Here is a 144,179-nt window from a genome sequence, read left to right on the forward strand (position 1 = left end):
CTGAGCACCAGGGAAGCCCATAAGAGGCCCGTAAATAAGTTCCAGTGGTTGAAAAATCATCTACATTGCACATACAGAACCAGACTCATTCATAATCTGTGCTAGGATTTCCAAAACTTCAAAACCATATTTGGCATTTTTTAATGTATCATAAAATAAGGCAAATTAAGTGCATGCATTTAAATCAAGTGAATCTAAACATTTGAAGCATCTGTTAAGTCACTGCAGTTGTGTCCGACTCCGTGCGACCCCATAGATGGCAGCCCACCAGGCTCCCCGTCCCTGGGATTCTCCAGGCAAGAACACTGGAGTGGGTTGCCATTTCCTTCTCCAATGCATGAAAGTGAAAAGTGAAACTGAAGTCACTCAGTCATGTCCGACTCTTAGTGATCCCATGGTCTGCAACCTACCAGGCTCCTCCGTCCATGGGATTTTCCAGGCAGGAGTACTGGAGTGGAGTGCCATTGCCTTTTGAAGCATCATCCTAGTGCAAAACTCACTGCTTGGTCTCATGTAGTGTACAGAGATAACCCAAGCACAGATCCAGTTCCCAAGAAATTTCAGTGTATAAGAGCTGATAGATCTCTTCTCTTCTGAATATCTCTTCATTTTAAATGCAAAATGCTTATCAATTGAATAGGTGCTCCCAAACCCCATGTCAAGTAGTAAGTACTTTAAGGTCTTCTGAAAACACAACAATGAACAGTGGTGAACCAGGGCTTTCCTGTGGCTCAGTCAGTAAAGAAGCTGCCTGCAATGTGTGGGAGACCGGGATTTGATCCCTGGGTTGGGTAGATCCCCTGGAGGAGGGCATGGCAATCTACTCCAGTATTCTTGCCTGGAGAATCACCATGGAAAGAGGAGCCTGGTGGGCTGAAGTCCATGGGGTCGCAAAGAGCTGGGCACGACCGAGAGACTAAGAACAGGATTAAGATCTCCTGACCTGTTCGTTCTGATGAACATCTTTCAGGAATCTTCTTGGCTGGAAAAAGCAAAAACAAGGTCAACAGGTCTATTATCTGTTAGTACATTAAGACTGTTGGGGGTGGGGAATGAAGGAGAAGGAGAGGAAAACATTTGTTTTAAAGATTTCTGACTGAAAGTCCTAGATTGATAAACATATAAAAATATCTTGCAGGGGAAAATGTACATGTCTAGATCTCAGGATATTTCCAAAATATTAATTGTCTCTACACATCTGAGACCAGTGGGCATCATTTCTACTATTGGGGAAGAAAGGTGCCAACTTGCCTAGGGCTATGCAGCTTGTCATGGTGTGAACCAGGACTAAAATAGGATTCTTGGCTCTCTCGATTTCTGATATTCAATTCAGCAGACTTCAACTTTCCACTAGATACTCTGCAAGTTAAGCAGTTCTCATGTCAGCTTGTGCCAGCTGCTTAAATACCCTGTCAAATCTTCAAGTGTTATAAGTGTCAAGTGCCTAGGAATCTAGTATGTCCTAAGGACTAGTTCCTACCTTGCTGTACTATTTGAATTTAGGTAATGGTGAGAGTTCAAAAAGCCATCACCTCTATAATTACTACATATTAAAATTCTAATGCTAATACCTTACTGAAAGAAGATGTAACTGGATGAAAGTGAGAAGTCCCAACTATTTCCTTAGATAGGAACACCACATTTCTAATGCTTATAGGATGAATCATTATGTACAAATATCAATACAATTTGTTTTAAAAAAGGTGAAAGAATCAAATAAATTGGAAGAGAGTATGCATGTATGCATATCTGTGCTTAAGCTAGGCAGAATTGTTCTACATATGCAATATATCCAATTCATTTCATATGAAATTGACTGGCTGTTTGACATCAAATAATTATAATACATAAAAACCCTTAGATTTAGTATTTTGGTCAATTCAGTTCAATCACTCAGTTGTGTCTGACTCTTTGCAACCACAAGGACTGCAGCACGACAGGATTCCCTGTCCATCACCAACTCCTGGAGCTTGCTCAAACCCATCGAGTCAGTGATGCCATCCAACCATCTCATTTTCCGCCGTCCCCTTCTCCTCCTGCCTCCAATCTTCCCCAGCATTAGGGTCTTTTCCAATGAGTCAGCTCTTAGCATTGGGTGGTCAAAGTATTGGAGTTTGAGCTTCAACATCAGTCCTTCCAATGAATATTCAGGACTGATTTCCTTTAAGATTGACCGGTTGGATCTCCTTGCAGTCCAAGGGACTCTCAGGAGTCTTCTCCAACACCACAGGTCAAAGGCATCAATTCTTTGGTGCTCAGTTTTCTTTATAGTCCAACTCTTACATCCATACATGACTACTGGAAAAACCATAGCTTTGACTAGATGCACCTTTGTTGGCAAAGTAATGTCTCTGCTTTTTAGTATGCTCTCTAGGTAGGTCATAGCTTTTATTCCAAGGAGCACGTGTCTTTTAATTTCATGGCTGCAGTCACCATCTGCAGTGATTTTGGAACCCCCAAAATAAAGTCTTTCACTGTTTACATTGTTTCCCCATCTATTTGCCATGAAGTGATGGGACTGGATGCCATGATCTTAGTTTCCTGAATGTTGTTATAAGCCATTTTTTTCACTTGCCTCTTTCACTTTCATCAAGAGGTTCTTTAGTTCCTCTTCACTTTCTGCCATAAGAGTGGTGTCATCTGCATATCTGAGGTTATTGATATTTCTCCCAGCAATCTTGATTCCAGCTTGGGCTTCATCCAGCCCAGCATTTCTCATGATGTACTCTGCATACAAGTTAAATAAGCAGGGTGACAATATGCAGCCTTGATATTCTCCTTTCCCAATTTGGAATCAGTCTGTTGTTCTATGCCCAGTTCTAACTGTTGCTTCTTGATCTGCATACAGATTTCCCACGAGGCGAGCCAGGTGGTCTGGTATTCCCATCTCTTTAATAATTTTCCACAGTTTGTTGTGATCTACACAAAGTTGGACATGACTGACATGACTTGGCAGCAGCAGCACACAGTGAGAGGCTTTGAGATAATCAATAAAGCAGAAATAAATATTTTTCTGGAATTCTCTTGCTTTTGATGATCCAGCAGATGTTCACAATTTGATGTCTGGTTCCTCTGCCTTTTTAAAATCCAGCTTGAACATCTGGAAGTTCACGGTTCATGTACTGTTGAAGCCTGGCTTGCAGAATTTTGAGCATTACTCTGCTAGTATGTGAGATGAGTGTAATTGTGTGATAGTTTGAACATTCTCTGACATTGCCCTTCTTTGAGATTGGAAAAAAAACTGACCTTTTCCAGTCCTGTGGCCACTGCTGTTTTCCAAATTTGCTGGCATATTGAGTGCAGCACTTTCACAGCATCATCTTTTAGGATTTGAAATAACTCAACTGGAGTTCCACCACCTCCACTAGCTTTGTTCATAGTGATGCTTCCTAAGGCCCACTTGACTTTGCATTCCAGGATGTCTGGCTCTAGGTGAGTGATCACACCATTGTGGATATCTGGGTCATGAATATCTTTTTTGTTCAGTTCTGTGTATTCTTGCCACCTCTTCTTCATATCTTCTGTTTCTGTTATGTCCATACCATTTCTGTCCGTTATTGTGCCCGTCTTTGCCTGAAATATTCCCCTGGTATTACTAATTTTCTTGAATTGATCTCTAGTCTCTCCCATTCTATTGTTTTCCTCTATTTCTTAGGATTGATCACTGAGGAAGGCTTTCTTATCTCTCTGTGCTAGTCTTTGGAACTCTGCATTCAAATGGGTATATCTTTCCTTTTCTCCTTTGGCTTTCACTTCTCTTCCTTTCACAGCTATTTGTAAGGCCTCCCCTGACAACCATTTTACTTCTTTACATTTCTTTTTCTTGGGGATGGTCTTGATCACTGCTTCCTGTGCAATGTCATGAACCTCTGGCCATAGATCTTCAGGCACTCTGTGTATCAGATCTAATCCCTTGAATTTATTTCTCACTTCCAATGTATAATCATAAAGGATTTGATTTAGGTCATACTTGAATGGTCTAGTGGTTTTCCCTACTTTCTTCAATTTAAGTCTGAATTTGGCAATAAGGAGTTCATGATCTGAGCCACAGTCAGCTCCAAGTCTTGTTTTTGGTGACTGTGTAGAGCTTCTCCATGTTTGGATGCAAAGAATATAATCAATCTGATTTTGGTGTTGACCATCTGGTGATGTCCATGTGTAGAGTCTTCTCTTGTGTTGTTGGAAGAGGGTGTTTGCTATGACCAGTGCATTCTCTTGGCAAACCTCTGTTTTCCTTTGCCCTGCTTCATTCTGTACTCCAAGGCCAAATTTGCCTGTTACTACAGGTATCTCCTGACTTCCTACTTTTGCATTCCAGTCCCCTATGATGAAAAGGACATCTTTTTAGGGTGTTAGTTCTAGAAGGTCTTATAGATCTTCATAGAACCATTCAACTTCAGCTTCTTCAGCGTTACTTGTCAGGGCATAGACTTGGATTGCTGTGATACTGAATGGTTGCCTTGGAAATGAACAGAGATCATTCTGTGGTTTTTGAGATTGCATCCAAGTACTGCATTTCAGACTCTTTTGTTGACTATGAGGGCTACCCCATTTCTTCTAAGGGATTCCTGCCCACAGTAGTAGATATAATGGTCATCTGAGTAAAATTCTCCCATTCTAGTCCATTTTAGTTCACTGATTCCTAAAATGTCAGTGTTCACTCTTGCCATCTCCTGTTTGACCACTTTTAATTTACCTTGTGTCATGAACCTAACATTCCAGGTTCCTATGCAATATTGCTCTTTACAGCATCGGACTTTATTTCCATCACCAGTCACATCCACAACTGGGCATTGTTTTTGCTTTGCTCCATCTCTTCATTTTTTCCTGAGTTATTTCTCCACTTTTCTCCAGTTCATATTGGGCACCTCCCGACCTGGGGAGTTCATCTTTTAGTGTCATATCTTTTTGCCTTTTCATACTGTTTATGGGGTTCTCAAGTCAAGAATATTGAAGTGGCTTGCTATTCCCTTCTCCAGCGGACCACATTCTGTCAGAACTCTCCACCATGGCCCATCTGTTTTGGGTGGTGCTACACAGTATAGCTCATAGTTTCATTGCGTTAGACAAAGCTGTGGCCCATGTGATCAGTTTGATTAGTTTTTCTGTGAGTGTGGTTTTCATTCTCTCTGCCCTCTGAGGGAAAAGGATAAAGGTTTATGGAAGCTTCTTGATGGGAGTGACTGACTGTGGGGGAAGCTGGGTCTTGTTCTGATGGCCATGCTCAGTAAATCTTTAATCCAATTTTCTATTGATGGGTGTGGCTGTGTTCACTCCCTATTCTTTGACCTGAGACCAAACTATGGTAGAGGTAATGAAGATAATGGCGACCTCCTTCGAAAAGTCCTGGGCACACACTGCCACACTACACTCAGTGTCCCCAGCCCTGCAGCAGGCCACCGCCGACCCATGCCTCCACTGGAGACTCCTGGACACTCACAGACAAGTCCGGGTCAGTCTCTTGTGGGGTCACTGCTCCTTTCTCCTGGGTCCTGGTTTTGTCTGTGCCCTCCAGGAGTCTGTTTCCCCAGCTCTGTGTAAGTTCTGTAATCAAATCTGACTAGCCTCCAAAGTCAAATTCTCTGGGGGTTCTCAGTCCCTTTCCCCAGGTTGGGGAAATCTATTGTGGGTCCTAGAATTTTCTTAACAGTGCAAGAATATTTTGGTGTGATTGTTCTGTAGTTTGTGGATCGTCTGCTTGGCGGCTCTTTGGTGGTGTAGTGGTGACCTTCTCCAAGATGGCCTATGCCACAGGCTGTGTGACCCGAGTAGCTGCTCATGGAGCCCCTGCTTCCTGCAGCAGACCACTGCTGACCCTCACCTCTGCAGGAGATGCAAACACAGATCTGGCTCTCTCTCTGCGGGGCCCTGGGGTCCCGGTGCACACACAGTTTTGTTTGAGCCCTCCAAATGTCTCTGGTGGGTATGGGGTTTGAATCTACATGCAATTTTGCCCCTCCTACCATCTTGCTGGAGCTTCTCATTTGCTCTTGGACAAGGGGTATCTTTTTTTCATGGGATCCAACATTCACCTGTCACTGGTTTTTCAGCAGTGACTTGTAATTTTGGAGATATCACAGGAGAAGAGGAGTGCACATTCTTATAGTTTTTTGGTATTAAGTAAAAAAAAAAAAAAAAAAACAAAGAAAACATCATTTAGCCACATGGTTCTTATTGGCATAACTGAAAAATCTGGAAATTAATGGAAGATTGAAAATTGAACACAAGCAAAGTTATGCAAGGAATGTGGAGGGATCAGAGGAAGAAAGTGACATAATGAGAAGGATGAGGTTAATGGGTATTATTTTAAAAGTACTATTTACTCAGCAATCACTTTTTGAGAAATTACTATTCTAGTCACTGCACAAAATGTCACAGAGCTAAAATTCCAGGGGAGTAAGAAAATAGACATCAAATGTATAGTGTATCAGGAGGGGATAAAAGTTAGCTATCCTGACATTTTAAGTGGAATTGGCTTAAATTTTTAAATAATAATAGGTTAAAATTAAAAAGTTTTTTGGACAGCTTGAAATAGAAATTATTCACCCCACAGTCACATAACTATACAGTATATATAGTTCATAATAGAAAGAGTCTCCACTAGGTCTTCTTGGGAGCATCATGCCTTTGTATGCTAAGAAACATGCTAAAACAATGCTTCATTTATAATGAACTGCTACCAAGATAATCTACTGATTTATAGGGAGACTTCTCTCTGTATTGTCTTTGAAATAATAACTGTGACCTTCCCTGCTCATCTCCAAACTCCCCCTTTTCCAAGCCATGTTGCTTTGGGCCTTAACAGCAGTGTTAAGAAGGGTCTACTTGGATAAGCTCAGACTCTAGAATCAGTTTGACAGCTTTATATTCACACCATAGAGCCCTGGAGCTCTGTGACAACTGATTAAAGAGTGAACAGGTAAAGGTAATGGAATGACACCACAAAGGGGACTTCACCAGGGGAAGAGGACATACCACTCGGTGGGCCATTAAATTACCTCTCTTAATTTGTTCCAATAAGATATATACAGTCTTAGTCCGCATGTTTTGTATTACTACCATGTATCTGAAGCTCATTCATGCTTGCTTTATTTATATCTTTTTAAAATCTCCAACTTTGCTTAAAACTCTGTTCAAGCAAAATGATGTGTACAGTAAAGTCTTTTGCATGATCACATTCTTTCATACTTTAAACTAAAACTTCTTTGAAATCTATGTAGATAGCATTTGAAATCCCAGTGTTTGGATTGGCAGAACTGTTGCACATTCATTTATGTAATCATTCATTCAGTCATATAACAATATACATTGAGACTTTACAGCAATGTTAAGGTACTGTGCTCATATATAGAGAGAGACATAGAAATAAAAGATCCATTCTCTCTAAATCTTGAGGCTATATAGATAAGGTTGATGAAATTTATTTATTTCTTTGGGATTGGAATGAAAACTGACCTTTTCCAGTTTTGTGCCCGCTGCTGAATTTTCCAAATTTGCTGGCATATTGCAGCACTTTCACAGCATCATCTTTTAGGATTTGAAATAGCTCAACTGGAATTCCATCACCTCCGCTAACTTTGTTCATAGTGATGCTTCCTAAGGCCCACTTGACTTTGCATTCCAGGATGCCTGGAGATCACATCATTGTGGTTATCTGGGTCATGAAGATCTTTTTTGTTCAGTTCTGTGTATTCTTGCCACTTCTTCTTAATATGTTCTGCTTTTGTTATGTCCATACCATTTCTGTTGTTTATTGTGTCCACCTTTTTGCATTTTTTTTCCTTTAAAAGACACTTGCTCCTTTGAAGAAAAGTCATGACCAAACTAGACAGCATATTAAAAAGCAGAGACATTACTTTGCCCACAAAGGTCCATCTAGTCAAAGCTATGGTTTTTCCAATAGTCATGTATGGATGTGAGAGTTGGACTATAAAGAAAACTGAGCACCAAAGAATTGTGGCTTTTGAACTGTGGTGTTGGAGAAGACTCTTGAGAGTTCGTTAGACTGCAAGGAGATCCAACCAGTCAATTCTAAAAGAAATCAGTCCTGAATATTCATTGGAAGGCCTGATGCTGAAGCTGAAACTCCAATACTTTGACCACCTGATGTGAAGAACTGACTCATTCTGAGCCTCAGTTCCTGCCTAAATATCTTTAATTCCTTTGGGAACCAGGAAGGCTTCTTATGACATTTTTCCTGTCTCCCTCTTCTTGCTATTTCCATATGACTTAATTTTCAAAACTCAAGACAAGTGTCACCTTCTCTGGGAATTCTTCTCCAGTAACCTATACAACCTAGATAGCATATTAAAAAGCAGAGACATTACTTTGCCAACAAAGGTGCATCTGCTCAAGGCTATGGTTTTTCCAGTGGTCATGTATAGATGTGAGAGTTGGATGGTGAAGAAAGCTGAGCACCGAAGAATTGATGCTTTTGAACTGTGGTGTTGGAGAAGACTCTTGAGAGTCCCTTGGACTGCAAGGAGATCCAACCAGTCCATCCTAGAGGAGATCAGTCCTGGGTGTTCATTGGAAGGACTGATGCTGAAGGTGAAACCCCAATACTTTGGCCACCTCATGCGAAGAGTTGACTCGTTAGAAAAGACCCTGATGCTGGGAGGGATTGGGGGCAGGAGGAGAAGGGGGTGACAGAGGATGAGATGGCTGGATGGCATCACTGACTCAATGGGCATGAATTTGAGTAAACTTCGGGAGTTAGTGATGGACAGGGAGGCCTAGCATGCTGCGATTCATAGGGTTGCAAAGAGTAGGACACAACTGAGCAACTGAACTGAACTGAACTGATTCAAAGAGAAGAGAAAAGCAAGGGTTCTCACTGCTGCCCTCTTTATATAGCAGAGATATATATTACCTGTGCTAACTCCCTTCTACTTTCCATCAAAGAAAGAAGAAGAGGCCTTCTTCACCTTCTTATATGGTTGGACGTTCGCTTAGATAAAACCTAATGACCAAATCCTACAGGTTCAGCACTTGGTATGTAGAAGGAAGAGTCTTGAAACTGAGAAATATCTTTACTAATTTCATAAAGCTGAGCTTTTTCAATACTACCATCTTGCTACACTTGATAGTAACTTCTTCATTCTGTAGATACTCACTGGTGCCCTCTCTGTGGAAATACACATGAGAAGTAGAAGGCATCAAGGGAATATGATATACAGGGGAAATGAAAATAGATTCATTCAATACTTGCAAAACAGTATCCCTGTATCACTGAGAAAGAATGATGCCCAGAGCTTCAAATGTATGATAAATTAATAGGAAAACAAAAAGAAAGCTAGGTATATGGGTTTATAGATATAGAGCTGTTATATTACCAGGTTTAATAGGTCAGGTGGTCTTTGATGGGGTCTTGAGCAAGCATATTTCAGGAATGTAGAGAAGAACCAAATTTCACAAAACTCTGGGAATAAATTTACTGTAGGTAACAAAATGGCTCTCTACAAGGTATGTGCAATTAATTATTGTTTTTGCAGGTGTCAAAGTCAGGCATCATCCTGGCAGGATGTGTATGAGTAGGTGTGTAAGTTCACTTGGGTGCAGAGAAAACACCATTATAACCCAAAAAGAGAAGCAGCTCGCTACAGCATGTGCTTTCTGACAGAAAAAGGTGACGTTCTTGTGTATTAATAGAGAAGCTACCTAAAATAAGTGAAATAAATGACTGTATTTATTCAGTCAGTTTAGTTGCTCAGTCATGTCCAACTCTTTGCAACCTCATGGACTACAGCACCCCAGGCTTCCACCACCAACTCCCAGAGCTTACTCAAACTCATGTCCATCGAGTTAGTGATGCCATCCACCCATCTCATCCTCTGTCATCCCCTTTTCCTCCTGCCTTCAATCTTTCCCAGCATCAGGGTCTTTTCTAATGAGTCAGTTCTTCACATCAGGTGGCCAGAGTTTTAGAGTTTCAGTTTTAGCATCAGTCCCTCCAGTGAATATTTAGGACTGATCTCCTTTAGGATGGACTGGCTGAATCTCCTGGCAGTCCAAGGGACTCTCAAGAGTCTTCTCCAACACCACAGTTCAAAAGCATCAATTCTTCAGTGCTCTGCTTTCTTTTTAGTCCTACGCTCACATCCATACATGACCACTGGAAAAACCATAGCTTTGACTAGATGGACCTTTATTGGCAAAGTAATGTCTCTGCTTTTTAATACGCTGTCTTGGTTGGTCATAGCTTTTCTTCCAAGGAGCAAGTGTCTTTTAATTTCATGGCTGCAGCTGCCATCTGCAGTGATTTTGGAGTCCCAAAAATAAAGTCTTTCACTGTTTACATTGTTTCCCCATCTATTTGCCACAAAGTGATGGGACCAGATGCCATGATCTTAATTTTCGGAATGTTGAGTTCTAAGCCAACTTTTTCACTCTCCTCTTTTACTTTCATCAAGAGGCTCTTTAGGTCTTCTTCGCTTTCTGCCGTAAGAGTGGTGTCATCTGCTTATCTGAGGTTATTGATATTTCTCCCAGCAATCTTGATTCCAGCTTGTGCTTCAACCAGCCTGGCATTTTGCATGATATACTCTGCATATAAGCTAAATAAACTGGCTAACAATATACAGGCTTGACATAATCCTTTCCCGATTTGGAACCAGTCTGTTTTCCCACGTCCAGTTCTAACTGTTGCTTCTTGATCTGCATACCGATTTCTCAGGAAGCCGGTAAGGTGGCCTGGTATTCCCATCTCTTTAAGAATTTTCCACAGTTGTTGTTTATTAGGCCACACTAAATAATCTGAGTAATTTCTACTCCTCCATCATTGGTATTGTCTTTCAAATGCTTCATTGTTTATCCCTATGTCTCAAACCATCTGGAAATATTTGAGTTTGATAAGGAGTCACATGAACACTGTTTTTACTCAGGTGCACGTTGCAACATTTGGAGGCCATGAAAAAATCAAGTATAATGAAAAAAAGTGAATGCTACATTCTAAAAACTAATGATTTGGTGACACAAGTTGAAGAAATTTTGAGTAGACACAGCAGGGGAGGGAGAGGGTGGGCTGAATTGAGAGAGGAGCATTGAAACATATGCATTACCATGTGTGAAACAGATAACTGGTGGGAATTTCCTGTATAAGACACAGAGCTCAACCTGATGCTCTGTGACAACCTAGAGGGTTGGGGTGGAGTGAGAGGTGGGAGGGAGATGCAAGAGGGAGGGGACATATGTATACCTATGGCTGATTCATGTTGGTGTATGCCAGCAACCAACACATTGTAAAGCAATTATCCTCCAACTAAAAATAAATTTAAAAAATGAATTTTTTAAATCAAGGTCCTGAATTAATTATAATACCTCATGGCTTGAAGAGCTCAGAACATTCATTGATAGTTCATGATGATCTTATTTCACGTGATTATAATTAAAGAAAAATAAATACTTTGAACTGTGAAAACTATGATTCATCTGATTTTTGCTCATACCCTCAGTATGGAAGAGATGTAGACAAGGTAAAAGGAACACAGAGAATTTCCCAAAAATACTACTATGACTGATACTGCTATAACATTTTTACACATTTTTTTTGTAGCAAACTTGAAAGGGTCTCATCTCTATCTTCAAATTTCTTCAAACTAAGAAGAAGTTTACCTCTTGGTCTTCACTCCTCTCTTATACATGAGATTTTAATAACCACTATTATTATTATTTTTGAGGAAGAAGAGGAAAAAGAATCCCTTCTCACTCTTTTGCTTCTACTTCTGACCAAGATATTTTTGCCTTATCCTTAAATCTTCTTTTTCTGGACTTAGCCTGAAGAACTTCCTGGATATCTGACTCCTGCTGGTCATAGCACTCCATACAGGCAATTGATTCAGGACCAAAAGTTGCTTTTGTATGTGGAAGGGAAATGGGAAGATGACAGGGACCATTAAGGAGTAAAGTTTACTTGTTGAAATCCTAATGTCCAATGTGATAGTATTTGGAATTGGGACCTTTGGGAGGTGATACCCTGGGGGCTCAGATGTTGAAGAATCTGCCTGCAATGCAGGAGACCTGGCTTTAATCCCTGTGTTGGGAAGATCCATTGATGAATAGAATGGCTACCCACTCTGGTATTCTTGCCTGGAGAATTCCATGGACAGAGGAGCCTGTGGGTTACAGTTCATGAGGTCACAAAGAGTCAGACACGACTGAGTGACTAACACTTTGGTCATGGGGGTGAAGCCCTTATGAATGGGATGAGTTCAGTTCAGTCACTCAGCCGTGTCTGACTGTGACCCCATGGACTGCAGCATGCCAGGCTTTCATGCCCATCACCAACTCCTGAAGCTTACTCAAACTCATGTCCATCAAGTTGGTGATGCCATCCAACCATCTCATCCTCTGTCATCCCCTTCTCCCCCATCAACAGAAAATTGGATTAAAGATTTACTGAGCACGGCCCTGTCCATCAGAACAAGACCCAGTTTCCCCCCAGTAGTCTCTCCTATAAGGAAGCTTCCATAAGCCTCTTATCCTTATCCCTCCAAGGGAGGACAGGGATTTGAAAACCACAATCACAGAAAACTAATCAAACTGATCACACGGACCATGGCCTTGTCTAACTCAATGAAGCTATGAGCCATGCCATGTAGGGCCACCCAAGACGGATGGGTCATGGTGGAGAGTTCTGACAAAATGTGGTCCACTAAAGAAGGGATTGGCAAACCACCTTGAGAACACCATGAACAGTGTGAAAAGGCAAGAATATATGAATGGGATAAATGCCCTTATAAATGAGCTTCTAGAAAACTGTTCCTTCCTCCATGTGAGGATACAGAGAGAAATCATTAATCTATGAACCAGAAGCAGAGTTTCATGGATATTCACTGGTTAAATCTTATACAGCTAGTATTGTGATCCTCCAAATGATGCTGAATTGTGTGCAGATTTTTCTCTCATTCTCCGTTTGTGGGCTTACTTATAATGTCAGTGGCAATGATATTTGTTGGGTTTCTGCACTAAGCTGCTTCACCAGATCACATTCTGAAGATCATTACCAAGATACGTTGACTCAACACGAAAGTTACAAAGACTTGGGGCTGGAAGATATAGATCCTGTTTTCATGATCAGGAAATCATAATATTTTTTTTTACCACAACAGTGCATCTTGCCATGGAAAAGGAAATGGCAACCCACTCCACTATTCTTGCCTGGAGAATCTCATAGACAGAGGAACCTGGCAGGCTACAGTCCATAGAGTCGCAAGAGTTGGACATGACTTAGAGACGGAACCACATGAACCAGAAGTAGATCCTCAGCAGACACCAAAACTGCCAGCACCTTGATCTGGGAATTTCCAGACTCAAGAACTATGAGAGGGATCAAACAAAGGTCTAAATATTCCAACATATTATTCTGCCATGTGATGGTGTATGCAGTGTTTATAGGCACAATAAGGGGGAGAAAGGCCTTTGAGAAAAAGATACCACATAGAGATTGAAGGAGAAGGGAGTAAAATGGTACACAGAGAATGAGAATTGCACGTTGTCAAATGTTTCTCAATCCTTTCCCATTTTGCTCTGTCCTGCCCATTGTATCTCTAGTAGTTTGTGTAATTGGGGCTGACATCACTTGTCCTTTATAACATTGTACTCTCTGGCATGTATGCATTAAATAGAATGTCTACATGCATTGCCAAAAAAAAAAAAAAAATGAGAAAAGAAGCACCATAGTAAGCATAGCGATACATGTCATTTTTTTTCTTCCCTTTCTTTTTAGTCAGTAGATTTATTTGAGTCTGCCTGTAGTTTGGCAATAAAGCTTATTTTCGTGCCATGTGAGTCAGTTAAGATGAGAATAATAATTTGAACAGACATCGGAATGCATTGCTTTGGAAGCAAGGTGCCTAATAGAGGACACCATCTCAAGAAAATGACATGAACATTTATAGACAGAAGGAATTTGTATGTTTGGATTGACGAATTAAGATGGAAACTGTTTCAGTTGTCTGTTCCAAATCCTACGTGAGAGAGAAATAGAGACAGAGATGAAGATTGATACGGAGAGGCAAAGGGAGAAACAAAGAATGAATATAAAGAAGAACCTAATAGTCCTGTTATGGAGAGTGTGTGATGAGAATGAAGGCTGAGACCAACACCGGCATCAGTGCCCGCAGTCAGAGCATGAGCTCACGCTCTGGCATTAGCCATTCCCAGCCAGCAGGCAGTCAACAACGTGATGTGGGTGGTGAGAGCCAGAAAGCCTGGGCTGAGCAGGAGACAGAGACCTGAGACCTCTAAAAAACACAGAGGGATACTGATGATCTCAAAACTTCCTGAGAAAGATCACAGGCATGAATTAAAAAAAAAAAAAAAATCTCATAAAGGATCCACATTTAAAGAGGCAACCCACCTCATCTTAGAGCTTCAAAAGAGGTAAGAGTAGAGTTGTATGGAATTTAGAAAGAAAAACAGTTCTTACTAAACAAAACAAAAAACACCTTTACCTCTGGAAGGCAGAGAAACAGGTTTTATTTTTGATGTTTTAAATCTTCTTTCTTTCTGTCCCTGTGCATATTTTTCTCACTTAGCATCTGGCCTCATGTTAAAACAGCTGCTCACATGAGAGAGCTTTTGGATTGTAAATCTTTTTTTCTTTTTTTTTTGCTGAGAACTCCACAGCTTGCTACTCAGAACTAGGTAACAGGGTTGATAATCTAGTACTAGGAAGATCATTATAAACAAATGTGGTGGTTACATTGTTGCTTGATGTACCTGAAGATGCCCTTCTGTAGGCTATCTGGTTTTCTGACTAGTCACAAGTGTCTTCCCCAGTTTAATTTATTAATAATACAGGCAAGTAAATGGGAAGATGACATTTGGGAGTTGGTGTGCCTTAGTCTTCAGAGTCTCAGACACTCAGAGTGTCCCTGTTTTATCTTCCAGAAAAGACTCATAGTTTTAACTTAACAGTTCAGCCTGACCATGATGCATATAGTCAGCCAGCCAATGCTCTGAACAGGTTAAGAATTTAAAATCCAACAGCAGATAGTCCCAAAATGTGCCTCAGAATTCTCTTCCTGCTCATCTCCGTATTTCCTGCTTCTAGCCCATGCTTCCTGCACCTTTCTTTCTTCCTGGAATTTTAGCCTAGATTTTAATTTTTTCACCTATAATCTCAGTTTGAGACATATTACTATCAATACTTTCTTGGACTTCATGCTCATATCTTAGTACTACACAATCTTGATTTTGGAGTTCCAGAACCTCTGGAAAAAAGACACTTCCATCTCTGGTCAAGCCATGTAGAACCTGCCTTGCTAGGGATGAGGGACAGAAAGATTTTAATTGAAGTAGTATCAATTTTGATAAATGCATTTACTCTTAATAAGAGCCCCTATGAGACTAAAGAAAAGTATAAGTTAAAATACATTTTACCCAGAAAAGATAGACATTTACTTTCATGGTTATTAAAATAGTTTTTATAATGCCCTGTGAAGTGAAAGTGTTAGTCACTCAGTCCTGTCTGACTCTTTGTGACCCCATGGACTACAATCATCAGGCTCCTCAGTCCATGGAATTTTCCAGGCAAGAATACTGGAGTGGGTAGCCATTCCCTTCTTCAGGAGGTCTCCCTGACTCAGGGATCGAACACGGGTCCTCTGCATTGTAGGCAGATTCTTTACCATTTGAGTCATCAGGCCCTGCTAGTAATTAAATATGTATTCTTTTCTCTTCTGCAGCAAAACAGACATCTTAGAATAAATGCCAACAACTGCCACATCCTTTCCCAGATGGGTAGGTCTAGAGATCCTGAAATGTCCTAGGGACTTTGCCTCAGAAAGCAAATCTCTTTAGATCCATTGAAAATACTCTCAGAGGGTTGATGGGAGGACTGCCAGAATTACTGAAAGTCACTTACTTTAGAAGGAATGGAAGGGAATACCATCAGAGCCTAGGTATTTTGAGGATTTAAAAGGAAATCTGGCTTAGGTCACTCCCATGGGAAATAGAAGGATGATGGTTTTAGGTTTTTGAGATGAAGGGTAATAGAATTCCCTAGTTAGTGCTCCTGAAGCCAGCTGGTGCCCACGAGAGTGACTGGGTATGAGAACCAAAAGAAATGCAAGCTGAAGTTTGCAAATTTAACCCCAGAGCATTGCACAAGGAGATGAGTTGGTTGCTGGAGGAAGAGGCCGATGCAGGTACCGGCACCATCCGGACGTGACTGCAGTGGTCCACCAGCAGGACCAGGTTTGTGGCAAGGCCAGGTGGCAAGGAGCAGCAGTGGTACATGGATCAGACTCAATATGGGCTATAAAAGTCTCCACTCTAACGAATGTGAAAAGCTTCTTTCTTAATTTTCTTAATTAAATATTTCAAACACAGAGAAGAAAAACATAATAAATGCCTGTTTACCCACCAGAGAAGAAAAACATAATAAATGCCTGTTTACCCACATTTGCAGCATTTTGATGCCCCATTCCTTAAGTCATTTCCCAGATATTTCAAGCCTCCTTTGTAACCACCCCTAATTCCATTCCTTTCTCTTTTCCCCATGTTTATCATTCCTTCATAGATTTTTACATTTTTACTATTGCCATAAATAATATGCAATATTGTTTTTAATGCTTAAAAACATGTTTTTTTTAAGGCATTAAAACATTTTTCTGGAAATACCACATTATGTATATAGCACTCCTCAACTTTTTTTAAAAAAACTCATCCTTGTTTTAGATATGCTCATGTTAATTTATGAATAGCTGTAATAATTTTTTAACATTTAATGTTTGTAATAAAGAGGCTGACTTCATTTTTGATGTTTTACTGAGAGTTTTCCAGCCCCACAATTCTCCCTTACCCTTTTGGCCCACATCTGGACAATCTTAGGAGAAAACCCAGTGCTCACTCCGTTGTCATCATGGGAAGTTCAGGCTATGCAAGCCCCTGCCTTAGGGTACGTGTGAAAATACTAACCTCCCAATGTGGGTTAAGGGTGAACCCATGCGGATAGGAGTTAACCTTCAGAAAGCCACATTACAGTGACTAATAGACCTTTACATTCCCTCTTGATGTGTGCGGCATTATAGGTCCAGACAGCGAACCAGGTTTTGAGTGAAGCCTTTCTGGAACTGTTTCTAGGGTTGTATCAATTCTCCAGTCAGTAGGAGGCTGAGAGAAGGTGCTTACTATTAACAGATATATGTTGAGTGACTAATGGACGGGTGCTGGTCTGCGCATGGTGAGGTGGCGGCCAGCCTAGGTCCCTGCCGGCAGCACAATGGCGCCCCAGGCTTGCGCTCCAAGACCATGGCTCTCTTATCTTCTACTCATATTCTTGAGTGTCCATCCCGCAGAAAGATCACAAGACTAAGGTGACTAAATTGGGAGGAAATTCCAACCTCGTTTGTAGTGTTAGAACCGTTTCCTTTCCCAGGCCTGTTAAGTTAGTACTGAGCCCACTGCCAACCTCGAATCCCCCTCTTGGAAGCAGAACTTGTAAGGGCTGCTTCATATCCCCCAGGAGCTTTCCTAATTTTGACTCTCACAGTGGGGTTTGTACTAGGCATTGTTAATGTTTACCAAGGTCCAATTCTCTACCTCTTTGATGTTAGATGTAGCCATGTGACTACATGACTAGTTGTGGCTAATGATATGTGGGCAAAAATGACATATTTCACTTTGGGGCCAAAGCATTTAGTTGCTGGTGCTCAACAATCCAGCCCTTTTTCTCTTGCTGAGAGAACTATAGACGGCTGTAGTGACATGGTCACATTTTAAGATAACAGAACATCACTAAATAAAATTTAAATTTCTTGAATGACAACTCATATGCTTAGCTTTCAAAATAGTGAAATATTTCTTTTTTTTCTATTATTATTATTTCATTTATTTTATTTTTATTATTATTATTATTTTTTTTTTTTGTCATACATTGATATGAATCAGCCATAGATTTACACGTATTCCCCATCCCGATCCCCCCTCCCACCTCCCTCTCCACCCGATTCCCCCGGGTCCTCCCAGTGCACCAGGCTGGAGCACTTGTCTCATGCATCCCACCTGGGCTGGTGATCTGTTTCACCATAGATAGTATACATGCTGTTCTTTTGAAATATCCCACCCTCACCTTCTCCCACAGAGTTCAAAAGTCTGTTCTGTATTTCTGTGCCTCTTTTTCTGTTTTGCATATAGGGTTATCGTTACCATCTTTCTAAATTCCATATATATGTGTTAGTATGCTGTAATGTTCTTTATCTTTCTGGCTTACTTCACTCTGTATAAGGGGCTCCAGTTTCATCCATCTCATTAGGACTGGTTCAAATGAATTCTTTTTAACGGCTGAGTAATATTCCATGGTGTATATGTACCACAGCTTCCTTATCCATTCATCTGCTGATGGGCATCTAGGTTGCTTCCATGTCCTGGCTAATATAAACAGTGCTGCGATGAACATTGGGGTGCACGTGTCTCTTTCAGATCTGGTTTCCTCAGTGTGTATGCCCAGAAGTGGGATTGCTGGGTCATATGGCAGTTCTATTTCCAGTTTTTTAAGAAATCTCCACACTGTTTTCCATAGCGGCTGTACTAGTTTGCATTCCCACCAACAGTGTAAGAGGGTTCCCTTTTCTCCACACCCTCTCCAGCATTTATTGCTTGTAGACTTTTGGATAGCAGCCATCCTGACTGGCGTGTAATGGTATCTCATTGTGGTTTTGATTTGCATTTCTCTAATAATGAGTGATGTTGAGCATCTTTTCATGTGTTTGTTAGCCATCTGTATGTCTTCTTTGGAGAAATGTCTGTTTAGTTCTTTGGCCCATTTTTTGATTGGGTCATTTATTTTTCTGGAATTGAGCTTCAGGAGTTGCTTGTATATTTTTGAGATTAATCCTTTGTCTGTTTCTTCCCTTGCTATTATTTTCTCCCAATCTGAGGGCTGTCTTTTCACCTTACTTATAGTTTTGTTTGTAGTGCAAAAGCTTTTAAGTTTCATTAGGTCCCATTTGTTTAGTTTTGCTTTTATTTCCAATATTCTGGGAGGTGGGTCATAGAGGATCTTGCTGTGATTTATGTCGGAGAGTGTTTTGCCTATGTTCTCCTCTAGGAGTTTTATAGTTTCTGGTCTTACATTTAGATCTTTAATCCATTTTGGGTTTATTTTTGTGTATGGTGTTAGAAAGTGTTCTAGTTTCATTCTTTTACAAGTGGTTGACCAGTGATCCCAGCACCACTTGTTAAAGAGGTTGTCTTTTTTCCATTGTATATCCTTGCCTCCTTTGTCAAAGATAAGGTGTCCATAGGTCCGTGGATTTATCTCTGGGCTTTCTATTCTGTTCCATTGATCTATATTTCTGTCTTTGTGCCAGTACCATACAGTCTTGATGACTGTGGCTTTGTAGTAGAGTCTGAAGTCAGGCAGGTTGATTCCTCCAGTTCCATTCTTCTTTCTCAAGATTACTTTGGCTATTCGAGGTTTTTTGTATTTCCATACAAATTGTGAAATTCTTTGGTCTAGTTCTGTGAAAAATACCGTTGGTAACTTGATAGGGATTGCATTGAATCTATAGATTGCTTCGGGTAGAATAGCCATTTTGACAATATTGATTCTTCCAATCCATGAACACGGTATGTTTCTCCATCTGTTTGTGTCCTCTTTGATTTCTTTCGGCAGTGTTTTATAGTTTTCTATGTATAGGTCTTTTGTTTCTTTATGTAGATATACTCCTAAGTATTTTATTCTTTTTGTTGCAATGGTGAATGGTATTGTTTCCTTAATTTCTCTTTCTGTTTTTTCATTGTTAGTATATAGGAATGCAAGGGATTTCTGTGTGTTAATTTTATATCCTGCAACTTTACTATATTCATTGATTAGCTCTAGTAATTTTCTGGTAGAGTCTTTAGGGTTTTCTATGTAGAGGATCATGTCATCTGCAAACAGTGAGAGTTTCACTTCTTCTTTTCCTATCTGGATTCCTTTTACTTCTTTTTCTGCTCTGATTGCTGTGGCCAGAACTTCCAACACTATGTTGAATAGTAGTGGTGAGATTGGCCCCCTTGTCTTGTTCCTGATTTCAGGGGAAATGGTTTCAATTTTTCACCATTGAGGGTGATGCTTGCTGTGGGTTTGTCATATATAGCTTTTAGTATGTTGAGGTATGTTCCTTCTATTCCTGCTTTTTGGAGAGTTTTAATCATAAATGAGTGTTGAATTTTGTCAAAGGCTTTCTCTGCATCTATTGAGATAATCATATGGTTTTTATCTTTCAATTTGTTAATGTGGTGTATTACATTGATTTGCAGATATTAAAGAATCCTTGCATTCCTGGGATAAAGCCCACTTGGTCATGGTGTATGATTTTTTTAATATGTTGTTGGATTCTGTTTGCTAGAATTTTGTTAAGGATTTTTGCATCTGTGTTCATCAGTGATATTGGCCTGTAGTTTTCTTTTTTTGTGACATCTTTGTCTGGTTTTGGAATTAGGGTGATGGTGGCCTCATAGAATGAGTTTGGAAGCTTACCTTCCTCTGCAATTTTCTGGAAGAGTTTGAGTAAGATAGGTGTTAGCTCTTCTCTAAATTTTTGGTAGAATTCAGCTGTGAAGCCATCTGGTCCTGGGCTTTTGTTTGCTGGAAGATTTTTGATTACAGTTTCAATTTCCTTGCTTGTGATGGGTCTGTTAAGATCTTCTATTTCTTCCTGATTCGGTTTTGGAAAGTTATACTTTTCTAAGAATTTGTCCATTTCTTCCAAGTTGTCCATTTTATTGGCATAGAGCTGCTGGTAGTAGTCTCTTATGATCCTTTGTATTTCAGTGTTGTCTGTTGTGATCTCTCCATTTTCATTTCTAATTTTGTTAATTTGGTTCTTCTCTCTTTGTTTCTTAATGAGTCTTGCTAATGGCTTGTCAATTTTGTTTATTTTTTTCAAAAAACCAGCTTTTAGCTATGTTGATTTTTGCTATGGTCTCTTTAGTTTCTTTTGCATTTATTTCTGCCCTGATTTTTAAGATTTCTTTCCTTCTGCTGACCCTGGGGTTCTTCATTTCTTCCTTCTCTAATTGCTTTAGGTGTAGAGTTAGGTTATTTATTTGGTTTCTTTCTTGTTTCTTGATGTAAGCCTGTAATGCTATGAACCTTCCCCTTAGCACTGCTTTTACAGTGTCCCATAGGTTTTGGGTTGTTGTGTTTTCATTTTCATTCACTTCTATACATATTTTGATTTCTTTTTTTATTTCTTCTATGATTTGTTGGTTATTCAGAAGCGTGTTATTTAGCCTCCATATGTTTGAAGTTTTAACAATTTTTTTCCTGTAATTGAGATCTAATCTTACTGCACTGTGGTCAGAAAAGATGACTGGAATGATTTCAATTATTTTGAATTTTCCAAGACCAGATTTATGGCCCAGGATGTGATCTATTCTGGAGAAGGTTCCGTGTAAACTTGAGAAAAAGGTGAAGTTGATTGTTTTGGGGTGAAATGTCCTATAGATATCAATTAGGTCTAGCTGGTCCATTGTGTCATTTAAGGTTTGTGTTTCCTTGTTAATTTTCTGTTTAGTTGATCTATCCATAGTTGTGAGTGGGGTATTAAAGTCTCCCACTATTATTGTGTTACTATTAATTTCCTCTTTCATACTCGTTAGTGTTTGCCGCACATATTGCGGTGCTCCTATGTTGGGTGCATATATATTTATAATTGTTATATCTTCTTCTTTGATTGATCCTTTGATCATTATGTAGTGTCCTTCTTTGTCTCTTTTCACATCCTTTATTTGAAAGTCTATTTTATCTGATATGAGTATTGCGACTCCTGCTTTCTTTTGGTCTCCGTTTGCATGAAATATTTTTTTCCAGCCCTTCACTTTTAGTCTGTATGTGTCTCTTGCTTTGAGGTGGGTCTCTTGTAGACAGCATATATAGGGGTCTTGTTTTTGTATCCATTCAGCCAATCTTTGTCTTTTGGTTGGGGCATTCAACCCATTTACATTTAGGGTAATTATTGATAGGTGTGGTCCTGTTGCCATTTACTTTGTTGTTTTGGGTTCACGTTTATACAACCTTTCTGCATTTCCTGTCTAGAGAAGATCCTTTAGCATTTGTTGAAGAGCTGGTTTGGTGGTGCTGAATTCTCTCAGCTTTTGCTTATCTGTAAAGCTTTTGAATTCTCCTTCATATCTGAATGAGATCCTTGCTGGATACAGTAATCTAGGTTGTAGGTTATTCTCTTTCATTAGTTTCAGTACGTCCTGCCATTCCCTTCTGGCCTGGAGGGTTTCTATTGATAGATCAGCTGTTATCCTTATGGGGATCCCTTTGTGTGTTATTTGTTGTTTTTCCCTTGCTGCTTTTAATATTTGTTCTTTGTGTTTGATCTTTGTTAATTTAATTAATATGTGTCTTGGGGTGTTTCGCCTTGGGTTTATCCTTTTTGGGACTCTCTGGGTTTCTTGGACTTGGGTGGCTATTTCCTTCCCCATTTTAGGGAAGTTTTCAGCTATTATCTCCTCGAGTATTTTCTCATGGCCTTTCTTTTTGTCTTCTTCTTCTGGAACTCCTATGATTCGAATGTTGGGGCGTTTCACACTGTCCCAGAGGTCCCTGAGGTTGTCCTCATTTATTTTGATCCTTTTTTCTTTTTTCCTCTCTGCTTCATTTATTTCCACCATTTTATCTTCTACCTCACTTATCCTATCTTCTGCCTCCGTTATTCTACTCTTGGTTCCCTCCAAAGTGTTTTTGATCTCATTCATTGCATTATTCATTTTTAATTGACTCTTTTTTATTTCTTCTAGGTCTTTATTAAACATTTCTTGAATCTTTTCAATGTTTGTTTCCAGGCTATTTATCTGTAACTCCATTTTGTTTTCAAGATTTTGGATCATTTTTATTATCATTATTCTAAATTCCTTTTCAGGTAGATTCCCTATCTCCTCCTCTTTTCTTTGACTTGGTGGGCATTTTTCATGTTCCTTTACCTGTTGGGTATTTCTTTGCCTTTTCATCTTGTTTAGATTGCTGTATCTGGAGTGGGCTTTCTGTATTCTGGAGGTCTGTGGTTCCTTTTTATTGTGGAGGATTAACCCAGTGGGTGGGGTTAGACGATTGGCTTGTCAAGGTTTCCTGGTTAGGGAAGCTTGCGTCAGTGTTCTGGTGCGTGGAACTTGATTTCTTCTCTTTGGAGAGCAATGGAGTGCCCAGTAATGAGTTTTGAGATGGGTCTATGTGTTAGGTGTGACCTTGGGCAGCCTGTATGTTGATGTTCAGGGCTATGTTCCTGCGTTGCTGGAGAATTTGCGTGGTATGTCTTGCTCTAAAACTTATTGGCTCTTGGGTGGTGGTTGGTTTCAGTGTAGGTATGAAGGCTTTTGGACAGTCTTTAACTTATTAGTTAAAGTTCCATGTAGTCAGGAGTTTTCTGGTGTTCTCAGGTTTTGGGCTTAAGTCTCCTGCCTCTGGATTTCAGTTTTATTCTTCCTGTAGTCTCAGGGTTTCTCCAACTATACAGCCCTGATAAGAAAACTTCTAGGTTAATGGCGAAAAGATTCTCCCCCGTTAGGGACACCCAGAGAGGTTCACAGAGTTACATGAAGAAGAGGAGAGGGAGGAGGGAGATAGAGATGAGCAGGAGGAGAAAAAGGGGGACTCAAGAGGAGAGAGACAGATCTATGCAGCTGTCTGTTCCCAGAGTGTTCTCTGTAGCCCAGTCACCTACAAAGATTCACAGAACTGGATTGGGAAGAGAAGGGGAAAGGAGGAAATAGAGGTGTTCTGAGGTAGAAAACAGAGAGTCAAGATTGGGAGAGAATAATCTTCGGTTTAAAAATAGGGCTTCTCTTCCTTTTTTTTTTTTTTTTTGGTAAGGTTATAGTGTATTGAAAATGAAAATTAAGGAGTAGTAGAGGAGTACTAGAGGACCTTAAAAGAAATAAGAGAAAAAGAAAAATAGAAAGTAGAAGAGAAAAAAGAAGAAAAAAGAAAAAAAAAGAAAAAAAAAATTTTTTTTTCCCTAATTAAAAAAATCGTAAAAATCTATGGAAATGAAAGTTAAGGAGTAATGGGGGAGTAATAGGGGATTTTAAAGGAAAATAAAAGAGAAAAAATAAAAAAGAAAAAAAAAGAGAGAAAAAAGTAAAATTATATCTAGGAGTTTCTCTGGAGCTGTTGCGGTCAGTGTGGGTTCGGCTCAGTTTCAGATAGCTCCTCGTTCCGGCTTACGCTTCTCCATATCTACAGGCCCCTTCCGGTGTAGTCGGTGTTTTCTAGAGGGATTTTAATCTGTTGCACCAGTCCCTTCTGAAGCGGTTCACTTTGTTTATTTGGCTTCTGTTTGCCGGTCTCTTCAGAGCCTCATTTCCGCCCTGACACAGGCGAGCGGAGGTGGACTCTTATTCAGGTAGCTAGTTCCGTCGCTCTGCGGGGAGGGGCTTGCGCTGCCGGGACGGGCTGGCGCCGCGGGATGGGCTGGGGCTGCCGGGAGGGGCTGACGCTGCTCTCTCCGTCTGCGCTGCTCAGGCTCCCGGCTGTTCTGTATGGAGCGCGCCCCGCGCTGCGCGAGGTTCCAGCCCTCAGGTGTTCCACAAAAGAGCGGAAGGAAAAGCTGCGCCCGCTCTCAGTGCCTTCCCCGTCAGAGCGGTCCAGGCAGCCAGGGGCTCGGTGGGTGCACTCTCCCCAGGTGTGGCGCGCCCCCTCCCTTCCGCGGACCCAGTCTCAGTTTCCGCTGGCGCCAGTCGGGTGCGCGCGCCTTCTGCCCTCCGCGTCCCCAGCCCCAGTCCCCGCCCGCGCCGGTCGGGTGCCTGCGCCCTGTGTCTCGCCGCGACCTTCCCCTCCCCCCTGCCTCCAGCGGGGCTGGGCCGGTCCGCAGCCTGCGAGCTCTTCTCTGGATTTTCTCGGTCTCTTTGTTCTGTGAACGGCCGGCAGTGTGTTCGGGCCGGTTAATTTACTCTCTCTCTTTTGGTCTCCCACAGTTCAAGTTGGCAACTCACAGAAGCTCCCTCCGATTGTCCTCAGGGCACTCAGGCCCGGACCCTACCCCAAGCAATGCCGCCTAAGACTCCCTTCCCAGGACGGATCTCTGTCCTTAGCTCTTTTGTCTCACTTTTAATCTTTTATATTTTGTCCTACCTCCTTTCGAAGACAATGGGCTGCTTTTCTGGGCGCCTGATGACCTCAGCTAGCGATCAGAAGTTGTTTTGCGAAGTTTGCTCTGCGTTCAGTTATTCTTTTGATGAATTTGTAGGAGAGAAAGTGGTCTCCCCGTCCTACTCCTCCGCCATCTTGGCTCCTCCTAAAACTTTGCCTTTAAAGTTTTTAAGTTGATTATATTAATTATTAACTATTCCTAGAAAATTTGAAGGGAAAATATGAGCTAATACTGGTGCTAAATAATTATTTAATGAACTGTAATAAAATATTCCTGAAACAAATTAAGAAGGATAAGTAAAAATGAAATGGTCAACAGTGGACTTATTAAATAATAAAATGGAAAATAAGGTGCACATAATGAGAAAATCTGAAGCTGGGTAATCTCCATGTAAGTTAACTAGGGACAAATTAATAACAGTCTCGAAATAATTGAAAGATGGAAATAAAGTGCTGACATGTAGCTTTGAATATTTACCATGAATTTGAGCAAAATTACATTAAAAACAGTAGCTTAACATAAGGAGCTTACTAATCATGAAGATGGTTAATATTATACAATATCCTTCAGAAGGCTATGGCACTTTTATCCCTAGATATCTTAAATATATATATATATGTAAATAAAACATCGGCATGAAATATCTGGAGCCCCCAAGCAGGAATAATAGCTCTAAATGTCTCTTTCCCTCTAGTGTTGCTTGATAATTTAAAGAAAATAAAAATCCAATTTTGGTCTATGGTATATTTATTTAGATATAAATCCAATCTGAAACATAAGTGCATGAACCTAATGTCTTCTAAATAACAAATGTGATAAGATATATATAATGTAATCACAGAAGTCTAAAACAATGTGAAATACCTTTAAAGTTTGTGTATCACTATTCCTAGGATATGATAAAGTTATTACCCTGGGACCTGAGATTTCACAACTGATTTGTTACAACAGCTGATATCTGAGCTTAATGACAAATTTATGCATTTATTAAATAAGCACTTATCTACAATGTGTCAATCTTTGTGCTAGACAGATGTGTAGAATATAAAACATAAAAAGGACTTCACTCTTTTGACCTCAGGGAAGGTATGAAATAGAAAGGTGTAAGAATTGTACATAAACTACTAAATTAAAAAAAAAAAGGATAATGACAAATGCCAAGGAAGTATTGTTGTTTTAAGGACCAAGTATCCATTTCTTGGAAACAATGTTTTAGGAGTTTCATAACAATTACAACATTTAATTGTCATGGACAGTATATAAGAATTGGATAGGGAAAGAAGGTTGTTGGAGGTAATTCTCTGCAAACCAAGTGACAATGATGAATTTTAAAGAGATTTGTGATTAGTAATTGTTGTCTTTGTTGTTCGGTTCAATTACATATGCTGAATCATGTGCCAGGCTCTATAATAGAGGTTCATAGTTTTATCCTTATATAAAATTAACTTTTAGTAAATTACAAGTTTTGTACCAGTCAGCCATTTTGTTAAAGAGTATAAACATTTCTCTCTTCACTCTCTCCTCTCTTCTGAGATGATTCAATTCATACCCGTGACTTTTATTATGGTCCACATAGCTTGTAAAGTTGTTTCTCCAACTGAGAGCTCTTTTCAGAGTTCTAGGCTATGTGTCAGCTTCCTATCTGATATCTCATGCAACAAACGAAAACTATCTATAACAAAATTTGTAATCTTTCCCATCAAAACCGACCTTCCTCCTTTATCTCCTATCTCAGTGGATGACACCAATATCCATCTAGTCTTGCAAACATGAAACCTAGGGATCATCTTGAATGCCTACCTCTTATTACATGCCATAATAATTTTACCAACAGTGCCAGTAATCCAACTTTACTATTAAAAATCTTACATTTATCCACTTCTCTTCATGTTACCTGACAATAATGGCAGTTCTCACTACCATTTTATTTCATATGGCCACTGCAATACATTCCTTTTTTGCATCAATTTTTGCCTCTTTCCAATTTATTCCCCATACTGCAGTGGGAATTATTTATTTAAACTGAAATCATAAACCTTGCATAAACCTCCAAAAGACCATCAGAATTAAGTCCACAGTGTCCAAAGTCTTTCATAGTATGATGTCTGCCTAGGTCTGCAACTGGTCTCAGAGTAGATTTTCCTCAATGTCTTGTGTAAAGCTTTCCTTCAAGCTCTCAAATGTGTCCTCCTCCATCTAGCTTTGTAAATTCTTTGCATATGCTTCTCCCTGGCCTGGATGGAGTGCTTTCTGCCATATCCACAGCCTTACTCTCGATTGGCTTATTTTTGTTAATACTGATTTATCAGATCTCAGCTTAAATAACACTCCATTAAGAAAACTGTCCATCACCACCTGTATTTTTCCTTTGTGATCTTTTCCACCCACATACATATAATTCAATGGTGAAAAATCAAGTTAAATAACACGAAGATGGATTTGTAGTTTAACATGGTGAAAAGTGGGCTTTCCTGGTGATTCAGATGGTAAAGAATTTGCCTGCAATGCTGGAGAACTGGGTTTGATTCCTGGATTGGGAAAATCCCCTGAAGGAGAGCATGCCAACCCACTCCAGTATTCTTGCTGGAGAATCACCATGGACAAAGGAGCCTGGTGGGCTACAGTCCATGGGGTCACAAAGAGTCAGGCATGACTGAGTGACTAAGCAAAGCACATGGTGAAAAGCATAGGCATGTATCTCTTTTCCAGCTCTAAAAACTCGCGTTCGGAATATACAAACACAGAGAAACAAAGAAAACCGGACATAAATCAGTAATATTACCAACAATTCCAATAATCCAACTTTACTATTAGAAATCTTACATTTGTCCATTCCTCCTCATGTTAAACCAATCAATTGGAGATTGAAAGTAAACTGACTCTGTCTTATTGGAGCAGGGATTTCCATCACCTAAAAGATCTTTTGGAGGAATACCAAAGAAAGATAAGTCAATTTGTACCTATGAAAATTCAGAAAGTCTGAAAAAGGGGAGGTAACAAGGATCATAGAAGCAGATGAGGGTCTCAAAACAGGGAATTATCAAAAGTCTGCATAAAAAGTGTTGGATGACCCACCTAGCTAACCCTTCTCTACCTAATACACATTGAACTACTAGATAATAAAGCCTCTCTCTACCTTCAGATGAAACTACAAGGGTATTATCTTGAAAGATCAAATCAGAAAGTCTCTAGACTCAGAAATACCACATTTCTAATTAATAACTAATAACACATGATGGAAGCCTTGCTGTGCCACAATCTCATACTACTACTTCTTATTCTCTATTAAGCCAGCCTCTGGTTTGGTCATGGTCTTCCAAACAAATGAAGGCACAGCAACTCAATTAGCATCTCAAAAACACTCTTGGAAAGAAAAAGGAATTGAAATAAAATTTTCAAAGTTCTAAGGGAGATTGCTATATGATCTAGGTTTTATATCTGATGTGACAGGAAATTAAGTCTGAAAGTAGAAGAAAAAAGACACTTTCAGACCTGTAAGTAAATTGCTCAGTCCATTTGTGTCTGACTTTTTGCGAACCAAAGAACTATACGGTCCTTGGAATTCTCCAGGCCAGAATACTGGAGTAGGTAGCCTTTCCCTTCTCCAGGGGATCTTCCCAACCCAGGGATCGAACCCAGGTCTCCTGCATTGCAGGTGGATTCTTTACCAGCTGAGCCACAAGGGAAGTCCAGACCTGTAACTCCTCAAAAATTTGGCCTGGTATGAACCCTTTCTCAGGAAGCTGAATGATATACACCATTAAGAAAAACAAGTTTTAGGATCTAAGTAACAGAGGTCCATACACAATAGAAACCAAATAGATTTTCTAGGAAATGGCAAGGGAAAACCTCAATGTGCTTAGTCACTCAGTCATGTCCAACTCTTTGAAACCCCGTGGACAGTATCCCACCAGGCTCCTCTGCCCCTGGGATTCTCCAGGCAAGAATACTGGAGTGGGTTGCCATTTCCTACTCCAGAAAACCTCAATAGCAGTGCATAGATTCAAGAATGAGGGCAGAAGGATCCAGGGTTAAAATAGGACTGAATTCATTATCTAACTGATTTGGTCTTGCAGAAAACAATATAATTGAAAATAATAAAAAGACAGTTTTAATTTCAGAAAAAATAAAACAAAATACAACAAAGAAAATGTAGTCATGTTATTTTGCTAAGTAGTCAATATTATTAATATTGTCATAATATTATAAGCATTGGGATAATTGAACAAGAAGATGTAAAGTCTAAGAAAGCCAGATTTTTATCTTATAAAATGTGCATTTATCCTTTGACATTGCAGTGTCAGTTCTAGGAATATATCTCAAAATACTGCAAAATTTTCAAAATTACTTATACTCAAGGTTATTTACTCTAACATTATCTATAATAGCCAAAAAGTGGATGTGATTCCATTGTTCTTCCTTAGAAACCACATTCAATAAATTATTGTACATTATCACAATAAAATATATTGCAGCCAATGAAACAACTGACAATGGATTAATTTCCAAAATATACAAGTAGCTCATAAAAGTCAATACCAGAAAAACAAACAACCCAATCAAAATTGGGAAAAAGACCTAAACAGATATTTCCCCAAAGAAGACATAGAGATGGCCAATAAACACATGAAAAGATGCTCAACATAGCTCGTTACTAGAGAAATGCAAATCAAAACTACAATGGCCGTCATCAAAAGTCTACAAACAATAAATGCTGGAGAGGGTGTGGAGAAAAGGGAACCCTCTTGCACTGTTGGTGGGGATAAAAATTGATGCAGCCACTATGGAAGACAGTATGGAGATTCCTTGAAAAACTAGGAATAAAACCACCATATGACCCAGCGAATCCCACTACTAGGCATATACCCTGAGAAAACCGAAACTGAAAAAGACACACGTACCTCAAAGTTCATTGCAGCACTATGTACAACAGCTAGGACATGGAAGATGTCCATCAACAGATGAATGGATAAAGAAGCTGTGGTACATAAATACAATGGAATATTACTCAGACATAAAAAGGAATGCATTGGAGTCAGTTCTAATGAGGTGGATGAACCTGGAGCCTATTATACAGATTAAAGCAATTCAGAAAGAGAGAAACAAACACCGTATACTAATGCATATATATGGAATCTAGAAAGACGGTACTGATGAAATTATTGGTAGGGCAGCAATGGAGACAGAGACATAGAGAACAGACTTATGGACATGAGGGGTTGGGGAGGAAGAGTAGGCTGGGATGTATGCAGAGAGTAACATGGAAAGTTACTTTACTGTATTTAAAAAAATAGCCAACGGGAATTTGCTTTATTAGTCAGGGAAATCAAACCAGGGCTCTGTAACAGCCTATGGGAGTGGGATGGGGAGGAAGGTGGGAGGGAAGTTCAAGAAAGAGGGCACTTATGTATACCTATGACTGATTCATGTTGATGTTTGGCAGAAACCAACACAATTCTGTAAAGCAACTGTCCTTCACTTACAAAATAAATAAATATTTCTATTGCTTATATATATATATAGCAGCTACTGAAAAGAAATAAGGACAATCTCTTAGACATTGTTAAATGACAAAAACCAAAGTAGAGTTATCATTTATAGAACAATTATGACTAAAAATACAAAGCAAATAAGTGAAGCACTATTTGACAATTCCTCAAGAAAAGGATTCAGACTAAAATCATCATTGCATAAAATCATTAGAATAAGGTTTAATATTGGATTCTACAGTTGAAAGATCAGGGTATCATCCCTTGCATCCACTTTTAAACCATAGCATCTATTAAGAGTGGGAGGACCATATTTTATCCAGATAATATATATTTCTGGAGGTCTGAAAAGAAAACTTAAGCCATCTTAAATTCAATTTTTAAACTTTTACTATTTATCTTAAAATTTTCACATAAATGGTACATTCTATACATTATCTATATTACATACCCTTTTAAATAGAGCACTCTCACTCTTTTAATTATATGCAACTTAGCAAAATTGATATTCCAGAAATATGTACCTTATCTCTTTTGTATTTTTGCCTACATTCTGCCTTTCTAGCTTAAATAAAGTTTTTCTTCATAACCTCTTTAGCATGTGTGAGTAAGTGTGTGTGTGTGTGTGTGTGTGTGTGTGTGTGTGTGTAAGCAAAAGAGAGAGAGAAAGGAAAAATCTGCCACTGTAGCTAGCATTTTTGAGATGCTTGGTGGAAAAACATAATTGATCAGAGAATCTTAGATGATACTAGGAATGCCTGTTTTGTTAGGTTGGTGAATTTTAAGATAAATAAGATAGAATTGTTAGCAAGTAAGAAAAGGTAAGGGCGAAGCAGGGATAGAAAATGACAGAGAGCAAGAATGTTTAATGGAGCAGTACAAAAGAGGAAAGGAGAGCAATAGAAAAGAACACAGAAAAGGTTGCTGAAAATATAGTAGCTCAGTAAGCTGATTATGGAATGTAAATATTTGGTCAAATTATCACCAAATCAAAATATGTGGGACTTGCTTCTATCTCCAACTCCTAAATTCTAATTTACCCTCTGGATTTATCTTTCTAGACTGTCTCAGCCTATTTTCATTTAATTTTACCTGTATAAAAATGATAGTAGCTAACACTTATTTAGTGCTTACTCCATAACAGACATTGTTCTAAATATAAAGAATGTGTTAACTCAAATGCCCCTTGAGAAATATTGGATAGTATTTGTATCTCTAAATCATAGATCAGATACTAAGATAGAAAAGTTAAGTAACTTGCACAAGTCAGACATCTAATAACTTGTAGAACCAGGATTGAAACACAGGCATTCTAATTTCAGAACTTGCAAGCTTAATCAGTCCTAATTTGATCAGTTTGATTTGATACCTTATGATGTATCATTGTGAAAGCTTTACAATAATATTCTCTTTTCTGACTTTTGACACATCTTTAAAACAACAGCAAACTGAAGAAACTTGAGTAGAATGAATGTACAGTGACTTGAAATAAAGTCATTTAAAAAAATACATATATTTTAACTAATATTCTTAATGTAGAATATGACATTCTTAATAGAAAAATAATACTATTCATGTGTGGTAATTTACTAATATAAATATAACTGGTTAATATCAGAGTTATGCAAGATGACTGGTCAAGGTCCTAAATGATCCGTAGAAAATCAGTTTCACATATAAATTCAATTGAGTTAATAGTGGTCATTATTCATTGTCAACAATGGCAAGTGGAACAAAATTGGTGACTTCTATTAATAAGTAAACAAAATTGGTATTTTCTATTACTGAACAAAGATTATGTTAAACATTAAACTGCAAAAGCCATTTTAGTCACAATATGCAAAGTTTTTCATCTGATTAACTCTAATATAGAATTATAAAAGGGCTAATATTTATTACTAAATATGTTCTAGATATAGTAAATATACTGTTCTAAAACATTATTCAAGAGAAATTATTAATTGCACTTTAGACATTTTCTTATTTGTAGAAGAAAAAAATATCTTTCTTTTTTTCTTAGTATATTTACTAAAACTTAACTTGATTGCTTGAAGAAAGCATAAGAACTTATGATTTCCTAAGTAGAATAAAATGTTTCTATGTCCTATAGTGGTGCTATCAACTAAATCTCTTAAGAATAATGTAATTGAACTGACATTTAACTTGGCAATTAAGGAAATTATCTTAGCTTCATGTCCGGTTTATATTAGGAAGTTGATGTTTTGAGGTTAACTGAGAGTTGGTATTTTCAATGATGGCAAATTTCTAAAATCAAATGGATTCTCTTGTGGAAGACTTCTGCTTCAAGCTGGAATAGAATAGCTGGGAAAGACAATATGTATACCACAAATCACCAGAATATCCAACTTTATTCTACCTGTACTATATATAAATATATATATATATATATGTTTGAGGCATCACATGGTTGCTGAGGAAACTAAGATTTGAAACAGATCCCAAAAGAAGGAGAACCACAGAAAATGAAACAATATTCTCTGAGTTACTTCTTCCCCATAAGCGTTTGTGTATCTTGGCTCTGATTCCAAGACTGAATCTAGGCAGAAGGTCATGGTTAAAAGGTAGATATGCCAGCAGGACACAATCTCACAAGATCAGAGAGACAAATGTCAGATCAGGACCCTCTGATTAGAGGGGCCGAGATTCAGGTGAGATGGGAAGCACAGAGCAAAACTCCAATTCTTAGTTCTATTCTCCTCTAGACTCTTGTCCTATTTTTAAGCTTCTCAGAAAAAGTGGCTAAGAAACTAAGCATAAAACAAAAAAAGCAAAACTGAGTTAGAAATAATAAAGTTAGCAACTCACTGGTTATGAGGTTTATCAAAGAATCTGCCTGCAATGCGGGAGACTCACGTTCATTGCCTGGGTCAGGAAGATCCCCTGGAGAAGGGAATGGCTACCCACTCCAGTATTCTTGCCTGGAGAATTCCATGGACAGAGGAGCCTGGTGGTCACAAGCATTGGACAAAACTGAGTGACTAACACACACACACACACACACACACACACACACATACACTGAATTCGTACATTGTGGGGAGAATTATGCCCCTCCCAAATTCATATGTTGAAGTCCTAACCCTCAATACCTCAAAATGTGACTTTATCTGGAGATGGAGTCTTTAAAGGGGCAATTGAGTTGAATTTCTGTCATTGAGATCAGCCTCCAGTTCAGTTCAGTTCAGTCGCTCAGTCGTGTCTGACTCTCTGCGACCCCATGGATTGCAGCACACCAGGCCTCCCTGTCCATCACCAACTCCCGGAGCCTACTCACTCATGCCATCGCATTGGTGATGCCATCCAATCATCTCATCTTCTGTCGTTCCCTTTCCGCCCCCCATCTTAATCCAACATAACTGGTTTCCTTATAAGAAGAGATTAGAACATAGACACACACAGAGGAAAGAATATGTAAAGACTAGTAAGAAGCAATCCGACTACAAGTCAAGGAGAGAAACCTCAGAAGAAACCGACCCTGTGACACCTCAGTGTCACACATCGAGCCTCTAGAATTGTGAGAAAATGAATTTTTTGTTGTCGAAGTCGCCCAGTCTGTGCAACATTGCTACGGCTTCCCTAGCAAACTAATACATTCTGTATGCCAGCAATGAATCAAAGTGTACATTTTCAAGCAATGACATTTCAATAACTGCCCCCATCCCAAAACAAATTAAACCATTATTTCTTATGTGTGTACTATATCTCCATTAGCCATAAAATATTTCCTTGAATGCTGCTTTTTTAGGGGTATTTCATAATTCCAGGAGCATTCCTGCATCACAAATCTGCTATCAATTCACTAGACATTCATTTGTGCAGAAGTTCTGGGTCACAGAAAAGTGAAATTGTCCCCATAAAGGTAAGAGTTTTCAACTGAAATGATCATAAAATTCTCCAATGTTATTTTAATTGAAATAGCAATTAACCAATGTGCAGTTCTTGACTGAAAAATAAAAATAATAAAAGTATTGAAAGAAAATACAGAAAAATATGTTCACAATTTTCATATAGGAACAATCTCCCTAAATGAAAAATGAAACACAAGCCATCATGGAAAATATTGACAGAGTTGACATCATGAATGAAAACATAATCATACAGCAAGAAACACTCAAAGTTAAAAGACATATGAAATAGCAAGAGAAAATATTTGCAATATATACAGAATTCCAGTGAATAAATAAGGAAACTCTTAGTTCTCTATTTCATACACAACTTCTATAGACAAGGTATTAAGATACAGAGAAGTAATGTGTTATGCTCTGGGAATACAAAGAAAAATAATACAGGATTATTGCTATCCAGAGGACCATGATCCAATGGTGGAATGTTTGAATAAGCAAACAGAAAATACAGTGAATTATTATAATGTAGTTGTGAATAGATTTTTATGGCTATATAGAAATGGGAGGGCCAAATCTGAACAGGGATCAGTGAGATGTTATGTGCAAAAGAAATCAAAAGGTGAGGAACGATGTTGTGCAGAAAGGAAAATTTCAGCCATCTCCCCAAGGTATAGGAAGAAGAAACTGGGAAGACAGAACTTGGAAGGAGTAAGAGGCAAAGCAACAGAGTGAAGGAGAAAAGACATTTCAAGCAGAGGGAATAACTTGTAAAGTACTATGTGTGTGTCTGGTGATGTTTTGGAGGGAAATTAAGAAAAACTGCACAGATTTAAAAAATATCCTCTATCAGTATGCTACTGGCACAAAAATAGAAATATTGACCAATGGAATAAGATAGAAAGCCCGGAGATAAACCCATGCACCTATGGACACCTTATCTTTGACAAAGGAGGCCAGAATAAAGAGTGGAGAAAAGATAGTCTGTTCAGCAAGTGATGCTGGGAAAACTTGACAGCAATGTGTAAAAGAAGGAAATCAGAAAACTTCCTAAGATAAACTCAAAATGAAGTAAAGATCTAAATCTAAGACCAAAAATTGTAAAACTCTTAGAGGACAGGCAGGACACTCTTTGACGTAAATCACAGCAAGATCCTCAATGACCCACCTCCTAGAGTAATGGAAATGAAAACTAAACAAATGGGATCTAATTAAACTTAGAAACTTTTGCACAGTAAAGAAAACTATAAGCAAGATGAAAAGACAGGCCTCAGTTTGGGAGAAAATAATTGTAAATGAAGCAACTGACAAAGGATTAATCTCCAAAATAATACAAGCAGCTCAGGCAGCTCAATATCAGAGAAACAAACAACCCAACCAAAAAGTGGGCAGAAGATCTAAACAGACATTTCTCCAAAGAAGACATACAGATGGCTCATAAACACATGAAAAGATGCCTAACATTCTTATTATTCAATTCAGTTCAGTTCAGTCACTCATTCATGTCCAACTCTTTGCGACCCCATGAATCGCAGCACACCAGGCCTCCCTGTCCATCACCAACTCCCGGAGTTTACTCAAACCCATATCCATTGAGTCAGTGATGCCATCCAGCCATCTCATCCCCCGTCGTCCCCTTCTCTTCCTGACCCAAATCCCTCCCAGCATCAGGCTCTTTTCCAATGAGTCAACTCTTCGCATGAGGTGGCCAAAGTATTGGCGCTTCAGCTTCAGCATCAGTCCTTCCAATGAACACCCAGGACTGATCTCCTTCAGGATGGACTGGATGGATCTCCTTGCAGTCCAAGGGACTCTCAAGAGTCTTCTCCAACACCACAGTTCAAAAGCATCAATTCTTCAGCACTCAGCTTTCTTTACAGTCCAACTCTCACATCCATACATGGCCAGTGGAAAAACCATAGCCTTGACTAGGTGGACCTTTGTTGGCAAAGTAATGTCTTTGCTTCTTAATATGCTATCTAGGTTGGTCATAACTTTACTTCCAAGGAGTAATCGTCTTTTAATTTCACGGCTGCAATCACCATCTGCAGGGATTTTGGAGCCCCAAAAAATAAAGTCTGACACTGTTTCCACTGTTTCCCCATCTATTTCCCATGAGGTGATGGGACCAGATGCCATGATCTTAGTTTTCTGAATGTTGAGCTTTATGCCAACTTTTTCACTCTCCTCTTTCACTTTCATCAAGAGGCTCTTTAGTTCTTCTTCCCTTTCTGTCATAAGGGTGGTGTTATCTGCATATCTGAGCTTACTGATATTTCTCCCGGCAATCTTGATTCCAGCTTGTGCTTCTTCCAGCCCAGCGTTTCTCATGATGTACTCTGCATATAAGTTAAATAAGTAGGGTGACAATATACAGCCTTGACGTACTCCTTTTCCTATTTGGAACCAGTCTGTTGGTCCATGTCCAGTTCTAACAGTTGCTTCCTGATCTGCATATAGGTTTCTCAAGAGGTGGGTCAGGTGGTCTGGTATTCCCATCTCTTTCAGAATTTTCCACAGTTTGTTGTGATCCACACAGTCAAAGGCTTTGGCATAGTCAATAAAGCAGAAATAGATGCTTTTCTGGAACTCTCTTGCTTTTTCAATGATCCAGCATATGTTGGCAATTTGATCTCTGGTTCCTCTGCCTTTTCTAAAACCAGCTTGAACATCTGGAACTTCACGGTTCACATATTGCTGAAGCCTGGCTTGGAGAATTTTGAACATTACTTTACTAGTGTGTTAGATGAGCACAATTGTGCAGTAGTTTGAGCATTCTTTGGGATTGCCTTTTTTGTGATTGTAATGAAAACTGACCTTTTCCAGTCCTGTGGCCACTGCTGAGTTTTCCAAATTTGCTGGCATATTGAGTGCAGCACTTTCACAGCATCATCTTTTAGGATTTGAAATAGTTCAACTGGAATTCCATCATATTCACTAGCTTTGTTCATAGTGATGTTCCTAAGGCCCACCTGACTTCACATTCCAGGATGTCTGACTCTAGGTGAGTGGTCACACCATCGTGATTATCAGGGTCATGAAGATCTTTTTTATACAGTCCGTCTGCGTATTCTTGCCACCTCTTCTTAATATCTTCTGCTTCTCTTAAGTCCATACCATTTCTGTCTTTTATCAAACCCATCTTTGCATGAAATGTTCCCTTGGTATCTCTAATTTTCTTGAAGAGATCTCTAGTCTTCCCCATTCTGTTATTTTCCTCTATTTCTTTGCATTGATCACTGAGGAAGGCTTTTTTTTTTTTCCCTCCTTGCTATTCTTTTGAACTTTGCATTCAAATGGGAATATCTTTCCTTTTCTCCTTTGCTTTTCGCTTCTCTTCTTTTCACAGTTATTCTTATTATTAGAGGAATGCAAATCAAAGCTACAATAAGGTATCACCTCACATTGGTCAGAATGGCCATCATCAAAAAAAATCTACAAACAGTAAATGCTGAAAAGGATGTGGAGAAAAGGGAATCCTCTTGCACTGTTGGTAGGAAAGTTTATTGATACAGTCACTGTGGAGAACAGTATGGAGATTTCTTTAAAAAAAAGGAATAAAGCTACCACATGACTCAGCAATTCCATTACGGGGCACATACCCTGAGAAAACCACAATTCTAAAAGACACGTGTACCCTAATATTCATTGCAGCACTATTTACAACAGCTAGGACATGGAAGCAACCTAGATGTCCATCAACAAATGAATGGATAAAGAAGCTGTGGTACATACATACAATGGCATATTACTCAGCCATAAAAAGAATTTTGAGTCAGTTCTAATGAGGTGGATGAACCTAGAGGCTGTTATCCAGAGTGAAGCAAGTTATGAAGAGAAAAACACATATGGCATTTTAATGCATATACATGGAATCTAGAAAAATGGTACTGATGAGCCTATTTATAGGGCAGCAGTAGAAACGCAGATATAGAGAACAGACTTATGGACACAGTGGGGGAAGGAGAGGGTAGGATGAAATGAGAGAGTAGCATGGAAACATATACACCACCATATGTAAAATAGATAGCCAGTTGGAATTTGCTGTGTGATGCAGTGAACTCAACCCCGTACTCTGTGACAACCGAGAGGGGTAGGTTGGGGTGGGAGGGAGAAGGGGGGTTCAAGAGAGGGGGACATATGTATGCCTAGGGCTGATTCCTGTTGCTGTATGGTAGAGACCAACTCAACATTGTAAAGCAATTACCCATCAACTAAGAATGAAAAATTAAAAAAAAATATTCTAAAAAAGAAAATTACCTTGATGAGGAAACAGAACAACTTTCCACAGTCAGGGTGTAGGACTATGGACATTCTTCATTGTAAGCATCACTGATAGTAAGGAAGTAGAATCTGGGTGCTAACTTAGAGTATTCTGGGATGGGCAGAACCATGAAGGCTTTAAACTGATAAGTATTAAGTTCTGACATAACTTCAGATTCATTAAATTGTTATGTCTAATGTTACATTTCTTTTTTTTCAAGTGCTGACCCATTTCTTCTCTCCTTAAACCTTTAGTTCCAGCCCTGTTTTCAAAATTGTCTGAAATACTGTGCCACTTCTTATATACCTGGAATCTACATCTGTGGCAGAATAGGTAATTCTTTTAAATCACAGCAATTACTGGAGTAGTTATGTAAATGTGTCTATATAAACTCAACAAGCTGCATTAGAAAACAAAAAGAATGGCGATTATAGAAGCTTTCTTTCATTTTGTTTCAAAATTACTCAACCTGTTTGATAAGTGTATCTCAGAGAAAGAGATTGGGTCACTGGTTACTATCCAATGGAGGCTATTAAATTACCATTCTCTGTTGACACAATGTTTGCTAAAGTTAAATTTCATCATGATTGATTTCCAAACAATTCTTTATGATATCTACTCATAAGAACTTATCAATAGATAAACAGCTATTGCAGGCCTCCATAAACATAGCCAAATTATGGCTTTGCCCAAATTTTTATTGGATCAAATTAGGATGTTTCCTAAAGTTTGCATCTATATTCTATGCTGTTTACAATTCCAAAAAGTTATAACACGGAGAAATTGGAATTGGAAAATTCTTATACAAATCTAATAATAATGACCTAAATTATTAGTGAATTGTGAAGCCCTAAAATTGATTTAGATAACAATTATTTGTTAGCTATATTCAATTCAATTGTCATTGGAAAATAAATCCCCTAGAAGAGATACTTCCTTCAAAAAGGGTAAACAGTTTATATGCAGTTTCTTTTCTAGAAACATAAACATAATCAATTTCCTAATATCATATCTGTGAAGAATTCAAATAGCCTAATTTTAACATGTGAAGATAAACTGTATAAAAGAAAAATGATTATAATATGGTTGTATTTTTTATTCTTTCACTTTGATGTATAATCAAAATATTACATGTACTCAAGTCTGTGTTGTCTATAAAGAATACAGTGTACAATTAACATAAAGAAAATATGAATTGACCAAATGTTAACATTATTCTACCTTTGTTTTGCATATGGAACTGAATATTACAAAATTAAAAGTATTATCAAAGTACTTTCCAATTACTTTCAAATTGAAAGTAATTTTACCATGATTAAAAGTAAAATGTGGCACACCAGTTTAGCTGATTATCGCTGATCAAAAATGGTGGCTTAGACAGTAAAGACTCTGCCTTCCAGTGCAGAAGACCCGGGTTCAGTCCCTGAGTTAGGAAGATCCCTTGGAGAAGGAAATGGCAACCCACTCCAGTATATTTGCCTGGAGAATTCCATGGATAAAGGAGCCTGGCAGGCTACCATCCATGGGGTTGCAAAGAGTCGGACACTACTGAATGGCTAACACACACACACACACACACACACACAACTTATTTGCATAATACTCCATTTAGTTTTTTCTAGTTTGTTCTATCCTGTGATATTATGTTTACTAGAGTGATAAATTTTGTTAAATGTCTAGAAATGGACTTAGTAGTAATTTAATCTTTAACAAGTCAGCTTTTCCAAGTCAAATTAACTCCAACATATTGGAATATGTACATTTAAAGAATGGTTATATTGACAAAAACAAAAGAATTTTGTTGCATCAAATCTATGTTTGTTGTTAGCATCAGTGAATTTAAACTCACATAAATACATGGTCAAATAAAAGCAAATTACCAAATCACATAAATAAACATATATTTATACAATGTACTGTAAATACATTCATTAAGAGGATTTTGGACGTTTAAAATTCATTTTCAAATTGAGTCAGTTGTCATTTTTGCCTGGGAAATGTACTAAGTCTCTAGTGACATGTAGGTAAACAAGTCTATTTCATTTGTGCCCAGAATAAATGGCAGAGCTGGTGTTTTCTAATTCATTTTGTTTATGTAGTTGTGAAGCAAAAAAATTTTAGGATGGTCTACTTGACATCCTTACAAAATGAAGTAGATGTATTTTTCTATAAATTAATAATGATCCATCTCCAATGGGCCTTCAGCATTATTTACTTACCCTTTTGTCCTAGTTAACTTTCTGCCTTTTTATATAAGCTGTTTGAACTGATCGGCCTTTCCTCAAATATCCAGCCTCTCTCTCTGTCTCACCTTTCTCTATTATCTTAGTGAATAATTTCACCACTTCTTTTAGAAAGAACATATTGAGCCACTTGTTGGGTATTCATTCTTTCATTTTCAAACACATACTCTAATTATGTGCTTAGTCAGTCATGTCCAACTCTTTGCGATCCCATGAACTGTATGTAGCCCACCAGGCTCCTCTGCCCATGGGGATTCTCCAGGCAAGAATACTGGGGTGGTTACCATGCCCTCCTCCAGGGGTTCTTCCCAACCCAGGGATTGAACCCATGTCTCCCGCATTGCAGGTGGATTCTTCACCATCTGAACTAACTCTATCAGCACCTGTTTTATTTCAATCCCTCCTATTACAATTAAGGACATTACCCTCTAGCCACCTAAGGCCAATGACTCCATCTGTGCTTATGGCTCTGCCATTCTGCTTTTTTCAAGAATCCACCCTATTGGTTTGCCCTTCCCACTGTGGAATGTTCAAGCTCCACTCTCAATTCGATCCTTTCCTCTAAGTTTCTGAATATTATCCTGTTAAAAAACAAAACTAAGCAAAATTAAAACCTTCCTCAGACCCCACATTCCTTTCTCCCCCATCACAGCCAACTTTCCCAGAAAAGTTTATGCTCACATCACTTTTTCCATTTCCCCCTACCCTCCTTAACACCACTCCAGTTTTACTCCCTCACTGGCCTTCCCTCAAAAGAATAATCACAAAATTCACTCAGAACCTCATAGCTTAATCCAAAAGACACTTTTTGGTCCTCATCTTACTTTAACATTTGATAATTATTTATTAAGTACCTACTGTGCTCTAGGGACATTATGAACACTTGGGCCATGTAAGAGAAGAAAATAAAGATCCTTGGGAGCTTACAGTCTTAGACATGCCTCACAGCAATAATTCTCTTGACTGCTCACTCCTACAGGAAACACTTATTTCCCTTTGTTTCCTTGAAAAACAATCAACTGTTTTTTCTTCTCTTCAGAGCATTTCTCCTCTAGTTCATTCTATTTAAACTGATTATTAAAAGTGAAGTTTTCCAATCTGAAACTATCTTCTCATGATGCTCTCTTCTCTGAACTGTGGAACCGTGTATCCAGCTGTCTAACTGACATCTCCTCTTGGATTGTCAATATTACCTCACATTCAACAAACCTCAAACTGATGATATTTCTTCTCAAATCAGTGTTTCCTAGCTCAGAGAATGGCACTACCATTTATCTATGTATTATCTTTCTTTCTAATTCAATATCAAGTCCTGTCATTTTAATTGACACTTCTCAAATGTCTCTTTTTGTCCATCCCTATTGCCATCAGTCTAGTCCGCAGTTAGTGCTTTCATCTGGATTAATATCTGTGATATTGTGATTTATAGCAAGAAATATAGATATAAAAAGTGAAAGCGTTAGTTGCTCAGTCATGTATGATTCTTTGTGATCCCATGGACTATAGCCTATCAGGCTCCTCTGTCCATGGAATTCTCCAGGCAAGAATATTGGAGTGGGTAGCCATTCTCTTCCCCAGAGTATCTTTCTGATCCAGGGACTGAACCCAGGTCCCCCTGGCGCAGGCAGATTCTTCGCCATCTGAGCCACCAGAGGGGCCTATATATATATATATTCTGGCACAGAGCTCCTAAATTGTTATGTTTGGGATTTTCTAGGTGATAAAAACAATTAAGGTGTCTTGATATCCATAATAAATCCATGTTGGCCACACCTGAGTTTATGTTAATAAGGTAACTTTTGTAAAGCACCTAAGGATGAGTGCTGGGTGCCAGGGAAAGCAACCATGTGGTTAAAAGGTTGAAACTTTCATTCTCACCCTTCTGACTGCCCAGAAAGGGAAAGGAGCTAGGGATTGAATCACTCGCCAGTGGCCAATGATTTAATCAGTCATGCTATGTGATGAGGCCTCCTTAAGGACTTAAAAGGAGAGGGTTCAGAGAGCTTCCAGGTTGGTGAATACTTGGTGATGTGGGAAGAGTGGTGTGCTCAGAGAAGGTGTGGAAGCTCTGTGTCCCATTATACATACCTTGCCCTCTGCATGTGTTTCCTTTGGCTGTTCTTGAGTTCTATCCTTTTATAATAAACCAGTAAGTAAAATGTTTAGTCTAGTAAGTAAAGTGGTCTAAAATATTTAGTCTAGTAAGTAAATGTCTAGTAAGTAAAGTAGTCTAAAATGTTTAGTCTAGTAAGTAAAATGTTTCTTTGTGTTGTGAGTTGTCCTGGTAAATTAATCATACTGCAGGAGGAAATCACGGCAACCTCCAATCTGCAGCCACTCAGTCAGAAGCACAGGAGACAATGTGGACTTTCAGTTGGTATCTGAAATAGAGTAGGCGCAAAGAGGAGGTTCAGTTTTATAGAATGGAGCCCTTACTCTATAGAACCTGATGCTGCCTCCAGTAGATAGCCTCAGGATAGAGCTAATTGGATGGTGGTTTAAAACACATGGGCTTCCCTAGTGGCTCAGCGGTAGAGAATCCGCCTGCATTGCAGAAGATGCAGGTTCAATCCCTGGGTTAGGAAGATCCCCTGGAGGAGGGCATGGCGACCCACTGCAGTATTCTTGCCTGGAGAATCCTGTGGCCTGAGGAACCTAGCGGGTTATAGCGCATTGGGTCACAAAGAGTCAGTTATGGCTGAAGCAACTAGCACAGCATGCGTGGAAACACACATACACCTGTGAAAACTGACGTCAGAATTGGCATCCATACTATTACCTCAGGTCTTCTTGCATCGTTCCTTATATGCATTCCTACTGAAGTCAGAAAGATCATTTTTTAATTTAATTTATTTAATTGGAGGCTAATTACTTTACAATATTGTGGTGGTTTTTGTCATATACTGACATGAGTCATCCATGGGTGTGCATGTGTTGGCCCCTATCCTGAAACCCCTCCCACCTTACTCCCCATCCCATCCCTCTGGGTTGTCTGAGTGCACCAGGTTTGAGCGTCCTGTTTCATGCATTGAACTTGGATCGGTCATCTATTTCACATATGGTAATACACGTTTCAATGCTATTCTCTCAAATCATCCCACCCTCGCCTTCTCCCACAGAATCCAAAAGTCTCTTCTTATATCTCTGTCTCTATTTTTGCCTCGAATATAGGGTCATCATTAGCATCTTTCTAAATTCCATATATATGTGTTAATATACTGTGTTGGTTTTTTTCTTTCTGACTTATTTCACTCTGTATATTAGTCTCCAGTTTCATCCACTTCTTTATAACTGATTCAAATGTGTTCTTTTTAATAGCTGAGTAATATTCCGTTGTGTATATGTACCACAACTTTCTTATCCATTCGTCTGCTGATGGCCATCTAGGTTGCTCCCATGTCCTAGCTATTGTAAAAAGTGCTGCAGTGAACACTGGGGTACAGTAAACGTCTTTTGTGATCACTGTGTTCCAGATCATCACAAAGCATTTTTACATGCTTCTTTTTTAATCTGGAAAATACTTAGATGCTCATGGGTATTATCTCTATATAAGCCACTTTCTCAAGGAATTTTCTGATTGTGTAAAATTCATCTCTATTAGTCAGGAGTCAGGGTTCTCCATGTGTGTGTGTGTGTGTGTGTGTGTGTGTGTGTGTGTGTGTGTGTGTGTGTATGTATGGGAGATATATATCTCCTAATCCAATAAGACTAGTGTCTACATAAAAAGCAAGCATGTGGACACAGAGCCATGCATTGTGAAGAGACATGGTCATCTGCAAGTCAAGCAAAGAGGCCTGGAACACATCCTTCCCTTAGAACTCTCAGAAAGAACCAATGCAGATGAAGCAGTAAATCTGGACTTCCAACCTGTAGAACTGTGAGACAATTCCTGTTGGTTAGGCTGTCCTGTCTGTAGTACTTTATTATAGCAGCCTTAGAAAACTAATGTAAATAAATACTTACTAGTTTTCAAACCATTGTGCATTTGTCCTCTGGAGATTGAAATTGCAAATTTCTGTGTGTATAAATGCATATGTGTGCAAAAAATTTGAAACACCTTCTGGACTAGTACTGGACTACTGGAAACACCTTCTGGATTACTGAAACTCACATTTTAAGAGCTACTTACCTTTCTCCAATCCACATTATTTGGGCTTTCCTAATGACTATTCCAAATTTATAAATAAGCCCACTTCCATCTAATGTTTATTTTAAACTTCCTTGGGACAATTTATCTCTTACTCTGAAGTATAAGAAATATTTCACTATTCTGAGAGAAGCCAAGATGGCGGAGGAGTAGGACGGGGAGACCACTTTCTCTCCTACAAATTCATCAAAAGAATAACTGAAAGCAGAGCAAACTTCACAAAACAACTTCTGATCGCTAGCTGAGGTCATCAGGCGCCCAGAAAAGCAGCCCATTGTCTTCGGAAGGAGGTAGGACAAAATATAAAAGATTAAAAGTGAGACAAAAGAGCTAAGGACAGAGATCCGTCCCGGGAAGGGAATCTTAGGCGGCATTGCTTGGAGTAGGGTCCGGGCCTGAGTGCCCTGAGGACAATCGGAGGGAGCTTCTAGGAGTTGCCAACTTGAACTGTGGGAGACCAAAGGAGAGAGAGTAAATTAACCGGCCCGAACAAACTGCCGGCCATTCGCAGAACAAAGAGACCGAGAAAATCCAGAGAAGAGCTCGCAGGCTGCGGACCGGCCCAGCCCCGCCGGAGGCAGGAGGCAGGGGGGAGGGGAAGGTCGCGGCGAGACACAGGGCGCAGGCACCCGACCGGCGCGGGCGGGGACTGGGGCTGGGGACGCGGAGGGCAGAAGGCGCGCGCACCCGACTGGCGCCAGCGGAAACTGAGACTGGGTCCGCGGAAGGGAGGGGGCGCGCCACACCTGGGGAGAGTGCGCCCACCGAGCCCCTGGCTGCCTGGACCGCTCTGACGGGGAAGGCACAGAGAGCGGGCGCAGCTTTTCCTTCCGCGCTTTTGTGGAACACCCGAGGGCTGGAACCTCGCGCAGCGCGGGGTGCGCTCCATATAGAACAGCCGGGAGCCTGAGCAGCGCAGACGAGAAAGCAGCGTCAGCCCCTCCCGGCAGCGCCAGCCCCTCCCCGCAGCGCCAGCCCCTCCCCGCAGAGCGACGGAACTAGCTACCTGAATAAGAGTCCACATCCGCCCGCCTGTGTCAGGGCGGAAATGAGGCTCTGAAGAGACCGGCAAACAGAAGCCAAATAAACAAAGGGAACCGCCTCAGAAGGGACTGGTGCAACAGATTAAAATCCCTCTAGAAAACACTGACTACACCGGAAGGGGCCTGTAGACATCGAGAAGCGTAAGATGGAACGAGGAGCTATCTGAAACTGAGCCGAACCCACACTGACCACAACAGCTCCAGAGAAACTCCTAGATATAATTTTACTTTTTTCTTTTTTATTATTTTTTCTTTTCTCTCTTTTATTTTCCTTTAACATCCCCTATTACTCCCCCATTACTCCTTAACTTTCATTTCCATAGATTTTTACGATTTTTTTAATTAGGGGAAAAAAAAAATTTTTTTTTCTCTTTCTTTCTTTTTTTTCTTTTCTTTTTCTTTTTTTCTCTTTTTTTCTCTCTTTTTTTTTCGTTTCCTTTTTCTCTTCTATTTTCTATTTTTCTTTTTCTCTTATTTCTTGTAAAGTCCTCTAGTACTCCTCTACTACTCCTTAATTTTCATTTTCAATACACTATAACCTTACAAAAAAAAAAGAAGAGAAGCCCTATTTTTAAACCGAAGATTATTCTCTCCCAATCTTGACTCTCTGTTTTCTACCTCAGAACACCTCTATTTCCTCCTTTCCCCTTCTCTTCCCAATCCAATTCTGTGAATCTTTGTAGGTGACTGGGCTACGGAGAACACTCTGGGAACAGACAGCTGCGTAGATCTGTCTCTCTCCTCTTGAGTCCCCCTTTTTCTCCTCCTGCTCATCTCTATCTCCCTCCTCCCTCTCCTCTTCTTCATGTAACTCTGTGAACCTCTCTGGGTGTCCCTAACGGGGGAGAATCTTTTCGCCATTAACCTAGAAGTTTTCTTATCAGTGCTGTATAGTTGGAGAAGTCCTGAGACTACAGGAAGAATAAAACTGAAATCCAGAGGTGGGAGACTTAAGCCCAAAACCTGAAAACACCAGAAAACTCCTGACTACATGAAACTTTAAGTAATAAGTGACCGTCCAAAAGCCTCCATACCTACACTGAAACCAACCACCACCCAAGAGCCAATAAGTTTTAGAGCAAGACATACCACGCAAATTCTCCAGCAACGCAGGAACATAGCTGCGAACGTCAACATACAGGCTGCCCAAGGACACACCTAACACATAGACCCATCTCAAAACTCATTACTGGGCACTCCATTGCTCTCCAAAGAGAAGAAATCAAGTTCCACGCACCAGAACACTGACGCAAGCTTCCCTAACCAGGAAACCTTGACAAGCCAATCGTCTAACTCCACCCACGGGGTAAATCCTCCACAATAAAAAGGAACCACAGACCTCCAGAATACAGAAAGCCCACTCCAGATACAGCAATCTAAACAAGATGAAAAGGCAAAGAAATACCCAACAGGTAAAGGAACATGAAAAATGCCCACCAAGTCAAAGAAAAGAGGAGGAGATAGGGAATCTACCTGAAAAAGAATTTAGAATAATGATAATAAAAATGATCCAAAATCTTGAAAACAAAATGGAGTTACAGATAAATAGCCTGGAGACAAAGATTGAAAAGATACAAGAAATGTTTAATAAAGACCTAGAAGAAATAAAAAAGAGTCAATTAAAAATGAATAATGCAATGAATGAGATCAAAAACACTTTGGAGGGAACCAAGAGTAGACTAATGGAAGCAGAAGATAGGATAAGTGAGATAGAAGATAAAATGGTGGAAATAAATGAAGCAGAGAGGAAAAAAGAAAAAAGGATCAAAATAAATGAGGACAACCTCAGGGACCTCTGGGACAGTGTGAAATGCCCCAACATTCGAATCATAGGAATTCCAGAAGAAGAAGACAAAAAGAAAGGCCATGAGAAAATACTCGAGGAAATAATAGCTGAAAACTTCCCTAAAATGGGGAAGGAAATAGCCACCCAAGTCCAAGAAGCCCAGAGAGACCCAAACAGGATAAACCCAAGGCGAAACACCCCAAGACACATATTAATCAAATTAACAAAGATCAAACACAAAGAACAAATATTAAAAGCAACAAGGGAGAAACAACAAATAACACACAAAGGGATCCCCATAAGGATAACAGCTGATCTATCAATAGAAACCCTCCAGGCCAGAAGGGAATGGCAGGACGTACTGAAACTAATGAAAGAGAATAAACTACAACCTAGATTACTGTATCCAGCAAGGATCTCATTCAGATATGAAGGAGAATTCAAAAGCTTTACAGATAAGCAAAAGCTGAGAGAATTCAGCACCACCAAACCAGCTCTTCAACAAATGCTAAAGGATCTTCTCTAGACAGGAAATGCAGAAAGGTTGTATAAACGTGAACCCAAAACAACAAAGTAAATGGCAACAGGACCACACCTATCAATAATTACCCTAAATGTAAATGGGTTGAATGCCCCAACCAAAAGACAAAGATTGGCTGAATGGATACAAAAACAAGACCCCTATATATGCTGTCTACAAGAGACCCACCTCAAAGCAAGAGACACATACAGACTAAAAGTGAAGGGCTGGAAAAAAATATTTCATGCAAACGGAGACCAAAAGAAAGCAGGAGTCGCAATACTCATATCAGATAAAATAGACTTTCAAATAAAGGATGTGAAAAGAGACAAAGAAGGACACTACATAATGATCAAAGGATCAATCAAAGAAGAAGATATAACAATTATAAATATATATGCACCCAACATAGGAGCACCGCAATATGTGCGGCAAACACTAACGAGTATGAAAGAGGAAATTAATAGTAACACAATAATAGTGGGAGACTTTAATACCCCACTCACAACTATGGATAGATCAACTAAACAGAAAATTAACAAGGAAACACAAACCTTAAATGACACAATGGACCAGCTAGACCTAATTGATATCTATAGGACATTTCACCCCAAAACAATCAACTTCACCTTTTTCTCAAGTTTACACGGAACCTTCTCCAGAATAGATCACATCCTGGGCCATAAATCTGGTCTTGGAAAATTCAAAATAATTGAAATCATTCCAGTCATCTTTTCTGACCACAGTGCAGTAAGATTAGATCTCAATTACAGGAAAAAAATTGTTAAAACTTCAAACATATGGAGGCTAAATAACACGCTTCTGAATAACCAACAAATCATAGAAGAAATAAAAAAAGAAATCAAAATATGTATAGAAGTGAATGAAAATGAAAACACAACAACCCAAAACCTATGGGACACTGTAAAAGCAGTGCTAAGGGGAAGGTTCATAGCATTACAGGCTTACATCAAGAAACAAGAAAGAAACCAAATAAATAACCTAACTCTACACCTAAAGCAACTAGAGAAGGAAGAAATGAAGAACCCCAGGGTCAGCAGAAGGAAAGAAATCTTAAAAATCAGGGCAGAAATAAATGCAAAAGAAACTAAAGAGACCATAGCAAAAATCAACAAAGCTAAAAGCTGGTTTTTTGAAAAAAATAAACAAAATTGACAAGCCATTAGCAAGACTCATTAAGAAACAAAGAGAGAAGAACCAAATTAACAAAATTAGAAATGAAAATGGAGAGATCACAACAGACAACACTGAAATACAAAGGATCATAAGAGACTACTACCAGCAGCTCTATGCCAATAAAATGGACAACTTGGAAGAAATGGACAAATTCTTAGAAAAGTATAACTTTCCAAAACTGAATCAGGAAGAAATAGAAGATCTTAACAGACCCATTACAAGCAAGGAAATCGAAACTGTAATCAAAAATCTTCCAGCAAACAAAAGCCCAGGACCAGATGGCTTCACAGCTGAATTCTACCAAAAATTTAGAGAAGAGCTAACACCTATCTTACTCAAACTCTTCCAGAAAATTGCAGAGGAAGGTAAGCTTCCAAACTCATTCTATGAGGCCACCATCACCCTAATTCCAAAACCAGACAAAGATGCCACAAAAAAAGAAAACTACAGGCCAATATCACTGATGAACATAGATGCAAAAATCCTTAACAAAATTCTAGCAAACAGAATCCAACAACATATTAAAAAAATCATACACCATGACCAAGTGGGCTTTATCCCAGGAATGCAAGGATTCTTTAATATCCGCAAATCAATCAATGTAATACACCACATTAACAAATTGAAAGATAAAAACCATATGATTATCTCAATAGATGCAGAGAAAGCCTTTGACAAAATTCAACACTCATTTATGATTAAAACTCTCCAAAAAGCGGGAATAGAAGGAACATACCTCAACATACTAAAAGCTATATATGACAAACCCACAGCAAGCATCACCCTCAATGGTGAAAAATTGAAAGCATTTCCCCTGAAATCAGGAACAAGACAAGGGTGCCCACTCTCACCACTACTATTCAACATAGTGTTGGAAGTTCTGGCCACAGCAATCAGAGCAGAAAAAGAAGTAAAAGGAATCCAGATAGGAAAAGAAGAAGTGAAACTCTCACTGTTTGCAGATGACATGATCCTCTACATAGAAAACCCTAAAGACTCTACCAGAAAATTACTAGAGCTAATCAATGAATATAGTAAAGTTGCAGGATATAAAATTAACACACAGAAATCCCTTGCATTTCTATATACTAACAATGAAAAAACAGAAAGAGAAATTAAGGAAACAATACCATTCACCATTGCAACAAAAAGAATAAAATACTTAGGAGTATATCTACCTAAAGAAACAAAAGACCTATACATAGAAAACTATAAAACACTGATGAAAGAAATCAAAGAGGACACAAACAGATGGAGAAACATACCGTGTTCATGGATTGGAAGAATTAATATTGTCAAAATGGCTATTCTACCCAAAGCAGTCTATAGATTCAATGCAATCCCTATCAAGCTACCAACGGTATTTTTCACAGAACTAGACCAAAGAATTTCACAATTTGTATGGAAATACAAAAAAACCTCGAATAGCCAAAGTAATCTTGAGAAAGAAGAATGGAACTGGAGGAATCAACCTGCCTGACTTCAGGCTCTACTACAAAGCCACAGTCATCAAGACAGTATGGTACTGGCACAAAGACAGAAATATAGATCAATGGAACAGAATAGAAAGCCCAGAGATAAATCCACGAACCTATGGACACCTTATCTTTGACAAAGGAGGCAAGGATATACAATGGAAAAAAGACAACCTCTTTAACAAGTGGTGCTGGGAAAACTGGTCAACCACTTGTAAAAGAATGAAACTAGAATACTTTCTAACACCATACACAAAAATAAACTCAAAATGGATTAAAGATCTAAATGTAAGACCAGAAACTATAAAACTCCTAGAGGAGAACATAGGCAAAACACTCTCCGACATAAATCACAGCAAGACCCTCTATGACCCACCTCCCAGAATATTGGAAATAAAAGCAAAACTAAACAAATGGGACCTAATGAAACTTAAAAGCTTTTGCACTACAAACGAAACTATAAGTAAGGTGAAAAGACAGCCCTCAGATTGGGAGAAAATAATAGCAAAGGAAGCAACAGACAAAGGATTAATCTCAAAAATATATAAGCAACTCCTGAAGCTCAATTCCAGAAAAATAAATGACCCAATCAAAAAATGGGCCAAAGAACTAAACAGACATTTCTCCAAAGAAGACATACAGATGGCTAACAAACACATGAAAAGATGCTCAACATCACTCATTATTAGAGAAATGCAAATCAAAACCACAATGAGGTACCATTACACGCCAGTCAGGATGGCTGCTATCCAAAAGTCTACAAGCAATAAATGCTGGAGAGGGTGTGGAGAAAAGGGAACCCTCTTACACTGTTGGTGGGAATGCAAACTAGTACAGCCGCTATGGAAAACAGTGTGGAGATTTCTTAAAAAACTGGAAATAGAACTGTCATATGACCCAGCAATCCCACTTCTGGGCATACACACTGAGGAAACCAGATCTGAAAGAGACACGTGCACCCCAATGTTCATCGCAGCACTGTTTATAATAGCCAGGACATGGAAGCAACCTAGATGCCCATCAGCAGATGAATGGATAAGGAAGCTGTGGTACATATACACCATGGAATATTACTCAGCCGTTAAAAAGAATTCATTTGAACCAGTCCTAATGAGATGGATGAAGCTGGAGCCCCTTATACAGAGTGAAGTAAGCCAGAAAGATAAAGAACATTACAGCATACTAACACATATATATGGAATTTAGAAAGATGGTAACGATAACCCTATATGCAAAACAGAAAAAGAGACACAGAAATACAGAACTTTTGAACTCTGTGGGAGAATGTGAGGGTGGGATATTTCAAAAGAACAGCATGTATACTATCTATGGTGAAACAGATCACCAGCCCAGGTGGGATGCATGAGACAAGTGCTCCAGCCTGGTGCACTGGGAGGACCCGGGGGAATCGGGTGGAGAGGGAGGTGGGAGGGGGGATCGGGATGGGGAATACGTGTAAATCCATGGCTGATTCATATCAATGTATGACAAAACCCACTGAAATGTTGTGAAGTGATTGGCCTCCAACTAATAAAAAAAAAAAAAAAAAAAAAACTTTAAAGGCAAAGTTTTATAAAAATAATTTTGTATTTTTTATTTGTCTATTCCTAAAGCAAAATATTAGATAAAAGAGAGCTATAGTAGTTATCTTACAAAAATATTTTTAATAAAAAACCTTCAAACAGTGATTCATGATAGAGGTTAATTAAAACATTATTTTTCCCTTAGTTATCAACAACTAGCTTTGGGATAGATTATTGGATCTATAATTAGATATAATTTGACTTAATTAGTTGACTATAGCTCTTAATTATGGTATACCTTTCCCATTATGGCCACTGTAACAGTACTTTAGGATAAACATTGATGATCCCCTTGCCAGTGGGACTAGTTCTATCCCTTGGGTTATTTGTGTGATAATAAGAATGAGATTTCAGGAACGTGACAGACAGTCTAGGCATGAAATACCATATTGGCACAGCTCCCTTCATTGCCTTTCAAAAATGGAAGCTAATTCCACCAAAAAAAAGAAATTTCATGTGGATTATTGTTGTTTTGGGGTGGTTTTCTATAGAGGGGAATCAAAAGGGGACTAGGAAAACATTATAATAACTGAGAAAGCCAAGTTTTTGTTAGAAATTTCCTGAAATCTAAAATATTAATATGAATTGCCTAAATTTGCTTTGATGAATAAAATTGGTTGTACATATACCTTGAATTCCTTTGTTTGGAAATTCAATGCTTTTCCAGCCTCACCCACAAAATCTATTGTTAAAAGGGTGACTATTAAAGAATGCAGTATATCTTCAAGCTAAAAGAAAGCAATTTTGTATGCTTACTGTGAATAAAGTTCAATGATACCAATTTTCAAAGGAATTAGAGAAGAATGTTTCTTAACTGCTGAATACTCACATATGTTAAATATGGAAGCACAGACCCTATGTTCCACAAAAATAGTTTGGTGTTGAAAATAAAAATATTTTCATAGAGATAATATGGTAATTCTGTACTACTTCTCTTATTTGTAGACCAAATCATTCGTATTCCATTTCATAATAGCCAATTACAGGTTACTCAAGGGACATGGATCATGCAAATCAGCTCATATTTCACTGAGTGACTGTTTCTCATGTATTTTGAGCTATTATCTTCATTACAGTACGCCACATGAATCCAACTCATCTGTACTGTAATTGCTATAAATCAAGCATTCGTTTGCTATTATTTACTGCCTACTATAAAGAGTTTTAATAATATTTAGAGGGCACTGCAATAAAAGCAATCATTTATTGTGTTCGTTACAGGGTCACTCAAGGTTTTCAACAAAACCCAATGTCATTTCCTAATCTTTTAATATTCATAAGGTAACATCACTTGCAAATGGTACATTATGATTTATAAACATTTCCTGGCCAAGAACATAAAAGCATCATTATAATTCCTTCCCAGGAAAGGCAGTCAGATTCTGTGGGGCAAATAGCATCATGGGATACCAGAGCCCTGCATTCTTAACCAGATCCTGTTTCTCATTGTCCATGTGCTCTTGATCATACCACTTAAATTTGTTCTCAAACATAAATTACAGAGTGCTTGGCAGCATTCTTCTGAAAGGGAGGATCTGCATTAGTATTTTAAAAGGAGGTTGTGTTTCTCCTCTTTCTCATCTCAGTAATAACAGAAGTGGCATGATGTGGTAGGCAGTTCTGGGAAAAGAGGCACAAAGACCTGGGTTGAAGATCTATTTCCATCAATTACTACATATGTGACCTCTGGCAAATGAGCAAACCTCTATAAGCATCTGTCTTTATGTAAAATGGTAGTAATATGAGTAATACTTGGTCTACCTATTCAAAGGTAGACCTCTGCAAGGATTATATGAAAACAACTTGTAAGGTTTAAAGCAATCCAACTCTTAATTGAAAATACAATGTCCTTGTGTGAAAGGTCGAGTTAATTTTCCTACAGAAAACTATTTGCAAAATTATGAGAAATTGAAGAAAAGTATTTCTTGGCACTTATCTAGAAAACCCAGAGAGCCTCAGTTGTGGGGGCCTTATATCAGCTGTACATATTATTGTTAAATTTTGTCTCCCACACCCCCAGACTTTGCCTGGGCACCTCCTGTGAATGCTGTGCTGTTCTTAGCTGCTTCAGTCATATTCAACTCTTGGCAACCCTGTAAACCTCAGGCTGCCAGCCTCCTCTGTCCATGGGATTCTCCAGGCAAGAATACTGGAGTGGGTTGCCATGCCCTCCGCCAGGGGATCTTCCTGACCCAGGGATCGAACCTATATCTCCTGTGTCTCCTGCATGGCTGGCAGATTCTTTACTGCTGAGCCACCAGGGAAGCCCCTTGAGTACTTGCAGGATGAACAATTCATTGCTCCTGACAGTAACATACTAAATCTAATAGTTCTCTCGAATTCAGTACTAAAATGTCTTTTAACTCAAGGACAGACAAGTGTCTCTCTTCTTTGGGGGTCTCTATGATATTTGTGGGGCTTCCCTCATAGTTCAGCAAAGAATCTGTCTGCAATGCAGGAGACCTGGGTTTGATCCCTGGATTGGGAAGATCCCCTGAAGAAGAGAAAGGCTACCTACTCCAGTATTCTGGCCTGGAGAATTCCATGGATTGTACAGTCCATGGGGTCACAAAGAGTTGGACATGACTGAATGACTTTCACTTTCACTCCCTTGTAGCTCAGTCAATAAAGAATCTTTCTGTAATGCAGGAGACCTGGGTTCGATTCCTGGGTTGGAAAGATCCCCTGGATAAGGAAATTGCAACCCACTCTGGTATTCTTGCCTGGAGAATCCCATGGACAGAGGAACCTGGCAGGCTACAGTCCATGGGGTCCCAAGAGTCAGATAAAATTTGAAGACAATTGCACATCTTTCCCAAGACTTGTCTTTTTCACATGAAATATTTTTCAATTATTTCAACAATTCTTTATGAGAAATGATTTCAAGTTACTATTAATAGTATATCTAGGTCAATATACCTAGATATATTGAGTAAACAGTTTGAGTAAACTGAATTCAATTCTATTAAGAAGTATTGCTACTGCTAAGTCACTTCAGTAGTGTCCAACTCTGTGCGACCCCATCCCTGGGATTCTCCAGGTAAGAACACTGGAGTGGGTTGCCATTTCCTTCTCCAATGCATAAAAGTGAAAAGTGAAAATGAAGTCGCTCAGTCATGTCCAACTCTTTGTGACCCCATGGACTGCAGCCTACCAGGCTCCTCCGTCCATGAGATTTTCCAGGCAAGAGTACTGGAGTGGGGTGCCACTGACTTCTCTGATTAAGAAGTATTACCTATCTATTAATACTAGTGTCAGAGATGTGCCTGAAAAATCCATTGACAGAGGAGCCTGGTGGGCTAGAGTCCAAGGTGTTGCAGAGTCAGACATAACTTAGTGACTAAACAGCAACAGAGATGAGATAGGACCAGAGATACAATGATTGCCCTTAAGGAGCTCCTGCACTAGCCAAGCCAACCTTCACATTCATGACTATAGTACAATAACACTAAATGAAATGCTGAACACATATTCTACGTCAAACTTCTATGGGCTGGGAATTCAGTAGTGAGTCAGGCAGGAAGAGATTTTTCCTTCATTGAAGGGAACAAAAACAAGTTAAAGAGTCCTTGGTAATCAAGTATATTAGGTAAGAAAAGAAAGAAAGAAGAGTATTATGCTCCTGAAGGCAGAGACGATTTTCATCTTCTTCCCTTGTAAAAAACTGCAAAGAGTTGCAGAGTCGGACATGTATCTGACTTGACTGAGCGACTCAGCACTCACTCAAGCAAGTAGAAGTTAAACCGCTCAGCATAAGAAGTTATCAAGAATGTGAAGATCATAAAAGCTCATAAAAGAGAGGAAGGATAGGAAGAAGAAGAAGAATAGAGAAAAGAAAGAGATAAAGAGAGAAATAATACAAAATATGGCAGAAGGTCAGGCTTGCAGAAAATCATGCCCACTGGGAAGTTTTCAGTGATGGAGAGGCTGAAGCAATTTTAAACACAGAAATACCAAATATGGCATTATTAGTTGGTTGCAATGCTGTGATATACACCTGCTCCAATACCTCATACCTTCAGCGGAGTTCAATAGTCCATATAGCACAATATGGAGTTGTTTAAAGTGTTGGAGCCATAAAGGGCAGTGGGTCTGATTCAGACAGACCTTAATCATTGTTCCGTTTTTTCCATTCCTACGGCACTTTGGGCAAATTTCTTAACAAGCTGCAGTTTTCTGAGTTAACATTTAATAATTGCTTTAAAAAAAAACTGCTAGCAATTATTATTTATTAACTGCTAACCACGCGCCAGGTAGTATTCTATGAGGTTTTACATTTAACCCTCAGAATAACCCTGTGAAGGTATAAACTATTTTATTTACAACCTTAATGTGCATCAAGTGAAAAAACTAAGGCACATTGAAGTTAAATAGCTTCTTTGAGGTCACACAGCTTGAAAGTGAGGGAATTGAAATTTAAAGCAAGAATTCTAGTTACAGAGCTTGTACTTTCATCCACCATGTTATACTATTCCCCAGAGGTTGGTTACAAGGTCAGGAGAGCTAAACAAGATGAAGTATGTTAATATCAAGCATGGTGACTGACACAGAGAGATGCTCAGAAATTTTAGTTATGGTTCCCTTTTTTATTTCTTGAATTCACTGTGTATTTATAAAACTTACCTACAAAAAGATCAAAAGCAATTTTATTGAATGTCTTTAAGCTTAGATCCAATATAACTTTTATATTTTCCTGACCAAGAACTGAAAGAATTCCATGAAACAAAAGAGGTTAGATACATGTTATGCTAAGCAAACTCTACTGTCTATTCTATCCTAGGATTTTGTTTAAGATGGAGACTGAGCTCATTTGTCTGTAGCCTATTGATTTTTAATTCATATATTTATCAAAGTGGAATAACATACCTTATTTGACTTGCTTCCCATAGCAAGATTAACAAGAAAGATATTCCTCATTTCTGTGAATGAGGCAACTGAGACTCAAAGAAGTAAATACCTTGTTCAAAACAAGGAGCTATATGAAAAGTTGGGATACCTGTTTCTGGTTAAGGACTTAACTGTCAGGGTCAACATGGTATTTTACAATTTTCATTGTCAGTTAAGTATGCATGTAAAGAGAGAGATGGTAACAAAATACAATATGCAATTAAATATTTTTTTGCTATAGATAGTAGTATTATGTATGCCCCCAAATTAGGAAAATTTTCTAAAACAACACAAGATATATATCAAAATCACGTACTTCTAGATTATTTTTATCCAGTTACATCACTGTCATTACTTCTATTCATTGGAGTAAGTAATTAAGAAAGATAGCATTCAGGATTTCCTGCATGTAACAATTTCAACAGATAAAAATAATTGAATCTTAAAGAAGAAAGAAAATCAAAACTGTGGAAATAAAAAAATCAAAAGCCTAGACAATACATTAAATTTAATGATAGCAATTTTTTTTCTTCTAACCTATAATACTTCTGCTGAGCTGAAATCTGAATATATTTAAAATTCTTACTTAAATATAGTTAAAACCATGAACAAATCTCTATAGCAAATAGACTTTCCATGTCTGCAGAGTCAAGAGCTGACAAATAGTTTCTATCAGGCCCATTTTAATTGGTACTTGAACTTATTGCTTGAAGCAGATATGATTTCTAAAATCTCCCCTGTCTTATCAACTGAACTGGCCAACTCCTTTAAAGCTTCCTATATCTGCACATGTTTCTCCTGTTTCTGTTTCAGGTTTTGTTGTTGTTTTTGACATTGTCCTCTTGTTCTTGATTGAGGTATTGATTGTATGATGTCACAAATGAATTAGCTTTGAAATTTCCATGTACTAAGATATTTAGTTTCTTCAGTCTTAAAGTTCACTTAATTTCATAAAACCCAGTACAACAAGACATACAGATGAAGAGGCACGTGAACAGATGTTCAACAATGTTAATCATCAGATCGTTGGAGATGTAAATCAAAACCACAATGAGTCAACAACTCATACCTGTCAGAATGGCTATCACCAAAAAAAAAAAAAACCACAAGTAACAAATGTTGGCAAGGATGTGGAGAAAAGGGAACAATGGTACACTTCTGGTGGAAATGTAAATTGGTCTAGCCACTGTGGCAGACAATACAGAAGTATTTCAAAAAACTAAAAACAGGACTACCATATGACCCAACAATTCCATTCCTGGGTGTATATCTGAAAAGAAAAAAGAAAACAGTAATTTGAAAAGATACATACACTCCAATGTTCATAGTAGCATTATTTACAATTGCCAAGATATGGGAGCAACCTAAATGTCTATCAACAGATGAAAGGATAAAGAAGATATATATACACACACATATACAGACACACACACACACAATGGAATATTACCATGCATGAAAAAGAATGAAATTTCGCCATTGGCAACAACATGGATGGACTTAGAGGATATTATGCTACGTAAAATGTCAGACAGAAAAAAACAAATACTGTATGATGCTGCTTATATGGGGAATCTAATGACTACAACAAACTAGTAGTTTTCAAACAAGACAGGCACAGACTCACAGATTTAGAGAACAAACTAGTGGTTACCAGAGAAGAGAGGGAAGGCAGGAGGGACAAGACAGCGGTAGGGGATTAAGAGGTACAAACTACTATGTATAAAATAAATAAGCTACAAGGATATATATTGTACAACATTGGAAATACAGTCAATATTTTATAATATCCATAAATGGAATATAACCTTTGAAAATTGTGAATCATTATGTGTCTACCTACAACTTACGTAATACTCTATATCAACTGTACCTCAGTAAAATACAAAACCCAAACCGAAAACTCGACCCACATATTCCAGAACCTGACAGCCAACCAACCAACCGAAGAGTAATGTATTTATATACAAAATCATTTTCTTATAGCAGATGCTGGTAGTTAGAGAATAGTCTGCTACTGGCTCTCGAAATTAAACATTCATTTTATCCAAGTTGCAATAAAAGAATAGTAATTTTATTCCTTTGCCTCCTCAAGCATCTCCAGCTGGTGAATTGCTTAGATTTATGTCCTAGGAGCTATAGAACAGCCGGCCATTAACTGCCTCCAGGGCTGCTTCCCAGCCCCCGCCTCCTCGCTCCGGTTAGTCCAGTTCTGTCTTGCCTGCTCAGGACTACCAGTCCTGCTTTCCATTCCTTTCTTGCAGCAGGCTGAAAGACAGCATCCGTCAGCGCATCCATTATCTCTTCTGACATATTTACACACTGCGTATGCTCAGCTGATTGAGACTTTGCCGATAGTTCACAAGGCGCGCAACCTGTAGTTGGGTATTGTGGTCAAATATCAAGCTAAGGAAGTGCAAAGCATTGGCTAGAACTGTTAAAAAGACTGGGACAGCTGGGACACATGATGCCAAGCCGAATGCCAGGGGAACTACACTCCTGGGTTGTAACTTTATGAACCACCAGCTTCCCCAGAATAGGTCATTTCAGCCAGTTTACCTCAGCCTGGAAGCAAAGTGATAGGCTGTTGATTTTTTTCTTTTAATCTTTATTTGAGGAAACCATTTAACTAATTGAATAAATTAGCTAAAAATATACTCAACTTAATTAAAAAGCATGTTTAACAATTATATATGTATACATACAGACATGCATACATGTATGTACATATACACATGTATTTATATATTGATGCTTATGTATAATTTGTGAGAATCTTTGTTTTAAAAGAAGTTTGATTTTTCTAATGGGAACTCTAATGTTCAAAATATCATAATAAAGTTATAAAAATCTAGGCATTCTCTCTTTAAATGGAGGTTCAACAATGAAAATTAAACTTTGATATATCTTATTTTTTAAACATTCAAAACAATAACACCCCATCTCATTAAATGCTAAAGTAGAGTCTAGTAACTTCCAAAATATGCCTTTTAATACTCTACTTTATGTATTTGTATATATTTTCTAACAGTAAATTTAAAACAATAAAAGTAACTAAAAAAAAAAAAAAAACAAGCAATTTTAGTCCATCAAATAGGAACATGTTTTAGTGAATTAAATAATCCAGTGAAACTTGTAGTGAGTCTCCTGTGTGAAGTGTATTTATTTTTCTTGAGTCCATTTTATATTCTGTATTCAATAACATTTGTAATACATGACTTCCCTGTGCAACAATAATTTAATGATACCTTATTCTTTGCTCGAAAAGCATAAGAAATATTATCAGGCAGCATTACAATAAGCTAAACCAATTACCTCCTAAAATGATTTTAATGCAGGCAAAATACAAGAGTCATCATTTTAGCAGAGTGAGATTTATTAAGACCACAATTCAAAACAGTAAACTAGACTTCTTATATACTACTTCACTTCCTACTGAGTTTCAATTAATATCTGGAAAGTTTATATTTTTTATTATAAAAAATTTAAATGTTATATGCTAGCATATATGGTATAAAGAAATGAATAATATCTTACATGCCATTTGGTTGTAGCTGTCATATATATATACATTCAAATTCAAAGCATACACAGCAAAAGCTACTGCTAAAAATGACAGATCCACCAAATAGTTTAATAAATGGCTTCCACGTTCATAATTCAAAAGAGGTAAAAGTTATACAAAACTAAATGAATCTCAGACCTTTTGATAAATCCTCAGTCAAGTTATTAATGTTACATGAAGTCTTGCTGATGTTATCCTAGACATTCTTCTAAGGAGATAAGTAGGTATTGTAAATCAGATACTTACCTTTCTCCCCTCAAGGATAAGAATATTTTCTTGTCCTTAAATTTTCTACGCAAAGATCCACTGCAATAAAATGATTATTTTCTCCTGTCATTGCCTGGCTCATATATTAACATTAGGTGAATTATTTTATCTGAGGAATAAAAGGGAATTAGAGCATATATTTCCTCCTCAACCACTTTTAATCTCTTCTCCTTTAGTAGAGTTAGCATCTTTTTGCTTGCTTCTTTCTCTCTCTTTTTTTTGGCTGTGCTACAGGGCATGCAGGATCTTAGTTCCCTAACCAGAGATCATGCCTCCTTCAATGAAAGCCCAGTGTCTTAACCCCTGGGCCACCAGAGCAGTCCCAACATTTTTTGTTTCTTACCATAATAGTGAGATTAAGTACTTCTTTTCCAGAAAAATCCCAAAGAACTAAAAGATATTTTTTAAAAAAAAAATAAGTAAACTAAAACAATATCTTTAAAAAGTGATCTTTCTTTCCTACCCATGCATTTATTTAACCATGTACTCCAAGTGCTACAGACAACATATGACACAATAGGTTGGTTGAAAAAGAAAAGTGCATAAATGTGCTACATGCAGGGTAAAGTGTAATAAAACATGAAGACATGCCTACAATTTAATATTTGAGGAAGACTCAATATTTTGTTTTAAAGTTATAAGGCCTTTAATTTTCTTTTCTACCACTTGCATATTTTCACTACAATACATTTTCTGTATTTTCACAAAAGTTATTGGATAGCTTTATACTGGCTAGAAATCATTGCTCTCAGGAAAACTAACATAGCATCAAATACAAAAATGGCAGATGCCAAGATATCACTCCCAGATGGAAGATAACATTATGATCCAGAAGGGCATAATGTAAGTTACACACCTTAGGAGTTCCCTCCTCATCATCACAAAAGTTTTTTCTTGCTATGTGCATTTTATGTGCATTGTCTCATTTAGTAGCCACAAAAATTTCATAAAATACATACTGCTAGTAATCCATTTTATGTGAGGAACCTGAGATGTTTACTTGTGATTTGTACAAAGTCATGTATCCATAATTACAAAGGCAGTGATCTAAGCTTAATTTTGCTCCTTTTCCCTCCTTAATGTATATGGTAACCAAATTAGGACATGGAGCTGGAAGGGGCAATATACACAGTAACTAAGACCACAGACTCTGGGGCCAGGCCACCTGCATTCATATCCTACGTCTGCTACTTAAGTGGCCAGTGAGTAAGTCCTTACTCTCACCTTCTCTTAGGCCAAGCAACAGTCTCCATCTTGGATCATGGCAAAGAGCAGATGAAGTAGCATCTGTGAAGTGCTTAGAATGCTGCCTGACATATAGAATGTCCTCAGCAAACTAAGTGATTGCATATACATTCATTTCCCAACCACTGATCAACCTTTCTCTGTGTTCAAGGCACTTGCAGGTTAGAAAAAGGAGTGACAGTCTATATTTTCAAAGATTAGACCCTAACAGGGAGACTTGCACATCACTAAGTAGATGTCATTAATGGCTATAAATGTATTGCTAAGGGAGTTTAAAGAATAGAAAACATAAGAGTGTAGACAAGGGAAAGCTTCATGCAAAAGGTGTGTTTAGACATAACTTGGATAGATGGATAGATTTTGGAGAGGCAGAGGAAGAGGAAAGGTCGTGGGAAGTAATTTATTTACTTGGATAGATAAAACACTGGGATAATCTTAAAATCACTTCCAAGAAACCTAGGGTCTTTCTCTCTGCTAGAGTAGGTGCACTGCCCATTCTCTGGACAAACACCCAGAGCATCTTTCTAGTCACTAACAAAATTCCCTCTTAAAGAAGAAAATTGAGGTCAAGCCTTTCAATGTCTGAATCTTCCACAAACATCAGATTGTGTATTTAATTTTTCAAGAAGCAGTAAAACTAGGATTTCACTGTTTAATAAGGAAAGTATTTTGGTGTTCTGAGACCAATCCTAGCGTGTGTGTGTGTGTGTGCATGTGTGTGTTGTTGGGGGTCTTCACACATTACAACGCATCAGACACCAGCAAGTCCAAGAGGTCAGCTCCAAAACCAGGGATAGTAACAATCAGATTCTACCTGTTAAGAGTTTAGTCCTAAGAGATTGTTCTCTCAACCTTCAAATGCCAGTCAAAAGTGATTCTGACTGCCTGGGTATAGATTGAGGGGTTCCAGTGATCCCCACCTTAGACCTTAGTGGCACTAAACAAGTCCAGGCGTACTTACTTCTGAACAACTGACTTATGTGTCGGATGTTTCCACAGTCCCCTCCTAGGGTTTAATTTGCTAGAGATGCTCACAGAACTCAGAGAAACAACTTATTTACTAGATTACTGGTTTATTATAAAAGGATATAGCTCAGAATAGATAGAAAGAAGAGGTGCATGGAGCAAGGTATGGGGAAAGGCTATGGGCTTCTGTGGTGTGCCAGCACGCCACTCTCCCCACATCTCCACTTGTTTCAGTTCAGTTGAGTCACTCAGCCGAGTCCGACTCCTTGTGACCCCATGGACTGCAGCATGCCAGGCCTCCCTGTCCATCGCCAACTCCTGGAGCCTACTCAAACTCATGTCCATTGAGTCGGTGATGCTTTCAACCATCTCATCCTCTGCTGTCCCCTTCTCCTCCTGCCTTCAACCTTTCCCAGCATCAGGGTCTTTTCCAATGAGTAAGTTCTTTGCATCAGGTGGTCAAAGTTTTAGAGTTTCGGCTTTAGCATCAGTCCTTCTGATGAATATTCAGGACTGACTTCCTTTAGGATGGACTGGTTTGATCTCCTTGCAGTCCAAGGAACTCTAAAGAGTCTTCCCCAACACCACAGGTCAAAAGCATCAATTCTTCAGCACTCAGCTTGCTTCACAGTCCAACTCTCACATCCATACATGACTACAGGAAAAACCATAGCTTTGACTAGATGGACCTTTGTTGGCAAAGTAATGTCTCTGCTTTTTAATATGCTGTCTAGGTTGGTCATAACTTTTCTTCCAAGGAGTAAGCATCTTTTAATTTCATGGCTGCAGTCACCATCTGCAGTGATTTTGGAGCCCCCCAAAATAAAGTCTGTCACTGTTTCCACTGTTTCCCCATCTATTTGCCAGGAAGTGATGGGACCAGATGCCATGACCTTAGTTTTCTGAATGTTGAGTTTTAAACCAATTTTTTCACTCTCCTCTTTTACTTTCATCAAGAGGCTCTTTAGTTCTTCTTCACTTTCTACAATAAGGGTGGTGTCATCTGCGTATCTGAGGTTATGGATATTTCTCCCAGCAATCTTGACTCCAGCTTGTGCTTCCTCCAGCCCAGCATTTCTCATGATGTACTCTGCATATAAGTTAAGTAAGCAGGGTGACAATATACAGCCTTGACGTACTCCTTTTCCTATTTGGAATCAGTCTGTTGTTCCATGTCCAGTTCTAACTGTTGTTTCCTGACCTGTATACAGATTTCTCAGGAATCTGTCAGGTGGTCTGGTATTCCCATCTCTTTAGGAATTCTCCACTTGTTTACCAACCCAGAAACTCTCTGAAACCTGTCCTTTTGGGGTTTTGTGGAAGCCTCATCACAAAGGCATGACTGATGAGATAACTGACCTTTGGTGACTGAGTTCCGTCTCGAGCTCTTTTTGCCTGCCCAGTGTCAGGGTGGGATTGAAAATTCCAACCCTCTAAGCAGGGCTGACTACAATGGCAACAGCCCCTGTCTTCAGTTGCTTCAAAAATCGTGTCATTAACAAAACAAAAGGCATGTTTTATCACTCTCAATGTTTAGGAAATTCCAAGGGTCTGGGGAATCTCTGTGCCAGAAACAAGGACAAAGACTAAATATAGATTTCTTATTATAAGTCACAATATCACAAGAAAGAAGAAAACCAATAGCTACAATCTGAACTTGCCACGTATGGAATTTTGTTAGAAACAGTCTCATCTTATGTAGAGAGGGCTTGAATGTCATGGATCTTTCCATTTTACCTTTAGAATGTCCTTTCTCTGTCCCTCCTTTCTGGTCTCACTTTTCACTTTAGCTTGGTTTTTAGTTCAGCCATCTAAAAAGGATAATGTATAGAATGCCAATTTAACTTGCCTAAAACATATCACCCTTCCCACAAACCAGATGCTCACTCGCCCTCATATTCCTCACACTGGCCAGAATTAAAATTTAAGTGCCATCATCAACATTTTCCACTTGCTTCTCTCAAAGATCTGGGCCTTGAGATTAAAACTCCAAAATGTCACTAAGATTGATGCCTTCAACCCCCATTATTTTACCACTGGATTGTTGCAATTACCTTGCAGTTGGTCTCCCTATTTTCTGCCCATTTCCCCTATAATTCATCCTAAAAGTTTTACCAGGAAAAAAAAAGTAAAAAAATAATAGTTTCTCTACTGAAAAAATTTCAAAGTATTCCTATTTTTCACAGACTGCAGTTTATACTCAGACTGGCACTCAAAGCTTTCTTGCACTGGACCTCAGGTTGCCTTGCCTCCCATTTTTACCCTCTTCTTGCTCGTTTTGAAAATTTTGACTTAAGAACAGAATAATATGATCATTCTTTTGAACAAGGTTCCTCTTTCAAATGCTTATGCCATCAAAGATCTTCCTATTGAAATTCTACACATTTTTGAAAATCAACCTCTGTAACTAACTACATCTGAAACTCACCAGTAGTTCCTCCTTGCTCTAAATTCCCGTATCACTTTGTATGTAGCTTTTGGGACATTTAGCACATTCTAACTCATGTTCTAATCACATATGTAACATTTTTCAATGAGAAGCTACTTATGTTAAAAAGAAATTCACTCTTTAGCACCTAGCTTTGTGTTTTAAATAAAAAGTTCAATAAATGTATATCAAATAAATGAACAAATAATGAATGTATCATTGAGGATGGAAGGCTGAAGATAAGAAAGAGAAAACTTTTCTATTTGCAGAGACTAGATTTCCAAAAGTTTCACATGTTGAATACACATTTGAACTCAGTCATACATGCAAAGGCTTCTGCTCTGGAGTGGAGTATGTAGGCAGAATTTTATTAAAGTCGGGAAATCCAAGAGTCAGCATTTTCAGATAAGAGAATAGCCCTTTGGGTATTGTCAACATATAATGTAACATCATTAAATTTATCTACCAAGATCAAAATAATATTTCCATGTGGAAATATTTCCAAATTTATGATGGAAGATATCTTGGTAGTAAATTATAAAGGACACAGTGCTTTAAAAAGACAGTTGCAAGGATCTTTCAAAATTTAAACAGCTTGGAAAGACTCCTTCTTGTCTGTCTATGGAGAGGTACCTGTAATTGTGTCTAGCAATTAGTTAATGCTCATTATTAGGGTTAAAAGATTATATGGACTCTTGTGCTTCTAGACTCTGGAATTTCAAAGTCACCCTTGAACTTGAACATGCTGTGTAAATTCAAAAGATAAAGCATACATGAATCATGCCATTCTCGCACTAACAGTCATACTTTGTATGACCTGATGCAATACTCCTTCTGGATTCTAAGGTTTCTGAAGAGAAGGTATGATGATTTAGAATGAGATAATTTCATTTAATTTTTAACTGTCGCATGAGCTAAAAGCATCACTAGGAATTTAAATCAAAGCCAGCTTTAAATGAACTAAACCAACCTTGGATGAAAATGCTCCATTTCACATCAACTCTCAAAGCTGATTATGCATGTATGCTGTTTGCAAAGGTGAAATTCAATCAGCTCACACAATGAAAGCTGTGTTGGAAGTTAGTATTACATCCACTTATATCTCACATGACAAGAGGCATTAGTTTGCTCTGATAAAGTAAACAAGCTGCACTGAAAAGATCACTAACACAAGAAATTTTTTGCTAACAAGATTTGGGGGTGACTTAGTTACTCATTATACAGTCAGTGAATAGGACTCAGATTTTGAAAGATAAAGGGAGCTGTGCTTTAAAGTAACAGGGCAAAGAAATCCCTGTCTTTTTCCAGATGTTGTTGTTTAGTCACAAAATTATGTACAACTCTTTGTGACCGTGTGGACTGTAGCCCTGCCAGGCTCCTCTGTCCATGGGATTCTCCAGCCAAGAACAGTGGAGTGGGTTGCAATCTCCTTCTCCAGGGGATCTTCCTGACCCAGGGATCAAACCTGTGTCTCATGTCTCCTACTTGGCAGGAGGATTCTTTACCACTGAGCCACCTGGGAAGCCCCTTTTCCAGATGACTCACCCACAATCATGGCCTAAAAACCTGGGGCCTACACCCTCATCAAAGTTCATCTTGAGCACTCCCCTTCCTCCTCACTCTGCTTCAGATCTCCTGGAGTACCAAGCCCTTTTCCTTCTCAGAGGCTTCACACTGAGCTCTTCTTAAGGGCTCATGCTTATTCTGTAGAATTGTTCTGTCCAGTACAGTAGCCACTAGCACATATGCTATCGAACACTTAAAATGTGGCTAGTGTGAATCAAAGTGTGCTGTGTTAAAGACACATTGTGTTTTGAAAATATAGTATATAAAAAAAGAATGACTTCACTAATAATTTTCCATATTGGCTACATGTTGAAGCAATAGTATTTTAGAGATTTGGGTTAAATAAAACATATTATTAAAATTCACTTTACTTGTTTCTTTTCATAATGTGGCTACTAGGAAGTTTGAAATTGTACATGTGGTTTGCATTTGTGGCTTGAATTATATTTCAGATGGACCATATTGTCTTCTGTATCAATTCCCACATCATCACAGAGAGTTAAATTTGTCAGGAGGCATTTGTTTTCTTTGTTTTATACACTGCTGTATCCAAACAACCTAGACACATGTGAAACATGAATGTCTGAGGAACGAATGAATGCATTACACATACAGTAATGCAGAGCTTGGGCTTTGGAATCAAGATGCCTGGATTTTCATCCCAGTTTGGCTGGTCATTAACTGTATGAACTGGGACAAGGTCTAAGTCCTCAGAGGGTGGTCGTTAGGACAAAATGAATTCTTAATATCTAGTGTATTTAAATCAGGGCCTGAACTGTAGGAAGTATCAGCTTACTGACACTATCGATAAATATTAGCTACAAGTAAGTATTATTAATCTATTCTATAGATAGGAATATGAGACACAATGCTAATCCTTTGGTTATTGAAATGATAAATAGTAGAGCTACGATTTAACTCTTGAACTACGAGACTCCAAGACACATATATGAATCCACAGTTGATATAAATAAAAACCTGAAGCACTTTTAAGTTGCTTCAATAAAGGTAGATATATAATTTATATCTAGCCATCCTGAGTGATTTTAGACTTTGGACTCTATATTGAATGTTAGCTGTTAAAATGTGAAATGTGATACCAATTATTAAATTAGCTAACATTTATTCAGTTTTATTGTGGCAGGTACTCATCTTACATATTATGGGTATCATCATCCTCAACTCTAATAGCAACTCAGAAAGTGGACACTGTCCCTCATCATCTTTATTTTACAGAGGAGGACACTGAGGAGGTCAGAGAGGTCAAGGACCTGACCAGGTCACAGAGTTAAGAAATGAAGGCGGTAGCTCCGGAGCCTGTGCCCTCCCCCTTTCTCTGTACCACATTCTCCTCTCACAAGTTAAGCCTGTAGAACAGTAGAAGATGGCTGAACATTCAGCCTTGAAGTTGCTGTGATTCACTCAAAGGTAGGTACTGGCTGGTGTACATCAGTATATTTTCTAAGAAAAATGGTTTTCTCAACTCAAACAGTGGAATACGCCATTGAAGAGTAAACTTCCCTTCCAAAAGTCATTTTTGTAATTCATATAAACATAGACCATCAAAACTTCTGCTGTCCTGGGGATTGCTTTGCTTTAATTGGACATAAAGCAAGAAAAAATTACCCTGTATGTCATACTACATCAAACCCCCACTCCCCAGTCAAGCTCAGTATGTGACCATTTGCCTGTCTCTTCAAAAGCCCAGTACAATAGATCCTATGATGGTTATACAATATTTAAATGAAACCAGACTAAGTTTATGATTGAAGAAGCCATCACCTTTCATTAGAACAAGAAAATAAATTTTCCATAATAGGCTACTAACATGTTTGAATGGCTCAATTCATTTTCTAGCAGGTCACGGCCAATACCCACTACCAGGGAAGCCCTAATACCCACTAGAGTCATCTTATTGAAGACAATTCTCTTAAAGAATCTACTTTGTCTTGATGACAAAGAGGTGTGTTCTTCCCCTGAAAAGAAATGAAAAAAAAAAAAAAATCTAAACCCTCTAAATTTGGACTGCAAGGAGATCCAACCAGTCCATCCTAAAGATCAGTCCTGGGTGTTCACTGGAAGGACTGATGTTGAAGCTGAAACTTCAATACTTTGGCCACCTGATGCAAAGAGCTGACTCATTGGAAAAGACCCTCATGCTGGGAAAGATTGAGGGCAGGAGGAGAATGGGGACGACAGAGGATGAGATGGTTGGATGGCATCATCGACTCGACGGACATGGGTTTGGGTGAACTCCGGGAGTTGGTGATGGACAGGGAAGCCTGGCGTGCTGCGGTTCATGGGGTCGCAAAGAGTCAGACACGACTGAGCAACTGAACTGAACTGAAACCCTCTAAATGTTTTTACATATCAGTGATTTGGTTCTGTGACATTCCACCCTCTGTGAGGGGAAAAAGGAGAAAGTAATAAGGAAGACGGCAGATAATTAGCAGTGAGCACTCTTGGACATATGGCGGAAGCAACCAAAACCTGGAAAAGCCACCAGCCAGAGGCAGTATATGAGAGTCTAAAAGGCCAGACTCTGTTCCAATCCTGTCACTCATTACCAGTGTGTATGTGAGAATGTCACAGGGCTTTCCCAAGAAATTATTTATAAAATTAGAGGGTTCTATTAAGATCACAAGGCCATTTGCAGTCTGTACAAGATCTTTCTTAACCTGTGCATATGTCAGAGAATTCCAGTGACTAGAGTCTTGTTCTGAAGAATCCCATGGACAGAGGAGCATGGTGTGCTACAGTTCATAGGGTCACAAAGAGAATTGGACAAAACTGAAGTGACTTAGCACACACACACAGCACAGAGTTTTGCTAAAATGTGTGAGTCACAGGGGGTGCTCTCTTCCACAAAACTTGAAGGCGAGAGACATCACACTCTCTGGTAGATAAGGAGGTAAAATCCACACACTATGGTCTCACCCAGTCATCAGGGGGAGTTAACTGAGGAAATTCATGTAACTCTGCGATCAAAGGGCTTGGAAACACTCACAACTCAGGAGCCCAGAAGAGCAGCGTGAAAATATCTATGTATGATGAGATCTAAACATGTGTACTTACTGTTTTTGGAGAAGGATAACGTGGATGGAGGATGCACAGTCATCCTGAAAAATAGAAAAGGAAGACTGAACAGATTATTATGTATTATTTCTTTACCCTCCAAGATCTGAGTCTGGGAGTGTGGGAGAGAGGCATTTCCCTCTGTGGAGATGGGCAAACCAGACCCTAGAGTCTGATTCACCAGAGTGTTCCAATGAGATAATACTCATTTGCCTTGCTCTGATTGATTCTACACTTCACAGGGTAGCCTTTGGTTCAGAGGGTGATGTCAATTTCCAATTTGCGTAAGGTTTTGTGTTTTTTATTACAAAAAAGTAAATCTGTATTCTGATGGAATTTCTATGAGAAATGGGCCTTAGGGTGTATATGTACCAACTGGTCAATTCAAGTGTTCTATTTTAACTAATAATTGTATTTCTCACTCTAAATTAATCAATTAATTGATATTGCAGTTGAAATATACCAATTTCACTTAGTTTTATTAATGGGAGTCTGTCCCTGGAAGATGGATCTTTTCTAAAGATTCTGGCAAGTGAGGTTTAAAACCAAATATCCCCAAGTATTCTGGACTTTGGATTCAACTTTTTTTAGATTAAACCATATGAAATTGCTTTTTTTTTTTTTTACAGTGAATTTATTTCTATTGACGTATAGTCGGTTTACAATGTTAGTTTCAAGTATATAAGAGTAATTTGATATTTTTATGGATTATACTCCATTTAAAGTAATTATAAAATATCAACTATATTTATTTTATACCTAGTAGTTTGTTACTCCTAGTCCCTTTTTCCTATTTTGCCCCTGCCCCCACCTCTCGCACCACTGATAACCACAGATTTTTTCTTCGGGTCTATGAGCCTGTTTCTGTTCTGTTATATCCATCATTTGTTTTGGGATTCACTTTTCTTTTCCAAGTGTAAATCACAAAATTTCCAAGCTCTATCCTACTTTATTAGTAGGAAATCATGTCTTTTCACCTCTCTGAGTATTTCTTGCTTTTTCAGGAATACCTGCAAGTCCTAAAACCTGTACTAATTGTCACTTAACATCTCTGTCAACTGTCTTCCATCCCACCAGCAGATTTCTTTGCCAGTTGCTTTTTGCGTGTCCTTAACCAGTGGCCCCATGCTTTGGTGGTTTTCCTAAGCAGCATCACTGCAGACCTGGCAGAGGCTTGAAAACAAATCTAGATTACTTCACTAAAGATGTGGGCTTATGAAAAAAAGAATAACCATCAAAAAAAGAAGAGAAAAAATTTCTTAAAATTGGTCAAAGGTATAACTATGAGATGAAGGTATTGTTATAAGTTGTTGAAAACCTAGACTTTAGTAATTCAGAATGTGAACTTATTTAGAAATAGTGTTGCTGTAGATGTAATTAGCTAAGTTAAAATGAAGTCACACATGAGTAGGGTGGGCATCTAACCCAATACGATTGGTCTCCTTACAAAAAGGGGAACTTTGGACAGAACGCACACACACACACAAGGAGAATGTCACGTGAAGACTGGAGTTCTGTAAGTTGGGGAACTATTAAGGGAACATTTCATGCAAAGATGGACATGATAAAGAAAAGAAATTACAAAAACCTAACAGAAGCAGATGAGATTAAGAAGAAGTGGCAAGAATACACGGAAGAAGTATACCATAAAGGTCTTAATGACCCAGATAATCATATTGGTTGGTCACTCACCTCACCTAGAGTCGGTCTTCTTGGAGTGTGAAGTCAAGTGAGCCATAGGAGGAGTTACTATGAACAAAGCTAGTGGAGGTGATGGAGTTCCAGCTGAGCTATTTCAAATCCTAAAAGATGATGCTGTGAAAGTGCTGCACTCAGTATGCCAGCAAATTTGGAAAACTCAGCAGTGGCCACAGGACTGGAAAAGGCCAGTTTTCATTCTAATCCCAAAGAAGGGCAATGCCAAAGAATGTTCAAACTATCATACAATTGTGTTCATTTCACATGCTAGTAAGGTTATGCTCAAAAACCTTCAGGCTAGTCTTCAGCAGTACATGAACCAAAAATGTACAAGCAGGGTTTAGAAAAGGCAGAGGAAGTAGGGGTCAAATTGCTGACATTTGTTGGATCATATAGAAAGCAAGGGAATTTCAGGAAAACATCTACTTCTGCTTCATTGACTACATGAAAGCCTTTGACTATGGGGATCACAACAAACTGTGGAAAATTCCTAAAGAGATGGGAGTATCAAACCACCTTACCCATCTCCTGTGAAACCTGTATGCAGGTAAAGAGGCAACAGTTAGAACTGGACATGGAACAACTGACTAGTTCTAAACTGGGAAGGGAGTACATTAAGGCTGTATATTGTCACCCTGCTTATTTAACTTATATGAAGAATACATCACATGAAATGGAAGGCTGGATGAATTACAAGCTCTTGGAGTCAAGATTGCCAGGAGAAATATCAATAACCTCAGGTATGTAGATGATACTACTCTAATGGCAGAAAGTGAAGAGGAACTAAACAGCCTCTGGATGAGGGTGAGATGAGAGTAAAAACGCTGGCTTAAAACTCAACATTAAACAAAGTAAGATCATGGCATCCTGTCCCATCATTTCATGGCAAATAGAAGTAGGAAAAGTAGAAACAGTGACAGATTCTATTTTCCTGGGCTCCAAAATTACTGTAGATAGTGACTACAGTCATGAAATCAAAAGACTTCTTGGAAGGAAAGCTTCTTGGAAGGAAAGCTAAGACGAATCAGGTAGCGTGTTAAAAAGCAGAGATATCTTTGCTGAAAAGGTCCACACAGCCAAAGCTCTGCTTTTTCTAGTAGTCATATATGGATGTGAGAGTTGGACCAAAAAGAAGGCTGAGCGCTGAAGAACTGATGTTTTCGAATTGTGGTGCTGGAGAAGACTCCTGAGAATTTCCTGGGCTGCAAGGAGATCAAACCAATCAATCCTAAAGGAAATCAACACTGAATATTCATTGGAAGGACTGATGCTGAAGCTTCAATACTGTGGCCACCTGATGTGATGAGCTGACTCATTGGAACGACCCTGATGCTAGGAAAGACTGAAGGCAAAAGGAGAAGAGGGAGGCAGAGGGTGAGAAGGTTCGATAGCATCACCAACTCAATGGATGTGAATCTGGGCAAACTCCAGGAGATAGTGAAGGACAGAGGACGTCTGCATGCTGCAGTCCATGGAGTCACAAAGAGTCGGACACAACTTAGCAGCTGAACTACAGCAAGGAGAGAGGCCTGGAACATATCCTCCCCTAGCATTTTTGGAGGGAGCATGGCCCTGCTGACGCCTGATTTCGAACTTCTAACCTACAGAACTGAGAGACAATAAACTTCTCTTGTTTAAACCAGTTGGCATATGGTATTTTGTTATAGCGGTGCTAGTAAACTAATCTAAATATATAATGGCTCCTTCAAACTTCAGACTAAGCCCCTCCCTGCTGCATCTTAGGCACTGCCTAGCACCACACTGCAGGCCCAAATCACCTGCAAATAAACCCATAACTCTCTGTAGAAAGACTGTTAAGCCCTCCTTACCTACTGCCTAGGCCCAGCAGGCAACCTTCTCATATCCCTCTGAAAGATTAAAAGAAATATTAAAAGATTAAAAGAAAATGTTCTTTCTCTGCAGTTAGCATAAGGTCTGTTTCACAGTCAAGATCCAAACAAGTTCTGCTGAGATGTAATTCTAATCACAACGAGAGAAGTTGTCTCGGACCTCACCATTAGATGGTAATGTTTGGCTTTACCTCTGTATAACGAAAGAGGCCTATGAAGCTTTTACTCAGCATTTTTTAAAAAAGGACAGTTTTCTTTCCCAGGTTGAATTCTGCTTATCACTTCAGAAAAGAAGTGTGAAATAGTAGCTTGTCTTTAGTCACTTGGGTTTCAGGGTGTACAATACTCTGTACCATTGTTTACTTCTGTGAGACTGATGAATTTACTGTGGACACAGTTTGAATTTTTAGGAAAGTGTCACCTCTGGATGTCCCCTGGCTGATGCTGTGTGGTGGATGGCATTCACACCCCACCTACACCCCAGTAACATTACTATTCTCCTTTTCTCATACGCTCATGGTCCGTCTCAGCAAGCTCAGCCTGAGAGTTCTCTCTGGCCTCAATATTCTTGGCTGTCTCTACAGCTAGGCTAAATTTCCAGAGAGTTAACAGCCCTGGGAGCAGTCCTCAACCAATGCAAAATAGGAGATGGTGCATAAATGTCTGTGATGGTCAGTGTCATGGGTTGACTTACAAAAGATGCATTGAAGTCCTAGCCCCCAGTACCTGTGAATGTGGCTGTATTTTTGGAAATGGGGTCTTTGTAAGTGTAATCAGGTTAAATTAAGTCATATTGGATAAGGGTGGGCTTTAATCCAATCTGACTGGTGTCCTTATAAGAAGAAAATTTGGCCACAAAAAGATACAGAGAGAAGATGGCCATGTGAAGACAGAGGCAGAGAATGAAGTAATATTACCATAAGCCAAAGGATATCTGAGGCTACCAGAAGCTGGAAGAGGCAAGGAAAAATCTTCCTCTAGAGGCTTTGAAAGGATTGTGGCCCTGCCAACACCCTGATTTCAGCCTTATAGCTTCTATAACTGTGAAAGAATAAATTTTGATTAAGTCATCTAGTTGTGAACTTTATTACAATGGCCCTAGGAAACCAGTATGATCAGCTTGGCTGGATTATAGTGCCAGTTGTTAGTCATATATTAATTTAAGTGTTGCTATGAAGGTATTTTGTATATATAGTCAACTTTAAGAAAAGTAGATTTCTTTTAATAATACAAGTGAATGCCTTAAGAGTAAAAGTAGAAGTTTCCTATAGAGGAAGAGATTCTGCCTCAAAACTGTATCATCTTGTACTTCGAAAACAAACAGCAAATTCATAGGATCACCAGCTAAAGGTCATGGGGAGGGGAAGGGAGGTGGAATTGGATAAAGTTAGTCAAAAGGTACTACAAATTTATAGTTATAAGATAAATAAGTATTAGGGATGTAATGTACAGCATGATAAATATAATTAATACTGCTGTATGTAATACATAAAGGTTGTTAAGGGACTAAAGCACAAGCTGGAATCAAGATTGCCAGGAGAAATAACAATAACCTCAGATACTCAGACAACACCACCCTTATGGCAGAAAGTGAAGAAGAACTAAAGAGCCTCTTGATGAAAGTGAAAGAGGAGAGTGAAAAAGTTGGCTTAAAGCTCAACATTCAGAAAACTAAGCTCATGGCATCCGGTCCCATCACTTCATGGCAAATAGATGGGGAAACAATGAAAACTGTGGCAGACTTTATTTTCAGGGACTCCAAAATTGCTGCAGATGGTGACTACAGCCATGAAACTGAAGATGCTTACTTCTTGAAAGAAAAGCTATGGCCAACCTAGACAGCATATTAAAAAGCAGAGACAATACTTTGCCAGCAAAGTCCGTCTAATCAAAGTTTTTTCCAGTAGTTGTGTATGAATGAGAGAGTTGGACTATAAAGAAAGCTGAGCACTGAAGAATTGATGCTTTTGAACTGTGGTGTTGAAGAAGACTCTTGAAAGTCCCTTGGACTGCAAGGAGATCCAACCAGTCCATCCTAAAGAAAATCAGTCCTGAATTATCATCAGAAGGACTGATGCTGAAACTCCAATACTTTGGCCACCTGATGAGAAGAAATGACTCATTTGAAAAGACCCTGATGCTGGGAAAGATTGAGGGCAGGAGGAAAAGGGGACAACACAGGATGAGATGGTGGGATGGCATCACCAACTCGATGGACATGAGTTTGAGCAGGCTCCAGGAGTTGGTGATGGACAGGAAAGCCTGGCGTGCTGCAGTCATGGGGTCACAAAGAGTCAGACATGATTGAGTGACTGAACTGAACTGAAGGGAGTAAAGGCTAAAAGTTCTCATCACGTAATTTTTTTTTCTTTTTTTAACTTTGTAGATACAAAATATGAGGTTATAAATGTTAACTAAACTTGTGATAATCATTCCATAATGTATATAAGTCAAATCGTTTTGATGTACACCTTAAACTTACACAATGCTGTATGTTAAATTATCTCTCAACAAAACTGGAAGAAAAAAATAATACATCAACCCTGCCTGAGTTGCCCCTACCCTGTTGCCAGCCTCACCAATTTCATGAGCGAATTCCTTAATATAAATCACACATACACACACACACACACACACACACACACACACACACAGAGTATATGTAGATGGTAATCTCACCTAGGGCCTCCCAGGTGGTGCCAATGGTAAAGAACCTGCCTGCCAATGCAGTAAACATAAGAGACACAAGTTTGATCCCTGGGGTTGGAAGATCCTCCAGAGGAGAGCATGGCAATCCACTCTAGTATTCTTGCTTGGAGAATTTCACAGACAGGGGAGCCTGGCGGGGTATAGTCCATAGGGTTGCAAAGCATTGGACCCAACTGAAGTGACTTAGCATGCACTCATTCTCACCCTGATACGACCCTGTCTGCTTGAGTGTGAGCAGGATCTGACACTTACAGCTAACAGAGGTAATGGTGTATATGTCATTACATACATGTTATATGTATATATTATACACGTTATTTGCTCAGTTGTGTCTGACTATTTTTGTGACCCCATGGACTGTAGCCCACCTGGCTCCTCTGTCCATGAAATTCTCCAGGCAAGAATACTGAAGTGGATTGCCATTTCCTTCTCCAGGGGATCCTCACAACCCAGGGATTGAACCCAAGTTTCCTGCATTGCAGGCTGATTCTTTTCTGTCTGAGCCACCAGAGAAGCCCATATGTTATACATACACACAACTATATTACATAAGGTCACAGTCTTATTGAGAATCTCTCTCTTGTAGGCTTTGAGGAAGCAAATGGCTGTGATAGTAAAGTCCACCTAGCAAAAAAGTGAGGGCAACCTTTGATGGAGATCCAGCAAGAAACTGAGGTCCTCTGTCTGCCGGTCTACAAGGACCTGAATACTGCCCACAACCATGTTAGATGGGAAGTGGAGACTTCCTCAGCTGAACCCCACATGAATGAAACTGCAGCCCAAGATGACACTTTGAGTGCAGCCTTTGAGACCCAGAGCATGTTGGTTAGAAATTTTAAAGAATTATGGAAACACACTAAATGAAAAAAGAGAGACTAGAACTTGGTCCATCAGACTCCACGTTCAAAGACCTTTTTGTTCTATCCCTCTTTTGATCACCAGAACACTTATGCTGCATGCCAACCTCTGGTGCCAAGGAAAGGCTCCAGACAAGAGTGAGCGTGTAAGTGTGAGTGTGGGTGTGTGCGTGTCTGTCTTTTGAGATCTGTAAGAATTTGACTTACACTTCGGCACTTCTACTCATCCACACAAATCCCTATTTCCAATTCAGAGCAACTTGGCAGTAATAAGCATCAAAGATAATCATTTCATGTGAGAAAACAGAGAGTGATGGAACTGTTAGCACTCAGGAAATTTTGCCCTCCTGGCCTCCTGCTTCCTGACTGACATTGATTCGACTGGAAAACTGCAGAGATACGGCTGTTTCACCTCCATTTAAAGTAATTAGAATTAGTGAGAGAATGTCTAAGTGTGATACCTATTACTAGTTTTCACAATTATCATGAACTTCTGGGAAAGGGTAAAGGGGAAACCCATATTGACCTCTGGCAGGCCAGATTAGGTTAGCAAATAACCACTGAGCTCAAGGATACCACTTCCAGTAAGTTGTACCATTTATTTTCTGTAAACGTATGATTCTTTATCTGGACACTGCTATATAACTATGGTGCTGGGAAAATGTGTAAGATCTGAAGTCAGAAAACTCAGTAGCATGTTCACAATAGCAGGCACCCATCAACTTGCCCTGAATTGGAAAAGCAACCTAAAATCCAGGATATGCTCCGCTCCCAGGAAAACTTCAACATCACTAGATACAGTGAACTATAGCATCCAATTTTTATAAAATTCCAGAGAGAAAAATGGATGAACCCACTCCCTATGGCTGCTATGGCTATAAATTAGTATTCTTGTGGCTGAAAACCTTGGGGAATCCTGCATGCCCCCATTCCATAATATTTACAACTTTCTAAGTTTATTTTAAAATAATTTTTACTCTGAGCAAAATTTCATCTAGATGTGTCTGTGTCTTTCTGTGAGTCTTATCACCATGATGCTGATATCACATGATGTAAATACACAGCGCAGTGGCCAAGAGTTGGGGTTGGGTGTGGGCATATGGGAAAGAATAAACTGATGTGTTCACACGGTTTGTGCTTTGTATCTAACTGTAAAATTACAGGTGATTTTTATCTTCTTTTTGCTTTTTTGACTTCATTAATTTTCTAAAATTTGTATTATTTGAGTAGTTTTAAAATTAATTTAAAGGCATCTTTAAAATAACATGGATAGATGGTACAACAACTATACTTGAAAAAAACAATATGGAGAGAAGGACTCCTACTTTGATTTGGTATCTATATATACCACTTTTAAACCAATTTGTAATAGTTGGGCTTATTATCTTTGGTTGGTAAGATTATGATTTTTTGCTTATATGTATTTTAAAATGTATAATCAAAATAATACCAACATTTAAAATTTTCAGAGTGTCCTCGTACTTGAAATATTAGGAATCATAGTGTAGGCTCCAGTCACTCAAAGTTACATCACAGAGCACAGTGTCGACGTCACTGGGGCAGTGCAGAAACTCAGGCTTCACCCCAGATTTGCTAACTCAGTATCTGCCTTTCAGTAAGATCCTGGGGACTTTGTATGAGCATTAAAGTTTCACAAGGACTTGTGTGGCTGATCATTCACTCTGCAGAGATTTTTTATCCATATTATCAAGGCATTTTCATTCCTCTTTTAAATATTCTGAATGGCAATAAATGATGCCATAACTGTAAGTGACTCAAGTTCAACAATGGACACTTGGTGACTCCAGGGAATTGTGAACAGGATTCTCCGTGATATTTGATGAAAAACATATATCCTTTAGAAGAGCATACATAACTTATTTGGAGGATGGAGTAGACAGAGGGAAGTCTGGGACAAGTGTAAGGAAGAAGAAACTTGGACTATAGTAATCCTTATTGCTAGTGGAAATAGGAAGTACTCTGAGATAGAAACATCACGATGGAGTGAAGAGGTAGTTATTTAAAAAAATTTTTTAGTCAGTTTTACACCACTGACTACGCCAACCAAGGTGGGATGCATGAGACAAGTGCTCGGGCCTGGTGCACTGGGAAGACCCAGAGGAATCGGGTGGAGAGGGAGGTGGGAGGGGGGATCGGGATGGGGAATACGTGTAAATCTATGGCTGATTCATATCAATGTATGACAAAACCCACTGAAATGTTGTGAAGTAATTAGCCTCCAACTAATAAAAAAATTAAAAAAAAAAAAGAAAGGATTTTTTAAAATAACTTACATCTGTATGTAGCTTTAGATTTTATAAATAATTTTACGGATTTCTTATTTTACCTTTACCTCTACCCAATAATGAAGAGGATTACTGTGATTTAGAGAAGTTGTTGTTGTTCAGTTGCTTAATCATTTCATGTCTGACTTTTTGCAACCCTATGGACTATGGCTTGCCAGGCTCCTCTGTCCTCCAATATCTCCCGGAGTTTGCTCAAATTCATATCCATTGAGTCAGTGATGCTATCAAACCATCTCATCTTCTGCCACACCCTTCTTTTGCCTTCAATCTTTCCCAGCATCAGGTGGCCAAAGTATTGGAGCTTCAGTTTCAGCGTCAGTTCTTCCATTGAATATTCAGGGTGGATTTCCTATAGGAATGACTGGTTTGTTTTCCATGTAGTCCAAAGGGACTCTGAAGAGTCTTCTCCAGCATCACAGTTCAAAAGCATCAATTCTTCATGCTCAGCCTTCTTTATGGTCCAACTCTCACATCCATAAATGACTACTGGAAAAACTATAGCTTTGACTAGACAGAAATTTGTCAGCAAAGTGATGTCTCTATTTTTTAATACTCTGTCTATGTTTGTCATAGCTTTTCTTCCAAGGAGCAAGCATCTTTTAATTTCATGGCTGCAGTCACTGTTCTCAGTGATTCTGGAGCCTAAGAAAAGAAAATCTGTCACTGTTTCTACTCTTTTCCCTTTCTACTTGCCATGAAGTGATGATACCAGATGTCATGATCTTAGATTTTTTAATATTGAGTTTTAAGTCAGTTTTTTCACTCACCTCTTTCACCCTCATCCAGAGGCTCTTTAGCTCCTCTTCACTTTCTGCCACTAGAGTGGTATCATCTGCATATCTGAGGTTGTTGATATTTCTCCTGGGAATCTTGTTTCTGGCTTGTGATTCATCTAGCCTGGCATTTCACATGATGTATTCTACATACAAGTTAAATGAAAAGGGTGACAATATACAGCCTTGTTGTACTCCTTTCACAATTTTGAAATAGTCAGTTGTTCCATGACCTGTTCTGTTTCTTCTTGACCCCATACAGGTTTCTCAGGAGATAGGTAATGTGGTCTGATACTCCCATCTCTTTAAGGATTTTCCACAGTTTGTTGTGATCCACATAGTCAAAAGCTTTAGCTTCAAGGAAACAGAAGGAGATGTTTTTCTGAGACTCCCTTGCTTTCTCTATGATCTAATGAACATTGACAAGTCAGTCTCTTGTTCCTCTGTTTCTTCGAAACCTAGCTTGTACATCTGGAAATTCTCAGTTCGCGTTCATCAGACCTTACTTTCAAAACCAGACACATCCACAGCTGAGCATCATTACTGCTTTGGTCTAGCTGCTTCCATCTTACTGGAGCTGTTAATTATTGTGCTCTTCTCTTCTCCAGCAGCATATTGGACAGCTTCCAACCTTGGGTGGGGGGGCTCATCTTTCACCATCATATCTCTTTGCCTTTTCATACCATCTGTGGGGTTCTCCAGGCAAATTACTGAAATGGGTTGCCATTTTCTTCTCCAGTGGCCCCATTTTGTCAAAACTCTTCACTATGACCCATCTGTCTTGGGTGGCCCTGCATGGCTTGGCTCATAGCTTCATTGAGTTACACAAGCTCTTTCACCACAACAAGCCTGTGATCCATGAAGGAGTCTAAGAAGTTAACATCTGGCTAAACCTTGGTGAGCTAATCAGTGAAGAGACTACGAGTCAAAGCTTCCTTCTGCACTAATAGCCAAGATGGAGCCAGGAAGAACCCTTCTTATGACTTCTCTCAGGGTCTCCATCTCTGGTTTCGATCCCATTCACCCACCCATGTGTCCATCTCTCCTGCCTAAGCTCAGGACTGTGAGGGCTCCAGGCAACAGTATAGAGTTATGACTGCATCTTTACCAACAGGGAGCTCACAATCTAGAGAGACTCTCTTTTCCATGCTTTATATTTTTAATTCAATATGCCAAGTCGTCATGTTTTCACTCTTACTAACATGATATACCCCATACTGCATGAGGGTTCATTCTGGGAATCATTTTTCCTTAACCTCTGCTCAAGGACTTATTTTGTGATGGATCCAGTGTTCACTCAGTCGTGTCTGGCTCTTTGTGACCCCATGGACAGTAACCTGCCAGTCTCCTCTGTTCATGGGATTCTAGAGGCAAGAACACTGGAGTGGGCTGCCATTTCCTCCTCCAGGGGATCTTCCTGACCCAGGGATCGAACCTATGTCTCCTGTGTCTCCCGCAGTGCAGGCACATTCTCTACTGCTGAGCCAGCAGGGAAGGTTTGACGGGCCCAGGGACTATGTGTAAGCCAGCATGTTTATATTAAAATAAGTGAGTCTATTTTCATTAGAATACTTACCCCCTTTTAATTGCGATACTAACACTTATCCACAGAAAGCAAGAATAATATTTCCCAGACTAACAATCCCAGTCCATTTCACCATTTCAAGTGGAAATCCCTCCTGATTAAGTGGCTTGTCCCGGTTCAGAAGGGCTGCACCCTAGGGAGCGGAGAACGACACTAGTCTACTAGCGCTGCTGCTGCCAGTGAGAAATGACTGCTTGGTATTGCCATCACAGTAGCAGCTTTTCCTGCTATGCCTACTTGCTACTTGGTTGCTGAACTCACTAAGATCACTGAAAGAGTTTAGTTAAAACAGCAGCAACAACAAAAACAGTGCCTTTAGTAATGAATGCTTTAATGAAAAGAACACCTTTGGTTTTCATGAATGTTAATTAGAAAATATTATTAAAATGTTGCCTCAGAACTAAAACACTCTACACAAGTAGAAGTTTTTCCAACATCCTCCCCATGTACTTGCTCGTTCTGGGTGGTGGCCCCAGCTATGAGCTTTATAGGTAGCAAAGCCGTGGTTGAGAGTGTGGAGTCTGAAACTATATTTCCTGAGTTTGAATTGAGATTCTGCCAAGTGTTAGCTGTGTGCTCACAGGCAAGTTTAATCTCACTGTGACTCAGCTCACTTACTGTAAAATGGGAATAATAATAGGATCTCATAGTGTTGCCATGAGCACTAAAATGAGGTCGGAGGTCATCAGGACAATGCCTAGAATCTACTAACACCATATATGCATTAGCTATTGTTAAGTTGTGCCTTTTCTGTAACTGGAGTCCAAGCATCTTCCCTCAGTAGGAGGAAAATATTTTCATACTATCATGTGACAGTGTATGTCTTTACTCCTAAGGAAAAAGGTGACACAGTAGAAATAGTACTGAACAAGGAGTTAGGAGATATGTGTTGATGGTACTATTTCCCTTAATTAGCTTGGAGATCTTGGGTAAATTTCATAGCCTTTCTGAGACACAGTTGCTCGTATGGGAGAAAACAAAAAAGAGGTTAGAGTAGGTAATCTCAAAACTCCCTTTCAGTTTTAAGTTTCAATGGTTTTGATTTTTTATTTACGGTTCTATTTAGTATGAGACAGGGAGGGTTAGTATGACTTATAATAGCTAATAATTGCATGTATAATAGAATAATTGCTATTTGAAGCTGAAATAAAAACCACTTTAAACTGACTTAGCTAACAGCTAAGAGTTATTCCTTACCAAAGTCTATTCCGATTATTTGGTGCTTGGATCACTAAGCAGAGTCTACTTGATTACAGCTAACTGGTTCTCTTATAAAACTCACTCCAGGGAATGGATATCTGTGTGCTGAACCACACTTCCAGGAAAATGTCCAAAATAACTTGAGGAATCTGACCCTGAAATGCTAGGCCAGCACTGTAACAATTTCATGGCTCTGGGGTCTAGTTACAGGCCAGAGCAGTCTATCTATGGGAGAAAGAATCATAGCCAACATCGTGTTCTCCTCCTGGAGGAAGGGGACTAGAACTGAGTTAACTGGCTGCTCAGGAGTCCTTGAAGACCAGGTGAGCACCCACGTGGTGTATTTGTCACGCTTTAGTTTGTGGGACCATCGATTATGCGTGTAAATCTAATAAAATCATTCCTGACTTATATCAGGGCAGAAAGTCTTAAAAATCTGCCATCCATGAGTTATAATAGTAATGGAGGGTAAACAACCATAACCAAGCTAAATATGAAATATAAGAGGCTATATTTGTGATGTTGATATGGTTCCTGGGCCTCCTGGTGCATTTATCTAAGGATACCAGATCATCTGGAACTCTGTGATATTTGAATGGGAGATAGTCTACTAACATTTGAGGAAAAACTATCATAGTTTATAACTTTCACAGACCACCCTCCCTCCAACCCCACAAAACTCCATATAAAACAGTGGGAAAATAACAAACCTTATTGAGATGTGATGCTAAATGACCAGAACAGCAAAATTACAAATTAGACCTTTGGCTATTCTTGAAACAATCCTAACTGTGAATGCTAAATGTCCTTTACTTAATTACTTTAACAGAGAAGATTTTGCTGATGGTAAGGACATGGACCAACAGACTGGCTCCAAATAGGAAAAGGAGTACACCAAGGCTGTATATTGTCACCTTGTGTATTTAACTTATATGCAGAGTACATCATTAGAAATGCTGGGCTGGATGAAGCACAAGCTGGAGTCAAGATTGCTGGGAGAAATATCAATAACCTCAGATATGCAGATGACACCACCCTTATGGCAGAAAGTGAAGAAGAACTAAAAAGCCTCTTGATGAAAGTGAAAGAGGAGAGTGAAAAAGTTGGCTTAAAGCTCAACATTCAGAAAACTAAGGTCATGGCATCTGGTCCAATCACTTCATGGGAAATAGATGGGAAAACAGTGGCTGACTTTATTTATTTTGGACTCCAAAATCACTGTAGATGGTGATTGCAGCCATGAAATTAAAAGATGCTTACTCCTTGGGAGGAAAGTTATGACCAACCTAGATAGCATATTAAAAAGCAGAGACATTACTTTGCCAACAAAGGTCCGTCTAGCCAAGGCTATGGCTTTTCCAGTGGTCATGTATGGATGTGAGAGTTGGACTGTGAAGAAAGCTGAGTGCCGAAAAATTGATGCTTTTGAACTGTGATGCTGGCGAAGACTCTTGAGAGTCCCTTGGACTGCAAGGAGATCCAACAAGTCCATCCTAAAGGAGATCAGTCCTGGGTGTTCATTTGAAGGACTGATGCTGAAGCTGAAACTCCAATACTTTGGCCACCTGATGCGAAGAGCTGACTCATTTGAAAAGACGCTGATGCTGGGAAAGATTGAAGGCAGGAGGAGAAGGGGATGACAGAGGATGAGATGGATGGATATCATTACTGACTCAATGGACATGAGTTTGGGTGAATTCCAGGAGTTAGTGATGGACAGGGAGGCCTGGCGTGCTGAGGTTCATGGGGTCACAAAGAGTTGGACACAACTGAGCAACTGAACTGAAGGAAAAAAGAAAATGAGAATAGCTGGGAAAATTTTATACCAATCACACTGTCCAAGATTCTAGCTCTGCTGTCCAATACGGTAGTCACTATGGCTATAAAACACCTAGATATGGCCAGGTTGATTGAGAAAAAGAATTTTAAATTTTATATTAATTTTAACTAATTTAAATACTGTGAGCAGTGATTACCATTTTGGACAGTGCAGCTACACATCCTACAATTTAGGAAACTTGAATTTTTATCATCTAGTAAATAACTCTAACCCAAGGCCACTGCCATTGTTTCCACTGACTTCTCTCAAAACCACTTGAGAAAGAAATTTACATTCTAATTTTCAAATTTGGTATTGAACAGTCTTGTGCAAACCTAGCTCCAAGGGATGTTATAAGGTAGATGATATCTGAGGTTTTTTTTCCTGTGGCTTTTCTTAACTATCAATTATCTCCTTTAATATCTCTTACCTTTTCTAACCATCAAACACTATCTCAAGTCACATCTCCTCTATATTTTGCTCTACTGATTATAAACTGTTAATTTATAATGTCTCTTAGAGGAATTTTCATTGCAATATATGACTGCTGAAGACATAAGTCTTTGTATCCCAAAATCAATGCTTTTTAGTCTGAGCTGAGAAACTCTAGCATTGGAGCTATCTGGGAATTGGGGGAATTTTATGTTTAAAATTTGGATCCCTGGCCCCTATCCCAGACACTGCCAAAATCTCAGGGAAAGGGAGAAAATAATCTTCTTGGGACCAGTGGACCCTAGAAGCACAGACCTTCCAAGTAGGCACAGACCCTGGAAGCAGGATGGCTTCATCTGAATTCTAGTTACAGGCTTTACAAAGTATTAACCTTTGAGCAATTGACAAAATCACTTTGTAGTTCCACATTCTTTCCTGTGAAATGGCATAACCATAATATTAAATTTGGGGTTGTTCTGAGGAAAAGATCAGTTGATATATGTGAGGTACTTAATTCCTCTATATATTAAATACTACATTAACTATCATCCCTATTACTTTTAGTAGGCAACCTAAATGAATCTTACACATACTGAAGTTTGAGAATTCCCGTCCAAGGAAAACAGTGAAAACAGTGGAAGTATAGGGAGCCCAGACTGTGTAATAGGTGCTCCAGTCTTGTCTTTCTGAGTTTTCAGCTGTAAAATACGATGGTGACATTTGCTCAGAGTTAAATGGATATAGAAAACAAATGTGAAAGCCTTTTATAGTTTATGTAAGGCTGCACTATGGTTTACATTTGAGAATACCAGATTGGGGTTTTAAAGCAATGAGATGCTTAGGGGCTATCAAACTGAGGGTGTGTCATATGGGGGAACCGCAGCAAGCAAGAATCAAATTCCTGTATACAAGAGGGAAATGGTACATCCCCATGTGAGCACAACTGACAAACAATTGTGCCTATAATACACAAAGACTTTCATTGGAACCATAGTGCATGCCTGGGTTATACAGCCTTCCATTTCACAAGTCACATACACCTCACAACAGGGACAGGCCTTTTCCCTTGTCAGCAAGCTGGAGTGAAAGCTTTGCTGATCACCATCCTGCCAGCTAAAAAATGGATCTTGTCATCAATTTATTCTGGAAGTGAGAAGCTTTTTGCCTTTAGGAGAGATTATAAGATGGAGTCGTTTTACTCCTGACACCTTCAAAGTCAGTTACTCCTTTTGGGACAACTCAAGATCCACGCTCTCTGCCTTTGGCAAGAAAACATTTTCTACAAGCTACTGGCTAACACCTCACAGAGGGGTTTTATTTAAGGTCCATGTGGGACTAGAAACCCAAAGCCAGTAAATTGATACTTTCTAGAGAACAAAAACATCTTAAGACTGAAACGGAGATATTTAAAATTTTTTCAGTATTATAAATCACTATTGTTTTAAATGGATGATTGAATCCTGAGTAGTGTATATGGCAAATTCTGACATTTTCTACTCTCTCATTTTCTGAAGTAGATTCATAAACTAGCTCATCTCTCATTTTACTTAGAAAGCATATTGTACGTTAGCTTTGATAAGACATGCATATTTAAAGTCTTACATGTCTATCATATCAGTATTCTTTTTCTATGAAATATTTTTATGCTTTAGAGCATACTTCTGAAGACCAAAGTGAGTGAGTGTTAGTCGCTCAGTTGTGTTCAACTCTGCGACGCCATGGACTACAGCCAACCAGACTACTTTGACCATGGAATTTTCCATGCACAAATACTGGAGTGGGTAGCCATTCCCATCTTCCAGGGGATCTTCCTGATCCAGGGATTGAACCTGGGTCTCTTGCATTACAGGCAGATTCATTATCATCTGAGCCACCAGGGAAGCCCCAGAAGAGCAGAGGTTTATTTAATTTCCCAATTTATTTGTTTCCAGAGGCTAATTCAGGACAGGTTTTCCTTGAGCATGGATCATCTAGGTGCTGTCAAAGGGTTTTGGAAAAATCTAAAGGGGGTACCCCTGGTACAAAGGGGCCCTGAGAGGTCTGGTCAACTCTGAAGTTGAGCCAAGTTGAGCCTATGGCATCTTGGAAAGATTTTTATCTGAGACTCATCATAAAGTATCCTATTAGCCAGAAAGAATTGTTAGAAGTTTTTTTCAACAGGCCTCATCCTCCTGAGAACCCATGAATGGACAAGCCACCAGATTCTGGCTGGAATGAATAGGGTCACTGCTGGGGCTGCTACCCGGCTGCACAGGCGTTAGGACATAGAGAGCTGCCACTGAAGACAGGGCCACTTATCTACTTCTCTTCATAACAGGTTGATATGGTCTTCCTTTTTTTTTTTTTTTCCAATTTGCAGTTAACTTCCATCATTTGAGCATTAAAATATATGAACATAATTATACAAACTATCAAGAGGAAAAAAAAATTTTTTTAACCCTCACCTCTCCACTCCTATCATGTTTATAGACTAACATTCTCCACTGCTCCAAGAAAAGAAATATAAGCATCAAACATGAAGAGAAATAAAAATATTAATTCTTGGCTTTTGAGCTTTTGTTGGTTCAGTATAAGTAATATGAGGGTCATTTAAGAAAATGTCAGAGGTAAATTCCTCAACATCATTGTTGTGTATTACTGGTTAACTTGGGCACATAAGTCCTCATGTAAATTTTGACTTCACTTAAAGTAGTTCTTCACCTGTGGGAGTTCATGGATACCCTTGAGAATCTAAAGAAAGCAATGAACTCAGTACCTCGTTAAAAAATATTTTGTATGCATAAACACAACATTTTTTACACACTTTCAGAAGGTTCCTGGATACCACAAAGTCCATCCACGCAGAACAAATGTAGTTTAAACCAAAATACTTAATTACAATATAGCCTCAAAGGAAAAGACTTTGGAGTTTGACAGCCTAAATTTGTACCTTGACTCTGTTATTGCCTATGCGGAGTATCTTACCTAGACTTCAATTCTCTCATCTGTAAAACTGAGATGATAAAAACAGCTACTTCCTAGAATGTTTGTGAAGATGAGATGATGTGTAGAAAAACGCCTAGCACAGGCATAGCACACAGAGAGCACTCAGTCAAACTGGGGCTGTTTCAAAATCCGTAACTTGAGAACAAACATGGACGGATTCAACAAAACTTAGCATTAGCCTAGGTGTTAACATTCTGCTCTCCTCTTTTCCCAGAAGTTAGAAGTACAACAACGTGAATATAAAGAAAAAAAGTAGACAAAGACAGAGAGAAGTACTTGAAAAATAGAACAGATGAGGCTGAATTAAAGGTACTATGGCAGAGGAATAAGATGAGGAGGGTTTTTAAGCTCTATTTTTATTTACTTCTATCCTTTTTTTATTGAGTGAAAAGGTCTTTAAATTCTACAGTGTTTTACAATTTTCAAAAATTTCCTACACATGATCCCATAATAACCCCTTCCCACTCTGTACCCCTATATTGCCCCTCCTCCCTTCCCTTGTCCCAGTGGTAATCACTGATTTGTATTCTCTGTATCTGTGAGTCTGTTAAGCTGTATTTTTTGAAAATTATGCTGGTCACATGAAAACTCACAGAACCAAGAAGCCAACACTGACTACCCAGTGTCACTGGATCAGCAGATAACAGCTAGGCTACACAAGAGATGGATAATCAAAGGACTAGTGATTATGGCAAACCCCACAGCATCACCAAACCCATCCCCAGCATTAACCAATGACAACCAAGCAGTAAAGATCATCTGGTGAGGAGAGAGCAAAGGATGGCCGAGCTAGATAGTAACCTTGTAGGCTTTCTGCCCAGGAGCATCGTCCTGCCACCCACCTTCAGCCCCCAAAAGCAGCACAAACTAGAACCTGGGCCTCCCTATTTACAAAACCAGCCAGAGAGAAACAAGTTCAAAGGCAAGAATAACTAGACATCCGAGGAGCATAACCACTACAAAACAAAGGCAACAAGCCCAACTGCAAATACTAGGTGAACCAGTTATTATTTATTTGCTTACTTATTATCTTATATGTTATTCAAAATAAAACTAATGAAAACGTTCAATGAATTAAGAAAGAGTAAGTTGGAATATGAAGAATGAGGATTTATAAACAAGAACTAGGCAGGCATACTTGGTGTGGAAAATATGAGTTTAAATAAATTATTAATGCAGTGGATAAATAACTAAAAGGATACAGGATAAGAATGAAATAGGGTACCGGAAAGTAGCATTATGATATTTTACACACACACACACACACACACACACACACACAAAGTTGAAAAGAAGAAAGAGAAATGGGAAACAAGTCAAGAGGTATGGAATCAGCAACAGAAATGTTGATACATATAAAAAAGAAGTCCTATTTGGAGAGAAAAAAAATGTATATAGACCCAGAAGAGGAGCTATTTCAAGAAATGATGCCCAAGAATTTCCCTAACTGAAAGAGGATAGAAAACTTCGGATTGAAAGCGTTGCAGAGTGATAAAGCATGAAGAATAAGAAACCCAGTCCTAGAAACATCATGGTAAAATGTATGGACAGAAAAACAAAGAGAAAAAATTGGAAAGTCTCTAGAGAGAAGAGTGGACTACCACACAGGAAAAAAGTCAGACTTTATAAAAGTAAACTTGAGTGTAGAATAGAGTAGAATAACATTTTCCAAAGGTTTAAGGAAATAGCTTTTTGATTTTAAATAACAATCAAAATGTAGCTATATGCTGCCATATAATGGTCCTTAGGAGACATATTTAAAATTAGATTTCTGAAGAGGAACTTGGAAAACTCATACTAAAATTTATATGAAAGAATAAAAGTCCATAAATAGCTGTCAGATTTGAAAAGAAAATAAAAGGTACTAAAAAGTGTGGGAGGAGAGGGACTTTCCCTAGTAGATATTAAGACAGATCCAAAGCTATAGGGATAGAAAATTCAATACAATATTAACTCCAGAACTGAAAAGCAAACAGAGGGTGAGAATAGAAATTGGAAGTAAAATGTAGCATTACACAGCAACTGAGAAAAGGATTTATAATTGGTATTCAGAAAATAGGTTCACTATATGAAGGAAAATAAAACTAAGCTTGAACATTATCATAGCATAGACAGCAGATAGATTAAAAATGTGTTAAAAATAAAAAGATTTTTTAAAATGTCGAAAAACATTTTTGTGACCTAGGCATAGAAAAAACTTCTTAACTAAAACCCAAAACACACAAACTATCAGGGAATAAATAAATTAAAAATGGGTTTTATTACATTAAAATTAAGCATTTCTTAAATAAATTAAAAAAAATATTTCTATCTAATGAAGAACAACATAAAAAAGCCAACAAACAGATGGCATACTAAGAAAAGGATTTATAAATTGACAAGAAAAAGACAGAAATTTCAATAGAAAACAATGGGCATGATCAATAAATAAGCAACTTATAGGCAGTTCTTGTTGCACTGGCCAACAAGAACATACATGAATGAATGCTCAATGCTACTGTTAATCACATAAAGGCAAAATTAGACAATAATAAGATATCACTTTACATCAGTCAGAAAGGCAAAAATAAAAGCATTTAATAATGAATGTTGACAAAGATGAGAAACTCTCACATACTGCTGTTAAGAATATTATAATTTGCTATAGATATTTCTGAAAGAAAATTGGTATCTTATATACTGGAATAATTATCCATTTGCCTTATAACTCATGGGTTCCAATCCTAGACATATGTCCAGAGAAGTTATCATACAGCTTCCTAAAAAATATGTATAACACTGTTAGCTGCAACATTATTAGTGATAGCAACTAGGAACAACCTAGGTTGCTGCTGACCAAGAATGTCTAAGATGTAAACCATGCAAATAATGAAAAAAACCTTCTACAACGAAAAAAAAGAAAGTGAATGTACATGTACATACCACAAAACAGTGAGATTTCAAATCTGTTAAAGTATGAAAAGTAGAACACAGACAAGCTTAACAGCCAAATATCCCACATATAAATTTAAAAATACCTTCCCTCAAAATAACACTACAGGTATATGTGCATATTCAAGACCTCTATCACAGGTAGGGCGTGCATGCGTGTGTGCTGAGTCATTTCAGTCGTGTCTGACTCTGCGACCCCAGTGGACTGCAGCTGGCCAGGCTCCTCTGTCCATGGGGTTCTCCAGGCAAGAATACTGGAGAGTGATGCCCATTAGCATGAGAGGAAAGGGAGATGGTATTGAGAAGGAAAAAAAATACAATAGCCAAGTCTGAAGTCTTGAATTGACTGAAATGAATGCTGACAAGTAAATGATGCAGAGTTAAGGAGTATGAGTAACTCAACTCTGCATGTGAGATCAACCTAAAAATACAAAACTCATATATCTTTAAGGCTCAAAGCAAATTAGCATATAAGAATAGGAGAACTAAATAGAAAATATTAAAGAAACCAAAACAAAACTTTTAATTGGGATAGATTTAAATGTCTTAATATGGAAAAACCTGTTAAACATTTTCTTCAAATCTCCCATAATACAATACAGTGTTCTATTTTTAATGAATATATTTCGCTTATCCTTTCTTAATTTTGAAGGACATATTTGGTGTGAAATTAACATCATAAGTCAAAAGATAACAGAACTGGTCATACCTAAAAAGATAAAACTTCAGAAAGTACTGAGAAGTCACTTAATATTTAGTAATGATGATATAAATAACATTATCCATGTCTTGAGTTAGTATACTCTCTTATTTCCTAGGTGCTTAAAGAACTGTGACTGTAGCTCAGAAAATATTTGACACAAATGTTATACTGTCATTATTTTTCATAAGTTATTACATCAGTTCCATGAAGTGAGACCTAGTGATGTCTGATCTTCTCTGCCAACATCAGGATTTGTAGTCATATTCTTATAATGAAGAGTAAGACTGGGCTGGTAGAACTAGCCTAAGGCAGCTATGCTGATAATGGAAAGGATTCAAACAGGAGACATGGAGACTGAAAAGAAATACCTAAAACACATCATGATGGATAGAGTTTCAGAAATTGGATCAAGTGCTATATTGGAATCTCTATATTCACATGACACACAGTTCTATTACCTCCATATCCACCCTATACACTGATCACCTATGTTAAAAGTTTTTATATATGCTATTACCATGGTATCTGATTTCCATGATACAAAATTAGGATTCCTTATTTTGTCCTTTCAAGAGCCAAGCCTTATTATTTGGTAAACTCAATTTTATTCTCTCTTTGAACATGACTAGTGTGAATTAACATAAAAAACTGATATTTTACTGATCGCTTTTGGAGACCTTCTTTATCCCATTAATCCTCCATACTAAGAAACACTTTTTATCTATGAATTTACACGTTTCTCTGCATTCCCGCTTCTATAGCCAGAAATAAGTTTTGAGAAGAAAAACTTTGCAGTGACACTTTTTTAGGTAACATACTTTTCCCCTTAAAGAATACTGACCACGTATCTTAATTGTTGATTATGGAAATTTTTAGTGACATTCTGAAATAAATTCTTCCTACTGTTTGAAATTAGTTTTGTATTGTGATTTCAGTGCCTTGAGTATGTCAGTCCTTATAGACAACCGAAAACTAAACATTGTTACATAACTTGCTGAATTTTGTTTGCCATCTTTATAAGCAACCATCAAAATTTTATGGATGCAAGGATTCAAAGAGACTATTTTTCTTCTAAAAGGAAATGCCTCTTGGACAATCTCAAAATAAATAGGTTGGTCACTGACCCAGCATATTGTCATAATAGTCTATGAAAGAAGCAAAATTTCAATGTAATAATTACCCAGAACTCTATGATTCTGTGTCTACTCATGTCAGCTGAGAATTAAGAGAGGAAATCTCAGTAGTTTGATGACATGGCTACAAATTACATACGGTTCAGATGCTAAGGCCCAGGAGGAAAAAGCCTCAGCATTTATAGAATAGTTTATGCTGTTGAATGAGTGTTATTTTTCCATTAGACAAAAATATACTAGGTCTTTGAAACAGTGAATGAAATAAAGGAATCCTTCATACTCAGTAGAATATTGAAAAATCCTTCCCTGAGGCAAAATAATAAAATAATCTTATGATATTATTATTAACAAATGTAACCTTTCTACTCTCAGGCAATTTATCTAGTTTTCGCAAATATATGCCATCATTAGTGTATTCTCTGCTGCTTCATGATTTTTGCTTAATAATAAAATATATGGTGCTCTCATAAACCACAGATGTTTATGTAGAGGTTTATTACTTTCAATATAAAGCGTACACATATTTGCTAAATTTCTTCTCCTTCCCCCTGTCATTTTCCTAATTAACATATTTCAGCATCCCCAGGCTGGGTTGCATTTGCTTTGTAGCTAAATGATCAAATACTTAATTTGAACTGAATAAATCAGTAAGGAAATAAAATAGCAGAGAAAGTGCTCAGCTCCTTCTTACAACTTCTTGGCAAAAAATGTTTACTTCAGGAGTCTGTAATTGGTAGGGTGAACGGAAGAGGGCAGAAAGAGAAGGGGGAGGGGAGAGACAGAACAGGAGACACTGATATAATTGGGTCTTTATTCATCTCAGATATTTGATCCAACAATTCATTGACCCGGTGGCTCAACTGGTAAAGAATCCACCTGCAATGTGGAGGACCTGAGTTCGATCCCTGGGTTGGGAAGACCCCCTGGAGAAGGGAAAGGCTACCCACTCCAGTATTCTGGCCTGGAGAATTCCACGGCCTATACAGCCCATCAAGTCTCAAAGAGTTGGATTCGACTGAGCGACTTTCACTGTCACTGTTCATTGACCACAATTTTGTTGATATATCTAGTCCTTAAAATCGCCGCCCCTTTTATTCTTATAACTTTGCTTAATTAGAGCTACATCTTTATTTGTCATCCTCTGGGCTGTTACAGAAGTGTCACATACCAGGACAGTAAATACAGAGTGTAGCTCACTTCAACAGCTGGTGTGTAAAATGTCCGAATTTATAATGAGGAAGACTTCTTTAATGAGATGTAACTCACATATATAATAGTCACCCTTTTAAAATGTAAAGTTCAGCCATTTTTAGTCTATTCACAAAGTGTACAACTCTCACTTCTAATTCCAGAATGTTTTTACCACTCCTGAAGAAACTCTGTACCCGATAGCAGTCACTCCCCATTCCCTGCTCCTGCCAGGCCCTGGAAACCACTAGCCTACTTTCTGTCTTTATACATTTGCCTATTCTGAGTATATCATATAAAAGGAATCATGTAATATTTGTCCTTCTGGGTATGAATTTTTTCATTTAGTATGATATTTTTGAAATGTATCTTTGTTGTAACATGAATCAATGTTTCAGTCTTTTTATGGTTCAATAATATTACACTTGGACTTCAAGGAGATCCAACCAGTCCATCCTGAAGGAGATCAGTCCTGGGTGTTCATTGGAAGGACTGATGCTCAAGCTGAAACCCCAATACTTTGGCCACCTCATGCGAAGAGTTGACTCATTGGAAAAGACCCTGATGCTGGGAGGGGTTGGGGGCAGGAGGAGAAGGGGACGACAGAGGATGAGATGGCTGGATGGCATCACCGACTCGATGGGCATGAGTTTGAGTAAACTCTGGGAGTTAGTGATGGACAGGGGGGCCTGGGTTGCTGCAGTTCATGGGGTCGCAAAGAGTCGGACACGACTGAGTGACTGAACTGAACTGAATATTACACTGTGTGCATATAGCTATTTTGCTTACACATCAACCAGTTAATGAACATTGGGTCATTTCCACTTTTTTGGCTATTATGAACATGTTTTGACTGCTATGGACAATCACATACATGGTCTTATATGGACATCTCTTTTCAGCTCTCTTGGACATATACGTAGGAATGGAAATACTAGGACATATGGTAACACTATGTTTAACCTTTAAAAAAACTGCAAAGCTGTTTTCCAAAGTAGCTGTAACATTTTTTATTCCCAAGAGTTTCAGTTTCTCCATACGCTCACCAAAATTTATTTATTGTCTGTCTTGCAGCCATTCTGATATGAATGAAGTAGTAAAGTCAATGAGTTTTAAAGAAATTCACACTAAATAAATCTTTCACCATAGAATTTCTTTAAATGATTTCTGTTCTTTTAAGTTATGTCAATCTATTATAAAAGTTAGCTTCAGCAAAACTGTAAAGGCTTCTTAACTATGAGAAAGTGATCCTTAGCTAAACATCATGCATATTCAAGGCCAGGTGAATCCCCCCTAGGTCTCTGAGCATGGGCCCCCGGGCCCCCTAGCTGCTCTCCCTGTCGGAGAAGGCAGGACAAAACACTGGACTCTAGCAGAAGGTTCACTGGTGGAGTCAAGCAACAAACCATCATGAAAACATAGTATATCTCTTGGATATATTTAAAAATAATAATAATATGGGGAATTCCCTGGTGGTCCTGTGGTTAGGATTCTGGGCATTCACTGCCGAGGGCCCAGATTCAATCCCTAGTCAGGGAACTAAGATCCCACGAGCTGCCCTGTGTGGCCAAAAAAAAAAAAAGGAGAGAGAGAATGTCACAGAGTTTTAGAGAGGGAAATCAAGATGGCAGAATAGGAGAAGACTGAGCTCACCTCCTTCCCAAAAATTTAATCACTCAGCCGTGTCAGACTCTTTGCGATCCTACAGACTGTAGCCTGCCTGGCTCCTCTGTCCATGGAATTCTCCAGGCAAGATACTGGAGTGGGTTGCCATTTCCTTCTCCATGGGATCTTCCCTGCCCAGGGCTCAAACCCCGTGCAAATCTGCATTGCACGCAGATTCTTTACCAACTGAGCCACTGGGGAAGCCTGACCTCCCTCACAGACACATCAAAAATACTTCTACCTGTGGATCAGCCCTTGATGACAACAAACTGAAAACTGGCACTAAAGATCTACAATCAAGCCTATAAAGAACGATCCACATGGGATCGGACAGAACAGGAGAAGTGATTGGGTCTGGACTCACAACTCCAGCAGGAGACACTGTGGAGGGGAATATCAAGGGCTTGCGGATGCTCCCTGGGGAGTAAGGGGTCCGAGCCATACATTGGGCAACCCAGCCTTCGGGTCTGACACCAGAAAGATGAGTCCCCTTAGCTAATTTGAAAACCAGTGGAACATACCGGAGGGCTATAAAGAACTTAGACTCTACTCCCAAAGACTGCACATATACCCTTACTTACTCCTGGAAACAGGGTGGAAGAAAAACCCTGAAAACAGCCTGGGACTTTAGCCAATTTCCTGTAACCACCTCAGCATGTATCCTAGCACCCAGGAGGCACCTGCAGTAGACCCTCTTGTTCCAGGGAGCTCTGCACTAGGGTAAAGGCTTCGTTTGCTGAAGAAAATATATAGTCTTAAGGAAATGAGCTGGCATTGCATCTGAATGGACATTGCAGGTAGAGAGGCATCAGGTTGAAAGCTGCCTGGGGCACCCTGAGTTGTCAGGACCATCCCAGTGTGCCCCAGCCCCTGCCAGCAACCTGCTCCAGTCCTTCTGGCTCTGGTACTGCCCTCCACGAGTGCAGAGATGCCATTGCTGGAGAAAGAGTGCATACTTAGAGAGAAGGAAACCAGATCAGCCCCAGGTCTCTGCACTTCTGCTTTAGTAACTTGGGCATCAACTCCAACGGCCAATAAGGCAGCGATGGCCGCTAAACACAGAAGCAGCCCAGGCTCACACCTTAAAATTTGAAATGATGATGCCCTGAGCGCTCCTATTAATTGAAGTGATGTTATAACTAAGAAAAGTTTCAAGTATGTGAGGGAAAAACTAAAATGTTGGAAGACTGATACTATTATAGTAGCAACTTACTTATTTGGCATCACTAGAGAATGATATGATCTTTTCAGTGGAATTGTTGGGCATATCACCTTTTAAATTTCTAATACTACTTTTTTTTTTTTTTAATGAAACCCTTAAAATTAGGTGCCTTCTTAGAAACTCCTAAGATGTAGCCATTCTTTGTAGCTCAGGCAATGTGCTATGAACATCTTTCATAACATTCTATTTAGATCCAATTAAACAATTATGGATTTCTCACATGAGATATATAGAGCCATTTGCCATTGCAGTAAATTCCCATGTATTTTTAGATATTGTGAATATTTTATAATTTTTTTTTATTTTTTTACTCTTTCTCTGCTAATAAGTTACATTTCTTGATACTGTCAGTGAGAATTCTTTTGAATACTTTCTATTAATTCTCATCTTCTTGGTGATTCTTAAGCTAGAAAAAAATATTAATTTTTTTCAGAGCATCTCTAAATTGTCCAAATATATACATAAAATTATATTTATATACACATATGCATATCCTGGAGAGATTATTTTTTAATTTTAAATCAGAAACAAATAAAAGAACCTATGTTGCCCAAAGGTAATAGATCTCTGTCCTAGATAAAATATAGTACCACTGCTTGTAAAACTGATAACTGGTAAATGCTAGATATATATGATCCTAATGTAACTATTTATTCCTTGTCAATATTATTGAACCATATGTCTTTCAAAAAACCATAACTCTTTCAAAATTTATTTTCAGATTTGTTATTTTAAATGCAATAAAAGCTATTTAACTATTCATATACTTATGTGCATAAGACAGGCTAACTTTGTTTTATCTACAGAATCCCCAGTTGGGAACTAGTTATCTAGGTGTGGCCTATTCTTAAACCATACTTTCCTTCCCTAAATCTGCTAGAAAACATATTCTCTTATAGTTTCCATGAAACGTCTATCAATAGGTCAAACTGAGATCATACTCTTTAACTTCAGGAAAATCAAATGTCCAAGACTAGGATATTAGTTACATAAGTTATGATCCATTCATGTGCTGAAATAATATACTGCTATAGAAATGAACTATGAAGCATTTTAATGGCATAAGGGAATTTAAACAAGATTAGAAGGAAACCTAACTGTTAAAAGGATTAGGAAGAAATATAATAAACATATCTGCCTCTGGATTTTCAGATTATGTATGATGATGGTAAGAAATTTGGATTTTATCCTGAGGGGGAAAAATATTTTTTAAGAAGGTACTCTAACCTTTTGATTATGATTAAAACAACACTTTGGTTGACATAGACATAATTATTAAGGCTAAGAAAGTCATTAGGAATCTACTGCTATAATGCAGATATAAGCTTTAAGAGATTCAAACCAGAGTGATGGGGTGGGGTAATGAGAAGTAATAACATTTATGATATAATTTAAAGCTAATTATGACCAGGACCTAGATGTTTAAACAACTGGGTAGATACTAGTGCTATTTACTAGTAGGAGAAATATTTGAGGATGAATACATTTGGGGCAGAGCAGGGAGTGGTGAACATTAATTACTTAATTTTCACAATATTAAATTTGAGATAGCTATCAGATAGCTAAGCCAAAGTTTAAGGTAAATTGAATCTAAGAATCTGCAGTTTGGTGGAGAGACCAGGGCTGCAATTACACATTTGGGATTTAGCAGGGTACTGCATAAGCTTGCCAAGGAAGAACATGCTGATAGATTAAAAAACATTACAAGGGCTAAGCTTAAAATTTTTTAATTTATAGAAGAAGAACTGGCTACTAAGAAGTAGCAAGAAATATGAAAGTTATGAGATTTTGCCCTTCTTGCAAGCTAACAAATTAGCTTGCTAAAGTTTTGTAATCCTAGCAGAAGATAGGCTCTTAGGTCAGAAGCAAAAAATTATATTGCTTCCAGCATAGCAGGTAAAATCAGCATCAGCATGTTTATATCATGTTTATATCCCAGGCCCCATGGTAGATAACACAGCAGGGTCCAGTAGATGCTGTACATACATGCAGCTGGTTTGTGCCATAACTGAAGACTGTGAACTTAGGAAACTCGAATCTTTCTAATAGACACTTAACCTTTTCCACTTTTCCCCCAGGGGGAGACATTATTTTATTATACTGGGCAGTGAACAAATCTACTTTTGGTACTGGGGAAGGATACCATGTATATCCTACAAGGCTATCTGTTACACAAAATCCTTGAAAAGATAGTTTGGACCAAAGACAGACAGTGCCTCTGCTTGCAAGATGTGCACAAAAAAGCAAAAGATTCATGGAGAATGTTTCCCAAATAGAAATAAATAATAAAAGTATATTAGAAGAAGTGGGTAAATTAGTAATAAGTACTATTGAATGTGGTGGTGGTGGTGGTTTAGTGACTCAGTCGTGTCCAACTCTTGCGACCCCACGTACTGTAGCCCGCCAGGCTCCTCTGTCCATGAGATTTCCCAGGCAAGAGTACTAGAGTGGGTTGCCATTTCCTTCTCCAGGGAATCTTCCCAACCCAGGAATTGAATCCCAGTCTCCTGCTTTGCAGGGAGACTCCTGCACTGCAGGTGAGTTTTTTACTAACTGAGCTATGAGGGACGTCACTATTGAACATAGGGGAAGAAACCACATAAAATTAAGAGTTTGAAGATAAAAGGAGAAGTCAACCATGTCAACTGTGGCTATGATGACCTTTATTAGATTTATTTCAGTGATGGGTTTGAAAGCTTGATTAAAGAGAGCTGAAGAAAGAACTGAAAATGAGGAAGCAGATGCAGTGAGTACAGACAGTGAATATATACAGTGAATATAGGGTGGAGTTGGATGCAGACCTTCCTAGTATTTAAAGAATGTTTTAAGTCATCCTTATATGCCAATGTGCATCATCTAGGTGAGAGAGAAAGTGATGCTGGAGATAAAGGGGAAAATTCCAAGGATAAATACTGAGAAAAAATTAAAATGGCTAAACTGTAAAGCACTCGATATGCCAGGCTTTAATCTGGTTACAAGGCACTTACTAATCACTCTTCATTCACTTTGAGGTTATGGATGAGAAAAGTAAGGCACACAGTAACTTATCTTCACTGTTAATGACTGTATGGCACTTAACCCAGAGAACCAAATGGAGGTCATACAGAACACTAATGGAGGAGTAACATTAGAGAGGAAGAGAGATATTTTTCTTCTATTTCAATGGCAATGTGATTATATAGATGTAGGGTGGTTGGTGCATTTGGTTGTAGGAAAGGGGAGTAGTTCTAATCTGGTAGCATTAATTTTCTCTTTAAATATGAAACAGTAATTGGCCAAGATGGATATAGGGACATATGTTAGAAAATGAAAGAGGATAGGAACAGGTTTGAAGTACTCATTTCAGAGACTAGGGAAGGCAGTTTATTTGAGAAGTATAATATTACATGAAAGTATATAAGTGGCCATTATGATTCATGGCTATAGGCAAAGAATAAGAGGATTAGCGGATGTATAGAGATGCAAAGGTGTTGAGGGGAAGACTATGTTGATTCTGATAGGCTCAGAATCTAAAGTTGTGTAAGGAAGGGCATGGGGACATGGAGGGGACTGAGGGTGAAATACAGTGGAGTCAAGGGACTGGAGGTCCTGAGGTGGTTAAACACAAGTATAGAATCACAGAAATGAAAAGATTGGAGGTCAAGAGGGAGATGTTTGAAATGGAGATTTTTCAAGGTGGTGCAGTTAAAGAGAAAAAAAGATCTTTTCAGGGGACATGCTAAGGAACTACAATACCAGATCTAGAGGTCACAGATATAGACAATATATCACCAGAATGAAGAAGAGTATGGTGAGCCACATATTAAAGTAACTTGCAACTGAGATCCAGGTGGGGAAGACAGTTGCCTGGCTTCGGTAGATGATAGTAAAAAGGAAAAAGAAAATCTGATTTTTAAAAAAATGGATAAACTGCACTTGAAGGAGAATTGGTTTAGAAATGAGGAAAAAGGAGGATACCTACTCTATGTAACTAAAAATAATTCCGTCTCCTATAAATAGGAGTTTAAATTTACTGAAACACATGTATTTATGCCAATGAAATAAATATGGATTTAGAGAAACTGAAGTCTTATAGCATATTACATTAGACAGCTTTGACGGCACTAAAAAAGAAATGCTTACCTAAATATAAAATGGCAGCCAAGCAAAACAACATTTGAAATATTTCATTTCATTCATGGGAATGACTGTTTCTGTAAGGAATAAATGATGAAGATGTGTGAGAGAGAATTAATTTGATTGACCAATGTGCTTCCACACAGGAACAAATCTAGTATGAAACTGGCAAAATAACATGGAACGAAATGAGAGCATTCAATTTTATATAACCAATATTTATTTTAAGCTTTTTTGTTTTTAAGTTTGTATTTACACTGGAAATAAGTATAATGAACAGTCACATAGGTTGGGTAGCATTTAAACAGTAAATCATCTAATTAACTAGTCACTTGAAAGCAAAAAGGGAAATTTAAATCTTTTGTTTAATTGCCACATTTCAAGAACACATTTTAGCTGGCTGCATCTAAAAAGAAATAATAATGTGAGATCATGAAAGCATTTCATAGTAATGAGCAGGCTCTGGTTTCTATTTATTGCACTGACAATAGTTTTGGAAAAATGAGTAAAGCTTGCAGAATAGCTAGTGTAGTGACAGGAAACATGGGTGTGAGACACATCAATTCTAACACTCCCCTGGGAAAAGGCAGACTATCTTAAAAATATAAAGAAAGAATACGTGCCTTGGAGGCCTCGCTCAGTCGTGTCTGACTCTGCGACCCCGTGGAAGGTAGCCTACCAGACTCCGCTGTCCATGGGATTTTCCAGGCAAGAATACTGGAGTGGGCTGCCATTTCCTTTTCCAGGGGATCTTCCCAATCCAAGGAATACGTGCCTTAGAATTATACAATTTTAAACAGTTATCTTTGGACCAAATTCCAGTTGTAGCCACATACATTCATAGAAGGGTAAACATATTGGCTTATCTGTTATATCAACCATCCTAGCCATCCCTGAGACAAGGTCTTTCCTACACATTTGAGAGAAGAGTCCAATGTCTGAAATTCTTTTTTTGCAATTTCCTTTTGTGTTAAACATTGCTTCTTCCACATCCAGAAGAGTGTCAGCAAAAAAAATAAAATATCAATCTCTGAAAGACTTTAAGACCTGTGAATATTAGAACAGTATTTTTTTTTCCTTTAGGCACTTACGTATGGTAATGGAGATGAGATAAATAAATGCTGAGATAAATGAGAGATTCCAAAAATGAAATGTATCTGATTTGTATCTTTCCCTGTTCTCTTTTTCACAGAAGGTTGTTTTTGCTCCATTGGTCAGGCTAACATCACTGGGGGAATTACTTTCTATCCTACCATATACTGGATATAGAAGAGGATGAAATGATACGGAAAATGCTTCTGATATGATAGTAGGTGGTGGAAAAATAAGCAACAAGAATACAAGATACTTATACAGCCCAAGAACTAAAGGCCTCACAAAGCCGTCTCCTCTCCTTCCCCACCAGCTCTCTCTCTCTTCATCCCCTCCCATCTTCCACTTTGCTGCCTGTACTCCGCCACCTTGGCTTCCAGTCAGGTTCCTGTCTAGGGCCTCAGCCTGGCTGTGGGCCCTGTCTGGAACTCTCTTTCCCTTGACATCCGCAAGGCTAGCCACTTCACCTCCTTTGAGTCTTTGTTCTAGTGTTGCCTTCTCAAGGAGCCTACTCTGCTTATACTAGTATTTGTCAGCGTAATGCCCCTCCCTATTCCCTGACACTCTTGACACCCCCATATCTTCTTTTCTTTAACCAAGTATTTATCGCCTTCTAACAGTAACAAAATGTACCTCTTTTCTTTTCTTAATCACCTCTCTTCAATCCCCTGGAATTTAATCTTCAAGAAAGCAGAGATTGGTTTTGGTCTGCTATAAGCAAAGTTCCTAAAATCATGGTGAAAGTGAAAGTCGCTCAGTTGTGTCTGACTCTTTGTGATACCATGGACTGTATAGTCCCCAGAATTCTCCAGGCTAGAATACTGGAGTGGGTAGCCTTTCCCTTCTCCAGGGCATCTTCCCAACTCAGGGATCAAACCCAGGTCTACCACATTGCAGGTGGATTATTTACCAGCTGAGCCACAAGGGAAGCCCAACAACACTGGAGTGGGTAGCCTATCCCTTCTCCAGGGGAGCTTCCTGACCCAGGCATCCAACCGGGGTCTCCTGCATTGCAGGCAGATTCTTTACTATGAGAGAAGCCTAATCAAAATCATGTTGGCACTTAATGAATATTTGCTGAATGAATGAATAAACAAGTTTATCACTATGTTTACTACTATGTCAAAAATTTTACAGACATATTGTCAAGGCTTCAAAAGGATAATGAAAAATTTTTAATTTAATTGTTGAGGTGAGAAGATTGTGAAGAAATGCTGTTCTTTTATTTGGTGTTTAATTATAATTTATAAAATATTTGCATAAAAAGAAATAAAAATTAGTGAAAGTTTGGGGAGAGGTTTTCTTCCCATTCATGTACAACAGGAATGTTATAAACAGGATGATGAAATTAGTTACATAATGTGAAATAGTGAAATAGCCAAGCTCACACTACTCAATATTAAATGTACTTACCTTCCTCTCTGGGCAGATTTCAGTCTGCATCATCCAGAATATACAGCATAGAGAGCTTCAGACATGAGAACACTTTCATTCTCTTAGAAATACATTTGAACTCTAAATTCATACAATGATTTGTTACTCTAAATATGTGTCTAGAAAGAAATTCTACACAAAGTTCTGCTTGATTTCCAAAAGTGCTCCTTTATCTATTTCAGTGTGCAGTATTATCTGGAATGTCTTTTTTTTTTTTTTTTTTTTCCGTTAATACTAGATGGTGAATAAGTTATAGGCAACTCATTAAAATGATGCTAAGTATTACAGTTTTAGCAGTTAAAGGATAAAGTAACATTTCTTATTACTAATTCATGGTAATGAGTCTTATAGTATATTGATTGTGGGTTATTGTGTGAGATAAGTGATTTATCAATACACTTCATGGAAGTAAAAGCAATTCAAAGTCTCAATATTATTTCTGCTACTGCTTTACTCCTTCGCATTCCATACAATGGAATGCTAACTGTCAAAAACTTTGTATAGAAAAAGCCTTATTTACTCTAATTTTAAAATGATGGTTAGACTAACAACTGTCCTTTACCAAGTAATAGAATAAGAGCAAAACATTATTTACTTCATTGTGGATTTCTGAAATAGTTTTTGAAACAAATAAAATGGTTTTATGTTCATGATTTTACCTACTTGCACAGATTTTTCATGAAAAGAAAAGGGATTCAGAATTTTTTTTAAAGTAGAAAAAGCTTTCTTAAATAATACTTTAACTGAGCCATTAAGATAGTGTCTTATATAAATGAAAATATTTACTGGAAAAAATCAGTATGTCACATATAACTCACATTGTACTTAAAACAAAAAGAAAAAGGTATATTTAGATAGTAGCCCTCAAACAGTGCCACTTACATAGAAAACATTAAAAAAATATTTGAGGAAGTAAATCTGTTATTTGTTTTGCTTGAATGTAGGGTGACAATTTTTTTTTGTTTGAGATCAGATTCACTGAGATATAATTTACATTTAACAGCATTCACCTTTTTAAGTGTATAGATCTATAACTTTTGACAAATGTATGCACTCATGTAACTGCCACAACCATCAGGAGAGATAGAGCTTCATTTCTACTAGAAATTCTTTCAGATCTTCTTTGTCAACACTTTCTCCCCCAAGCCCCAGCCCAGCCCCAGCAACCACTGATTGGCTTTTCAATATAGTTTGCCTTTTTGATTCATTTTGAAATGTTGAATTAGGTTGGCATTCTTGGGTACAAGTCTCACTTGGTCTTGGTCCTGTTACCTAAATATATATACACACATACACATACATTCATGAATGTTACTCTATAGTTTTCGTGTACTCTAATTGGTTTTGATATCAAGGTAATACTGGCCTCATAAAACAGGATAAGAGTATTACTTTAACTATTATATCTTTGAAAAGTTTTGTAGAATTGTCATACTTTCTTTCTTCAGTGTATGATAGAAGTTATAAGCGAGAACATCAGGCCTTATTTAGAAACTTCTCAGCTACAAATTCAATTCCTTTAATAGGAATCAGACTAATCAGATTATCTGTTTCTTCTTCAGTGTGCTTGGGTAGTTTGCGTCTCGTAGGGGACTTGTTCATTTCTTCCAACCTGTCACATTTAAGGATCTGACACTGGTAGCCTGTTACTGCCCTTGTAATATCTGTGGGTTCTACAGTGATGTTCCTTCCTCATTCCATGTGCTGGTGAGTCGTGTCCTCTTTTTTTCCTGATCAGCCTAGCTTGAGTTTTATCATTTTTATTGATCTGTCAACCTCCCCCCAGTTTTTTGTTTCATTCTATTGTTTTTATGTTTCTGATTAAACATAATTTCCTTCCCTGTTTTTTTAGGCTTAATTTGCTCTTCTTTTCATCATTTCTTAACATAAAAAAACCTAGATAATATATTTAAGATCTCTTTCCTTGTATAAGCATTTGATGTCTAGATTTTTCTCTAAGGACTACTTGAGTAACATCCCACACATTTGATGTGATGCTTTGATTTTTTATTCAATTCAAAATATTTTGTGATTTCCTTTGTGACTTCTTTGCCTCATGAATTGTTTAAAACAGTATGTTATCTAATTTCCAGATGTTAGAATATTTTTCAAAAGACTTTACTGATTTCTGGGTCACTCCTGGTATGGAGAACATTATATATAATTTAAATTATTTTAAAATTATTAATATTTGATTTAGTCTATCAAAATATGGTGAATGATCCATGAGTACTTGAAGAAAACTGTGTACTCTGCTATTGTTGGGTAGAGCATTCTATAAACATTAATTAGATGAAGTTAGCTGACAGTGTTTTTTAAATCTTCTGTATCCTTACAGAAGGATTTGTTTGTCTACTTGTTCTACTGATTTTTGAGAGAAGAGCATTGAAGTTCCAAAATTAATTGTGCATTGTCCATTTCTCCTTTTAATTTTTATCAGTTTTGTTTCATGTAATTTGAAATTTGTTGTAAATGCATACATATTTAGGATCTCTATGTCTTATAATTTAACTGCATGCTTTATCATGATGTAATGTCCTTCTTTTGTTCCTGATAGTATTCCTTGATCTATTTTGCCTGATACTGTCACTCCAGCTTTCTTTTGATTAGTATTGACATAGCATATATTTTTTCATTCTTTTGCTTTTACTCTACATTTCTCTTTATATTTAAATAGTTTATCCTAGGCAAAATAAAGTTGTGTCTTGCTTTTTATCTGCTATAAGTTGAATATGCCACTTTCCCTCCTCTAATTCTTATATTGAAATTGTAAGGTGATTAGGTCATGAGGGCTGTTTTCTCATGTGAGGACACAGTGAGAGGACAACTGTCTATGTATCGGGAAGTAGACTCACCAGATACCAACTCTGCCAAGTGCCTTGGTTTTAAACTCCCAATTTCCAGAACTGGGAGAGAGAAATTTCTGTATTATATGTCACTCAATCTATAGTATTTGTTATAGCAGCCTGAACAGACTGAGACATTATCCAATTTGACAGTCTCTGCCTTTTAAGTAGTGTTAAAAATTAAGCCTTTTTTTTAAAGAGTAAATACGGATATAGTTTAATTGAAATCTATAATCTTACTATTTGTTTTGCATTTGTTCCATCTGTTCTTTGTTCTTTCTTGTCTCTTTCACACGGCTTCAGTTCAGTTCAGTTCAGTCGCTCAGTCGTGTCCGACTGTTTGCGACCCCGTGAATCCCAGCACACCAGGTCTCCCTGTCCATCACCAACTCCTGGAGTTTACTCAAATTCATGTCCATCGAGTCAGTGATGCCATCCAGCCATCTCATCCTCTGTCGTCCCCTTCTCCTCCTGCCCCCAATCCCTCCCAGCATCAGGGTCTTTTCCAATGACTCAACTCTTCACATGAGGTGGCCAAAGTATTGGAGTTTCAGCTTCAACATCAGTCCTTCCAATGAACATCCAGGACTGATCTTCTTTAGGATGGACTGGTTGGATCTCCTTGCAGTCCAAGGGACTCTCAAGAGTCTTCTCCAACATCACAGTTCAAAAGCATCAATTTTTCGGCGCTCAGCTTTTTTCACAGTCCAACTCTCACATCCATACACGACCACTGGAAGAACCATAGCCTTGACTAGACAGACCTTTGTTGGCAAAGTAATGCCTCTGCTTCTTCATATGCTATCTAGGTTGGTCATAACTTTCCTTCCAAGGAGTAAGCGTTTTTTAATTTCATGGCTACAATCACCATCTGCAGGGATTTTGGAGCCCCCAAAAATAAAGTCTGACACTGCTTCCACTGTTTCCCCATCTATTTCCCATGAGGTGATGGGACCAGATGCCATGATCCTAGTGTTCTGAATGTTGAGCTTTAAGCCAACTTTTTCACTCTCCTCTTTCACTTTCATCAAGGGGTTTTTAGTTCCTCTTCGCTTTCTGCCATAAGGGTGGTGTCATCTGCATATCTGAGGTTATTGATATTTCTCCCAGAAATCTTGATTCCAGCTTGTGCTTCTTCCAGCCCAGCGTTTCTCATGATGTACTCTGCATATAAGTTAAATAAGCAGGGTGACAATATACAGCCTTGAGATACTCCTTTTCCTATTTGGAACCAGTCTGTTGGTCCATGTCCAGTTCTAACTATTGCTTCCTGACCCGCATACAGGTTTCTCAAGAGGCAGGTCAGGTGGTCTGATATTCCCATCTCTTTCAGAATTTTCCACAATTTGTTGTGATCCACACAGTCAAAGGCTTTGGCATAGTCAATAAAACAGAAATAGATGTTTTTCTGGAACTCTCTTGCTTTTTCGATGATCCAGCGGATGTTGGCAATTTGATTTCTGGTTCCTCTGCCTTTTCTAAAACAAGCTTGAACATCTGGAAGTTCTTAGTTCACATATTGTTGAAGCCTTGCTTGGAGAATTTTGAGCATTACTTTACTAGTGTGTGAGATGAGTGCAATTGTGGGGTAGTTTGAGCATTCTTTGGGGTTGCCTTTCTTTGGGAATGGAATGAAAACTGACTTTTTCCAGTCCTGTGGCCACTGCTGAGCTTTCCAAATATGCTGGCATATTGAGTGCAGCACTTTCACAGCATCATCTTTCAGGATTTGAAATAGCTCAACTGGAATTCCATCACCTCCACTAGCTTTGTTCATAGTGATGCTTTCTAAGGCCCACTTGACTTCACCTTCCAGGATGTCTGGCTCTAGGTGAGTGATCACACCGTCGTGACTATCTGGGTCATGAGGATCTTTTTTGTACAGTCCTGTGTATTCTTGCCACCTCTTCTCATGGCTTAATTTTGATTAATTTACACAATTCATTTTATCTCCATGATTAGCTTATTATATATACCTCTTTGAGAAAATGTAGTAGTTGCCCAGGGCTTTCAATATACATCATTAATTAATAACAGTGTACTTCAAGTGTTATGCTGCTTTATTTAGAGTGAAATTTGTATAACAGTATATTGCCAATGATGTATGATGTCATCCACTTTACATTTACTTATGTATAAACCTTAAGGCATAGCTACTAGTTTTTCTTTACATTCAATCATTTTCTGGAGCAAATAAAAGTAAGAAAAAATGTCTTTTATATTTACCTCCACTTTATTTCTAGAGTTCTTCATTTACACATATTTGTGTGGATCCAGGTTTTTGTCCAGTATCATATTCCTTTTGCCTAAAACCTTGGGTTGCTTTTTAATTTCCTGTGGTGTAGTTCTGTTGACAGTCTCTGATTTTCTCTGAAGATATTCTGAAGAATTCTGAGAATTCTGCAGAGAATGTCTGAAGATTCTCTGAAGAATATTCTGCTGATATTCTCTGAAGAAAAGTTCTGATTCATGCCTAAACCCCTCCTGCCAATTTATTTCAATTTGCTTTTCAGACAACTGGCAGGAATGGCTTGCCTATGAATTTTCTTTTAATGAATCACTGTTCAACAAAAACATCAACAGATTTTTATTTCATTCATTCATCCTTTAGTCTCAAAAACTATTTCATTTTTGGAAGGCATCTCTAGCATTTGTACTTGACTATTTTTTACATCATTCATTTTTTCGGTAAAATTTCATAGCTGTTGAGGCATGTTGAGTATGTTTTGCACTATATTTATAATTTATTACTTATTAATGATAGGTATTTAAAATTCCCTATCTGGTATCTCCAACGTTTGGGTCGTTTCTGAGTCTGATTCTGTTACTTGCTTTGTCTCTTGACAGTGGGTTATTTTTTTCTGATCTGTGTCATATATATATAAAACATATTTATGCTTGGGAATAAGGATGCTTTTTCTGTTAGACCAATAGTATGAGAGGTTGAATCACTTTACTCAGTCTCTGAACTGGTTTGAGTTTTGCTTCAAGGCTATCTTGTATGAATCTTGGCAGATACGTAGCCAGCGGTTTCTTCTCAAGGTTATTGTTCCACTATCAGGTCTCAGCCTTCCCTCTGGGCTCACATCTCACTTTTCTTACCTTTCTCAGGGACAGATGTCTGCTGCTTGTCATTTAGAGCTTTCTAACCTTATGACAGGAGTGGTAGGGGGTTCTCTGCTGTTCGGCTCCAGCTTCATTCTGAGGCAGGCTTGTCCCTTAGCCTTGAAATGGGAGGGTTGTCAATAACACTACTCCTAATCAAGTTTTGTTTTGTTTTTTTCTTATTTCATAAATAAGCTTCTATTCTGGGGGCCATAAAAGTAATGCATCAGAATGATTTCCTGATTTTTTCTGGAGAACCGAGTCCTTTCATAGGTCTAAAAAATTTTTTTTTCTTTTTTTATGATTTAAAAAAGGGATCTCTATCTTTGTACTATCTGTGATATTTTCTCCCCACACCCTAACTATTCTATTTTTCTAAGATCTCCTTGTATCACAAAGTGTGTGGTCTATAAACTACATACCCTCTGACTCATGTACCTACGGGGGACTATAGGCCGGAGTCTAGAACAGATTCACAGATTTTTTTTCTTTTTTCCCACAGTCCTTTTAAAATATATAATGTTAGCCTATAGATGATTTTGTGCTACAACAGCAGAGATAAGTATTTGTAACAGAGGCTATTCAGTCTACAAAGCCTAAATATTTGCTATCTGGATCTTTATAGAAAACATTTGTTAACCTTGGTCTTGACATTGTGAGTATAGAAATTGTAGGAATGATAGACCCCAGGGTCTAGAAAGATAGAGATGGGTCTTAAGTGGCTGTTAGGAGGTACCTAACCCAGAAGGCAACACAGAATAAGTCTGCTACACATTCTTCTTGGGTTTATTTTTTTTTTTTCAAATGAAATTTTGCCCATTCATTCACTCATTTGTTTCCTCGCATGGTTCCCACCACCCCAGTTACACTACCTGAGAGTTCATTCATATCACTTTTAAAAATGTTGCTTTAAATTTAATAATTTTAGTTATATATGTCATTAAACTATATCTAATAGCTTAAAAATCCTTCCAGTACTTTGCTTGTATAGCTGCTTTTTAAAATTCAGAAGCCTGGGTATAATCTGATCAAAATTTCCAGTTTGGAAATAATGTCACAAGTTTTCCCCTATACATGCTGGAAAGGAAGCAGGCAAGCAGAGTTCTGATTCATGCCTAAACCCCTCCTGCCAATTTATTTCAATTTGGTTTTCAAAAAACTGGCAGTAATGGCTTGCCTATGAATTTTCTTTTAATGAATCAATGTCCAACAAAAACATCAACAGATTTAGGTTACAAATAATGATCTCCTTTGACAGGCAGAAGTTAACATTATTTTTTTAAAAACTGGATTGGAAATATCTACCGTAATCCCATTTTTTTCTTTCATTAGTTAAAAAGAATTCAGGATTTTAGCCAAAGCAGGATTTCAAGTGTAGCTTGTATTTTTACATGCTGTAAAGTTTTACCATTTGCCCAGCATATAAAACTTGCTTCAAGTAACAGCCTTTAAACTGAAGCCTTATTTTTTTCTTGATAATTTTAAGATACATTATATTTATATATGCATATGTGTAAACATACATGTATATATCTATATTTTATATGCATATACTTTGCCTATCACTTTAAACTATAGATAGTATTAAAAATCATGACTTAAAGCTTTAAATGTAGACAAACCAAAAAAAAAAAAAAATAAGAATCATCTTCTAATTTATATTTAGTTTATATTTTAGATATGAGTTTGTATTACTACAGTTTGACCCTCCTGAATATCTTCATTTATTGGTAAGTATATCAACTGCCATCTCCCTTCTTTCACATAATTTCTCCAAGGGTGGAATAGTGATAATAAGCATTTAAATTTTATCTCTATCTGTAGATTTTACATAGGAATGTAATATTATATAATGCCCTCTCATAGAGTGGTCCTATTCTCACTTTAACTCAGAAGAAGAAACTAAAATCAGTGTCAGGATTGAAAAGCCTAGGAGAGGAATTTAGAAGTCAATTTGCAAAATCAAGAATAGCAACATTTAAGGCCAGAGCCAAACAAAATATATAAGGAAAACATATAATCATGAAACTTTAGAACAAGAGTTAAAATACTAATTTTTATAATAATTTTAAAATGGTTTTTACACTTATATTGTTTTATTATTATATGTGATAGGGAGAAAATTCCCCTCCAGTTAGAATATATCTATGTTCTACTTTGCATGAAATGGTCTCTTGCTGTCGCTAATTTTCTTGAAGAGATCTCTAGTCTTTCCCATTCTATTGTTTTCCTTCTTTGCACTGATGGCTGCGGAAGGCTTTTTTTTCTCTCCTTGCTATTCTTTGGAACTCTGCATTCAAATGGGTATACCTTTCCTTTTCTCCTTTGCTTTTTGCTTCTCTTCTTTTCACAGCTATTTGTAAGGCCTCCTCATACAACCATTTTGCTTCTTTTCATTTCTTTTCCTTGGGGATGGTCTTGATCCCTGTCTCCTGTACAATGGCATGAACCTCCATCCATAGTTCTTCAGGCACTCTGTCTATCAGATCTAATCCCTTGAATCTATTTTTCACTTCCATGGTATAATCAAAAGGGATTTGATTAAGGTCATACCTGAATGGTCAAGTGGTTTTCCCTACTTTCTTCAATTTAAGTCTGAATTTGGCAATAAGGATTTCATGATCTGAGCCATAGTCATCCCCCGATCTTGTTTTTGCTGACTATATAGAGCTTCTCCATCTTTGGCTGCAAAGATATAATCAATATGATTTCGGTATTGACCATCTGGTGATGTCCATGTGTGGAGTCTTATCTTGTGTTGTTGGAAGAGGGTGTTTGCTATGACCAGTGCGTTTTCTTGGCAAAACTCTATTAGCCTTTGCCCTGCTTCATTCTGTATTCCAAGGCCAAATTTGCCTGTTACTCCAGGTGTTTCTTGACTTCCTACTTTTGCATTCCAGTCCCCTATAATGAAAAGGACATCTTTTTTGGGTGTTAGTTCTAGGAGGTTGTGTAGGTCTTCAGAGAACCAGTCAATTTCAGGTCCTCCAGAATTACTGGTTGGGGCATAGACTTGGAATACTGTGATATTGAATGGTTTGCCTTGGAAATGCACAGAGATCATTCTGTTGTTTTTGAGATTATATCCAAGTACTGCATTTCAGACTATTTTGTTGACTATGATGGCTACTCCATTTCTTCTAAGGTATTCTTGCCCACAGTAGTAGATATCACAGTCTTCTGAGTTAAATGTGCCCATTCCTGTCCATTTTAGTTCAATGATTCCTAAAATGTCAACATTCACTCTTGTCGTCTCAAGTTTGACCACTTCAAATTTGCCTTGATTCATGGACCCAACATTCCAGGTTCCTATGCAATATTGTTCTTGTGATCAGTGACCGGTGCAAAGAAATAGAGGAAAACAATAGAATGGGAAAGACTAGAGATCTCTTCAAAAAATTAGAGATACCAAGGGAACATTTCATGCAAAGATGGGCACAATAAAGGACAGAAATGGTATAAATCTAACAGAAGCATAAGATATTAAGAAAAGGTGGCAAGAATACACAGAAGAACTATACAAAAAAGATCTTCATGACCCAGATAATCACAATGGTATGATCACTAAACTAGAGCCAGACATCCTGGAATGTGAAGTCAAGTGGGCTTTAGGAAGCATCACTATGAACAAAGCTAGTGGATGTGATGGAATTCCAGTTGAGCTATTTCAAATCCTGAAAGATGATGCTGTGAAAGTGCTGCACTCAATGTGCCAGCAAATTTGGAAAACTCAGCAGTGGCCACAGGACTGGAAAAGGTCAGCATTCATTCCAATCCCGAATAAAGGCAATGCCAAAGAATGCTCAAACTACCTCACAATTGCACTCATCTCACACGCTAGCAAAGTAATGCTCAAAATTCTCCAAGCCAGCCTTCAACAATACGTGTACTGTAAACTTCTAGATGTTCAAGCTGGATTTAGAAAAGCCAGAGGAATCAGAGATCAAATTGCCAACACTGGCTGGATCATCAAAAAAGCAAGAGAGTTCCAGAAAAACATTTACTTCTGCTTTATTGCCTATGCCAAAGCCTTTGACTGTGTGGATCACAACAAACTGTGGAAAATTCTGAAAGAGATGGGAATATCAGATCACCTGACCTGCCTCTTGAGAAATCTGTATGCAGGTCAAGAAGCAATAGTTAGAACTGGACATGGAAAAACAGACTGTTTTCAAATAGGGAAGGGAGTACGTCAAGGCTATATATTATCACCCTGCTTATTTAATTCATATGCAGAGTACATCATGAGAAACACTGGGCTGGATGAAGAACAAGCTGGAATCAAGATTGCCAGGAGAAACATCAATAACCTCAGATACACAGATGACACCACCCTTATGGCAGAAAGTGAGGAAGAACTAAAGAGCCTCTTGATGAAAGTGAAAGAGGAGAGTGAAAAAGTTCGCTTAAAGCTCAATATTTAGAAAACAAAGATCATGGCACCCAGTCTCATCACTTCATGGCAAATAGATGGGGAAAGAGTGGAAACAGTGACAGACTTTATTTTCGGGGGCGGGGGGGCGGTCCACAAAACTGCAGATGGTGACTCCAGCCATGAAATTAAAAGATGCTTACTCCTTGGAAGAAAAGTTATGACCAACCTAGACAGCATATTAAAAAGCAGAGATATCACTTTGCCAACAAATGTCTGTCTAGTCAAAGCTATCATTTTTCCAGTAGTCATGTATGGATGTGAGAGTTGGACTATAAAAAAAGCTGAGCACCAAAGAGTTGATGCTATTGAACTGTGGTTTTGGAGAAGACTCTTGAGAGTCCCTTGGACTGCAAGGAGATCCAACCAGTCCATCCTAAAGGAAATCAGACCTGAATATTGGAAGGACTGATGTTGAAGCTGAAACTCCAGTACTTTGGCCACCTGATGCGAAGAACTGACTCATTTGAAAAGACTCTGATGCTGGGAAAGATTGAAGGCAGGAGGTGAAGGGTTCGCAGAGGATGACATGTTTGTATGGCATCACCGACTCAATGGGCATGAGTTTGAATAAACTCCTGACATTGGTGATGGATAGGGAGTCCTGGCGTGCTTCAGTCCATGGGGTTGCAAAGAGTCAGACACCACTGAGCGACTGAACTGAACTGAACTGATATTCTACTTTCTGAAAACTGTGAATATGTTACATTACATGGTAAAAGGGACTTTATATATGTAATTTATATTAAGGATCTTGAGAATAAGATTTTCCTGGGTTATCATAGTGTGTCCAATTTAATCATAAGGGACCTTAAAAAGAAGGAGAAGTGAGTCAGAGGGGGATGTGACAATAGAATGGTCACAAAATGCAATGTTGCTAGCTTTAACAATGGTTGAAGGAGACCAGGAGCAAAAGAATGTTGACAGCCTCTAAATGCTGGAAAAGTCAAGGAAGCAAAACTTCCCCTAGAGCCTTCTGAAAGCGATGCAGCACTTCTGACACCTTGATATTAGCCCAAAAAGACATTTTAACCTGCAGAACAGTAAGAAAATAAATTTTATTGTTTAAGATACTAAGTGTCTGATGATTTCTTACACTAGTAGAAAAATAAATGCATTACAGTTATCACAACATTTATGTTCCATTGGTTTTGTTGTTCACTGATCATTTTCTTAATATCACTAGCTCCCTGTTTGTATGCTACACATTTTTTTTGGTATGCTACACATTTTGATTAAAATCTTAGCCTAAAGGACTATTTGAGGGTGCCCCAGGTCCAAAGCACCTGTTTAGTAGGATTTTGTATATCCTTCCATATATGAGAATAACTTTCAGTTATCCAGTTCATAAACAGCAACTGGACAATATAGAATTCTCAAGTCACGATCTTTTATTCCTTTTACCTTCTAGATTGTTATTAATTATCTTTTCCTTCTTTCTCTGCTAGACTATCTTTTTTTTTTTTTTTTTTGTAGGAAATAATTGTTTCCTGTCTACAATTTTCCCGATTCTTTTGTCCAAAAGATGCAAATCATTTTTAAGAAAAAACTTATTATTATTTATTTGTTTTCTCTGTTCAGTTCTTTACTCTGATTTCTGTTATTTGTATGTTACATCTCCCAGATCTGTCCTTTGCGTCTCTTATCTTTTCTGTCATTATTTTACTTCTTATCCTAAATTTTGAGAGAATTATTAAGTTTTTTTCCTATAGTATTGGTTCAATATTATTCAATCTAATGTGTCCTTCCTCCAATGTTCTTTTTCAATTAGCAATCTTTTTTCACTTACAACCTCCTAAGACTGAACCAGGAAGAAATAGAAAATATGAACAGATCAGTTACCAGCATTGAAATTGAATCAGTAATTAAAAACCCCCAACAAGGTAAAGTCCAAGATCAGATGGCTTCACAGGTGTATTGTACTAAACATTTAGAAAATAGTTAACATCTATCCTGAAGCTATTCCAAAAAGGAGAAGCATTCTTGAACTCATTCTATGAGGCCACCATCATCCTGATACCAAAACCAAAGACATAACCAAAAAATAAAATTATAGGCAATATTACTGATGAATATAGATGCAAAATTCCTCAGCAAAATACTAATAATTGCCTCCAATAATAAATGAAAAAGATCATACACCATTATCAAGTGGGATTTTTCCCAGGGATGTAAGGGTTTTTCAATATCTGTGAACCAACCAATGTGATACACTATACCAACAAATAAGAATAAAAGCCATATATGTTAATCTCAATAGATGCATAAAAGGCTTTTGACAAAATTCAACACCCAATGTATGATAAAAAAAGCTTTCAGAAAGTGGGCATAGAGTGAACATGTTCTTGTTGTTTAGTTGCTAAGTCGTGTCTGACTCTTCACAACCCCATGGACTATAGCCAGCCAGGCTCCTCTGTCCATGGGATTTCCCAGGCAAGAATACTGGAGTGGGTTTCCATTTTCCCCTCCAGGGGATCTTTCCAACCCAGGCACTGAACGCATGTCTCTTGTGTCTCTTGCATAGGCAGGCAGATTCTTTACCACTGAGTCACCTGGGAAGCTATATATGACAAATCCATAACTAATATCATACTCAATGGTGAAAAGTTGAAAGCATTTCCTCTAAGATCAGGAACAAGACAAGGGTGTCCACTCTTGCCACTTTCATTCAACATAGTTTTGGAAGTCCTAGCTATGGCAATCAGAGAAGGAAAACTGTCACAGTTTGCAGATGACATGATACTATACACAGAGAATCCTAAAGATGCTACTAGAAAGCTACTAGAGTTCACCAGTGAATCTGGTAAAGCTTATACACAGAAATCTCTTGCATGTCTACACATTAACAATGAAATATCAGAAAGAGAAATTAAGGAAGCCATATCATTTACTATCACATCAAAAAAAAAAAAAAAAATGAAATACCTAGGAATTAACTTACCTAAGAAGTCAAAAGACCTGTACTCCAAAAACTATAAGATACTGATGAAAGAAACTGAAGATGACACAAACAGATAGATATACTGTAACCTTAGACTGGAAGAATCAATATTGTTAAAAGAACTATACTACCCAAAGCAATCTACAGGTTCAATGCAACCCCTATAAAATTACCAATGACATTTTACACAGAACTAGAGTAGAGAATTTTAAAATTTGTGTGAAAACAATCTTCTAACTTCTTTTAAACTACATTTAAAACTACATTTAGGCAATTCAGGTCTTAGTCTTATCTCATGCTTTCTTCCCCTAACTTTGTAAATGTATTATCCCTTAAGGACCATAGGTTAAAGATTTTTCAAACCTCTGTATTCATTCTCTCATTTGCTCTGATTTCTCAGAGTAGATACCAACCATCTCTTAAATTAATTGAAGTTTCTCTGTTTTCTTATCCAAAAAGGAAAGCTATGACCAACTTAGCATATTAAAAAGCAGAGACATTACTTTGTCAACAAAGGTCCATCTAGTCAAGGCTATGGTTTTTCCAGTAGTCATGTCTGGATGTGAGAGTTGTACTATAAAGAAAGCTGAGTGTCAAAGAATTGATGCTTTTGAACTGTGGTGTTGGAGAAGGCTCTTGAGAGTCCCTTGGACTGCAAGGAGATCTAACCAGTCCATCCTAAAGGAAATCAGTCCTGACTATTCATTGGAAGGACTGATGTTGAAGCTGAAACTCCAAAACTTTGGCCACCTGATGTGAAGAGCTGACTCATTTGAAAAGACCCTGATGCTGGAAAAGATTGAGGGCAGGAGGAGAAGGGGATGACTAGAGGATGAGATGGTTGGATAGCATCACCGACTCAATGGACATGAATTTGGGTAAACTCCGGGAGTTGGTGATGGACAGGGAGGCTTGGCGTGCTGCAGTTCATGGGGTCATAAATAGTTGCACATGACTGAGCGAATGAACTGAACTGAAACTCAAATCCAAACTCAGCTTCCCTCTAGACAAATGAGTTTGGTCAAGGCAGTAAGTCTCTCTAAGCTCAGAGTCCTTCTTTATAGAATATTCCTGATAATGCCACCTACTATAGATGGACAGGGAGGCCTGGCGTGCTGTGTTTCATGGGGTCGCAAAGAGTCAGACACGATTGAGCGACTGAACTGAACTGATAGTACATAACTACTGATGTTATGATTATGATCACTAAAAATAAATATGATCATTTATTATTAAATTCACTTATGATTAACTGAGTTAATACCAGAAAGAGCTTAGCAGATTGTCATGCACATGGTAATTGCATAACAAATGGTAGTTGCCATTATAATCATTGTTCTTGTCACCATAATAATCATCATCATTACTCTGTCCATGGAACTTTTCAGGCAAGAATACTGGAGTGGGTTGCCATTTCCTTCTCCAGGGGATCTTCCTAACCCAGCGATTGAACCTGCATCTCTTGCTTCTCCTGCACTGGCAGGTGGATTCTTTACCATTGCACCATGGGAAGCCCCATCATTGTGGAGGAAGGTCTATTATTGACTAGGCAGAAGTTGAGACTGGTTTTGTAGGAGTACTTGGGTTCCTCTTCTAATCTGACCAGTCTAGATAAAAGGCTAAAATGAAAATTTAGAGTTACTATAATGCTACTTTCCTATTTCAGAATCTCTCTTCTCTGGGACCAGCATGGATAGCACCTGAGGCTGAGGCAACAGTGGTAGAAAAGTTTACTTTTGGATGAGGGTGTCTTTCCCTTCATGGTTGAGGCAGTCAGAAATGTGCTGGAGTTCTGCTTCAATCTCATTTCTCATACTTTTTCCTTGCCCACTCCCTCTTAGTAAGAGGCAGTCACAGCCAAATGCCAGTTCTCTGCCTGACTTGGCAGTCTACATCAACTGTGTTAGTATGGGGTGTAGGGGTAGGGAAGTGAACATCATCAAGGCTTTCCCAGCTAATACGGACATATCAATTGGGGGTTCACCTCCAGCCTTTGCCCCTGTGAGCTAATGATGACCATGTGGCACTGGGGGAGGGTGGGGGTAGGAGGATGCTGGAATCCCTTGTAGTTACTTCCCCTGAAAGGCATAACTTCATAGGTGGTGACTGTCCTCCCCATTCTTAGATTTATCATGTCTATACTTGCAGAAATTGCTGAAAGTTTCTGGGCATGAGTATCTCATTCTCCTAATTTCCGCTTGATAAAGCTTTCCCCATTCTTATATTCTATTTTCTATTTCACTAGTCAACTGAGAGGGAGGGCCTTAGACATGGATGCTCATATTAATGCTACAGAAAACCAGCTATTACTCTTGAAATCAGTTTTCTTTGGCAAGCTCATTTTATATTCAATAAAAGATTTATTGTTTAAAAATCATAATAAGCCAAAAATTTCTCTAACGGTTGCTTTCACATTATGACAAAGCGAATCGTTCCCCATTTTTTAAAAGTTCTCAAATCTTATTTCTGCTGCTTTAGAATCTATGTAAGGTCCAGTAATTTCTAAAAATACTTTGCTCTATTAACCTAAAATGATCTAGCATTACTCTATTACAATAGCAATGAAAACTAAGCCAGGTTTTTATATCTATTGAATTTTTTGTATTTTCAACTACAGCCCAATTCCGCTGTAAAGCTGTTCATCACATTAAATAGGTAGTTACACAGGAGTAGAAAAGAAGTCCCTCGATAATACGAAGCAATCTAAAAGGCATAAAAGGTACTTTTAAGGAGATCTCCTTCCAATTGAGGTTAAACAGATGTTGAATGGGCTTTCTGTTTTAAACACTGTCAGTATAGTGTGTTCAACTTTTCCTCCATCTAGCTAAGAATGAAACAATCAGACTTTAAAATTTTCCTTTTTGGATCATTGGAGATAATTGTTTTGTGATGTGGAATTTTTATTTTAGATCATACATTGGTTTATAAGATTCAATCAGTTTTTTACATCTCTTAGTTTGCTTTTTACGAATTTCCACTTAAAGCTAAAAGACTCTGAAATGAGTTTTATTGCCAATTCCTTGTTAAAATCAATTATGTTTATAATATCTATAACAACACTACAAAACCATTTACAATTGCAAATACAAAGAAAACAAAAGCTTATAGAAGAGTTGGGTTGGGTCCTATTTGTGGCTCTAACAATAGGCAGGGGAAATCTCTAATATTCACTTCAAGAAATTAGAAAAAGTTATGCTCTGAGTTCTCCTGAAAAGATTGGGCTTGTGTGTAGAAACAGTCCCAGGTGGCCCAGACAGTAAAAGCCTCTGCCTGCAATTTAGGAGATACAGGAGACCCGGGTTCAATCCCTGGGTCAGGAAGATCCTCTGGAGAAGGAAATGGCAACCCACTGCAGTACTCTTGCCTGGAAAATTCTATGGATGGAGGAGCCTGGTGGGCTACAGTCCATGGGGTCCCAAAGAGTTGGACACGACTGAGCAACTTTACTTTCACTTTCAAGCATTCAACCAAGAATTAGGATTTAAGGCTTCCTGAGAGGAATTATCTCTCATACTATAAAAAAATGTCTCTTCTACTGACCTGCAGAGGAATGTCTAAAGCTCTTGCATTAGCTATTCAGTTATTTATCTATGGGCAGATCTTTCTGTCCCTCTTTCCCCACCTTCCCATCTGTTCCCCTGAAGATGGATACAATCTAGAAGAGCAAACAGTGTTTAGCAAAGGCATTAAACACACGGAATAAACACATAGTGAATGGTTGTTTTGTTTTTTGTTCCTCTTTTAAAATACTCATGGGAAACGTAAGATGTTAACATCTGTCAGGCTGGTTGTCAGAACTTCCCTGGGCATAAAAGTCATCTTGAATGCTTATTAAATCAGATATCCAGCCCTACCCCTTTGAGATTTTGATGCAGCTAATCCTTGGTCTACACTGACTGAAACCACTACCCTTGGGGCCATTATTTTATAAAATAACAATGACTTAAGCACAAGCACTAGGATACCAAAAATAAGTGGGAAACTAAGGATTGAGCAGTATGTCCCCTGAGGAGGGGTCTATGTGACCGTCCATCTGATAACAAGGTAGCTACTCAATGACCAACTGGCAGGATGTACTGGAGAAGGTGATTCACGTCTGGGCGGGGTGGATAAGGACAGTGCAAGATTTCATCACACTCCTCAAAACAGCACACACTTTAGAACTTACGAATTGTTTATTTCAGTACTTTCCATTCAATATTTTCAGACCTTTGTTAACCAAAACTGGAAACGAAAACTGCAGAAAGAGACACCACAAATAAGGGGGACTATTGTGGCTAAAACATGGCAGAGAAGTGATAATAATCTTAATAATAGAGGAAGAGTTTCTTAACCATAGTGTCAAAACACAGATTTTTTTTTTCATATACTTTCCTGGAACATACTACATGTATTTTGGCTAATAATAAAATGCTGAAATTTAACTGAATAATTTATTTTTCCTCTTAGATAAGAGAAGACATAAGCCTATGATATGGCTCTTTCTGGGTTTGGTTAATCTGAGTTTGGTCAGATAAACAGAGTCCGATTATTCTAGACATTATTCAGGAATAAGGGTTCGATATAGAAATTAAGGTTTGCACAAATGTGGCAGGAGCTGGACAGTTACAGGCACTTGATCGAAGAAACAATCAGCAGTGATTTCAAAGTCCTGGAGTGGCTGGAAAGTTGTTTGTGGTCAGTCTAAGAATATGTCGTGTCTGGCTGGTAGGCCTGCAACCCGGGAGCCGGTGGGAAAGTCTCTCTGCTGCTGCATCTGATGGCTTCCCAGGATAATGTCTTCTCTTTCATTTTACCCTGTGCCTTCCCAATCTTCCACTAGTGCCTCTCTTCAGTGATGTAGACTGAAGCCAGACAGGAAAGGAAGTCTAAGAAAAAGTCCCCAGTGTCAGTAGGCATTGATGGGGATGCTGAGTCAGTACCACCTGGGGTCATGATATTTACTTTCTTAAGATGGAGAGAAAGTGTGAGGTTAAAGGTAAGACACCAAGAATTACACACAACAGTGTATCACCTGTATGGGTGTACCCTTACAAAAAAAAAGAAAAAAAAAGCTTGAGATGTCTGATGAGATGTATGTCTGAGTAGCCTATGACTATTGAAGCCTGGTGTGGAGATTGAGCACACCTTTCCACAAGTGAGATCACTTTTTTGGTTTTAATTTTTTCATGCTAGATACCATAGAGGGAGGAAGGAAGGCAATTAAATCAATCTACACATCTTCTGATAGCAGTTATCAACCTCAGGAGAAAATAAGAAAAAGCCATCACATCGTCACCTGTAGTAAGCTCTACCCCAAGAGCCTCACCTGTACGATTCCCCCTGTGACTCTGATGCTTTTCCACTGATGCTTGTCCAAAAAGATGACTTTTCCACCACTGCTCTAGGAAGGCACTGAACATCTGGGCAATTTAGCTCCCTTATAAAACTAGCACCATAAAGCAAATCATTTAAAATTAGCAGTGAAAATTCAAGGTATAGTCCCTTGCATGGATGAAAACTTAGGACTTTTTAAAATAAGGCAATATTTACCTTTCAAGTGACACAAAATGCACATTGCTATTATTTAATATTTAATGAAGGTGAAGGCCACCAGCATGCTAGGTGTTATACATCACCCTGCACAAATAGTTGGGTATGCATATAGGAGTCTGGAATCCTTCAATCATAGAGGCATGCAGTGTATGGAAGAATGGATCATACCCCAAAAGCTCAGATGAACAACATTAATCATAACTGGTTTACATACTTCATTTCCACTGAGGTTTCATCTTTCTTGATACATTAACATTTATATTATACTTCACTGCTTATAGTGCAATTTATTGAAGATTTTGACTGCCTGGAAAGGAGGTAAGCTTTCCTTGTCCAATTGTAAATCACCCTAAACCAAACCTTCTTTTCTTTGATATGTGAAATACTCTATCTATCTCTATTATTTTTATGAGTTGTTGATGTAGAGCAATCTGTTTTAAAAGGGGACAGTAGCTGCACTAGATAGAACATTTGTCAAAAAGGAGGGAAAATATTTTAAGTTGAAAAAAATCTAAAAATAAAAGAAACTAATGAACTATGTGCCAATAACTGTGCCAAACACTTTCTCAGATGATTTGCCTATCCAGAATAGATTTTTTACCTTAGAAACACCATATTAAAGATTATGATCAGTTTTAAGTATTGATAATCAGGACTGCAAACAGAAATAGTACTGGGAGACATGGATTTTAAAACGATGCACAAATACACCAAAAAGTTCTTTGCAAATAAAAAAGAGTTCCCTTGACCGGTTGTTCCTATGCCATTCCATGAGAAAATTTGTTTTGTAGGAGAAAATAGATAGAAACAAAATCTCAGCTCCTTAGTTCTGATTCCTAACTTTTACAAGTTCTTAAAAAAATCAGCTAGTCTTCAGTAAGAATGGTTGAATTTCTATAATTTAAGGTACAAATGAGACCAACATTCTCAAGTTCAGGCGCCTGTAAATTTTTTGTAGTACAGCAGTTTCACATGTACTAATTGATTCACAAGACATTTCTATTACTTCCCCAGCTGGGGCTGGATATAATCAAGAAGAAGTACTGTGGCACCCAGAAATAAACAAAAGTTAATGGAACTTTTGCTGAGCCACAAAGAGTATTTTCAGTGTTTGACTGTGGGTTCAATTTCACACTTGAGAACTTTCTAGTCAGTCCTCTTTTCCTCTGGTCGGTACCACTAACACTTCAAGGAGGAATGGAAAAAAGTGAACCAAGCTGACAGGAACAGTGTCTTTCAGGAAAGAAATACAGTTGCCAAAGAAGGCAAATGAGAACTTTATACAAGCATAAAGCCAGCAGGGTATCTGGGGACATCATATTTCCTACCTCTTTTCTGTTTACTACGAGATGTAAAAACAGTCATTCGCCACTGGGGAGATGTTTCATGAATTGAGTGTTGTAATTCCATAATCAGATACTATGGTTGTAGGGGACTAAATGTACTTTTCAGGAGATTTTCTTTTTCATATTCTGATCATAAAGCAGGTTCTAGTGATCCCTCAGTAGGTAAATGTTCATGGTTTAATCAGTTCTTTCCTGACCTGAACAAAGAACATTATAAGTTATCATCCCTTTGCCAAATTCCATTTAAAGACAGCAAAGTATTTTAGAAGGAACAATTCACTTAATTTGGGTTTTCTCCTCTCTCTCTCTCTCTCACTCACTCTCATATTTTTCTCTTCATCTCTTTCTTGCAGCAGTTATTTCTTTCCCTACCCTTTCATAACCACCCCATTTTTTTTTGTTCATCTTTCAATTGTCTAGAATATAAGATACAGACACTTTTAAGAAGCATGCTTGAGTTTAATATTTCATAAGTTTTTTGTATATTTAAGTAGCATTTTATTTCCTTGACTCATGAACTTTATGTTCATGAACTTGTCTGGCTAGAGAGGTTACTGAGTCACATATTTCTCCTTCCAAATAATGTAGAAAATGCTCTATTTATACTTGCATCTAATAGTCAAAGATATTTGTAATTTTTCCCCCTTTATAGGTGATGCATTTCTTTCTTACAGAAGCTTGCAAGAGCCCTTCTTCAGAAAAATACTTAAATTAAAAAGGTTATCAGATTATAGCTTAATGTAACTGTTTCCTTTATAAAGGAAAATGGAATGGAAAACACTATGAGTATTAAGACAGATAAAATGAACCTAATATTGATATGCAATACCAATATGTTAAATGGTTTTATTACTAGCTCATTCAAACTCATAGGCTGTGAGAGGAGACCTCAAACTGAATAATAATGGCTCATGACTTGTGTTTCTGAAGACAAGGCAGTAATAGAAAACATTACACCTATGCTGTCTATCTTTACTGTCAAATAGGAATAATAGCCAGGACTGAAGCAGAAACAAGACCACCAGTGGCATTTTCACTGACTTGGCTTTCTAACAACTAAGCACGTGCTGAAAATAAAGCTTATAAGAGGGGAAGGAAAGAGACAAAACTATATCCTCCAGTCAACTTTGAATTACAAAAGACCTCTGTTATCTAAGGGGAAAAATGCACTGACTTACCAAAGAAAAGATCTGGGGGTTTAAAACTTTCAACTGGCTTCTTGTTAATTTGCCTTGTTGGAGCCAAAGCATAAAATCAAGCCAAAATCTCAAGAACGTCCCCCTTTCCCATCACAGAAGAGAGCATACAACTACCTTAGAAGACAAGAGGTTTAAAGAGATTTAAAGAGAAAGAACATACGGACAAAGATTCCAGACTAAGTGCTCAAGGCCCCAGCTTTCACTCTACTCTCCTTGGGCATCCAAGTCCTACCAGAGAAGAAAGAAATTCAACATTCAAATTTTCAACTTCAATATTAAGGGAAAAACTTATAAAAGAGCAGATAAAGATGGGGCAGAGACAAAGTTTCCACTCACATTCTTTCGGCAGAAGTAGGAAACTTACGTAGGACTGAATATTTTAAAAATAACTAAGAGAAAAAAATCAGTATGCTATCTATGAAAAATTTCTTCCACTACAAGGTGGAAAGAGAATATGGAATGCAAAAGACAGTCAAAACACACATTGGTAAAAATGTTCTCCAAAGTATTGAAAAACATTTTAAATTGAATGCTTTAGAAAGTGCAAAGAGCAGAATCAACATTGCAAAATATCCAAACATGGAAGGAGAATATGATAAAATGTATTAATGGTAAAAAATTTTAAAAAGACAAAATAAGAGCAAATAGTGAGAAGATGCCATTTATGAAAATGTTACCACTCAACTCAGAAATATTACTGGTGTGCCTGATGAATTTAATAGAAAATAAAAATATTTTTAAATGTATTGAAACAAGAATTTTGTGAAACTAAGGAAGGCATGAATCTTTAGATATAAACAGTTATGGTTATGGGTTTAATGTGCCCCCCTAATATTTACGTTACAATCCTATGTTGGAATCCTAACCCCCAATGCAATGGTATTGGAAGGTAATTAAATTATTGAGGGCTTCCCAGGTGGCACTAGTGATAAAGACTGCCTGCAAATGCAGGAGATGCAAGAGATGCAGGTTTGACACTTGGGTCAGGAAGATCCCCTGGAGTAGGAAATGGCAACCCACTCCAGTATTCTTTTCTGGAAAATTCCAGGGAAAGAGGAGCCTGGTGGGTTACAGTCCACAGGGCCACAGAGAGTTGGACACAGCTGAGCACACACATGCACAGTTAGGCTGTCAGGGATTGGAGTTCTTATGAAAGAGACCAAGGAGGAGGCCCTCTAGCCCTCGTTCAGCATGTGAAGAGACAGTGAGAAGACCTGGTTCCTATGAACCAGGAAATGGACTTTCACTAGACACCAAATCTGCCAACCTTGTCTTGGACTTCCAAACCTCCAGAACTGTGAGAAATAAATGCTTCTTGTCTAAGCCACCAGGTCAATTGTGTTTTTGTTATAGCAGCCTAAACTAAGACAAAGGGCAAACTCCATCCAAAGATAATTTTTTGGAGCCCACATAAAGAGACAGGGAATATGTATTGACTTCACAAAGCTGGGTCTATCAAAGAGCTGAGCAATGAGACCACCACCTTGACAAAGTCTCAGTAGCACATCATATGTAGAAGATTAGAAAAAGGTACTTAAAATATTTGGGGGCCAGTCATAAGATTATTTTAGGGTGGAAGATATTAATAGCAAGTATAGTTTAGGTAGGAAATGGTTAAAATGTGTAAACTAGGCAAGTTCACTAAACTTCTTTCCGTGCTGTATCAGAAATTACTCTTTGGGGTCTGTAATTTAAAGTCAGAGCTCTCTATCTGCTTCAGTGAGAATTAAGTTTTATTCTTATTTTGTTAATTTGGCGGATTTCAGAAAGTAATACTGTGCAGATGTTTTTCAAAGGTCTTGTTGACTACTTTAACTATAGGATCATATGCTTGACAATCCTCTTATTCACCACTTAACACCAGGAACAACTGCCTTAAATCATCAAATTGCAATCTCTCCTTCCCTGTGCAGAGGTGCAGAAATATCCCAAGGGGAAGAGCACAGAATGTCTTAGTGGGCATGAGGTGTGGTATAGCAGGGCTTCCAGCCGACACAAAGCCCTTGAAAAACACATCCTCTTATATGCGTGCTGCACAATCTTAGAAATGTTCTGTTCCTTCTTATACCCAGAAGAAGACAACGCAGATACAAACTTCTTTTAGTGTATTATATATAACTACATATTATATAGTTTATATATATATATATATATATATATATATATAAATTTGGACATGACTGAGCATGTGCACAAGCAGAAGTGTATATATGCATATGTCTATGCATGTATGTTTGTTTATATACATATGTGCTATGCTGTGCTAAATTGCTTCAGCTGTGTTGAACTTTTTGCAAATCTATAGACCGTAGTCCTCCAGGCTCCTCTGTCCATGGGGTTCTCCAGGCAAGAATACTGGAGTGGGTTGCCACTTCCTACTCCAGGGGATCTTCCCAACCCAGGGATGAAACCTGTGTCTCTTACGTCTCCTGCATTGGCAGGTGGGTTCTTTACCACTAGCAACACTTCGGGAGTCTTTTTATAAACATATAATTATTCTTTTAAAAACATATACCTTCTGGGTCTGTGCAATATTCTTCCCTCTTAGTGGTCTAAGAAGTTCTTAAACTTCTGAGTAGCAAAGTCCCTAAGAGAGCTTACTATTAAAGTCCAGGTATAAGTCTTTGAGGCACTTTCAAATAATAATTTCTTTGTACTTTGTTCAATACAAAGGGGTCTATTTCTAGATACTTCCCATAGCTACGTGACTATCTAATGAGCCTACTAAAGCAGTTGCACCCTGATGCACATAATGCTGCTGTTGGAATTGATTCTTGCACAGCACTGGAGACTCTATTCATTTGGCATCAATCTTCTAACTGATTCAAGTTCTTGCAAGGGTCATAATGGGGTGCTTGGCCTCTAAGGATCAACAGTTGCCTTATGTCATACTCACATGCTGAGTAATTTTTCCCCTGAATACCACACCATGCCAAAGCGGCTGTCTTAAAGGTTGTACTGGAATAAGTCCTTATTAACCTCAATATCATTTTGTCTCAGTAGCTGCCTTTCTTGTTACTGGACCTGTGTTGGGGTCCCTTTGCTTTATCTGGACAGTTATTCCTACTGGTTCCTTTCCCTTCAGAAGCTATATTTGTAGTGCATTTTTGAAAATTGATCTATTCCCTCCCAAGAAGATACAACTTTTGCCTATGGGTCTCAGGAAATGGCAGTTTTGATAAAGTCATAAAACTTTCCATGACATTTGTCCCCTACATGTGTATAATCAAAGAACACTCCTCATGTGATGTTTGGCAGTTAGTATGTTCAGGAAAGATCAAGGAGGCCAATGTGGCTAAACAGGAGTGCTTAGCACTGGAGGGGCATGGAGTGGCCATCAGTCATGCCTGGGAAGATCCAGGAGATTCAGGTGAAAGGTTTCTGCTGGCCCACATGGCACCTATGCGAGACCTAGGAAAAGGTGCACATCAGTCAACACCAGGACTTGTGATCTGATGAGTGGATTTCAGTTTCCATTAGCCACTTCAGCCTGGTGCATCTATATGCGGTGTGGAGCCTATCAAATACATGGAGCACCCTAGGACTTGAATATCATTATAGGGATACTGGTTTTTACTCTGGGTTAGATGGGAAGTCATTGAAAATGTTAAGTAAATCAATGGGGTGACCTGACTTATTTTTTAAAAGAATCCTTTGGGCTGATATGCAGGAAATAATGGATAACAGCAAAGGCAAAAAAGCCAGTTGGTGAACTAATGCACAATTTGGATGAAAAATGATAGTGACTTAGAGTAAGGTGTTAGCAGTTGAGGCAAAAATAAATGCTTGAGTTCTGGCAATATTCTGATGGGTAGGTCTTGTAGTATCATGATAGAAAGAAAAGGGTCAATGATAGCTACAAGAATATAGAGTAAAAAGCTTCCAGATTTTACAAAGGGAAAGAAAGTGTTAGTCACTCAGTCATGTCCAACTCTTGGCAACCCCATGGACTACAGCCCAGCAAGCTCTTCTGTCCATAGAATTCTCCAGGCAAGAATACTGGAGTGGATAAGTGTTTTCTTCTCCAGGGGATCTTCCCAACCCAGGGATCAAATCTGGGTCTCCCATGTTATAGGGAGATTCTTTACCACCTGAGCCACCAAGGAAGACTTAACAAAATCAGTCACTAAGTAGGTCAATTTGAGGAAACAGCTTAATTCCATTATATTTTAGATTCTTTATTTGTTAGATAGGGTAACATTCCCCTAATTACTATCCTGGAATGGTGTGAGATCACATGAAATATTGCATGTCAAAATATTTTGAGATAATAAAATATAAAATTATATTCATTATTATTTGAAAAGTTAAGTACAAGGGAGGTTTAAGGGGATATTGAAGAAACCCTGCCCACATACCTATCATTTTTCCTATGGTGTGTCAGAGGCCTATAAGCACACAATTAGGGATTTATTTTGGCGGGTCCTGATTTTTTTTGAGTATTCAGAAGTCCCTCCTACACTCAAATCATTTGGAGAACAACTCCTTGAGTGATTACCAGTTAACACTTCAGTGGGTATTAACTGATAACAGTATAGGAATTTGGCATAGTGGGCACCAGTTTTCACTGAAGGACACCAGGATGGGCTGATCAGATAAGAGAAAACTCTCAAGTCTAAATTTCACCTGTTTCATAATTTTCTATGTCCTGTGTCCCATAGACAGAATTTTTAATAGGAAGAAAGTTATAATTTTACATTTTATAGTTTTTGGACAGAGGTCACACAAAAAAAAGGTCAGTAATATCCAGGGACGGCTCAGTCACAGTGAATAGATTACAGAGCAATTTATTCTATATGAATTAAAGAAAAACAAGACAAGAAAACTCTTACTTCTATTGGGAAATCTCCCCCAAGTGTATCTAAAATCAACAACCTGTAAAGTCATTGGCCTAAAATGAACATACATGAGGAAACAATTCATACTCATTGAATTTAATATTTCTTTTCCCTGATAAATACCTTTCTCAAAATTTTTTTTTGCATTTAGGATGTTGATGTGATGATTTCAATAATCTGTATTTGAGAATTAGCATCATATGTGGAAAGCGATCTCATTTATAAAGATCAGACATGGGTCCCATATGTCATATTTGTGTCTTCTAATAAAGTGTATAGTAATCATATCTAGTATTTATTTAATGATAGTCATGTTCCTAGAAACATATGACAGTGTTCAACTACATGACTGAAACTAGTCACTAAAGAACTCTGGGACATTGCTATCCCCATTTTACAGATGAGGAGACCGAGAGGACTGTCAATTGATATCTCAGTGGAGATGAGTTAACAGGTATAGAAAAACTTGCCCTATAACAGGGCTGGTAGCAGAGGAAGGCTGAAGATCAAGGAAGCTGTGAACAGACACTAAATCGTAGGACTGAGATTAGAACCTAAATCATTTTTACCCTACTTACCACCAACCACTTTGTAATACTGTCTTCAGTGTAACTTCTTTTGATGAGAAATTCTTATTAGTGCTAGCCATAATTTAATAACTTTAAAATATGACTTTATGTGTGATCTTGACAAATATTCAGAAGAAAGTCAATTTTAACTCCTTTCTGATAATATACTCAATATTTTTAGTATTAGCCTTGAAAGGAAACCTATTCAATATAAAATTTCTCATTATTCATAATACCAATAGCATTTTTAGTTCTTAAAAATTTAAAAGAAGATGCGTTATAACTACTTACTCATTCAGCAATATTTTAAGCATCTATTGTATGATAGACACTGTTCTGGATGCTGGGGATACTGATAAACAAACAGCCATAATCCCTGTCTTATGAAGCATTCCTGCTAACTGTAAAAAGCTAAACCATACAAAGAAACACTAAATTCTTGGTAGTATTAGGGAAGGTAAATAGATCTGAGGGCCAAAACAATGTGCAATTGCAGTTTATTAGACTCTAGAGCCTCAATTATGAGCCATCTTTGGCTTTAAAAGTTGTTTTAGAAGTGACTGTTCAACTTCTCCTAGTGGCAAGCTTAGGGCCAAGCATTGGAATAGGGAAAAAATGATGCCAAATGTGTTTGAATGAATATCCAGTTTAAGTTGACTGAAAGATCCGAAGAGTTTCTTGGGAAATGTAGAGAAGTTCTTAGAAATTTCTAGAGTTCTGTCTTGGCTGTGCTACAATGACCATATGAAGCCATGTGCTGCGTTGATCTGCACAAATATTGATGGATCTTCTGGATTCCTTTCTTCCTTGAGTCTGTGCCTCAGTAACAGCCGCATTCACTATCCTCAATTTTCTCTGATTTCTCTAAGAGGAAAAAAAAAAAAAAACCCAGAAAAAATTGTGCCTCATAGAAGGGAATTCAGGCCAGTAAATATAATTAGTGATACCACAAAGTGAATTATAACTATAGAATGAATTCCCATATCTCCAAAATGTGGAAGATTTAAAATGCTTAACTAGCTTTTAGGGATACTCTGAAGATTCATTAATGGAGAGCCTTGAGGAAAAGTGTTTATAAAGCACTTGAAAAGGATAATTACAATGAAAGGCACATTTAGCAGGCATGTAGAATATAGTTTAGTTTCCTTTGGTTATAAAGCTCATCACTGTACATAAAAACTCAGATTTTTGCATGAATGGATAAACCAGCTAGAGGAACTCTTGATAGTCAGTTCTGCAAGATATTATATTCAGTAATTAATTTTATAATAACTGGTTCACACATATAAAGTACTCTATTTGCATAAAAAATTACTGCTTAAATGACAAATCAATTATTGCACACAAAGTCAATTATTATACACTTGTTTAAAATTGAATATCATAATTAAAATTTGAGTAATTTGCTGTTTTTCCTACTGCAACACAGTACAGTAATTAGTATTCTAGTTCTGTGAGATTAAGTATCTCCAAAAGTCATTAAAATAAAAATCCCTAAATCTAGTGTACAGCAAATGCATGATAATAGTAATATTTCAAAGAGGATTTTTTAAATAGAAACTATCATTGAGCCTCCTTTGCCTTTCTAAACCTTATGATAGAGTCCACATGGCTACTGATTATTACCCTTTTTCCTGAAATAGAGGTGGAGGTAACAACTGATAATGCAAAGCTGGAGAGCAAGCACCTTTTTGATCAAATTCACCGATGTGAAGTAACTGTAATTCTTAAAAAGAGAGTAATCTTAATTCTTTAAAAAGTAAAGGGACTTACTAGTGAGTTTTCTAACTGGAACATGTAACTCTCAGTGAACTAAACATAAACACAGCTTAATTCCACAGAAATATATGCAAGAGAAAAGCATTCAAATAGGAGCAGAATCATCAGGAGTGGGTGGAGAAAATAGCCTATGAGGAGCTATTAATGAGCTCTCACTCTGAAGAGGCCCATGGGCCCACATGGCCTTATGGATCAGGCAAGTTGCAGACATAGAGAAAATGTGTTTCTCTCTAATACTTTTCCATGAGCAAAGGACACACAGAATGTCAATTCTAGCTCCCAATTTCATCCAGAATCTGACCTCTTTCCACTTCCTCCACCCTGGTCCAAGCCACCATCATCTCTCACTTGAATTAACTAACATATTAGCCTCTAATTCCCACCCTATGTCTTCTTGTATTTCAACAAAATAGCCAACATGGTCCTTTTGAGTCATAACTTAGATGAAGTTATAAGTTGAGCAAATAATTTCATTCAAAGTCCCTGATGTCTTTGCTACGGGGAACAAGACCCACTTGACCCAGCCTAGTAGTGATACAAGTTATGAAGAAAAATGAAGCAAGGTAAGATGTTGCATAGTGTCCAAGGTGCTCTTTGAAAGATGGTGAGGGAAGCCCTTTCTGAGGAAGGGCATTTGAGCGGAGCCCTAAGGAGCCCTAAGTGGAACATGAGAGTGAGCCCCAGGTCATCAGGGAAAGAGCCACCAGATGAAAACTTGATCCTGGGCGGATCAAGTAGAGATTGAGCTTGGTATATTGATGAAGAGTGAGGAGTGAGTTTTAGCCAATTATGTCAGAGAAACAGCCAGGGCCTGGTTTTATGAGATGGTTGGATACTTTTTCAGCATGCTGGAAAGCCATTGGAGAGTTTTTGGTTGAAAGAAGAGTGACTGGATGTGACTCACATTTTACAAAAAAATGACTGTTGGATGGAAAACAGACTGAAAGGGGGCAAGTGGAGAAGCTAGGCGGCAGAGTCTTACACGGGAGAATTATATCCAGTAGTGGTGGGATATTGCCTAGAGCTCCTTGGTAATATTTGAGAGATCAGAGAGAAGGCCCAGACCCACCAATCATCCAGGTAAATGTGAGAGCAGAACAACATGGGGCAACGCTTCTCAGCCCCACCATCACCTCTCAGCCCATCATCAGAGTCATTCTGAAAGTTCAGAATAGGCGCCTAGTGTTTAATACATCCAGAATTAGCCTTCCTAGTACTGAAAAAGAAAAATATTGTAACAAGAAATACAGTATTTTTCAATCTTTCAACTGCAAAAAGAGTAAAATAGGATCAGCAGAAATAACAGACTCAGGTCCACCCCTTCCTCTGGGAAATATGTGGCCAGATTAGCCCCATGAGTCATTTATGTTCACATAAATAAGACATTCAGAGAGGAAGTCACCCTTAACCCCAAAGGAACAGTGAAATGAGTAACATAATTGGTCACTGTAGAAATCTATTTTGCCTTTCACTGTCAAATGTACAGTTTTCTTCTTTCACTCTACTATTCTGTTAAATATAAGTAATGCAGAGGTTTTATTTTACAGTAAAAATATGCCCTGATACTCTGCATCAACTATACTAATTTCTTCCATTATAATTAATCATCTAGTATTTGAATCTGTCATCTATCTGTAGCATAATTCCGTTGACTGTGACCTACAGAGGAAATAATGAGTTAATAAAATTCATAAGTCCTGTGGACTCACTGGACTAAAGCTATCAAAAAGTGTGGTATTAATGTTTTTGTCCAAATCATACTTTAAAGCCTCTACCTATCTGAAATTCCATGAAGCTTCTCCACTCCAAGTGTTCTTGATTGTTTCTGGAAGGGCCTGTTGTTCTCATGGGACTGGAATGCTTAATTTGGTAACAGGTTCACTCACTTCCAGGAAATTCATTCTCTATGGATGGAAAAAAAAAAAAAAAAGCATAGGGTAGCATTTACTAGCTCAGGCTCTGAATTCAGTCTGCCTGGATCTGAATTCTAACACTGCCGTTACTAGCTTCATGACAGTGTGCAAGTTACTTTATCTCTGTAAGTGTGTTTCTTGACTTATAAAATAAGGATAATACTACCTTCCTCCCTCCTTGTAATCATCACTAATAATAGTCTTATGGCTTGTAGGACAATGTCTGACAGCTGATAAATGATTAATAAGTGTTAGCCATTATTACTATGGGACTTTCCTGGTGGCTCAGTGGTAAAGAATCTGCCTGCCAACGCAGGAGACATGGGTTGGATCCCCGGGTCGCAAAGATTCCTTAGAGAAGGAAATGGCAGCCCACTCCAGTATTCTTGCCTGGGAAACCTGGTGGACAGAGAAGCCTGGCATGCTGCAGTCCGTGGAGTTGCCAAGAGTCAGACATGACTTAGTGACTAAACAACATTATAATCATGTCTTGGGGAGAGGAGATGGTTTCAGCCCCACCACTGCCCAGGCTGAAGGTGTGTGTCTTATGAATGACAATGTTTAGAGCCAGCATCCTATATCCAGGTGTTCCATAGCTGCCCTTATTCAGTGCTGAGATCTGGACAGAGGCAGGAAGATTAACTCTCTCTTTGGTCAGGCCCTATCTCATTGGCCCCAAACAAACTTATTGGGTCCACCAGCTTGTCAAGTTCCCGGGCTGTGGTATCTCTTTCTGGCCTTCTCTCCTCTATCATTTGAGTGTTCAGATCCAGACTTTATGCTTAAACAAGGAGTAGACCTCATACAATCAGATCCTTTCATTCTCCTACTGGCTCCTGCAAAAAAGAAGGCTAATTCCTCTCCATCCCCTTAGTTACTAAACAAATACTCCCGTATTTAACATTCAAACATGAAAAAGGAAAGAGGGAGAGAAGTATTTTCTACACCATCGATGTCTGGGTCTAGTTCAGCCAGCCAACTGTGCTCTATTATGTTGGAGTTTTATCTACCCAGTGGGGTCAGATTCAGATAGCCCAGGGTTACCTGTTTTAAAAGATATATTGTATCATATACCTTTTAAAACAGGTTTAAGTGAATTTAAAAATATAGAGGTCAAATGTATATGGTTCAAATGTAATAAAAATCTTATTTCTTACTCATGTAACAGTCCAAGGTGGATGTAACTGTTGGGCAGTTCTCCTCCACTTGACAATTCAGGGAGTGACCCAGATTCCTTTCTTTTTGAGGCTCTGGACATTGTTATCATCTGTATCTGGTTTTCTAAAGATAAACGGAGCAAAAAGGAGGCATGCCTGTTTCTAAAGCCTTAGTGCAGAAGAGCCCACATCTCTTCCACTGTGAATTAATCACATGGTCACATCGAGCTGCAAGATTTGTCATAGGCATTCCCTGGCCAAGACGTCACTTCCCAGCTCCACTTGTATACTACAGAAGGGAAAAAAAAAAGTCTTTTGGTGGGCTGCTAGCCATCTCTATAAATACAGAAAAAACTTCACATGATCATAGTCACTTGATACTAATCAAAATACATAAACTTTTGAATACTTCTAAAGTGGAATACTTCAGAACTGACTCACTCCAGAAGAAAATTAAAGTATACCATAAATTACTATGAGGTGAAATGAATTTTTTTAAAAAGGTATAACTTTAATCAGTATATGTATTCCTCCTACCACATTCTCTGCAAAAAATTATGGTTCAACTAAGAGAAAATATTTACTGACAAAGATTATTAAATTAAGTCTTCATTCTAGAAATCGTTTTTAGTAGAATTTAAACTTGGTTGAAGAATATAGAAGTAAAATTAGAGGTCTAAACACTTTGCTCCCTCATATTTTTGTTCTTGTTGTTCTTTTACCTTTTCCACTATCCAATAACCAGCACAGAATTCACATAAAGAGGTTTCTGGCAAGGATGGAAATGATAGTATGTACCTCATGGTACTCATTAGCAATATTTTAAAGACTATTTTTAACCTTAATAAGCTAACTCAATTCATGCTCAGGGAGTTGCTAAAATTAAAGGATTTCAAAGTGTTAAACAAATACCCCTGACTCAGGAGGCATCTTTTTCTACATTACTAATGCATTACACATAAGCTTCCCAATATTGGTGCCACTGTGCAAACAGTACTGTCACTTAGAGCCACGTTCACCTTTTGTAAACAAATGATTCAATTAATAAACCTCACCAGGGAATAGCACTTTTGACTTAAAGGTTGCCTTTCTAAGATTGCTTTATAAAACAGCTTTCACTTTCCTGGAGCTTATGACCTACATGCATTCAAGGATTTGCTAATGAACTGCTCAGCTGCTGAATTGAGTAAATAGAAAAGGCCATTTCTCTTTGCTCTTTTCACACCTTCTAATTGGAAGAAGTATGTTTTGGTCTGATTCATACTTTTACTTGTATGTGTTAGAAACTTGTGTGAATAAGAATTTGGTTAAAATTCTACAGGCAGCAGGGGTCATATTTTTTAAGATGGTCAGTAGAGTTGCTTTAATTCTATAGGACGAGGATTAATAGATCATGAGTGACATGATGGATTGGTTTGAGAATTACATTCCAAGCTGTGTGAGTTTTAACTCTCACAATGTGTCTGTCCATGTTTCTAAAGCAATTATTTTCCAAGTAGAATGCACAAGGTGGCCCAGGGAGGTTAGGAGAGATTGTATTAGTCAAGGCTCTTTCCAGTTGCAAGTGATAGAAACACTTCTCAAAATGTTATTAAGCACAAATTGGAATGTTCCTGCTCATGCATGTGAAATGTCGAGGGTTTGGGTTGATTGCAGGCAAGGCTAGTGTATCACTGGATATCTCAATACAATAGCTGGCACACTGGTATTAGAATAACAAGAAGGTTTTATCTGCACAAAAAATATTATGAAATCGTGGGAATAGCAAATGAAAATGAGCTGGTACGTTAACCCAGGTTTTGTAGGAGTACAGCTATTACTACCTCTAGGCCCAATGACATGAGAGGAGGCAGAAGTTACTAGAACCTGGGAGGAATCTTGGCAAACCAGCCTGAGACAGTTCTGCAGAGAAAGCCAAAGTACCTCACCTTACTCTACTGGCGTTCCCCAGGGCTCCACACCTCTGGAAGCCAGAAGGTACTCAAACGTGTACCTACAGGTCAGACTCTGGGGTGGGAAGCAGTGGAGAGAGGTGGAGAGTAGTTTTGAAGGTGAAAACAGAAGTCGTGCTACATACCTAGATATGACAGCCTAAGAGCTAGGCCTCTATCCACTAGACCTTTTTATTCTCCATCATCACTAGATGTGCTTCTCCCATAGTAGCAGAAAGATACCAGTAGCTCTATGCCTAACTCCTATCAGCCTGGCCAGCCCTGAGAAGGTCTCTTTGCCCTGAGAACTGAACATAAGTCCCCAAATTGGCACACAGATCCTTCCCTGAACCAGTCACTCTACAGACAAAAGAGAGAATACACTGACAAGCCAGGTTTTCATTATGTGCCAGACTCTGGAGCTGAGATGGATTTCAGCCATACTTGAATCACATGAACTGGGTTAAAGAAGACTGAATCCTCAAAGGGAAAGGCAGGATGTTATGATCAGAAGATAAAGGGGAAATTGATATTGAACAGGAAGCAATCCACTAAATAGATATCTATTTCAAGAACCAAGGCTGGAAGCAGGGTATGAACAAATACCCTCAATGTATGAGTTGAGCTCATCTCCAGTTACCTTTTGTTTCTTTTTACAAGATGATTGAAAAGCAGGTGACTTTTTTCTTGGGTAGACCCACTAGAAAATCTAAAGACTTAGTCTTTCTTCATCTCTTCTAAGATTGTCTCAGTTCAGTAATTTAGAAATTATTCTTCTCTTGAGTGGAAAATGACTCTGTATTTCCACTAGAGGCATTATCAATGAGGAGAGGTGATACATTCTTCTCAAATTCTTAGCATGGGGTCTTTGAAATTATAAGGATTTTAGTTATATACTTCTTGTGAACACCTGTAATTATACATGAAATACATTATTTTCCATTTTTTTAAGTGGAAGTGTCCATAGGTTCTCAGAGAGATGACCCCCAAATAATTAACAGCCCCTGATGTCTCACTCCCTTTCATGAATAAATATCCTTTCTGATAGCTCATAGGACCCCTAGAGAGCAGCTATAAGAATACTGCATCAAGATCTGAGTTTCAGAGAATCTAGACTGCTGTTTCATCTGGTTGTAAGAAAACAGGCCTACTCTATGAAGAGATAGCCATATCTATAAAAAGAGAAGAAAGCTTTTTATTATAAAATACCAAAATAAGTCAGCTACTTAATAATGATGCCCCTAAAAGTGATGGTGGTTCTAGCAGTTTGCTATATAATGAAAAGAAGTTCTAAAAAATATCCAGGGTTAGTTCTATTTTGAAAACTCATTTTTTTTCTCTTCCCCATTAATTGTGTTTATAAATACTATATAGCATATTGGAAATGCCATGTAGTTCTATAACCGAAACACCTTTTCTATCTTGCTTAAACCAGATTTTTCAAACTTATTTGATCATGTAAACACTTTTTTTTCACTAATTCAAATTTATCCTCTGGCAGAGCTAGTTCTATGTGCCACACCTTTGGGAAAACAATAAGGCAAACATTTACCAGTACCTATTCTAGATTCAAATTTTTGTTGCTTTTCAAGAAAAGAGGAACAGAGATGTTAGAGAGGGGAAATGACAATTCAATAATTCTGTTTCTACTTTAATATTTTTAGTTATTGGTTCTAAGCCCAGTTCTGTCTCTGGGAGGTAAACCATTCATGGAAGCCTCACAGCTTAGGCAAAGCCTTAGTTTCTACATGGGAGAATTTACTAAAAATATTGTACCATTCATGGCTGAGTATTTAAGGGTGAAACAGAGAGAGTTCCTACCTCCAGGATGCTAAGCAAATACACAAATGATTTCAATGGAGCACGGAACAAAGTCTCATTAATAAAGTACAACATGATTTGATCTAGGAGTGCAAAGCAAGGACAGCATACATCTCGGCCTCAACTTTACATGTGATTAATCCTTGGCATAACTTTGAAGTCAGTGGTATTATCCTAGTTTCACATGTGATGTTGTAATTCTCTGCAATAGATAGCAATAGAGCTGGGATAGGAATCCAGATCTCTGTGGGTCTGGAGATCTGTGAGATCCCCTATAGCCTATGTCCTCACCATCACATACTGTTCTGAAAAGATCGTGAAAGACAGGGATAACTTGTTGCACACATGAAAATTCCTTCAAGAAGGATAAGAAAAGCATGGGTTGGTCAAAAAGTCCTATTCTTGTGCACAACATATTCCATAACTTTAAGTGGGAATTTGTTGTCATTGTTACGGGCACTGTTATTTATGATAAACCTGGAAAATAAGAAACTACAAAAATAATTTTCTCAGACCTGTGATTATCTTGAACAACAGAGTCAAAAACTATCACTGGATTCTGCAGTCTGTACTGGATTTGTAGACCTGTGCTAATTGGCAAGAAAAAAATGAATTTAACAATCATTTCCCATGGGAGAGACCCAAGTGAGGATCTGTGCAGTGGTTGTACCTCATCTTTAAGATGCCTGCTATGTCTTTAACGTACCCCTGATGCCATAGCAGTTTCTCTGAAACTTATTAATGTCACCAGCCAGACAAAACTAGCCTAAAATGAGACAATCTGGGATCTCCAAGAGGCCCCTGAAGCCATCAGTCTAAAACAACTGACAGTGTGGTTATATACCTCTGCCCCGTGAGGGCTACAGAATGAACATACCACAGTGGAGTCCAAATGGCAGCTGAAGAGCAGGTGGAACAGAGGAGCTTTCTCAAGACACTGCAGCCCAACCTCACGCGGCGTGGCAGAGCTGGGAACGAACTGGAAGCATCCCTGGCAGACAGAACAATATGGCACAGCGTATCACAGATGGAGTGACTTTTTGACTAAAGGTGCCAAACAGACTGTGAGGAAACGAAACAGATTCTTAGATGGTAGCTGCAGATGAAAATGAAAGGGCAATCTTTGTGTGTCTGCAGCAGAGAGAACACTGCTTTGCATTTTTCAGCATCAGCAACACCCGTATATCCAGACTGTGAGCACTGACAGGATAGACTTTTTAAGGTTTTGAAAGATTTGACTCACCAGAAAAATCCTTAAAGAATATAGAGCCTTCTAGCATTGTGATTTCCTATGGCATTTTGTGCTCAGTGCAATCTAACCTCCAACTCATACTTCGTGTAAAGCATGCCATTGTATGAAAGTTTCTATCTTTAAACCACGTGGGCTTTTTCTCCCAATGAAAAGATAAACGGGACAAGATGGGGGAAGGGGCAGAAGTATCTTCAAATGTCATTATATAAAATTTTTAAAGAAGAAAGTAGTGGGGTTTAGTTGGAAGAAAATAAAGACGTTTGTGGAAGTGAATTGAACCCAAATGGGGACAAAGGATCTTCACATATTTAAAAGATTATCCTGCAAAAGACAAATTAAATTGTTCTTGATTCAAAAGACCAGAAGAAAAATCAATGGAAAGAAACCACAAGGAAACAGATTTTAGTTCAGTACAAATGAAGAACTTTCTAATTATGTTTCAAACTTACAGAATAGATTGCAGTGCGGTAGCCACTTAGCTGGCAGTGGTCAGTGATGGGAGAGCCATTTGTTTGGGATGATAGAGAAAAATCTCATTATTGAGTCAGGTTAGAGTAGATGTTCTTTTTTCTTTTTTTGGTCTCTTATTCCTCCTGCTGGATTGTATACTCTCTGAAGATAAGAATAGGATATTCTAAATATTTATTTCCACACCTAACAAAGAACCCTGAACATAACAGCCTCTCAAAATTTATGATTCAATTAAATTTATGACTTGCATCATCTTAAGACTGCTATGACATAAAGAATTCAAAAGTATCCATTTAATTCAATCCAGCTACATCAGTCCAAGTAATCAAATCAATAGCTTAGAAAATTACTACATTTTCTAAGACAATGTGATTCTCAAAAAGTGCTTAAAATCAGTTCACATTATTTGTGTTAGGACTAATGTCAGATGATTGACAATATTTCTTACCTTCCAGCCTATACTATCAATAGGATATTTGCACGAAAGGGTAAAGTTTATACCTTTAAGGGATTCACAAGAGTTAAGTAAAAGTAAAATCGGACCACTGTCAATACTTTCTAAACTTTAGCCATTAGTGCATATCTATTTATTTAATTTGACTATATCAAATTATTAAGAAATTCCAGTTATATTCTTTTAACACTTCATATATGATTGAATGACCCACTTTAAAATATCATGTTGACCTTTGAAATTCTCCACTTGAGTCCATCTTTAAAAGTACGGCACTAACATTTTTGTCTTAGCTGACCTTTCATTAAGGTCACTGCTACATTTGATATAATAAGTAGAGGAGAATTAAGAGGTAATCATCACTGCCATAGTACAACATTGAATAGACTGAATTGTGTGCTTAAGGAGAGGAATTGATGATTATTGGGAAACTCTGCCAAGGAAATTGCTGCCTTGAAAAAGTGTTTCAGAGAAAAAGTATTTCTGTGAACAGTTTTCCTCCTCCAGCATATTTTTATTTTGATAAAATACACCCATAAATTACAGTTATCTTTTAAAGATTCATACTTGGACTCTGTGATTTAACTACCCTCTAATGAGCTCACAGGGATCCCTGTCATAGCAGCAACTTGAAGCATATTCTATGAAAACCTGTCGTGAGTGCTCATTGAAAATATGAGTGGTTCTCCTGACCAAAGGGAATAATCAAATTGCTGTCTGGTTTTTTAAAAAGGAGGAAAATGAAGAATTGTTAAAATAATGAGGAAATATGCTATGTGTGCAGTATGGAGCATATACTTGGAGCTATTTAAAATACCCTTTGTGTAAAATGAAACTCAATCTAATTCCAAGTATGGAGAGCTAGCATGGCAAATCCAATGTTGCTAGAAGGCAGTTTACATTGTATCTTACCAATGTTCAATTTAAGAAAAGATTGAAGAACATCAGGCTGCTATAAAAACAATTTGCGGCAGAATAAATTTGGTACTTGCCAACTGCTTCTAGAGACAGCCGCTTTTCAGCAGAGCCAGGATGTCATGAGACGTGGGTTATTGGTACTCAGGCAGAATGAATATTAGGCATAAAATTAGTTCAAAAAATAGACTTACAAAAGTATTAAATGTTTGAACGAGAGCACTACCCGCTATTTAAATGGTATTTAAATTTTGTTAACTGAGAATCGGTAGTGAGAAAAGTTAATTTTTTACTGAAGATTAAAGGATTTTTTTTTTTCTGTCAGATTTTTGCTACAGCAGACTACAAAATAATGGGTCTTCTCTGATAGCTCAGTCAGTAAAGAATCTGCCCGCAATGCAGGAGACCCAGGTTCGATTCCTGGGTCGGGAAGGTCCCCTAGAGAAGGAAATGGCAACCCACCCCAATATTCTTGCCTGGAGAATCCCATGGACAGAGGAGCCTGGCAGGCTACAGTCCATGGGGTCATACGTGTCGGACATGACTTAGCGACTAAACCACCACCACCACCACCAAGAAAAGACAGTCAATACCTATGAATTAAGCTTGTCTATGTTCTTTGTAGGGCTTCCCTGGTGGCTCAGATGGTAAAGAATCCGTCTGAAATGTGGGAGACCTGAAATGTTTGATTCCTGGGTTGGGAGGATCTGTTACATGCTATCCAGGGGCAAGGAAGAAGAGGGGAGCCTGGGGAGGGAGTGGGAATACAAAAATGTATATGGCATTATCCCTAATGCTAGAATGTGTTATGCAAATCAAGGGGCGTGGAAATTCAGAGAAATTGGTTATAGGAAACTGACAAAATGACTTTGAGGAGGATGTAGGATTTAAAGTGTATCTTTGGGAAAAGTATAGCATTCAATGCAAAGTAGTAAAAATAAAAATAAGGTGAACTTTATTGAAAGCAAGGGCTATGGGGTCAGAATGCCTGGTTTCAACACTGCCACTTCTTTGATATGTGTCCTTGGGCAAGTCCGGTAACCTCTTTGTGTCTGTCTTTTCTCACCTATAAAATGGGACTAATGAGAATATCTGTCCCTTCTGGTTATTTTGGGCTTCCCTCATAGCTTCCCTCGTAGCTCCTGCAATATAGGAGATTCAGATTCGATTCCTGTGTTGGGAAGATCCCCTGTAGAAGGAAATGGCAACCCACTCCATTATTCTTACCTGGAGAATCCCATGGACAGAGAAGCCTGGCAGTCTACAGTCAGTGAGGT

This window comes from Dama dama, chromosome 33 (assembly GCF_033118175.1).
Source record: "Dama dama isolate Ldn47 chromosome 33, ASM3311817v1, whole genome shotgun sequence".
Classification (NCBI taxonomy): Eukaryota; Metazoa; Chordata; class Mammalia; order Artiodactyla; family Cervidae; genus Dama; species Dama dama.